This window comes from Metopolophium dirhodum, chromosome 1 (genome assembly GCF_019925205.1).
Source record: "Metopolophium dirhodum isolate CAU chromosome 1, ASM1992520v1, whole genome shotgun sequence".
In the NCBI taxonomy this organism is placed as follows: Eukaryota; Metazoa; Arthropoda; class Insecta; order Hemiptera; family Aphididae; genus Metopolophium; species Metopolophium dirhodum.
This window is the reverse complement of record NC_083560.1, coordinates 100416124-100529819: the sequence shown is the minus strand read 5'-3', so window position 1 is coordinate 100529819 and position 113696 is coordinate 100416124. Positions and strand designations below refer to the sequence as shown.

The window sequence follows — 113696 nt, the reverse complement described above, 5'->3', positions numbered from 1 at the left end:
AAATATATGACAGTACCACACGCTTTTAGTAGGTTAAAACCGCACATTTTATAATTACTTAAAAATGTATACATTTTTCAATGTTAAATATATTATTTATTATTTATATTTATTTAAAAAATTATACATGTAAGAAATTACTTAGGTAGACTAATCAAATACAATATTTATTTATTAATTAATACACATTTCCATAGTAAAACTCATATTTTTGTTGAATATTTTTCAACATTTATAGGTAAGTAACAATTATACCTATCTACTGCCTGTGCAAAATAAGATGATAAATAGTTATTAATATAACAAAATATATATTATTTATTACATATTACCATTGATTATGAATACTAATAAATAATAATAATATTACTATTCATAATCAATGATATTATCTAATATAGTAATATCTATATTAAAAAATGCATTTAAAATTAATAAGAAATACACAGGAATAAAAAATAAAAATATAAGTTTTTAACAACCAATTTGGCATAATATAAATGCAATTTTTCATAGGTTTTTTCTTATGTTAATTAAAATTTTTAATAGTTGAATTACAGTTTTAATCACTAATAATGTTTTCAAATTCAAAAAACCTTCGACAATCTGACAATACAGGTAGTTTTATAAATTGAAAAATAAGTCCTCATAAACTGCAAAATGGATGAGTACCTACTTTGTCAGGTTTTCCTTTCCATTAACTTACCTTCCCCCCCCCCCCCATTGTATCCAGGACAACACCATTGTTTATCAATCATAAATTAATACATACAACAATTTTTACATACTTAACTTAACAATATCGTTATCGTACCATACCTATCTATTAAAAACATGAAATCTAGAAATAACCAGTAACCTCTATAAAAGCTATATGCTAATATAAGTATACAAAATAAGTTTCCAGATTTGAATTATAGTTTATAGACTTCATGAATCAAATGTATTTCATACCTACCAGCTACCTACTTTAGTATAATGGCATTAATAATTCATGGTTGCACTAAAAAACTATGCTAAGTCACATCAAACTACACACTATCACACAGCACTCACGACGGATATAGAAAATTGCCTAATCCGACCCCTTAAAAATGGAACCTAACTATTTATATCTAAATAAATAAAGTAAAATACCTAATATATATTATCAAATAATGATATACCTAGTATTTATTAACATTATACAACAAGAAAAAGATCCAACTTAGCAGAAATCACCAATAATGGACGTTTATGATGAGCAAACTATTTGTAGCCTTGTTTTTTATAAATTATAATCATAGAACAATAAGACATAGGTACATAAAAAAAAAAACTTTTTATAAATTAGTATGATGTAAATACTGTTTGTATATTGTAGATAATCGAGTAAATTTTGTTAGACATTGATATATATACAAGTTTCCGCATAATTTTAAATGAAATGTTGCTATACATTGTTTGCACTTGTTATTATAGATTGTAATTTTTGATTAATTAAATTGTTTCTTTAATTTTAGTTAGTTAACTAAAAATAAACAATTGGTTATTAAAATTAAGTGCTTACATATAGCGGGCTACTTAATTAATATTAGTGAATATAAAGTTTAATGACATGATAAAAATATAATAATTTATGATGTAGGTATAAAAAAATATAATCTATATTGTATATAGTTATATTAAATAGTTAATAGATAGTTACAAAAATTCTTTAAATATAAAAAATTATCAGCTATTAATCATTATTATATATTCATAAAAATATTAAAGTTGTCAAAATTATATGGGGTATATTAGATTCGCTATTTGCTATTCATATATAAAAAGGTGGATAAGTGGATGTCACTCTGCTGTACAGTAGGTGACAAGTGGGTCACTGTAATGGATGGTGTTAAATTTGACTTCAATGATATAATATCATTGTATAAGAAAAACGATTCCGAGCGAAAACGGTCAATCAGCCTATGATATTACCAAATATATTTGTTGATATTATTAGGAATAAAGTAATTTATATATAACCTATTTACGTGGAGCCTTGTTTTAAATTTTCAATCCTTAGCTATAAAAGTTGAACATTTTATAAATTTTTAACTACAAAAAAATTGTTAAATTTTGTCAAGATTTGAACTTTAAATGCTTATAAATAAAAACCATGACTAAGGATTTTTAATATTTTTCAAATATCATTGTAACTATATAGTAGGAGCCTTGTATTAAATTTTCAAGCTTTTTTACCCAACAAATAAAGTTTTATTGACATCCATAGAAAAAAATACTAATATAAAAATTGAAACTGAAAATGTTATTGTGTATAGAAAATGCAAATATAAACAACCAGTGAACATTTCATGTATATACGTTCATTAGTTTTAGAGTTACACTAAAAACCAAAATCGATTTTCTCGAAAACAGATTTTGCGTAAAAATTCCCGTTTTTCCTTAATTTTTCTTTTGTTTTTCACGGCGCTTTTGAAAACTACTGGGAAATTTTTACTTTTGACCCCCCAAAGTACCAACTAGATTCATTTTCCTATTAGAAAAGATATTTTTGAAGAAAACCTAAGCATTTTTACTGTCTTAAAAGGTGATGACAGACACAAAAATAAAAAATAATAAAACACACATCATTGTAAAATCAATACATTCATCGTTCCACTTAGAATCTAAAATATTAAGTTATCAAAATATAAAATAATATACGATGTATACAAAATTTATAATATTTAAGTTATCAAAATTAAAATAATAATTTAAAAAATATTTTGACGATTGGTATTTGATAATTTTTATATCATACGAAAAAAAAAATGTTGTATCAAATAATTAATGCTTATGATTTGCGGAATCGTTTTCCACTGGATATAATAAATATATTTTTAGAGGCTGGCTTTATTATATGAATAATATACTGTTCATTTTTCAATTTTTGTATCTACTTTAAAATATTGTAAATGTTGAGTTATATTAATTGTATACTAGTGGCTGTTTTTAAAATAAAAAAAATTAATAAATATAATTTATTGACGAATTTCAATTGATGTACTTATATAATCATAATTATTATTAAATATACACACCATTTCAGATTTTAATTTTATAATTTCGTTTTACTCATAGACAACTACAATTCAAATCTTTATCAATTAGTTTAATAACAAACAATTTAAATCAAAATGGTTTCTAACGACCTAAGGTCATATTATTATTAAGGCATATTATGATACAATGCTACTTACACTAGGTTACGATGTTATGCTATGTACATTGTTATGTGGTCCAATGTACCTACACTCTACAGCGCCACATCTGTAGTCTATAGTCACTCCTAGAAGGAGTTACTTATTAGTTGTTACTTGTTTCATTGTTTAGACGACCAAGTCAAACGGTAGCCTGCTTAATGAGCTTAATTTACTTAAGAAATGTTTACTAGTTGGCATTATCACTATAAGCTATAAGGATTAAGGACTGGGCCAAATACCTACCTCAGGTACCTTTTATGTTTTCTACTTATAATAACTAAAAAAGTATAAAACAAAAAAGGGTGAACATTTTTGGCATTTATGTATTATAATATAGTCCAATTACATACAATATAAGTAATTACTAATTGATAACTTAGTCAATCATATAAAATATATTTTGTTTTTTTCTTTTGATACCAAGTATGGAAACTTGTAAAAACGACTGAAACTACAAAAAATACGATTTTTATGTGTAGAAAACAAAATGATAATTTCGAAAAATTGATCAATATTAAGTAGAGGAATGTCTGATCTATAGAGTATAGAGATTATGAATGACAATTTTACATACATTTTACCACTAGAAAATAGAACCAATAAAATACACAAAAAAATCACATATCAGTACCTATACGTCATCATTGTAAAACTGAAATATCCATCGCTATTCGCTTAACTTGGAATATAAAATTGTGGATATTTTAATTAAAACATAAAATATAAAATGTTATTAAAAATAATTTTAATTATTCATGGTTACTTAAAACTATTGGAGTGTATTATTAATTATTATATTGTATACCTACTATACACACAATGATTTTCAAACGCAATTTTTTGCCAAAAATTAATTCAATCTACTGTATTACTAATGTCTAATAGAAAAATAAATTACTTTGATAGGTGATAATAATGTCATAGAATATACTCGGTAACATTATAGGCTAACTGTCTTTGCTCAGAATGGTTTTTTCGTTTTCGTATAGGTACAATGATTTTATATCATCGAATTTAAATTAACTCTACAGTCTACCTTTACCACGGCCCATCTAGACACCTATACGGCTTACTTACTAAACAGTGTACAGTGGCGTGGTAAACGATAATTTCAGAGGCAATCGCCTTTGAGATTTTTCTTAAATAGAGGGATGGGTGGTAGCCGGTGCGTCCCCTAGTAAATATAATATGATATACCTACTCGATAGGTAGTCAATAACGATCTGAAATATAATTAGTTATTATGCATTAATACTTGGGATATTTGTAACTTGCCTCTGGAAAATTTTTAGTTCGCCACGCCACTGGTGTACACTATAGTACTATACAGTGCGATATCCACTTTTAAAATGTTAGATTAATATAAAACAACCGAGTAGCAATAGAAAAACTAAAGTAATTTTTCAAGAAGACCTGAAAACCTTACTTTTATTTTTTGTATTCATATACATATAGACATATGCTATACCCACTATTCTTCTGCTGTCGTAATAGGTAGGTATATTATAATATATAGCTCAATAGAATTTCGGATGTCCATTGTGTGAATATAGACATCTACTATATTAGGGAAAGGTCAAGTTTAATCAATTTTTTTTAAATAAATGGGTACCTACTTAAAAATATATTTTCTATATAATTTGTAAGTACCTGCCTACTTACCTACCTTCTTAGATCTAAACAAATTAGAAGTAAAAATCGTTTCGAATATTAGTGTTAAATGATTTGTAGACCACAGTAAAAATAATATTAACGGAATAACACAATTAATAAAACTAAATATAAAATAAAATATGTATAATAATATTAATGAATACCTCTATATTCGTAATATAATAACATTTATTGCCTACATGTAAAAATATGAAATATTAAATTCACTAGACAGAAACTTAATTATTATTACGTTTATAAATATTGTGTTAATTTATGCTTTTGTTTCAAAATATTGTAATTGAAAATTAAATTTATCAATTGTTATATATTATCAACTATTAATTACATATTTAACGTTTTATTGCACACCGACCACCGGCTTAACTAAAAATCTTAAGTTTTATCTGAATAAAAAGTGCGTTGTACCATTGAATATAAATACTAGAATTTATAATTACAATCAATGGTTGAACGTATAGGTCAACAGATAACAGACCACAGGTACCTATAATAAAATATCTAGGTAGGTACTATGTATATTTTATTTATAAGATTAAAATAAGGATTTGTCATGTGCGTTCAGTGAAAATAATTAACATTAAACTTATGTCGGTACCTCCCCAATAATTAATAACTGTGCAGTATTTTCAACTTAAAAATGAAGTGGGAAGTTAATATCAAAGTTCTCAATGTTTTAACTCTTAACGCACATTTGATGGAACTCTGAATTCTGCAATCATTATATTATTTAAATGATGGATATATTGAATAATGAATTTTTTTTTTTTTTATTGGGTAACCCGCGGCAACATAGGCCATTGGGTGTGGGGGAGGGTATTGTAGGTTTTTAAATTGGGTAGGTTGATACACGTGTGTATTGTGTTTTGGCAGAATTTCTAATGGGGCACCCGTAGGTTTCTGCCGTGCCCCGGGTGGGGGGATGGCGGCACTTGTTCTCCGGACACCGTGACTTGCCCGAAGAAAAATGCCGCCCGCGGCCAAGGTATCGAACTCGGGTCGGCTACGTCGCAGCCGACGCCTTAGTCCGCTCGGCCACTCCGTCCCCCATAATGAATATTATTTATTATTATTAGCAAGATACTACTTGAAATTAGAATTTGTGTTATTTATTAAAACTGCGATGAGTTAAAAAGGATTAAATGCATAGTTTTTGATTTCAAATCATTTTTATTAAATGCGGTTTTATAACCTAACGTATAACCTATGTCCTATACGATAAAATTGCATAATAACAATCGAACAATTAATCATTATTGTCATGACACGCGTAGATTATGGTGTATTTTTTTAAATGATTAGTGTGTGTTTATCGTTTTATTTTACTATAACGTACGATGACGCATCACGCATAACACATACATATAATAATTAATAAGTCTAGGGCTGGAATTTTGATGCAAGGGCATCGTATTTCTGGAGTGTTATAAACGTTGGTCCGTAGGTAAGTACAAAATATGTTTTGAGTGATACTGAATCTTTTAAAGTAATTTTTTTGAATTTTTTGACGACTTTAGTGCATTTTCTTAGTTTTTAGAACATTTTTCACAATTTGTTGATAAAATGAACGAACATTATTGCGATTAACAAGAGACTTTCGACAAACTGCCGATGGTACGAAATAATAAATTATATAGCACGACAAGTTATCGTCGATAACAATTTTATCATAGATAGGCGTTTCCGCTCAAATTATCGCCGTTATATATATACTTATTATAGTATTATGTATTATTATTTTAATTACACCATACATACACACCTACAAGTTATCGTCGATAACAGTTTTATCATAGCTAGGCGCCTAGACCACGATAAGTATTACTGAATTAGTAAACGATTAGTACGTCTATAAAAAAAAAAATATCGTAGTATCATTTAAAATTTTTTTTCCAATTTTTAAGCCATAATGAATACATTTAAATGCATTTTTAAAGTTTTTAAGTCATTTTTGCATTTTTTTTAAGGGTATTTGTACAGATTTTTTAGGGTATTAAAATCCCCAGGCCTATAATAATTACCATATACCATTATACATATTATATGTTACATGCACCTTAAGGTTGGGGCCACACGAGCGTATATAATGTATCTACGCTCGCTAATTATTTTAAATCGTAATCGGATATCCAAGTGATGATATTGCCACTTGGTGTAAATGTGTAATGTTTACATAAACATAATATTAATATAGTGTTGCTTATAACTTATAAGTTATAACTAAAGACCGGATTTAATTGATATTGCAACTTTTTTTGTAGTTAAGATAAATCAAATCTGATCAAATATGTACACGATTTGTATTAATTACTGTCTTTCTGTTTAATTTTATGTTGCAATTTATTGCAATTTTTAATGTTTTTGCAATTTTTTTCAATTTTGTATATTTCACATAATCAAATGTACAAATCAATATTTCTTAACTAATTTTATAAATACATTTGTAACTTATTTGGTTTATTTTAGGAAAAAAAGCTTTCCTAAAAGCACCATCGAGAATAAATAAATACAGAAAAGAAATGCCGGGTATACCTTTACCACCCGAACCTATTATTACAAGATGGGGAACATGGCTAAACGCTGCACTTTTCTATGCAAATAATTTTGAAAAGTTTAAAAACGTGATTGAAAGTTTAACAGATGATGCTTTAAGTGTCGAAAAGCTGAAACTGCTTGTACAAGATAATGCAGTCAAATGTGGTTTAGCATTCATAAAATTACACTTATCTGAGTTATGCACGAATTTCAAAAACTTGGAAGAATCTAATAGTGAACTACTGAAAAGTATGGATATTTTTAGAAAAATTGAAGATATTTTAACAAATATTCCTGGTCCAGAAGGGGAAAAAATTAAGGAAAAATGTATGTATGTAATTGAAAAAAATGAAGGGTATACAACTTTAAAGTGTTACTATGAAGTCATGTCAGGTAAAGCAAATGTTAATTTAGATATAACGCCTACTTTATTAAATTGTTTTAAATATGCACCAATAACGAGTGTTGACGTAGAACGTAGTTTCTCGTTGTACAAACATATTTTAACTAATAGAAGATTTAATTTTAATGAAAATAATTTAGAAATGTATTTAATCATCAATTTTAATTCAAAAATGTAAAATTAATATTAAATGTAATTAATGTAATATTAATTAATGAATATATAAATACGACTTGCATTTTTATAGTGCAATTTATTTTGCAATTTTTATGGAATTTTTGGTGCAATTATACAATTTTATTATGCAATTTTTGAGTGTTTTTAATGCAATTAAATCCGGTCTTTAGTTATAACTTACAAGTCATAATTATATTAGGGGCTCGTGGCCGTGGCGTGTCGCGTCTCGCGTGTAATGTTTTTATTTCAGACAAATCAAAATATTTATTTTATACTTTTATCACATACAATAAACGAGACGTTCATCTAATATTTTTTTTAAACATTCTACACTCATAATTGACAACTTCGGATCACATAATATAGCTATAAAGGTAACGGCTTGTGGCTTTTAATATCTAAAAAATAGGAAAATATATTATTGGCTAACTTATAATAGTTTCTTTGCAGAGCTGGCCACCAAAAAGTTGTTTTATGTTCAATTTTGATCAAAATAATTGTTTAATAGATATGGATAAAAAATACATTATAAATACACACATATTATTTAGATAAGAACCGGACGTCGATTAATAATTAAAAGGGGCTACTTCAGCTGATATCTATTTTACAGTATTGGAGCACAAAATCATAAAAAAGAAAATGCAACATTGTCAAGTTAATATTGGTGGGTACCTACAGTGCCGCAATTAGGATTTTTGGGGCCCCGGACAATGTCTATGTATATAATATTTTTTTATAGGTTTCCTATACAAAAATAAATAATAATGGTGATTTTGTTTTAAAAAGCCTAAATATATAATGTGAAGGCCCAGTGTATTGTTATTAAAATATAACTACACTTTTAGTATTATTTTTTTTATTAAAAATATTAATTAAAGGTTTCCATAAAAGCGTTCCTTTTCACATTTAAGTAACTCAATAACAATAAAACAATAAAACACTATAATAATATAATTGTTTAGATATAAATATAGATATTGTTATGGATAAATAGGGGCCCCGTTCTTTAACAACAAATTAGATAGTATAATAAATTATAAAAATAAATATTTTTAATTAATATATTTTATTTCATTTAAACATTAGATTATAATGCAACTATTTAAAAATTTAAAATAAATGCGGGGCGCCGTCGGGGCCCACTGAGCCAACGATTAGTGGCCCTTTACAGGGACATTGCCCCGGCTGCCTCTGCGGCACTGGGTAACTAGTTTGGTATATTATATACTCTTTTTTAAATCTTCATTTAATCGCATATATCGGGCTAGAAAGTTACACGAGTAAAAATGTAAAATAAACAAAATTATAATATAATTTATATTTTATATATGCAAACAATTTATTAAAAATTCAAAAACAATTACTTAACATTTAAAAATGAGAGTTATAAATTATTATTAGTTACCTACCTACTATACTTACTTATTATAAGTACCAATTAGGTAGTTAAAAATATTTTATGAAATCTAGTGGAAAACTGATTGATAATAATTGTTACCTATTATTTAAATGAAATAAAATAGTAAATAGTATTAATAAAAATATATGTCTATTTAAATATTTGTGAAGTAAATAATTAATACAAGTTTTGTTTTTAATAATTCAACAGGGCATTTTTATGTCTCGAAAAGCTTCTTTTGACATAAATTAATGTCATTGTATTATGCTATTGAAGCATATTTTAAAAACATTAAGTCGTTCAATACATTAAAAAAATATATAAATGCATTAAAAATTAAAATTAAATATAAAATATTAAAATGCACTGTATATAGACAGACGAAAATTCATCTCAAATATTTTATACATTTTTGTACAATGTTATAGTGTATAGCTGAGTATAGACATATTGTATTATAAAATAATATAATATTTTTTTTTTGAAAAAAAAAAATCCGACACGTGTACACAGTTAACGAATACACACTGTAAATTCTGAAACAACGTCTATACTCTATAGAACAAAACTCACAACTCATCATGTTTGTACAATTGTACAACAACTGCAGATTATTATTTCGATTGAACCTGTAACTTACTATAACGATTTATAGGTATTTACGCATATTCTACAGAATTAAATTCCTATGTACCTACTTTTTTGCCGCTATTGGTAAATATAGCTATTATTAATTCGACAGCGACGATGAAAATGAATACCCTCGTTAATAACTGAATTTAAAAATAAGTAGGGAATTATATATACATTTTAATTCTATTAGGTATAAAGAAAATATTTATTATGCACGAAAAATGAAAATTTATAAATATGTACTTTTTTCTCATGTATATATAGCAAAATATGCATTTTTAATTTTCGTTTCAATATTTCAAATATTATCAAATATTCGTTTTAATATCTAGTCTTCTAGAAATATTCAAATATAGAATAGATTTTTAGTGTTAGTGTGCTATAAATCGAAAACATACTTGTAGAAAAATAACCTACCACTTTCCAAGCACTAAATTTCATAATAATAATGTTTTTTATAGAACCTATATATGCTATAGTGATTAATATGGCAGTGGTCCCAGGAGAACTGGGTCGGATAGCAATCGCCCTTTTTTAAATTTATGTTTTGTTTCAAAGTTCAATCCATACAATGTTGGCGTATTGGCGATGATTAGTGATTATTAATTTCCAATTTAGGCTACCCAAAATTTGTAATCATAGCTACTTACCAAACAACAATATTTATAATAAATACAAGTAATATTAGTATTACTATTTACTATAATTATTATTTAGTTTAGGAACTACTTAGGTAGGTGCCTATACAAATATACATTTAGATTTATTACTTGAACATTGGGAGGCAACTATAGTAATGATAAATGGACCATTTTCGTTTACGATAATATTTAAGATAGGTGCCGTCGGGAAGCAAATCCGTATAAAAATCATCAACTTTTTTAACTTCGGGAAGTAACAAGTATCTTATGCGCCCGATAATGTACACCTAAAAATATGTTACTCGAATCGTAATAATTTATTATTACTAAACAACGAAATCGTTTTATTTCCATCACAAAAATACCTACGCAGCTACGCCGACAGACAGCCACAGGGCACAGACTAGGTATGCTGACACGTCGTTACTCGTTATCGCCATAAGGGGCGTAGGCTATCAGCACCGCCCGCTATAATTATAATTAATATTATCTAATTATAATAGCATTTATAACATAAATAATAATATGCCATTACTGTAAATTGTAATGTTCATGATTGTTCATCGGTCGTATGCTGCCGCCACCGACCCTTATCAAAAACAGAACAGCTTTAGTTCAAATATATTTTTATCGGTTTGGCCGTTTGCGATTATCGTTTCAGACGTTTCCCACTCTATTGCATTTCATTAGATTTTCGGTCGTCGGCGAGTCGACAACGACGATAACGCAATAATAATAATAATAATAATATTTTATCATTTCGGATCTTTGTCGTTGTCATTACGATCGGCAATGATAGGACAATGTACTTAAGTACAGTCGTGGCCACGGTGGTTGTTTTGTTATTGTCGTGACGACTATCGGTATTCACAACAACATCAACAACAATAACAACAATAATAATAATAATATGATGACGACGATGTTGATGATAACGAGTGATACGGAATAGCAAGTCGAGCAAGCTGCGTACCGGCGGCGATCCGCATTATTGCTGATAAGAACCGTCCGTACCTACAATAGGTACCTACTTGGCGACAATTCGAATGAGTCGCTCTGCCGTTGCTGGTGCTTGCCGCTGTGTTGCCGCCGATTGACAGGAATTGCCGTCATTGCGCGTCGTTTCCGTGTCCCGACGAGCCGGAAGTGGTAGCGTCGTCATGTCGCCCACCAGACATCATCCACGAACGTCGACGAGCCGTCACCAGTGATCCGCCCCCTTTGCGATCCCTAAGAAACCATGGCCGGGCCCGTCGTCGTCGCTTCGGTCCTGCTGCTGTTATTGAGCACGGCCCATGCGTCCGCTGTCGATTCGCTGCTGGCCGAACCGTCGTGTGTCGATTACTTGAAATTGAGATGTGCCAATGCGGGCACTGCGGCTGTGTCAAAACTTGACATTCTGGAATGCATACAGCTCTACGAGGTAATCGTTCACACCCCCGATAGAATTTAAAAATAAATTATAATCATTCGCCATGTACCATTGTATAATATCTAAGGTTTATAGGCATTTGATAAATTAAAAAAAAATACAACAATTTAAACTTCCTTTGTGTAAATAATCATAATAGGTACATCAGTGTCAATGATTGAGTACTATCTTCATAAACTCTTGATACCTACTTAGATTTGTTTACTATAATTTTGTTTATAATTACTTCAATAATTAAGCAAATATTAATAATGTTTCAAATGTAAATGTACTTTATCAAGTACCATTTTTGTACTTTTAACTTTATAGGTAGTCTTAGGTATGGTTTTCTTAATATAATAAATACCTACCGTAAAGTAAGTTACTTTTGTAAGTTATTACTAGGTTCGGATTTAAAGGCAATATAATCAGTAAAAAAGCATTTAAAATGTCAAAAAAAGCATTTAATTAATTTAAAAAAGCAATAGTTTGTATACTGTATATCTAACTAGTGTGTATTAAAAAAAAATCACTATCATGTACTTAGATAAACAGTCTTTAGTAAAACGTGACGGTTTGGTCTTAAAATATTTGTGTATATAGAAAATGTAATTGGGGAGGACTGACAAACAATTTTGAATCTATAATAAGTTTATACGCATTATGAACATATTTTATCTTAGATAGGTAGTATGGGTACTTTTATAAATGTTAAATTAACTGGCCATACCAAATACTCGATAAAGTATTTAGCGATATCGGTAAATATTGTCGATAATAAAACCCATTAAAAATAATTAACAGCCAACAATGCACAGTCTTAAGAAAATCTTATCGATCTGTACCGAATATACGTATGTTGTGTATACAACTATTAAATCAATTAAATATTAAACACAATAAAGGCATTTATAAATGAAAAAGGCAAAAAGGCATTAATCAGTAAAAAAGGCTAAAAAATACGTTCATCATCTTACATATTAAATGACACGCATTTTTATATAAAAAAAAATTTCTCTATTATTATTATTTAAAAAAAGGCTTGCCTTCAAAACCTTAGTTATTAGAAATTAGATGTAGGTACCTAATGATTTCTTTATAAAGTAGTACAACAAAATTATTGATGATTTTTATAAGAATAACCCACCATAGGAAAAATATTAATCCATTGATAATTAATTTTTATATTATTTTAAAAATCAGTATCCTCCAGTAATATATCTATAATTAATAATTTAATTACTTAACAAAGATGCTAGAACATTTTTTGTTTCATTTTGTGCTGTCCTAACCATCAGTAATTAAAACAAATGATTGTATACTGTATAATAATATATTAGTAAGTACTTAGTAAAAACAAGTTTATTTTTTTAAGGGACTTCAATTAAGATCTTATAACTAAAATTTTTTTGATAAAAGGAGTTACTGGTGCAAGTTTTGTATACACTATATATTGAATCACTTATATAATTATGAAGTATAACTTCAAATGTTACCTATTGATCCAAGTAACTTGTTAATTGAATAATTTAATTAATCATATAAAATTTGATTGTGTTCTTTTTTATTAACTTATTTTGTACCTATTGTTTTAATAAATTCTTATTTGATAAAAACCACTAAACAATTGCAAATTGTGTAAAACATTTCCATCATATTTTATGAGTCGATTTTTGAAATGTTTCACAATGTAAAAATATTCCATCTATCTTACTCATTGTGAAAAAATTATTGTAATAATTTAATAACTGATTTAATTGTTTTAGGATTCCGATTTTTCGGGAAACTGTCCAAAAGCCATATGGACTCATTTAAAAAAGTTTATGGCAAAAGAAAATCTTCGAGCTGTACTATGGCCAAAATGTAGATATGAAATTGAAAAACTCAACTGCGAACGAGATAAGAATTGGTTTGGTTGCATAGTTGACAAAAAACAGAGCATTAGAAATAATGACTGTCTTCATTTAATAATGCGAATAGAAAATATAGCATTTTCTGATTTTAGACTAATCACAAATTTTTCAAACTCATGCCAAGATGATATAAAAAAATTTCATTGTTACAACACTTCTATCATTGATGTAAGTAGAAATTATTTTAATTAATTTGTACAGTTTTTTAAATATACTACTCATTTCATTTACAGACATTGTATCGAGGACGTGTATTGGAATGCCTTCAATCTAATATAGATAAGCTTTCTCCAAAGCAATGTTTACCTTTAGTTTATAAACTATCCGAGTGGCAAGCAGATAATATTAAATTTGATTATTCCCTTCATATGGCCTGCTTAAAGGACAAAGAGAAATTATGTGCTGACATCCCAACTGGTAGTGGTCTTGTTTACAACTGTCTTGCTGGACATATTGGTAGCGGACAAATGTCGCTTCCGGTAATTTTATCACTCGAGTTCTAATTATTAGAATATATTATTTATAAAGATTTGTTTTTAAAATGTTATATGTAGTGCCAAAATCAACTTTGGAGAAGAGAAAAACTGATTTCTGGTAATATTAGAGTCAGTAAAGGATTAACTAGAGCATGTAGAGAAGATATCCGCACATACCGTTGTCGAAGATTAGTATCTGACGATAAGGATGTACGCTTGGCACAACTTTTGCTGTGTTTAGAAAATGCTATACATAATGGTAAAGTTAAAAATACTAAAAATATTAATATTTATATTATAAACATTTAAATATGTTATTTCATACTGAAGATTGGTATTTGTTTGAAAATAAAAACATTAATCATAGGTATAATTCATAATTTTAACGAGTAAATACATAACTTAATATTTTCATGTTTTATTGAGATCATCAGTTTTAATAATAAAAATATATTAATTATAATCAGGCCAATTCAAATTCACGTATTTGCATATCGATCTTGCCGAGTTGTATTAAATGCTAAGTAATATAGAAATTTGCTTAAAGGTGACAGGATTCAATATTATGTAATATATAATTGAGTATTATTTCTCATATTTTGGCATAATCATACATTTAAAATTGCTTAATGTTATTTACAATATTGTTAATTATTTTTATGTAATTAAATACCAATTTTTCAATGTCAATCAAAAACAAAGTTTGTTGTTTTTACTTTGGTACGTGTAAGAAAACTTTTGGTATTCGTTTAGTATGTGACCTACCGAGCGAAAATCGAGTTTAGTATGTGACCTACCAAGACGATTTTCTATATTATATACGGACAATGTACTTACGGGTACCATTCTATTAACAGGCAAGATACATTATTTTAATTTTACTAAGTGGTGTGCCAACAGTATTGTTAAAAATTTACATTTTTTTGATAATAAAATAATGTTATGACATTTTTTTAATAATTTAGACATACTGCTATATGTATGTGTATTCAATATGCATATATTAAAAAAAAATTTTTATACTGATATTTTATTTAACACGTTCAATGCCGCTCGTGTTTTCAGAAACGACGGAAAAAACAAAATCTAAAACCACCCATACTTTTAAATTTAGAATTCATTGTCAATGGCCAATCTTGGTTACAAAGTAAAATCTGATTTAATTATAGCGTATATAAATGTATACGTTTTTGACGCGTATACGCGTCAGCAGCATTGAAAGTGTTAATTGATTTTGATATTATTAAATGTAACCCTGTATTATTTTATACTTGTGTCACTAATTAATTAATTATAATAAAATAACACAATGTTATGATTTTTACTTTGAATAAAAATACTAAACGAATACCAAACTTTTTATAATTTTAAATATCTTACAAACATATTGAATACAAATCTTAAAATGTTGGTGTATAAAGCTCTTATATAATAATTTGTAATTATGGTAAAACACATATTCTTATTTAGAAAACACACTTAATTTTTTATCAACATTTTATTCTTTGAGCTATCATATTATTATACACTATAATGGAAGAATATTAATTTAGTTAAGATCTGTATCTTGTATTTCTAATATTATGCGGCATAATTAAGTGACAGAGTAACCGAATACACACATCAAACTACACAGTTATGTTTAAATATTTATGTATTTTTATTATTTTTATAAAATACAAAATATTTAATATTAGACTAAGATAAAATATATATTATATATAAAAAAAGAAAATATATATTTTATCTATTAATAAGGGTGTAGGATACAGTAATTTCCTTGTAACTGTTGTACACTGATTTTCGAATTAAGTTTTATCAATGATCCTTATCTGCCACAATTACAAGTGTACCAAAGACATAAGAAATGTCACCACAACATTGTCACACTAATATTTATTGCAAAGGCGACAATGAATAACAAAAAAAAAAACAAAAAAAGTTCATTAGTATGTTGTGGGCCACCAAAATTTTAAATTATCCAAAAATTGTAAAAAGTTTGAGAAACCTCTGCTCTAGATAATTTTACATTTACATTATATAAACAAGTCAATGCACTCTAGCTTTTTAAATAACAGAATAAAATGGAATATTGTGAACGTAACATTTTGGATGTCTGTAAGCAAAGATAACACAGAATATGTAACGTCCTCTTAAGCTATAATATTATGTCTCGTCTCTTTTGTGGACAATTAAATATTAAAATGTATTGTAATATTTTTATAATTTTTGTAGTAAAAACTGATTAAATATTTTATTATATTAAATTATGCATGTAATGTACTATTAGAACTTTTATCTCAGGCACAGCCTAATGGGTATGGAGATAATTAAGGAATAGAATTAAGTCATGTACAACATTAATTTTATTGTAATTATATAAAAAAAATAAACATTATTATTATTTAATAGTAATAATTAATTTTCAGGCAGTAAAGTATCCTCTGATTGTCAATTTGAATTAATGGAACATCGAAAATTGTTACTCCAAAATCACCATTTATCTCCAGAGGTTGTGTCAACGTGTTCTAATGATATTGAAAAATATTGTAGAAATAATGAAGTTAGCAGACGAACAATTCATTGTTTAATGGATCATTCTAAGCCATCACGTCAAAAAAACCGTATAGATAAAGCTTGTCAAAAATCGGTAGGTGTTATTTTTTATACATTTATTAGATATTATCTTTTTTATTTCACGTATAGTTACAAAAACTTATGCGCATCACAAATATTGGTGAAGACTGGAGAGTAGATCCTGTACTCCAAGAAATGTGTCAGTCTGAAGTTGATAAATATTGCTCTGATATACCTCCTGGTTACAACAGGTAATTTTATTTTATTTTATTAATATTAAATTAATCAATTTTCAATGTATTAATTTGTTATATTTTCTAAAACTACTAGGGTGATATCTTGTTTGTTGGAAAAGTTATTTGTGGGATCAGTTCAAGATAAGTGCAAGAACGCATTACTGCCAGTTCAATATTTTATCAATCGCGATTTCACATTAGACCCTGCATTATATCAAGCATGTTATTCGGATGCATCTAGGATATGCAAAGCTACTGGAGATTGGATTAAAGAATCTAAAGAAAATTTGATTTTGCCATGTCTTACTCAGTACTATCGACCCTTTACATCATCTTCAACTGGAGCAAAATATAAAGTATAAATAATAATTTATATAGTAGTCTCTAATCATTAATAAAAGTAAAATATTTTGATACAAAAATAATTTTTTTTGACAGTTAAAACCAAAATGTAAAGATCAAGTACGAAAAGTTATGATACAAAGAGCTATTAGTGTAGATCTAAACCCAGAAATTGCTGAAGCATGTATTAAGGATCTTCCAAACTTTTGTCACGAGAAAACTGGTGTCGGAGAGGAAATGCTCTGTCTACAAGACCACTTTAATAAGTAAATAATAACAGTTTATAAAGAGGTGCCTTTAAAATAAGTTTATTTTAATTAAAACATTATTTCAGCAAAAAGATGACCAAAGAATGTAAGGAATCTATTAGGCTATGGACAGAAGCACAAGCTGAAGATATTCAGCTAAACCCTGTTATTAGATTACATTGTAAACCATTCATTCAACAATTTTGTTCGGTAAATTTATTAAACATATACATATTAGTTATTAGTTATAATTATTATTAATTTTTCTTTGTCATAGGCTGAACTCTTATCTAAAGATGAAATTGGTAAAAATGATGTAATGGACTGTTTGATCAAAAATAAAAACGATCCAGAAATGAAAACGGAATTAAAATGCCGTGCTGCTGTGGAACATTTTCAATTGATATCTATGAATGATTACCGTTTTACTTTATCATTCAAAGAAGCTTGTCGATCAACTGTTATTAGGTATTGTCCTAAGTCTCGAACCAAACCAGAGGTATGTAAACTTAAGTAGCTCGGATTAATAAAATATATGCACCCATAATGTCTGAATTTGTTGATAATTAATTTTCTTGATTATAGGTTGTAGCATGTTTAAGTGAAGTAGTACGCAATGATACTATAACGGACTCTAAACATAAAGTTACAAAACCATGCCGACAACAATTACGTTCCCAGTTATTACAGCAACGTGAATTCTTAGATCTAGACCCGGTTTTAAAAAATGCATGTCAAAATGATATTGCAAAACATTGTTCTAATATGGAATCTGGTTCAGCACAGGTAAAATTACTGTAAAAACTCTTTAAAACTTTTTAACATTATTTTAGTTATCGTTCTTATACCCTTTATTCAATATTTTAGGTTTTAGTGTGTCTTGAAATGAACAAAAGCTTATTGTCAGATCAATGTCATAGAGTAATATTTTTAATACAGCGACAAGATTTGACCGACAGTTCATCAGATTATGTTTTGTTAACAAAATGCCATAAAATGTTGCAACTATATTGTAAAGAAGAAAATTCCTCTCGAGCTTTAAGCTGTCTAAAGGTATTATTTATGGATTAAATATCTTAAACAAATTAAATAGTATGTTGATTATTTAATTATTCTGTATGTTTGACAATTAATTGAAAAAATTTTAAATAATTAAACTCGGTTATAGAAATTCAAACATGATCTGACGTTTGAAAAACAATGTCAGTCCCTTGTAATTCAACGTATGATTGAACAAAGTGATGACTATCGACTTGATCCAGCACTACATCATAGTTGTCAAGCAGACATAAATTTATATTGTAGTCAAATATTGGCTAAATTACGCCCAGAGTCCGAGTATAATGGAAAAGTGTTACAATGTTTAAAAGTTTGTGCTTATTAAATTGATATATATATGTATAGTTTTTGAATTTAAATATTATAATTATATTTTTAGGATAAGTTTCGGCAAAGAAAACTTAAGCCAGAATGTGAGAAACAAGTATCTATTACTTTACGTGAATCAGCATTAAATTACAAACTAAATCCATTGTTACGAAGTCTTTGTACAACCGAGGTATTTTTAGACTTACCTATTTCATGTATAAAAAAAAATTGATTAATTGTTTTGTTTGTATAAATAGATTAAAGAGCTCTGCCGAAAAGAAGAGCACAACGAAGGCAATGGTGATATAGAAGATTCTGGACAAGTGGAAGAATGTTTAAAACAAGCAATGAGTCATGGGTTAATAGAAAGTCGGGCTTGTCGTTTAGAAGTAGCTGGATTGATTGAAGAATCCAAGGCTGATATAAATGTAGATCCATTGTTGCAACGAGCGTGTTTTCTAGATATTACCAAGTACTGTGATGAAGTTCCTCAAGGAGCTGGAAGACGTAAGTTTCTTATTCTATTCATACTAATTTAATTTACATAAAGTGATATTTTGAACGTAAGATACTAATTTTATCAATTTTAGTTTTTATAACTTTTATTTTTCATTTCTAAAAATGTTTTTACATTTTGGATATTTTATACAACCAATTGTACATTATTTCAATATAATTAATAATTAAATTACATTGAGAATAGTGCATTTAAAATTCTTAAAGTATTCATATTACTCTTCTTATTTCTTATCTTCTAATACTATAAAATCACAAGAAAAACAGCTGTTCTATAGGGATTCATAAAGGATCTCATGGTGGAAAAAATTAAACACCGCTCCGTTTCCCCAGTCCACCGGACCATTTCCGTTGATTCTCTATAGCGCGACCAATCACGTACCTTCGCGGCGGCGGCGACGGTCGGTTTTTAAACATTTTCGAAAAATGTTACGCTTTTTACGCTGTTTTTCGCCTTTTAGACATTTTCTCATTTTACATATAGTTCGTTTGTTTCAAAAGCCGAGTGGTTTGTACGCGATATCGGTCCATAGCCATCGCAATCGACGCCAGCGTAGGTCGTTATTATTGCTTTTTTCGTGTTTCTCGATTCGTTTCGTCTTTTCAACTGCCGTTTGTGCTCGATTTGTTAAGTTATGTATGCAAATTCGGTTTGTAGACTTAAAAATTCGCGTTCACGAAATGTCAGTCGATCTTCGTTCAACGCACAAGTGCACAATATTAATATATACTGTTTGTTTTTGTTTTTTTTTTTTTGATTCAATAAATATTGCATTATGTGATTGTAGACATATTGTTTTGTCCTTAATAACGTAGCTGGTTGCTGGTATATTGCTTGACGTAAACACAAATAAATGTATTATTCAAGCATACATATTAATGTTATAATAATAATAACGGTCAGATAAGTGAATAAAATACAATTAAAGTTTAAACAGTGTGTAGAATTATTATACATAGAATTATATACGATTACATCGATGTACATCGAATATATTGGTTTACGTCGCTCCGTAGACACACAGCTTATAGCTGACTGATAGCTAGACAATCAAATAAAACTATCGACTCTACACTTTTTAACAATTTTAACAACCAAAAGCAGCGGAGGAACAGGAGATGGTCCTGGAGATCGTATCCAGCCTATCCATTTACAACGTTCGTGACGGGGATTGCTAGACGCTCAAACTTTTAAACATTTCCGCCAAAGCGCCAAGCCTTATCGCCAATCCATATCACTAATCCTTATCACAAATCCTAAACTTTCGTCTTACAGCCTTTGCGACTTTTATAATTCCAACGACATTGTCTCCAAAATTGGTACCCACTCTCAGCAAGTCCAACTCTTCCAGAGTTTCACTTAGAGCTAGTCTTATCCTAAATTTGAATATCTATGAAGAATTAAGTAGACCAATAAGTAGTACCAACATATGAAAACTAGTTTCTAATAATAATTTTTTTTTATATGATCTTAGAAAAGTAAAAGTTAATTAGGATACAAGTTGTGAATATGTAGTTACCTAATGTACTTCATATATTATGTATACATTTTTTTTTAGAACTACAAGAATTGTCTAAAAATATATCACATTTCATCTATAATTAATGATTTTTATTTTTTTACAGATTTACAATGCTTACAAACTGTTGTTCAATCCAAAACTAAAACGCTCAGTGCCAAGTGTCATGACATGCTATTGCAGAGGATGGAAATGTTTAAAAACGCTAAAGCATTGGTTAGAAAATATTCCTTGTTCATAAAAAATAAACTTTTCCGTTTGATTTCCTTGCAGTATTTCACTAATTCTAACATATTATAGTATGCTTACTTTATTTTCATGTCGTAATCAATTTTTGGTTTTCATTACTAGAATACTTTTGAACCTCTTGATTTCCTATAATTTTGTATTTAAATACAATTGTAACATTTTAATTCAATTTTGTAGATTTATCCAGAGAGTTTACAACAGTTGTACGGACAAGTCGCCAAGTCACCTTCCAAGAAATACCTAATAGTAGTTTTGTTCACTTTCACGGGACTAATATTTATAGTTGGTTTGTTTTGTGGTCGTGTTAGTCGAAGAAGTGCAATTTCTAAAAAAAAATAGATGATATTATTTTGTTATCGGCTAATACTAATAAGTAGCTTAATTAAATATTAATTAAATGATTTTGTGAATCTCTCTTTATAATATATATATATATACATTTTAAGTGGATGTGTCCATTATACAATATGCTATTTACTGTTAGATGCATTAATGTTAACTATTATGATAGTGGTGATTTTAGTATTTTAATACAATGAACAAAATTATGATACAATTTGTGTTAGTTGTTAATTTTTGTAATTTTTTTAACATAATGTGCGTGCTACAGTTATTATCAGTACGGTATAAAATGTTTGTAAAATTGTTGTAAAAATCCAATACTAAACAAATGAAATACCGATAAAATATCATAAATAATATCTATTATTTTTTGAGATTCAGCATCATCGAATATTTTTATTAGAATAAATAAAGTAAAGAAAATGTAACAAGCTCAACATTTATATTATAAGTTTTAATTTTATAGTTTATTTCTATTTATTTACTTTCTGTTTTTTTTCTATGTTATTTTTAGTATTAGAACCAAATTTAAATTATCCCTGTAAGTCTTAAGACAATGTCAGCGCCCCATTTGTTTTCTCTCTCTGGCCCACGCGCAACATAGACAAAACGTATTTACGCAAAATCATTTTTATATGTTTTTAAGAAATCTTAGAGTAAAATCACCTATTACAAAAAAGATAGAAAATAATATTTTTGATAGAATGTCATATTGATTTGTCTAAATATTGTCTCAAAACAATTTGTTTTAGAAGTTGAATACTAAGTCAAATAACAATAAAATATAAAATTAATAAGTCATTCTCTCAAAAATATTATTCTCTATCTTTTTTTTAATGGGTGATATTACTCTAAGATAACTTAAAAACATAGATGAAATAATTCTGTGTTAATGCGTTTCGTCTATGTTGCGCCCAGAGAGAAAAAATAAATAGTGCGCTGACATCCTCTTAAAAGACATCACAACATTATTATTTTTTTTTTTTTAATTTTAAGTTTATTGGTTTATTATTATAGTCAAAATAATGAAAAATGTTTTGGTAAAAAACCAAAGTTAAAAAAATTATAATTCTACGAGAGTTGATGAATAGCCACGTGACCTCATAGGGCCGACGATTGAGCAGCCGCCCTTGTTTTACGTGTAAAAGTAGTTTGATTTATACATTGATTTTAATGACTTACAATAGTATTTCCATAATCCTAAGTATATTTATATGTTATTAAGACGATGGTGTTATTTAAAATTTAATATATCTTGTTATTGTATACATATTATAAATTATAATTAAGTAAAATTATTGAGTTTGCGAATTGCATCGTATTGCAGTATAAATTAAATTTTACGAATATTTACGGTCATAGTTTTATTTACCATAAAAAAACTAGAAAGCATATCAAATGTATAATAACACCTGTGTTAAAAACACAAAAAACACTTAAGGAGGTTACATTAAAAAAATAAAAAATAAATATTACCTTTAGTGATTGAAGTTGTTGTATTAATCTAGACACTTTTACGCATAAAACATATGCCACCAGTCAACTTTGGCTTTATGATGTCCCGCTCATATTTTCAAACACTTGTATCTCATTAAATAATTAGTGTTAAAGTGTACGATCCACACCATATTTCTTAAATAATAACATACTTTAAATCTAAGCAAACTTGTTTTTAGTGTTGTGATGTCATTTAACATGACCAAACATTAATTTTAATTGTATTCATAGTAGAATTTTGTCCTTTACATTGGGACCAAAAATATTATATAAAAAGCTGGGTTACCACGATCGGTGTACTTGCCAAATATTTGTCACTTGTATAAACAGTCAATTTGTATAGTTATTTATCACTGCTAAGTCTCCCGAGGATAGTCAGTAAATGTGTCACAAGTCAAAAGAATTGAATTTACCATTGAATATACTTGAAAAATGTACCATTTAGAACTCTTTATACGTAAATTACTGGCCCATTTGGTTATTTGAGTGGCAAGTTTATCAGTCTTGGAAACTCGGCTTATTACTAATGAGGTTTTTACATGATAAACAATCGGAAAACTGTTGAAAAAAAATTAAAGGTTTTTACGCTTTTTCTAATCTTGACAAAAACTAAAGTGAATATGCTTCCTTTAATATTTTTAATTATTTGTAATGTACATAATTATAAAGTATAAACCTATTTAAACAATATACATTATTAGATATTTGTCCTATTTAAGTGTTTAGTTTAAGGCGTTTAAGCTAAATATAAGTATGATTAAGAGCACTTGAGTACTCCGTACATTCAATACAAAAATATATACCTTTTAAATAATATTCAAAATATTCTGAAAATTTGTTTAACTATTTAGAAATAACTCAAATTACATTTTTTTAAATTTATAATTTATAAAAATTACTATAACAAATTATAACTTTCTGATTTTTGTGTTGACTTTTAGAAAAATATAATGAATAACCATCTTTTTACCATGTATTACCAAAAAATAACATGAAGGAAATTATTCTTAATTTAAACAAAATATATTACCAATACTCACTTGAATATAACCTATTTACTCAATACTCATAAATATGTATTTTATTAGTTTTTGTGATTAGTGCAATTAATTATGATTCAGCTATCATTTGTGTAACATAGTTTCCCCAAAAATGTATGTGCTATTAATTTATAATATTATACTTAAGTAAAAATTATAATAAGATAATATAAATGAAAATATGTAAGTGAATATTTATGTCTAGTTTTTATTTATTAGTTATTATTATTTAGTTTTATTTTTTCTATTTCTATTTATTTTTTTTTGTCTTATACTTTTGTTCATAATCCTTTAAACATTTATTTAACCATTTATTCAGTAAGGTGATCTATTATACAATTAAATATCAGTGATAAACCAATAACCTGCAGTAGTTGATATGTAATCTGTTTTAGTCTGTCTTGCCTATAGTCTAATAACCTATTAGAACATATAGAGTCTATATGTTCTAATAGGTTATTTTGAAAATCGCATTTACTATTTTCTAATACTATTTTATCAATACAAGTCTAAAAATATATATGGGTATTATTCTTAGATCATATACAATGGATGGATCTACTTTAATCATTTGCTGTGTCCAACATAACCCCCCACTTATTAGTTATTTTATAGTGATTGTTGGCGAAACGCATGCGTTGTACCTTGAAATTAAATGGGTGGTGGGGGGTTATGTTGGACACAGCTCCGGTATACGAGAAACACACACATAGCTCCATCCATTGTATATGGTCTAAGGTATTATTGGAGAAATTCGACGTACACACTAGATTACAGTCTACAGATACAGACACAACCACAATGACAATAGCACATTAACCATTTGTGTTTATATATAGTTTATGTAGATTATATGAACTTATAAAATATTAAATATTTACACAGTGGTGCTAAACAGAATTCGGGGGGGGGGGGGGGGGCTGCTATATAAAGGAAATAAGTGGGCTGCTTATTGTTCTTTAGGGCCGGTTAAAAATGTATGCTGCACCCGACACAAAACCCTGCTCACGCCTATGGTCAGAGCGATATAATACCGACTACTAATAATACTACTGGTCTTATCAGGGTCATGTATAATTGTATTTTTAATTTTTTTGATAAAACTTTTGAGCCAAACATGCTTCTTGGGCCAAAAAACTCAACAATTGTCCATTTGTATCTTAGTGTCTCCACTTCCATCTTGCGATATTATGGATCCTAGGTATTTAAAATGTGACGCTCTCATAAAATTATGGCGCTCCACTTCTATAAACTCACCTTGTCGGTATTCTCTACTTCTTTGTCGAATTATAACATATTCCGTTTTTTGTCATTGATCTTTAAATCACATTTGCATGCTTAAAAGAATTTAATTTCCCAACAAACCTAGTGAATTTGATCAAGGCTAGACTCGAGAACACTGATTAAAATTTAAATTGCGAATACAGCACCAGAAACAGTGAGAGTATCTACGGGCTTAAGACAAGGAGACGCTCTCTCCCCAATTATCTTTATAATTAATCTAGGTAGTGTTAGAAAACAAAGTCAGAGAATTAAATATTATTGACGGAATTACGATTGGTTACTCGACTATAGAATTACTAGCATACGTCGAAGACTTAGCTTTATTGGAAAATAACTCAGACACTCTGAAACATCATTGTAGAAAATTACCTAATAAACATTTCAGGTATAAATGTGGTTTAAAGATCGATGACAAAAAAACGGAATATGTTTCTTATTTCACTATATATTATACGTATTAAAAAAACAATAGGTAGGTCTCAATAAATAATAATGTAACACTGTGTTTGCCCGATTTCGACTTTTGAATAACGTAACATATAATATATTTCGTAGCCACTTCGTGAAATCGATATTTTCATAAATATTTCTGTTTTACAAATAATGAAAACAGCTTTTTCACACTATGAAATACGAAAATATTTGACGAAACGGAATGTTTGTGACAGTAGGCAAATTATATTTTATATTCAAAATTCATAACATTTTTAATATTCATATACCAAAGATTTAAAAATTGAATATAAGGTTTCTTATAAGTTTTGTTGTTACCGGATTATTGGAGTATAAGAATTGAACATAATATTATACATTTAATAGTTTTTAAATAGCTTTAGTGAACCCTGCTTGTGAGGAACCTTATTGTAGGTATTATATTTTCAAGCTTTTTAACCGAGTGAACATTTTTTTAACGACATTTATAAGGGAAAAAAACAAAAAAAAATCAAGGATGTCGACATATGGTGTAAAAATTGGTAATATATAAACGTTACCTAACTATAAAAGTATCCATCAAGTATCTATACAAGGATTTTCATTAAAAAAAAGGTGGATAAGTGGATGTCGCTCTGCTGTAGAGTAGGTTACAAGTGGGTCACTGTAATGGATGGTGTTAAATTTGAATTCAATGATATAATATCATTGTCTAAGAATAACGATTCTGAGCGAAAACGGTCAGTCAGCCTATGATATTACCAAGTATATTTGATGACAGGGGCGGATTGGCCTATCGGGAAATCGGGAATCTTCCCGATGGGCCGGTTCTTGTGAGGGCCGGCCGGGCTGTTATAATTATTATAATATTATCGTTACAAAAAAAAAATTATATTTTTATAAATTAATCATAAAGAGTCAATTTATTTTAAAAATTGTATGGTGTCAAAATATTCAGTGAAATTTTCTAGTATTTACAGTCATTCGTTTTGTAATTATAACAAAATAAGAATTAATTTGACTTTCATGTAGGCATTTTTTTTTGATAAAGGTAGGAAAACTTAGGAAGGTAGGAATCTTGTTTTACATTTTCAAAGAACATTTTTTATGAATTGCTAACTCAAAACAATTTGCAAGCTATCGTCATTTTCATTTTGTCAATATTTGAACTTTAAATGCTTATAAAAAAAATTGTGACTATGGATTTTTAATTTTTTTCATCTGTCTTTGAAGCAGTATAATAAGAGCCTTCTATGAAATTTTCTAGGTTTTTTAACTAACAAATAAAATTTTATTGATATTTATAGAAAAAAATACACGGAAACTGAAAATGTCCATAACAATTTAAAATAAGTCAAAATATTTGGAAAATGATATGATGTATAGAAAATGCTAATATAAACATCCAGTCAAAATTTCATGTGCCTACGGTCATTTGTTTTAGAGTTGCATCAAAAACCAGAATCGATTTTCTCAAAAACAGATTTTGCGTAAAAATTCCCGTTTTTCCGTAATTGTTCTTTTTTTTTCATGTCACTACTGGGAAATTTTTACTTTTGACCCTCCAAAGTACCAACTAGATTCACTTTATCAGAAAAGTTACTGTTGAAGAAAATCCAAGGCTTTTTACTGTCCTAAAAGTTGATGACAGACACAAAAAAAGAAAAAAGAAATAAAATAACACATCATTGTAAAAACAATACATTCATCGTTCCGTTCAGAATCTAAAATGTAATAAGATTAAACTTCAAGTTTAATTTAGGACAGTCTGAACAACCACCATATCTGACTAACCCAAAACTGTTATAGCTTTAATTATAGGTACCTATAATATATTTTACTAATTTTACCTATTTGGTGGTGGTGGTGGGGGTGGGGGGTGTTTACATTTGCTGTGCAGGGCTGGTTTGATCCATATTTCCCGGGCCGAAAAAATTCGCCAATCCACCCCTGTTTGATGATATTATTGTGAATAAAGTAATTTATATATAACCTATTTACGTGGAGCCTTGTTTTAAATTTTCAATCCTTAGCCATAAAAGTTAAACATTTTATACATTTTTAACTACAAAATAATTAATAAATTATAAATTTGATAAATGTTGTCAAAATTTGAACTTTAAATGCTTATAAAAAAAAACTGTGACTAAGGATTTTTAATTTTTTTCATCTGCCTTTAAAACAATGACCTAGGAGCCTTCTATTAAATTTTCAAGCTTTTTTACTCAACAGATAAAATTTTATTGATATTTATAGAAAAAAAAGCTAAAAAAAATTGAAAACTGACAATGTCCGTAAACAGCTCAAAAAGAGTCGAAATATTTTCAACATTTTATGGTGTATAGAAAATGCTAATATAAACATTCAGTCAAAATTTCATGTCCCTACAGTCATTTGTTTTAGAGTTACACCAAAAACCAAAATCGATTTTCTCGAAAACAGATTTTGGCGTAAAAATTCCCGTTTTTCCTTAATTTTTCTTTTGTTTTTCACGTCGCTTTTGAAAACTACTGGGAAATTTTTACTTATGACCCCCCAAAGTACCAACTAGATTCACTTTCCTATCAGAAAAGTTACTGTTGAAGAAAATCCAAGCACTTTTACTGTCCTAAAAGGTGATGACAGACACAAAAATAAAAAAGCAATTCAATATGCTGCACTTGCATTCAGAAACCGACGCCCTTGCAGATATAATTTATAATTGTACCTACGTGCTCGGTCAAAGTTTCAACCAACAGACGCCAATGTGATTCTGCCAGCTGGACACAGAGTAGAGATATAGGTACTAAATGATAAATAAAACAATCTCTGAACATCTACATTAACGAGTTCTATAATCTATATGATTCCGTTTACATACGTGATATTATTATCATCGATACATTCATAATCTAAAAATGTATAAGGCCTTCAAAATTATGTTATCGTTTGTAGGTATTAAAATAGCGTCCAACGTTTCAATAAGAAATCTGTGAGATGCGTATAAAGTGCACCTTTGACTGCATTGGCGCAACTAGGGGAGCTTAGCCCCCTGACTAAGATTTAGCCCCCCACAAATATATCTTATTGATTTAGATATAAGCCCCCTATGGGTTATTTTAAATAAATAGTTTTGTTAGCCCCCCCTCCAGAATTGTAACCCTAGTTGCGCCCATGCCTTTGAGGCGCATTTATACATATTATTATGTACATTGCACTTGTATTCAGCAACCGACGCCCTTGCAGTAATAATTTATTATATACTCGGTCAAAGTTTCAACCAACAGACGTCAATGTGATTCTGCCAGCTGGACACAAAGTAGATATAGGTACTAAATGATAAATAAAACAATCTCTGAACATCTACATTAACGAGTTCTATAATCTATATGATTCCGTTTACATACATAATATTATTATAATAAAATCATCAACCACAGCCCCCCGCACTACCTACTATTACATACACGTTACACACTTATATAATTGGTACCTACACACATTACATAATATTATAATATTACTCTTGACTGCGTAAAACGAAACATGTAACATCACTATACGATTTTAAACACGCTAGGTATATTCCCCTAGAATATGCAATTTTACTTAGCTCGCTACGTCAACACGTTAAAATTTTAAATAATCAATAACTTCCTTAATATAATAATATATAATATTTGTATACTTTAATCTAATGTACGAATGTATGTATAATAATTACGAGAATCAACATTAAAATATTTGGTTATTACATTACAACGATAGCTTAAAACATATTACGATTAAATAGGCAAGTACCTATGTATAATGTTTATTAATATTATTACAAATAATAATAATAATGAATAAATAAATAATAATATTATATAGGTAATTAGTAATTTTCTCAAATGCGATTATTCCGTTCCATAGTACCTACCTAACCCATAATCAGTGTTGGGTAACCTACCTACAGTACGTAATATACACGACGCGTAACGCAAATTGCGAATTTACCGTAACGAAATTACTTTTAAAAAGCCATTTACCCAACACTGCTTACAATATTAATGTGTATCGATGTAGATATATGAGATGAATGGATTGACGAATCTCATCGATTCTAAAATAAAAGTATATGTATATATTTATATATAAATAATAATATATTATACAGGGTGATCCATTTAACGGAAGACGGTTTATCGTTTGACCGTCTACTTTTCGTATAATAAGTGTCTTACGTTAAATGGATCACCCTGTATACCACAAATTATAAAACGTTATTACAATATTATTGTGTCGTCGCGTATTGCTCAAGACTTTTTCAATCGACTACGGGAGGGGAGAGAAAAAAAGCATAATATTATTATGTATTTAATACACTGACACGAAAACATTAAAACGTCTTAAAATGTGACACGCGCGTTACCTATATACCTGCGAGTTTCATAATATATTATTGTCACGCGACTGTGCGCGAGAATATGGGACGGGTGAGAGACGACATCAAGAGATAAAATACCTATAGACAAGGAGCCTGGAAGGTTGAGGTACCTACAACTGTCGCGTCGTTCTGAGTGGATGTGGTGGTGGATTTTACCAGGTTAATTTTTTTTAAAGGCCTATACAGGTCCGATCTTTGGGATTGGCTGGTCCGCGCAAGAATAACATGTTATAGGTGTGTAAAATTTAATTATTTTTTTTTTTACTCGTTTATTAAAAACGCAATTTTCAATTTAATATTGTTTGATGCGGTGGTTGCGTATAGGTATTATATCCTTTACATTGCACAGTAATTTTATAAATATCCAATGGGTGCGATCGAAGCCGATGATAGAAATTACCCCTGCCTATGTAATAAAAATAAAAAAAACCACGGGAGAAATAAACGTTTTTCATCATTTAAACATTTTGCCACGGTCTCATAACACCGGAAAAGACGCCACTGGATAGGTATCGTTGTACTGCAGTTAACTTTTTTTATAACCATATCACGTAAATATGATCGTATATGTATATTTTGAACGCGGTGGCCAGAGGAGAACATCGCTGTGGGGGCTTCCGGGCGCCTAGCCCACCAGAAATCTCTATAGCCCCCCTCCCCCCCAGGCCTCAATGGAACTATATGTACATTCGTGAACCATATGTTATAATAGTAATAGAGGTGCGAGCCCCTTCACTTTGAAATTTGAGTAATGCTAGACCACTAAAAAAAAAAACAAAAAATCCTCATGTCCGCATATGGCGATGGCTACGTTTAAAGTGAAAACTTTATGGAGACTGACGACGGTGTGTGAATAGTATTCAAATTACATCATTAATTATAATTTTTTTATTTATTTAGATGAAAAATCTGGGATTTGTCTCTAATAATATTTACTTTTTATTGGAATATTTTCCTACATCTTATCATTAGATCGCCTACCTTGCATTGATTATATCCGAATTTGCTTATCAAAACAAGCCGAATGAGTTAAACGAGCCAGCTATATAACGCACGGTAAAAATACCTATGGGTAAACTTACATATGGGATATGATAAAAAAAAGTCAGGCAGTGATAATCATTGAAGTCGTCAGATGAATACAATATATCGATTAACTGTGAATTTACACAGCGTTTTTTTAAAGCTTGAATCATATGTATTAATTTTGCTGTGCTCTTATTTTATTTATTAATATTAATATATAATATATAAATGTATTTTAACTTTAAGAAACATTCCTAAGCCAAAAAAACAAAAAAAAATACCTAACTTTATTATTATTTATTTTTTTTTATAAAAGGAGTAAACGCGTTTTGTTGGGATTTCACTTAAACCGATTAACAATACAACGATATAGTACTAAAAATAAACTGGCTATGTTCTGTGTTTTGTGATGCACCAAAAAACTGAGAACAAAGCGAATGGTTTAGTGGCGTAATTGTCGACTATATGAGTCTGCAACTTTAGTCGATCATCAATTCAAAGTGAACGGAGCCTTCGCGGTTTTGCAAGCTGCGTTTGTAAAATATGTTCTTGGCCCAGGCACGGCATTCCACATTGATCAAAGTGTGTCCTGTAAAGAATCAAACGAAAGATGATGGTAAATTAGTAAGAAAATATCATATTATATTAGGTCATAAATAGGTACCCTTTTTATTTTTTTGTAATAACTGATATAAATTTATTGAATAAAAAGTTCCAATGAACGTATGAAAAATATTATATGAAAATTGTAAAATTAAAAGTGCCTAAATAATAATTTAAAAAATAAATAAACAAAACAAAAATAAGGAAACATTATGTATATTATAAATATGTTTTAAATTTTATTTTGCATATTTCACATTTTTAGTGTTACTTATAGAGTGTTTTTTTATATTTTTAAACTCATATTAAAGTACTAAAATGTAACTTTATTAGTGCTATAACTTCCAAGCTCTAATATATAATAAATAATATATACTTAGGTATTCTAATGTGTACATAAAAACAATAGAGCTACAAAAATGTAATAAATGCCTAATTACGATATAATATTTTAGAATCACTTCAAAAATATTTATAGTGAAAATCGTTTATAGCATTGCCTGTAGCCGGTTGTAACCAAGTATTATTGGTTATTAAAAATAACTTTTCATGTCCCACCGTTCCGGGAGAAATTAAATGGGCCCCCAAAATCATCAATTGGCCCCTGGATCGTGCCCCCCTTAATCCGGGCTTGCATGTAAGTGATTTTATAAACAATGAAATGGCAAGAAATGCTGTAAAACATAAAGAACGAGAATCCTATCTATTTATAGTAACAACAAATAAACAAAAATTAGTAACTACATATTAACTTAACTTAATACAATTATTGGACATACATTTTTACTTATTTATTTTAACTGGAAAGTTATAGCAATAGGTACCTATCATATACTAAATATAGTTTAGTGCTACACAAAAATTAGAATTAGGTAGGTATTTTATATTATTCTTTTTATTACAATTTATCAGAAACACGAAATATTAATAAATTAATTATCGCATGTGAAATAAAATTAAAATTATATGTACCTACAAACTAATTGTTTGTGATTAATTAACAATAAACTGTAATATTGGATATAACAAACAAATAATAAATAATTATCCTCTATGGGTTTTGCGTTTATTAAAAGTAGTTTTCACATTTCACTGTATGAACAAAGCATCCTTTCAATAGAACAAGTATATATTACTATGTAATATCATATAATAATATATTAAACTATGTATAAACATTATACACATTTAAGTAGGTACCCATTTTACTCGTATAAGATGAAATGTTTGGATATAACTAAATTATTATTATATTATTATTTTTGTTATTAAAAATATATCTACGCTCTCACTTTTTGGATTTAGGAAATGTATGGCGATTAAGGGGCTAAGATAGTCATGCTTGTTTCTGTACGGGTAGTAGTAGCCGGGGAATCCGTCTTGTGGATATAACTTTACTGGTCCAATATTATCTTTATCTGCTGGCGCTTCTCCGTCACAGGTAACCCATATTGTGAATAACTATAAATGTGAACATGAACAATAATTGGTTATTGTATAATATCGATTAAGTTGCAGCGACAATTATTTTGAAACAATTTACCTCATGTTTCATTCTTTGTGCAATTGTTTCTTTAAGTTCGTGTGGCATGTCAGCTGGAATGTCTGTCTTGTTGTTGTAGAATTCTGGTTCCCAGTCGAAAATCTACACAATATTTATACAATCGAATAATAAATTGCGTACAAAAATCAAATATTAAGATAATTTTTGTCTTTACATGCTGGTTGATTTTATATTAAAGTTTTCAATATTTTTTATTGCGATATAATGCAGAGATTTTACTTAAAACAACATTTAGTCATAGTACATGGCGCGCATAAAATTGAAATTATTGTTAGTATTAACTTCTATGGATACAAACCTTATTGAGCTTAATGAAAACGCAGGGCTGAGCTTTATGATATTGATATTTGTATTCGGTTGCGCATGGTCCCATGTTGGCCAGGCTGACCTCGCAAACCTTGTCCTTTTGTGGTGGCATATTGTATCCACACTTCTGTTGGTTATTACCTTTGTCTGGCAACAATGTCTTGTTCTTGTACACTGAAACCATTTCCAAAAACTAATTAAAACATAAAATCATTTTTGCACTACCTAAAAGCTATAAAAGCAATCTCTATAGAGGGAGCCAGCAGTTGCGGGAATGCTATGAGTCTTCACCGCCTCAACGCATACAAACAATCAATTCAGTATCAAAATCTTTGAAAATATGCAGACACATTTTGATACAATGGATTTAGTAAAACTGTAGGTACATAATATTAAATTCTTTACCAAAAAATTGTTGCTATATATTCACATTGCAATATTTTGACAAAAGATTGCAAACGGACAGTTTTTAAGGCGTTGAAATTAAGCAATTTTAAAATTATATACAATATACATGCGGGTCTTGTAAATGCATGTGCATGTGCATGTGCATGTGTAGGGAGTGATCATCAATAAGATAGCTCCCACACGGGCACGTACAACTTACTGTACAAGTCACCGCCACGGTGTTGCTCTCGTGAACAATGTATGCTCATTTGTATGTACTTTTTGTCAATCCTACCGATGGACCTGATAAGGCGATATAACTTCTGAAAACTGATTTCAATTCGTTAATATGTCTACTTGAGATCGATCAGGCCACATTTATAGAAATGTAATTTAATTTTAAATTAATCAACTTTTAAAATTTCATACATTACAACAAAATGTATAGGAGTTTAGAAACAAAATTTTAAAAAAGTGTCCTGATGGATCTCAAGTAGACTTATTAACGAATTCAAATCAGTTTTCAGAAGTCTTATCGCGTTTTAGGTCCATCGGTATGATTGACAAAAGATTGGTACATTTTGATTGAAATAATTGTCCGTTGGCAATCCCCTTAAGTACTAATTTAATTTTACCCGGATTATACATTTTTTTGTAGGATATGATTAACTGACTCCACCTATAATTGCCATTTATTATATGATAATTTTTTTTTTTAACTAACCAGCCAGGAACTTGTCTAATTCAGTAGTCCACGCCTCTACATTAGTCGCGTTATCCGCGGCGTAGTAAATTAGTGATCCATCTTCAACGTTCGGGGACATGGGTCGAAATCCTAGTCCTGTAAAAAACACATTAGATCTGTACTCATATAATCATAGATACCTGCACGCATTGCACGCTCGTATAGTATATACTTTTCATACGTAATAACTATAATAACTAATAATTGATCAGAGACGAAATTAAAAGTATGGTAGGTAGGTACATCCCGAAGAAACCTGACTACAAATTCCTACTGCACTCATATATTATTATTTCTTATTTTTTAGAGATTATCACAGAAAATAATTATATCGATATTGTATAGGTATTATAAATTATTAGGTAATTATTATGTATAAATTATTTGAAGAATATTTTTGAATATTTTGAATATCATTAAATCCACGCGAGAACTGCGCTTATTGTAGTAAAACCTATTTATAGGTTTAAATATAATACGATACCACCTACACTAATTATTAAATCTTTCGAATATAATCGTATAGTGTTTAATGTAACAAAATAATTAAATTTACGTACCAGGGTTTGTGCCAATTAACGAGCTGCTCAATGTGAAATGAGGCGTATTGTCGTTCAACGTAGATAGAAGCACTTTCATACAGATGCCGAACATACATGCCAAACTTGAATAAAACACGGCATAGAAGAGCAGAATTCCTCCTGAAATATACAAATGATAATAATAATTATTATTTTTCAATTAAAAATATAATTTATGTAGAGAGAGTCTGAGACACTTGGTCAGGGAGGAGACATAAATCACCGCTCGTATCTTTTTTAAATATCACTACTGGTGGACGATAGCTGAATTATAACGTGCATTATCATTCCATAAGCTCACCTATGTGGCAACACAACATTTCAAAATGCCGTTTAATTGTTATAAATAAAAACATGTTTTAATGTTACAAAGTAAAAAAAAATTATTGTTGTTTACTCGTCATTTATTCATATTTTAAGGTATCTATAATATACTGTATTCATCAATAATTTCACAATTTTATGTAGTTTTATCAATGGTATTTTATTTTTTTTTCACAATTTATCAAACTTGATGAGGTAGTGGATGGGACATTTGAAGTTTGAACAATGGTCTGGAGGAAGAGGAACTATGGTTATATTATAGATAATAAGAAAACTAAAAAGATTCTTTTGTTATTGTTATTTTATATTGTTATTTATAAAAAAGTATTAATTGTAATGTTACAATAAGTATTAAACTATAATTTATTCATTCTGAAAAAATTGTTGTTATTAAAAAAATCCAAAAATTTGTTTTTGTTATTGTTATCTATTTATAAAAAGTGTTTATAAAAATGTTATATAAATAATAAACTGTAGTTATTGTTCCTAAAATTGAAATTTCTGTGACTTCACACATATAAAAATTTATGTTCTTGACATTCTTTGATATGTTCATATATATATCCCGCTTCCTATATATATTCCCGGTTTACTTTTCAACTTTAAAGTTCAAGAGACACATCGACGTAGCACTAATGGTTATAAATATAGAACAATATGGAATTTATTATATACTACTATGTAGCCATGCTTTTTTTAGACAACAATTCCATTTCTCTATATTGATTACGAAAGAAATCATATTTAGTTTTCTAAGAAGTGGTTCAACTGTCCCGGACTCCCTCTATTTAGTATGTATGTATTCATAAGTGCTGATACAATATACATACATATTACATATAAGTATGATATAGAACATCTAAAATAAATCACATTTAAGTTTTCCATGGTGTTTAAGGTAAAATGATTTTTGGAAGCAAAAAGAGCTCCGCTTTAATGTAAAAAAATATTTTAAAACATCAGCCCATCAAAATTATGGTAAATTTATGGTTAAATTATGGTTTAAATGCTGTTTTACGACACCTAATTAACCAAGTTATTTGAAGTAGTGTCAATGGACACTCCTCCTCACTCAAGCCGTCTTTGTCCCTTTATTATAAAATGTATTAATTTTATATATAAAAAAAATTTAGTTTTATAACTTCATCATATTACCTACTTTTTAGATTCTGAGCGGAGCGATGAATGTATTGATTTTACAATAATGCGTTTGTGTGTGTACAGCTTTACACTGTAAGTACTCGAAATAATGATTCAAATTTCAACTACAGTATCTTTTTTAGTGGGAAAGTGAATCTAGTTACTACTTTAGAAAGGTAAAAATGGAAAATTCCCTGGAATTTTCAAAAACATCGAGAAAACAAAAAATAAACAAAGAAAAACGGGGATTTTTATTCAAACCCAATTTTGAAAAAAATGATTTAGTTTTTTGGTGTAACTAAACAACTAATAACCATAGATACTTGAAATTTTCACCAAATATTTATATTAGCATTTTTTTACACCATATAATTTTCAAATTGTTCGGCTATTTTTTTAGCTATTTATGGGCATGTGAAAATTTTGATTTTTTAATTATTATTGATAAAAAATGTATGCTTGATCAAAAAACTTGAAAATTGAATACAAGGTTCCTCATAAGTTGATGTTAATAGAAATAAAAACAAAATTAGAGATTAAATTCACAATAATTTTTTATTCGTCTTAGAATTCTGATCACTAATATTGTCATTTGTCATCTACGTTAAATATAACAATACGTATATCGTTGATAGTATTTAAAAACATTAATAATAATTATATAATATAAAATTATTATGATATCATTTCAAATACTTTATAGTTTATTCTCCGTGAAGGCTCTACTAATCATCATTGATGACTGGATATAGTGAGATAAACAACTAGTTGTAGGTATTTTTACCTTTTGTATAAGTAAACCACATTGTTATGATAGTTTACTTATTACAATTTACTAATGTATTAGGCACTTATACAATTTTTGAACACTTTTTAATGAATTCGTTTATGCATTATAAAATATATATATGCCAATTATAAGATCATTCAGACTACAGTCTACAGTGATATAATATTATTGCTTATTGGTTTTTATAATAAATATTAATATCATCAGTATGCTGAATAGCAGTAAGTAAGTAGTGATAAATGTCTATATATAATTATAAAGAATTTATATGCACGACGTTATTTTCTTTAAGAAACACTACATCGAAGGCACTTTGCCATTAACAAAATATATAATCATATACGTTTGTATTTAATAATTTCTAAGTCGTTAAAACTATTTGTAATTAGTGCATATTTTGTATTACTTTTGAAATTAAATATTTGTGTTTAATATCTTAATATTTTTGGTATTTTGCCCAACTCTGCACTATTCATAAATTTATTATTACATCATATAAATTATAAATATCTGTTAGGTATACACTACCTAATACCTATTTATATATTATATTATTATGCAATATGAAAGTTTTAGATTCTGAGCGGAACGAGGAAGCTTGTGGTTTTACAGTGATTTTTATTTATTTTTTATCCTGTAAACAACATTTCTACCAGAAGGAGCGCTTCTATTTCAACAAATATGGTATCTTATTTTTTAGCAAATATTGGATCAAGATGGTACTTTAGAGAGGACATTTTTTGATTTTATCAATAGTTTTTTAACGCCACGGGAAAAACCTCTAAAATACCCTATAGCTAATCTATTTTTTTAACGCACCTGAAAAACGAATAAAATTTTTAAATAACTTAAAAAAGCGGATGAGTGGATGTCACGCTCTGCTGTACAGTAGGTTACAAGTGGGTCACTGTATAAATGATTGTATTAAATTTGAATTCATTGATATAATATTTGTATACGAAAAAGTAAAAACGATTCTGAATGGAGACGGTTTGTCAGTCTAGATATTTTGTATTGTTATTATTTATTATAGCCTGTAAGTTGAATTAATACTATAAATTACAACAAAATAACTAAAATTTTTATTTTTATTTTTATTTCTATTCGTTTCTATAATGATAAACAAAGCGTTAGAAATTAAATTTGTTAGCGGTTTTTTTGTAATTTGTCGGTGGTTTTTCCCGTGGCATTATATATTTATTGGAAAATCGATAAACGACATTCCTAAAGTACCAGCTTGATCCAATTTGCTAAAATATAAGATACTATATGTTGAAATCGAAGCAATCCTTCTGGTAAAAAATTTGTATACACGATAAAAAAAAAATGAAAATAAAAATAAAAAACTAACACCATAGTAAAACCACTAGCTTCCTCGCTCCGCTAAGAATTTAAAAATTAAAATATAAGAATTAATATTAATATTTATTCAATTTACTATTGAACATAAACGTAATTTATGAATCTAATTTCAATTTATATAATGTTATTTATTATACATACTATAATTATATTAAATTAAACAATATAAATATATATATATTGCTACATATAATTACTGATTGTTACACTAATTCTCCACTCAGAATCGTTTTTTATCGAATGCAATCATTACATTCAAATCGAATACCTACTGTAGTAAATAATCCTTTAAATAATAATACACTATCCTGTCCGAGGTTCGAAGGGACGATGGACAAACTTCCAATACCGCTGACATATACTCCACCCCACTGCACTTAACCGCTTTTTTAATATTTATGTTCGTATCTATATTTGCACTACAAAAATACATTATAATTTATAGTAAACACATTTTCAGTTTTTAGACTATTAAAGTATCACTGTTTACAAAAATGTTGTGGTTTTTTTTTATGTATAAATATAATTTATAAATGTCTTAAAACGTACAAAATCAAACTTATTTAATAATTTCATCCTTCGTTATCCTGTTAATTATTTCCTAGCATGGTATACCGTGGCTTTTAACTACCCAAGTATAAATGTATAAAATCATCGAATAATTGTATTTTCAGGTATTTTAGGCATTTTGTAATAAAACCTAACCTATTTTAATACACGATTATAGTGTATAATCGATAAGAATGTACGGACTTGGCAACATTCATTGCAGGTTTATTTCAACAAAACTATAAGGTTTTTAGGATTCTGTTAAATGTTCAATACATACTAAATTCAAAAGCTGTGATATCATAATATAACGTTTACATTAACGTGCTTTATTAGTTTATGGAGATCATATAATTTTAATACTGCGAAGTTACTTAGGAACAGAATTTGTAATGTTTACAATCACAAATTGAATTACACAATACAATCAACAATAACGCGAGCTGTAACTTATAAGTATTGAATACTAATATAAAACATGCGTAAAACAGTCTGTAAAGCGAATACTAGCCTTAGTCCGGAACGTCGGTAAAATCAATAAGTTATTATAGCTGCAAGGGGAATTTTGCAAACCAGACGATTCTCGTATTTGCGTATAAATGTATAGTATATTATAATATGTTATGTCATACACTACGTCACTACTTTCGAGGCTACGATTATATTATTATTTTACGTTTTGTATTTCATGATTTTGATTCTAACTTCTAAGTATCTATACAATAACCTGACAAATGAAATAACTTTTTTTCTAATCAATATTTAAGAAAAAACCTTTTTATATAATATAGTTCGTAGACACTTGCTTCAATTTAATTTTGTTTGAAAAAATTCAAAATGGTAAATTTGTTAGTCTATTTTGGGGTCTAATTTTTAAAACAATTTTTATGGTAAAAACTTTTTTTTTATTAGAATAAAGGCTTCTATAGGGTCATTAGCCTATAAGTTTTTCAATGGCTTATATTACAAATTATCTTACATTATTTATGAGATTTAAGAGGTATACTATATGATATTTACATTAAATATACAATAGGTTTATGAAATTGGTGGAGTTGAAAAAATAAAAATAGCATCCGTGTTGACTCCACCTAGCTATTTTTAAAATATCGATAATTTTTTGGAGTAAATCAATTCGATACGTAATAACTTTTTTCAAAATATTCTTCTTAGGAATTTTCAGATATAGTTAATATATTAAATTTTCATACGTTTAACTAGTATACATTTTTCATTTTCAATTTGTCAGGTCTTCTGTTACACACTGTATGCATCATATTAATATATTATATTGTAGTGCAATTAACATAATGCTGCTCTGCGCAGAGGGAAATTTTATTATTTTAATTTTGACCTTATTTGTTTATTTTGTTCCTTTTTCAACTACCACGAAAAAAAAATAAGTAATAATATATGCACTGTTAAAAATTTATTTTTAAAATGTATATTATACGTACTAGACATTATTGTCATTTGATAAAAACTGAAACGATTAATGCTTACAAAACAGATTACGTATGCAGCCTATGCCTTCCACTGTATTACCTATTTAAAATATTTATTTTAAGTTTAAGAACCTATTTTTCTAATAATTTTGTAAGATATAGGAAAGCTCAATACATCATTGGAAAATACACATTTGTGTGCCCAACAAAATTGATCGCCGGGAACAACTGCCCCTTCATCCCTCCCTAACACTTCACAGCTGAACGACGTTACAGAATATTAACTAAACGATGGGCGAGGTTGCGCGATAACTGCTATCGGATAGTGTAGGACACCCAAAATTGTAAAACAATATTTGAGGGGAAGGTTATAAAAGCACTCAAACCTTATACATTGTAAATAAATATATACGTAGGAAGTAGGTATATGATATTATAATAATCTCGTAGTATATCCGACGAAACGAGACTAGCGGAGGTTGTTCTAAACTTAGAAATACTTTTAGTCATAGTTCTTAAAATCATGGGAAGATGCAAGCGCGTGTTGCTAAACACGATTATAATATATACTATATACTTATATACTTAGTGCGTGTGCGTGTTTTTCTTCTATTCTTAGACGGTATTGGCAACGGCGTTTACTCATATAAAATTAACGAACTGCACACAAACCCGCACACACATACGCATACGCATACACACACAAACACTTACATTCCGAATTCGCTGGAGACTATAATATATAGTTCGGAAAATATACATATATTACAGCGTGTTACATTCACCATTGCGATCGAATTTTAAAAGAGAATACCAATTTTAATGGATTAGAAAAGAAATCAAACCCAAAGTAGGTATATAAATAAATTATAAAGTACCTTTATACTTTATGCCTATATATTCTATATAATTATATATTTTTAAGACGGTCTATATATATGTATAGTTTATTTAAATTAACCTTTAATACTTCGTGAAATAGTGATTATGTTAAGTTTATGAACAGGGGCAGACTGAGAATAAAAATTGGCCACATCCAAATTCAGCCCAATTTTGGGATAATAATAAAATATTTATAAGTTAACGGCCTAAGTTTATTCAAGCAGCAAACATTTTCGACAGGCCCAGGTGGAGATCGCTCGTCCGCCACCCTAGCCCGTCTGACTCTGAGTATGAAGGTACAATAACAATGGCATAAGTATTACCAGGTTATAACTGTAATAAATAATAATAATATATACTAGATAGGTGCCTAATACGCGGTTTGGGAATTTTGTCAAGATGATATTGTAGTCTTAGTAATGTGCGTTATTGCGTTCGATCATTTTTTCGAAAAATCCTCATGTGGCATGGATCTGTATGTATGTATATTATATATATATATTTATTTATATATAGGTAAATGATTTTCAATTTTTTTGTTGGTAGGTCACCACTATTACAGCTTTAATAATATGCTATTGATTCGTACGAACCGGTACACCTTTTATGACACGCGTCGCATTACTCGGTCAGACCAGTTAGTGTCACGTAAACAAGTGCGTTCGCTTTATGTCGTGGCAGTCTAAACGTCCTTCGTCCATTTATACCTACGTTTTTACGACTTTCGGGTAAACAAAACAAAATTAGCAAAAAGGGATAGAAACATTATTTGGAAAAAAAATGTGGTTAAAATAATGTCATAGGGAATGGAGAGACTTCACAAGTTGTGAATTACAACCACCGTCGCCTATGCATACACATAAAATATACGTGTGTGCGTGCGTGTCTATCTATATACTAATGTCATACTGTCATGTACAGGCGACTAGGTGGCGCACAGAAACGAAGAAAAGATAAACCGTCTCTGCGACGCGTATATACAACAAAGCTATAAACAGCTGGCCGGGAGAAACGGGACGATTCGGCGGTGTCGGTCAGCTTTGCAACTTATATAATCATCGCGAATGATTTTTTCGGAGCATTTATATATTTGCGGTGCGTCGTCGTCCTCGCTACAGGCACACACACTTATACGTCCGAAATTTGCTACAGTAAACCATATACTAGACGCATAGGTAATAAATAATAATAATATTATATAGGATCCATCTGTGGCCCTGCCGTCCTGAGTCCCTTTTAGACGATATCCACATCAAAGGTACCTATTTATTCACAAACACACAGTGGTGTAAAATAGCAACTTTATTGTATAATATGTAGGTATGCTATTGTCTATTGGTAGATTGTATTTGAGAATGATTGGTATATTTTATTTGAGAGTGCTGCCGGTTTTTAATGTCTGTCGAATTCCGTAATAATAATTGGTAAAAATTACAAACGTGAAATGATACGAAAAAACCATTTTTAGGCTGAGTGGACCACGTGCGTAGATCTATATAGTGTGCAGTAAAAAGAAAACGAAAGGAATTCGAACTTTCTTAACTCCTCCCCCCTTGAAAGGCCACACATTTCCAAAAGCCATTGTAATCCCGGTGACCCAATTACCACTACTCATCACGGGATACATCATCAGGTACACGTGATGACATGTATATATACCTAAATCGGATCGGAAAAAATCAATTCCCAAACCGTCCGTCCCGCCCTCGACCATCACGATAACAGCGTATGTTCCGCACGGCACTTACACATAGACGGGGTAGGTACGAGTGTGAGGGCGAGGTGGAAGTGGATGGCGCGAGGGGTGGTCAGGGTGGGGTACACGAGTGATGCGTTGGTACGCCGGTGATACGCACGCACGACCAGTGATGAAGACGTGATTTTTTAATGGTGTTCGGGGAGGTGGAAAATAAACCTAGCTAATGACAATATCAAAAATATCAACTTTTAGCTATGCTAATATTTATAATACTCACGTCAATCGTGAAGTATATTGAGTAGGTAACCAAATTACTAATAACTTTAAAATTTTTTTTACTTTTAAATTACTAATACCTAATTTCGATATGGAATTCAAAAATATGTGCAGGAGACACTACACACTAGTATACTTCTAAAATCAATGTGGGTAGGATCTGACCCTCCACCCACGTCCATCCTATGAACGTGACTGCCATTTGCAGTCATCATTATATAATATCATATAATATATAATGTATCGCAGTGACGGTTATAGGCGCGGTCCGTCACGTATATTAGGTACCTATGATGAATAACATAGATATTATATTCACCCCAACTCTTGGCGGACCGGCCGAGAAACTCGTGCGAGCTCGGGTTGTATATGCCCATGATGATCTTTTGCCATATCGTCCGGTCATCCTTCACCTTGGCGTATTCCCATTCGTACCCGATGCCGTTCGTGTCCGTGTTGTGCTTGACCATGGTGGCGACCGCGCGGTTCCGGGGTACCTAGGTCGGCGAAACGGAACGCGGCTGTACTCGGAAAGGGGGGGGGGGCGCGACCCGCCGGAGGATGCGATTGGCCCGAAACGGTGGCCGAGAAAAGTGCGAGTCGAGTACGATGGTCGACCGGTCGGGTGGCGTTCTCGAGTTAATTGGGCGCAGCGATGACTGAGACTGACGTACGCGCGCGACGGTCAGCTTTCGCGGGACCGGTGAAAATGGTATCGGTGGCGGCAGCGGGTCGGCTGCAGCGGCGATCGATGACGACGGGCGGGCGCGCACAATAAAAATACGGTACGCCGACGTATACGGTGGCGCGGCGACGGCGTGCGAATAGCGTCCGCGCCGGCGGCGGTGTACTCGGTCGGCGGCGCGCCGTGCTCGATACCGCAGTGTTGCCCCCTCGACGAGCTCGAAACACCGCTCGCCAAAAAACCATATTATAATACAATATTAAATGTATATAGACACATTATTATACGATTATATTATCGCCGAGCGTTTTCTGCTTGGAATTTTCCTTTTTTCCGTTTCGCACCCCTCACATCCACCCCTCTAGCCAATACGTATACGAGAGCGTTCGTGTGCGTGTATGTGTATGCGTTGTACGCGTACACTGCAACTGTATACGTCGTTTATTGATCCGGCCCGGGTCGTGCAAAGTGTCGCTCGAGGTCTGAGTGTAGCACGAAGTTTTTAATAGAGGATAAACAGAATAAAAACGCTTCCAGTCATGTTCTATTCGAAATTAATAGAACTAAAATAAATATTAAGTCAAAGGTACTCAAAGCCTCGAGTGCCTAACCAACGTAACCCCAAATACAATTTTAAACCGTACCGCATTAAATAATATATACCTATAGGTACTTATTTTGCATGACAGATTTCTAGTTCAGTTTACAAATGCCTGTGCTCTAAGTTATCAACTATCCAAACAATTTTTGTTCGGTTTAATTATTATTTATTTTATAGGTCAAATCAACCCCAATCAACTACGTTTTTTTAACTGACTCGTATTCCAATTATAAGTTTTGTACTCCTTTATAACATCGGATTTTGCCAATTTCGGAATTTAAGGGAATTTTATAAGGTTTTGTGGTGCATTATATAGTCTTATAGTTAAAGTGTTAAACCCAGTCCTAACTTCTATATATAGTATTAGTAAATACATTTTACATACAACATAATATATAGTTCACCATAATATTATAATATATATTTGTGTTTTGTTTGAAGACTGATAATTATATTATATTGTGAGTTTTAATTATGTAGTATTTATATAGTAGTATGGGTACAGGATATACTCGACCCTTTTAAACATAAAACGATACGTTAATCAAACAGAAAAAGTTGGTATGATCTAATAATTTTAATATACACAATGATTAATGTACATAATAGAATAGGTAAACATTATATTATAAACTATAAAGTAGATACCCTAACCTATGGTCAATTGTCAGGTTTGAGTTACACGCAAAAAACATAAACTCTCAATACTAATTAATATGGATTTAAACAAATACCTAGTACTCGGTATTTCAGTATTTGTTTAAGCTATATATATATATATTTGCTTCCCTCGTAAAACATAGTTCAGTGGCTCAGGTGTCTGTTTGTGGCGTGACGAAGGACTTTATTTGAGGCACGTGCCTCAGTTTAAAGGGTGGTTTGTGTCTTGGAGACTAGAGTCATTTTACATATTATAATAATTTATGAAGTGTGTACTAAGACTAAGCCAATCTTTCTCAGTTATCATTTACGTAAATACATGATTACTTAAATAAGTATTTATAATTTATTACTTATATAAATTATTGTGCCTCATAAGTTAATGAAGTTCACCACCCCACTGGTATGCAGACAAATACTCAATGTTAATAATATGTATTTTTATTTTGTGTATAAATTGCCGCGCTACCCATGGGTTCAGACAGCGTGACACTGCAAGCGGACCTATATTACATTATTACATTTACATAACATACCTATATCAGCTATATGCCTATATCGGGCATATCCTGCTATAGACAGTATTCGTGGTCTATAAATCCAGCGGCGGATCTAAGGGGGGCCAAGGGGTCATCCCCCCCACCAAACATAGTATGTAGTTGCTTAGTATGTTTTTACTTTTCCTCTGAAGTTTGTACTTTGTACTGACTATAAGTACTGGGTGTACCTATATATTTTATAGTTCTGTGGAGTTTCTATAGGTTTATCGTAAACAATGTACAATAACAATATTCAGAATAAAGTATCAGGTAATTTTTAGAACGTCAGTTATTGCGGTTTATTTATCACAATAATATTCTGGTTACTACAGAGATGGCATAATATACAGACATAAGCACAACTAGGGGGTGGCTGGGAGCTTAGCCCCACCAAAACTCGTAATAGCCCCCCCCCCCGAAAAAAAATTATTTAATCGTTTCCTAAAATATATTAATAAACCTTTTTAAAATTCAACTGTAATTCTTAATTTTTTTTTTATTTAATTTAATTTAAATTTATTAATTATTTTATTTTATTGACTATGATAAATATGGTAAATATTGATAGCTGTATGCCTGTATTTTTTTTAAAGAAAACGATTTTTTGTCCGTACATTATATTTAATTTTACAATATATGTACTGAACTATTATATACAGACAGTATATTATTAATGTGAACAATTTTTCTTTTATATAATGTTTTATATTTTTAAGTGAATATATTATATGCAATATGCTCTAAATTAATACGTCTTCTAACTTTTCTTGTACTATCAGGTGGCGACTACGCCCCCCCCCCCCCCCAACATTGTAGCCCTAGTTGCACCACTGCACATAGGTATGGTAAACTGGTAAGACACTAAAGCCGTAAGGGTACTATAAACCGTATTCCGTGTAATTGTGTGGTCCGTGTTTGGAATTTTCTTATTATTCGCCAAATTAAATACCAAGGTAATATTGTTCTAGTAAAACAAGTTCACTATTATAGTCATTATAATTTGTAACAACCATATTTAATAACCATATAACCATAAGGTAAAGTAGTCGATTACTTGAATATGTTTAACTATTTGGTGTACTATAATACTATATTACAACTATGAACTATGCCACTATGGTAAGTGTAATGTGTATTGAGGAACCTGAGGAATCTCATGGGTTACACAAAATATGGTCACAGCGACACAGTGTAATTATGTAGACCTCATGTAGTAGAAGTATACCTACTATTGATTATAATATGGCGTGTGTAGTCAATGGTAGTACTTTCAAAGCACTGTGTTTTCATACATATATTATATATAAGTTAGATGGAGAATAGTAAAACACTAAAACCTATACAGCTCAGCTTTAAGAACTACATATCACGAAAAAAAATTGTAAATATTGATTTGGCCACCACGGCTCTCCCCCCCCTCCCCCTAGAAAAAGTGTAAACTAATCGTATACCGTTTTTATTATAATTTGTTGTGGTTGTATTTTCTTGCAGATAACTATTAAGATCGGTACTCGCATAATATTATACCTACCTATACCTATACAGTACCTCCTATACCAGAAATTCGTTAGTCCAAATCAGTGTAAAATTATTCCACACCGGTTTGAGCGACAAATTGCTTGACAGTACACTGTATAGGCTGTAGCCTGTAGGTATATAACTGTGTTTTTAACTATAAATGTGATGTAATAAATTATAATTAACTTATTACTATTTTATTGAAATCCAAGACCACGTTGTTTACCATAGGCCATAGGGTACTAGCACACTATAGCATCATAGATAATTATCAATAATTTATAGATAGCGTATTAAAATACAGATGATTATAAATTCCCTTCTTTAACGGTTTGTTCATACTTAATATAATTAAAACATTATTTTATATAAAAATAATTTATACCTACGAATGTATACGTTGAGGGATACGGAATGTTTTCGAACCAAGCATTTTCTGTACATAGTTTAGTGGTTTTAATGAGATAAAAAAATATTTTAAGTTTTCATAAGTGCAAAGTGCATAAGTATAATCATAATATTTAAGCTTTTAAGAACCTAAGAATCCGCTCCTCGTTGTTATATACTTGACAGGGCTGATGATTATTGCTATTACAGTACCTACCTACATTCAGTGGTCGGAAGTAGCGTGCTAATTGTGGCACGCTACTTTATTTGTAGCGATTAATACTACCGCTACGATATACGCCAAATATAACGAAATATCATAGTGCACTAGAAATGTATTATTATTTTGTCGCGACATTCAACCTTTTTGATAATAGTTGAAATTGTATGATAAGTGATAACTATTATATTTATTTACTTATATTACAATAATGATGAGTTCATTAGGTAGTGAATTTTTCGGGTTTAATCCACGATTAAGGGGGCTGGAGTATACCATGTTTTAAGGAGTATGGTTAGGCATTTAATATTACATGCACATTTTGTCAATGTGTGAGAAGTAAATGAACATTAGTGTGTGTAATCCGTTATCGCACTTTTCGCGACGAAATTTTAATTCCCGGATTTACGATTTATTTTGTACTGTCGTAATATTTATCGTATTATTTCATTTCCGTAGTCATTAGCTCTAATTGATTTATTAACGTTTTAATATTTTAATATTTTATATTATACCTACTAAGAAATGTTCCTGTTACGCGCATGCACAAGTCAATGAACACGAAGAAAATACTTTTTTTCCGGCTGTAGGGCAGAAATTTTATGTTAACAGTAGGTACCAAAAGAGGAATACAAATTCACCTTGTTTCGATCGAATTATATTAATTTTGAAAAGATGAGCGTATTCGTTAGTCTATTTTCTAGGTTTGCTCGGAAATAGATTTACGACTTTATTTTTAGTTAATATAATAATATGATGCATAGTCAGTTTATATTTTTATCAAAATAAACTTAGACTTAACTTAGTTGTATAGATAGCGACGAAATTAAAAATATAAGAATCCACTTCCGAGCAAACTTAGAAAAGAGGAATACAAACTAAATTTACTTTTCAAAATTGAAATCGTGCGCTACTGGAAGTATGTTTAATTTTCTTTTGCTTATGAAGCTAAATATATGGGGAAAAATGATTGCTCCAGCCCTTAACTCACATAGTCAAATCCCGTCCAGTGACCAAATATCAAATCAGTATACAAACTATAAAAGTATAAACTACCAATTTTCAATAAGAACATTTTTTTAAAAATGTAGCTTAAAAGTATCATGCTATATTTAAACAATAGCGTTACAATTACTTTTTTTTTATGCCGTTCATATAGTAATTAAAATATTAAATATGCATCATAATATCATCAATTTTGCACCTTTTAGAGTTTCTACTTGTTAGGTATAAAATATTAATACAATTAATACAATTAATTACAGTCTTACAGGCAATAGGCAAATAGAATAAATAATTTACACTATTTTAAATCGCTTCCGAATAGGGCACACATTCACAACACATAATCACCTTTTGGCCAGAAATAATCCCTCTATATAATATATTACGTGAATCAAGTTGAGTGGAATACACAGTCAAACATACCCTATATTAACTGAATGCCTAAAGTTGGAAGACCAAGAAACAAACACCACATATGAGTGCCTACCAGTATACTACATCTAAAAGGAGAAGTCCCACAATCAGACTTCGAATGAAATATTAACATCATCAATATTAAATTTCTTGAAGTAAATCGAGTTATACAACTTAATATAAGCATAAACTATACATATAATGAAAAATATATGTAAATACAATGTAAATTAGAACGGCCTAGTAGCCGAATAGCCAATGTAACTATGATCAATATAAAAAAATAATAATAATTTGCGTATTGAAAAAACAAATATATTGTAAAATTGAAAGTACGTACGGACATTATATTACATAGGTATATCGTAAACTATTACAATTCACAATATTACCCACTACTATTAGAGCGAGTGGTGTACCGTACTACCGTGTAATGTGTACAGCACTCGTCTGGCTTCGATACACAAGAGTAGCAAACAATGTTGTATTATTATTTTAAACTAAAAATCAATAATATAATTATTTTCATTTAAAAAACGATTTTTGGTGGAAACTTAGATTTACCAAACACTAATAGTCGAGACTCTAGAAATCTTATAAATTGAATTTTTATAGCCTATAGGCTATACTGCTATAGGTACTTAGGTACCTATAGATTTTTAATTTCTATACTTATTTTATACGTCTTTATAGGACAAATTAATTAATGCTAAAAGTTATAATATTTATTACTATAATAGTTATTGCTCATGATAAATGAGTCTAAATTAGGTGTAAAGTGAGGGAGTGCTAAAACCATTTATATCTCCCAGAGTCCCCATACCACTGGGACAAGAAAATTTAATTTGAAAAAAAAATGTTATTGAAGTAGTTGAATGTTTAAATGAGTTAACTATAAATCAATAAAAAACAATAACAATTATAAATTATTTTACATCATACAAGTTTAAGTTTTTGATTTGATTATACAAGTTTTGTACCTATATATAAATGTTTATATTTTAAATGCAAGTTAACATATAAAGATGAACACACAATAACGATATTCAAAATCAAAACCAGAAATCTTATTTGAAATGTCACGGTGTAAAATGTATTATGAAACATAACATAGTTCTAATATAGTTGTGTTAATTAAGATTTAGACTTTAGTTTTTTAATTACATAATATTATATAAGTACCTATTTTAGTCCGAACACCAATAGACTATAGTGAATAATGATAAGTTAATTTCTATATTATTTCATATTATTTGAAATATACCTTAAAAAAATAAATAAATATATTATTAAATATACAAGAATCGGAAAGAATAATCACTAATGGGTTAGAATTAGTTTTAATGATATTTGTCATATCAAAAATGTTGTTAAAAATATTCATAAGCATCTCAGCATCTGGATTGACATGATACGAATAGTATGTGGGTAAGAAAAGAATAATCTATAATAACATTACTCTTCAGTTTTCTGCAGGAAACGAATTAAACGTCTGTATTGAATTCAAAATTAAATTTTTTTAGAAATGTATTGAAATCAAAAAATTTTGCAAATCATATGTTGTAGTTAAAATTGCATACATTTATTTATTATTGATGACTAAGCTATGAAAATGTAATACAAGATACTTATTACATTTTATTTATAAAAATTGTTTAAAAAAGTACTGCGTAATTCCACAATTTTTTTGAACTTTTGAAGTTAAAATGTTCACGACACTGGATATTCACAACGTAAAATAATATAACGGTTTCCCATCAAACGATATTTTATATTTTATTACAGTTAAAAAAAAATATTAATCACAAAACTAAAAATGCCAACTTTTTCTTAAATTATCATTTCTTATCAAATTACATTTTTAAAAATACTTATTTCGACTAATTTTAAGCTATTTTTAAACTATTTTTATAATAAGTTAAAATTTGTTTTAGATTTTTTTATAATTATTTATAACAAATGTTACCTATACTTTGTCAAACGCTTGAAAATATAATATAAAACCCTAGATAATAGTTGTTTTTGCAGAAGTTTAAAAATATAAAAAATACATGGGCACAATTTTGTGTGAGTGTTCGATGTTTGATCGTAAAAATATTATCTTAAACACTACTACTTTTCATAAGGTTTTAAATTTAAATTCCTATACACAATGCATTTTTTTTAAATATTTAGACTAATTTTAAGCTATTATTATAAGTATTAGAAATTTGTATTAGTTTTAGATTCTGAGCCAACGAATGTAGGTATTGATTTTAAAATGATGTGTGTTTTTTGTGTCTGTTATCACCTTTTAGGACATTAAAATGCTTGGATTTTCTCCAACAGCATCTTTTCTGATAAGAAAGTGAATCTTGTTGGTACTTCGGGAGATCAAAATAGTTTTAAATAGCACCGTGAAAATAAAAGAAAAATTAGGGAAAAACTAGAATTTTTACGCAAAATCAGTTTTTGACAAAATCAAATCATTTTGGTTTTAGGTGTAACTCTAAAAAAATTGAACGTAAATGCGTAAAATGTTCACTGGTAGTTTATATTAACATTTTCTATACACAATAAAATTTTCTAACAATTTTAATTTGTTTTAAACTTTTAACTGGCATTTTCAGTTTCAAATTTTTTAGTTTTTTTTTCTATGAATGTCAATAAACTTTTATTTGTTGTATAAAAAAACGTTGAACATTTAATACAAGGATCCTAATTTATTATGTTGTTACAATGATATTTTAAAAATATTAAAAATCCATACACGGATTTTTTTTTATACTCATTTTAAGTTCAGATCTTGACAAAATACGTAGAAATCACGAAAATGAGCAAATTATTTTGAGTTAGAAATTCATAAAAATGTTTCTTTTTAAATGTAAGATTTTAAAATGTAATACAAGATTCTTCTTAGGTTTGACTACCTTTATCAAAAAAAAAAAATGTCTACAACAAAGTTAAATTACATTTTTATCAGAGTTTGAAGTATTTTTACAACATTGGATATTCACTCCATTTGTTATGGAACGGTTTTTTGTTTTAATTCAAAAATGAATAACTAAAGTTACATGAAAATTCCACTGAATGTTTATACTTTCATTTTCTATACACCATACAATTTTGAAAATATTTTGACTCGTTTTGAGCTGTTTACGGACAATTTCAAATTTAATATAGTTTTTTTTTCGAAAAAATATGTAGAAACTTTATTTGTTGAATCAAAAACTATGAAAAATTAATACAAAGCCATATTGTTACAATAACAAATAAAAAATATTAAAAATACTTAGGCACGTATTTTTTTATAATCATTTAGAGTTTAAATTTTTACGAAATATATCAAATTGAAAATTTACAAATTATCTAGTAGTTAAAAATTTATAAAATGTTCAACTTATATAGCGAAGGATTAATAATTTAAAATAAAGTTAGCATAAATAGGTTAAATATAAATTACTTTATTCACAATAATATCATCAATTATACTTAGTAATAATATATCATATGCTGACTGGCCGGCTTCGCTCAGAATCGTTTTTCTTATACAATGATATTACATCATTGAATTCAAATTTAACAATCCATTACAGTGAACCACTACTGTCCAGTAGAGTGACACCCACTTGTCCACCTTTTTTTTATCTATTCTTCGCTTTTTGGATTCAAATATTCAGTTTTGGTTTGGACAGTTATATAATATTCAATACATTATGTGTTAGGTACGTGGTATACTGGTATGATAAGTAGTTTCTATTATTTATAAAAATGTTGTCTATCTTTGGTATGTGCATGGAGTATCAGTGACAAGATAAATACCAATTGGGGGAATATGAATAGATTTTTGTGTTAATAATATTATACAAGACAGTTAACTATGAAGTGTGAAATTAATTGTATATTGAAAAAAAAAATGTTTATATAATATATTATACTTTACCATTACCAATGTTACCTGTTAGCAATACATAGATCAAGGCATCAAGCAACAAAACGAGATTAATTTGGCACACATATATGTAGTAGGGTGAGATTGTTTTTAAAAACGTACACATCCCTTTTTGGCCAAAACAAAAAGTTCAATAATAATTAATATTATATGCTTAAGCTTTTTAAGTTATACTTATAGAAAGTTATTAAATATATATTATACCTAAGTTGAACAAACAAATATATAATTAAATAATAAAATAATAATTCAGTTATATTTTTAAATTATTGCAAATATAATTTTGAAAATTATTTAAAATATAAAATGCATACAATTTGTTAATCTATATATATATTAAATATAAATTAATGTATGTGTCTGTGTGTCCATATTACCATGGAAACCATTTATATATTATTTTGAAATTTCCGATTTAAGGTTTTGTACATAAATGGTTGCCATGGTAATATGTAATTCATATAGAATTGGTATTTTTGATGGGCAACAAATTTCATGGGATCAGCTATTTTTGTATATATAGATAGATTAGACCTCTAAGCAGAAGATAGGTTAATTTAAAAAAGGGAGAGGACCAACCCCGGGAGGTGATCAAACAGGAATTTTGAGAGTTCTGATTGAAATTTTTGTTTATAAATGGTTGCCATGTGTTTTGAAGCTATAATAATGATAATTATTGATTACCAGGCAACAAAGTGCACAGGATCAGCTAGTCTTTTCTAATACTATAAAATGCTTAACGTGTGGCGCCCTCTGAAAACCCATGGAAACGAATTAAACATTTATTATTATAATATTATAATATTATGTAGTGGAAAAAATTGAATTGTCTGTACATATATACATAATTCTATGCTCAACATTTTTTTAATTAACAATCATTAATTTTTTTGCTTCATTAAACAAAATAGCCATTGTAAATGTGTAATATTACTAATATTATAAAATTAAAAACATTTTTATTCCTTTTGGTATTTTATACATTTATTTATTTAAACACTAGGACAATTTAGGCCATTGACATCGTTCATCAAACGATACAACATTCAAAATATTGGGCCTCTGAAAATATACTAAAAGAGTAGCAGTAAATCCGTGTATTTGTGCATCACTTCCAAACTCGACTTCACCTGCACATAGTACTTGATACATTGATACTCTTTCTGGCAGTTGCATGTCGAGACTATTAATGTCAATGCTGAAGAGCTGATGAGTTGTTGTAGCCATTGTTAACATAGCTTGTTGAATTGATGAATGGCCTACCATGCGGTTGCCAAGAACAATAAATGTACCATCTTCTGGGAACAATGTGTGGAGTATATGACGGTTTTTATCATAGCTATTAAAAAAATCTTGAACAAATTTCAATACAGTAGATTCTTCATTTTCCAAAATTTCATTCATACTATAATAGACAAAACAAAATAGAAAATACAATGTACAACTAAAATATTTTTAAATCATATATTTGTGATTGCTTTTTTGATAAATTTTAGTTGGAAGGTTGTTGGATATGTATAAAACAAGTGGTAAAAAATTTACAACTAAAATGTACAGATAAATTAACAGTTGAGATGAAAAATAATAATAATATAGTATTAACAAGCTACAGTAAAACCTCTTTAATCTGTCACCTTCAGAACTGGTCGGAACGTGAAAAAGGTCAGATTATCAGAATATACAGAACATTTTTATTTACATATTACATACATACAAGATTATATTAGAAATGTATTATGTTTTACATTACTTAGAAGAAAAGTCAGTTATAGATTTTTGTTTAGCAAATCACATTTAATTAATTTTATATATCTACTATAAATTGGAAAATCCAAATTGTATTTTTAAATTAAATAGTATTCATATCGATAATACTATGTTTGGATCAACCGGAGCGTCGGACGAGAGGGGTTCTACTGTACATTGAACACTTCATAACTACAAGTATTGGTACCATAAATATTGACCTTAGATTATAATTTAAAATAGATTTCAGAAGACTAGAATTATATTGAGTGTATTGACAGCCGTTTACAAATTGTACATAAGTAACTGTTAAAAATTTACTGTACATAGCAAATAAAAGCCATGAAATACAAAAAACACGCCTTGTTTAATTATATAAGTAATCATTATGAAAAGTCCACAAGATACAAGCAATCGGATATTATTGTTACCAGTTTTAACAGTTTTGTAGCTGCTTATACAAGAGTAGAAGACTACTTATGTGATAACAACAGCAATGTAGCCATAAGTACCTGGTCGTGACTGAACGAATCAAAATAAACGAATAATGTTTAGAAATTATTTGATCTTTAGATCTTTTGACGATTTTGAATAAAACTGTTCTGTGTTGTAGACATGTATTAGTATCACTGACTGAAACCAAATTAAAATTTGGAACTTTAGCACAGAATTCCGTGTCTTTAGTATGTATGATAGGTAACACTATAGATACCTACATCAACCATTTAAAAGACCAAAAAATTCCCACATCTCGGGCAACAAGTGATCAAGTGATAATTCACAATTTTGATTGTCCAAGGGTTCTAATAATATAAAATCTATTTTCAACTATAACTTAAGGTATCTACCTAATTTTTAGTTACTGGTACAAATAAATGATTTTCGACCATGAATCAAGATCTTACCTGGTAAGTGAGAAGTTATAATTAATTTTGAATAAACTAAATGTATACTGGCAAGTGCCAAGGTCGCACTGGGTTATACAAAATAAAAACTGAACTTTCAATTTATATCCGTGCAAAACAAAAAGGGGTACAAAATACAACTGACAACCTTATATTTCTTTAAATTTACAATTTATATTTTAATTTTGAAATAGTTTTTAATCATTGTGACGAAATCATCTATTATCAACTATTTACGTTATCTACTGCCCACGGTTTAAGATATCCACAGATATATACTACTATATCTGTAAACCGTGATACCAATAGGTGTCCTCACGTGCTACTATACCTCGCTGTCATAAAAACCGTCATAAAAATCGGAAAATCTGTGCCCACTACACTATGCTGTGGTGCCCACCCATGACTTGAGGCTCAGGTATGCATTAAGCGAAAAAACAAACACATTGCACCGGAGGACGACGTAATTGCGGCACCGATTTCGTGCGGATATACTCGGGCAACTCGCGCCAATTGCCAAACACTACGTGGCACTCGACGTGTTAAACTTAAATATATAAAATAATTAATAATAAATTAGGAGATCAAATACAGTGGAAACATCTTATTATGAGAACACGGATAATAAATTGATACAATCACGTTATTAAAACAAAATATCCCGGGCCTTTAGTGTTATTTGTTGTTGCCGTAGCAGCCATTTTCTGTGCATCGCGACACACTTTGGGCACTACGAAATCACAAATGCGCACCTAAATTATTGTCATAAAACTATGACCAATAAACTATACTTTGCGTTCTGTACATCCCCTCTTTTATAAAACCAAATTGTTATATACAATATTGTGCACTCCGAAAAGTTAAAAAAAAAATAGCCTTTGTATGCCTGTACTACAATTTCTAAGCAATAATTAAAGTGTTCCCAAACTTTTTGAACACACGGTATAACAAAAATGACCACTTAAAAGATAAACTTACTTGTTCTATGCCTGTTGTCCGGACGATTCGACAGTCAAATGTAAAATGGCGTATAAATGGACAAACCGGAGAACAGATGATAGACGATGTCTATATTAATATCGCGATAATAATAACAATCGTATTACCATTAGTAGTGATTAGTGGTTAGTTTATGCGTATTGTGTACGTTGTACGAGTCGTACTACGATTGTTATTTTTATCGCATAATGATTATTGATTCTATACACCCATCGCGGTTTTAATATAAACATCATCTGTTTTTTAATAACTTGATAGGTATGTTTTGGCTGTTTTGTACTTTTTTCTGTCTCAATAACAGTACCTGTCTCGTCAATTTATTTTGTCATAGGCATTGCCGTGCCATCCCGTAGTTACGCCACTGACCTGAGCATTACCATAGAACAATACACCATAACGCCATTACCATAGACTTTTACTAATAGACCGCCTAATTTTACTCACAAAAAATATGTGTGGCTTTTGCTAAATTCAATTTTTTAATTTTCAGTAAAAAATACTTATGCAGATGAGTCTTGTATTATTCAATTTTCAAACTATTTAATTTACTAACAAAAATACCAGCATACATAAATTTGTCAACAATTTTTAATGTCTATACGACTATACAAAAAGCATTAAAAACGCTAAAATGAAATAGAGTCTAAATTAGAATTCTAACATATACTTTTAATAATTTTCAAAATTATATTTTATTTTTAATATATTATACATATATTACTATTAGGTATATTTAATAATTATTGACAACAATTTCATATTATTTATTTATATATTTTTTAATTCAACTAAGGTATAATAAATATTTAATAATTTTCTATAAGTATAACATATAGATCTAAAGTATATAATATTAATTATTATTGAACTTTTTGTTTTGGCCGAAAAGGGAAGGGTACGATTTTGGTTGAAAAGGGAATCGGCCGAAAACAGTGATGCCCATGTAATAGGCCGTAGGATTCTGATGATACAGAACAAATGTAAATTGTGTATATTATAATTGTATTATTGTATACAAAATACCAACTCAAATGTTAATAAATTACTCTACTTCTTCTAAAAAGTTATGTTAATAAACATGTGAAAAAATAATAGTCATTTAAGCCGGATGGCACGAAACATTTAATGAATTAATAGTGAGCTAATAGTCCCTTAAACAAGATTTAGTTGCCCATGATTGGTCCATTAAATTTTTAGTGAACCATTAAATTTAATAAATTGCTTATGCAACCCAGCACTAGAGTATGCTATACCCGCATGTGTTGTCTCAGTCCTACAAATGTACAACATAGCAAAAACTGTTTTGAGCGGTATAGAACCACTCAGGCTGTAGTGATAGTTAAAATCCTAAATTGATATAAAATATATTTGAGAACATTTTTTGTGAGTAATCGTTTTTATTTTTTTATATCACTTATACGTAAACAGTTCTTATTGTTTCAAAATCCATTATTTTTGTGTTTTTCAAGCGTGGATAACTTTTGTTGTAGTTCCAATATCAAAAAAAAAAAATAAAGATTTTGACATCATAATTTAAATCATTTAAATATCAAACTATATTTATAGTTGAATAAAATGTGAATTTTGATTAAGGTAATTTAAGAAAATGGTAATAATTATTATAAATTTCCCACAGTAAAATCTAGGAAAAAAGATTTTTAAATATAGAATAATATCATTTTTTTTCAAGTAACCATATCATTTTAAACTACTTTGATTAAAATATTGTAAACCTATTATTATTATAAAATGTATAATCTTCAATAACATTGATACATACAAGCATTATACAAAACATTATGTATTGCATTTTCAAAAATGTCTGATTGATGCATTAATAATTCTCATAATTAAAGATATATAATATACATTTTAGTTTAACAAAAATAAAACCATGAACATTTATAAATAAGTTGTATTCGATATTCATTTTTTAAAAACATATTTGTGAGACTATTAATATTACTATGACTGATGGACAATATTGTTTTTATAAATTAAATATCAACATTCAATCCATACAAAATACTTTTGAATAAACTTCATTGATTATAAATATTCATTCATTTATTTATATTGTAATTTTTATATTAATATTTATCATTAATAAGTTTAAAATACAATTAAATATTATAAGATGTATAAAATAATATTAAATTTTAATAGACCTTTTATTTTATATGTATTTATTTGATTATAGATTGACTGCTCACACAAATTTAAATATTGTAGTAACAGAGTTATTTCTTATTTGTGTATATTGTAAACATAATTTATCTCATATTTAATGTGATTCAATTAACTTAAACATAGTAAGAAAATATTATAATTAATACTAATAAAACAAGTTATACTAGTATAAGAATGTGCATCTAAAAAATCCAACTCATATTTCTGTATAAGTTCAGTTACATCATTTATGTATGCCACATTACACTAATTTGAATTTTTAAATTCATCATAATTGTAATGCTTGATTGGAAGATCAAATTTAATGAATCCCCAGTCTTTGGCTTTTTTTACGGCAACTATCAAATTTTCATGTTGTTTTTGGCAAATTCCAGTTAATCTGTAAAACAAAATATTATATTACATAAATTGGTGAGAAATTAGCCATTATTATTTGGAAAACAGATATTTCCCATCATAATTAATTATAATGATTAAATATATTTTATTTGTACTTGTATAACATAAACACAAAATAGATTTAAACATAGAGGTATTACAGACCAATATAGTAATCTACTGTATACATCAATGTATCCACTATTTTAAATATCAAAGAATAGTGTTTAATACTTTATTTTCTCTTGTCTATAAAATGTTAATGAAGTATTCCATAAATGTAATATACAACTGTACATTTACAACTTTTATAACATAAGTTTCAATATACAGATATGATAATTTGTTTTAATAACTTAAACTATACACTATTTCACAAAAGAAGATGACCACTGCATGTTCTCTCATGGAACAGAGTATGATATTTTATTATGTTTTACTTTAATCCCAATTAATAAGCAAAATAAATATTAATAATTTATAATATTTTTTTAGATTTTGAGCGGAGCGAGGAATCTAGTGGTTTTACAATGGTGTTTATTTTTTTTTTTATCCTATATACACATTTTCTACCAGAAGGAGTACTTTGATTTTAACATAGAGTATCTCATCTTTTAGCAAATTGGATCAAGATGGTACTTTAGAAAGGTCATTTTTCGATTTTCTAAATAGTTATTAATGCCACGGGAAAAACTGTCGACAAATTACGAAAAACCACTAAAAATGGGATTTTAATTTCTAAAGCTTTATTTATCACCATAGAAACAAATAAAAAAGTTATACTATTATAATATCAATTTAACTTACAGGCTATAACAACAATATAAAATATCCAGACTGACAAACCGTCTCCGCTCAGAATTATTTTTCTTATATAATGATATTATATCATTGAATTCAAGTTTAATACACTCCATTATACATTGACCCACTTGTAACCTACTGTACAGCAGAGAGACATCTACTTACCCACTTTTTAACTTTTATTATTAAAAAAATAAAATTGTAAAAATAATATCAAATGGCTTTTTTAAAAAAAATCTAAATACAAATCATTATACATACTTATAGGATAACAGTTTTCCAGAATAAGGAGATATGAATTGTTTGAGCAAATCCACATTTCTGTAGTCGAGTATGAGGTATTCGTCACGACATACTGGACATGGATTACCAGTTGCAATCATATCAGATCTCTAGAAATGAATATATGATCATAATACACATGTTTTAAAAACAACATAAGTGTTAATTTTAATTTACAACTCACAATACACATTTTCCTAGTTTTTCTTGGTGGAATACTTCCTTTGTGATTACGGCGATATTCTTTCCAAACAGGATTATTTCCATAAGTGGATTTGTATGCTATAAATAAATAAAAAACGTTATACTACTTTATTTATAATTATTTTAAGTTAAAATGTAACAAGAAAAAAATATAATAAACTAAATTCCAATAGACCATTGCAAGAACAGTTAATACGTATAATGCAATTTTAGTACTAGATTTTATTGTTCAGTTATAGAATATGTAAATAATATTAAAATGAAATAAGTATATTAAAAATAAAATAATCAAGTAAACAAGTATACAAACAATTAAACCAAAACAACTAAAATTAAGACATGATTATCTATTAATTGTAATTTTGATTGGGTTACGTAGTTCCATAGATTTTTCTTTTTTATATATTATTATAGATAAAGTAAATAATATGAAGAATATTTTAAACTATTGTTCTAACTTTTCATGTGAATAGAGTTTTTTATTTACACATAAATACATGATTAATGTATGATGATTTCATTAAATATAACAGTTTTTAACGGAACTACATATTAACCAGAAAAATAATTTCACAGGAATCAGTATTTTTGGAAAATATTTGTTTGGAATGATATAATTAACAATTTTTCTAAACAATTTAAAAAGGGTACTATACAGGAATAGTATTTTCTTGGATTAATATTTATAGGAATCGTACAAAACTAGGATGAAAAAAATCACTAAAATAAATTTCCAGAACACTATCAGATAGGAATGGTATTTATTAGGATAATACTATGGAGTACAAAAATTTGGAACGATATTACATAAGAATCTTGTTTTAATTTTAATCTTGTTAATTAATATTCCTATTTAATATTGGACCCGATTTTTAGATACCCAAGTATTAATGTCCTCATTAATACTATTTTTAACAGATATAATTCCTGAAATTTATTTTATTTTTTATATTATCCTACTTTATACGGTTCTAATAAATATCAATTCAAGAAAATACTGTTCCTGTATTATTATATTCATTCCTAAATTATATTATCATCCAATGGAAATTACATTCCGTACAAAAAGCAGTTCCAAATATTTTATTCTTGTTAAATAGGTTCCTGATTTATATAGCTCTCCGTAATTTACTAAAGGCTCTGTCAAACAGAAAGCATTATTTTAATGTCACGTAATTTTGTAATTTATTACAAAGCAGTGTTATTCACGCGCGTGAAAGCACTACGCCGAGGAGCCATTTACTGCTTTAACGCGTTCTGTTTGACAGAGCCTTAAGTAAAAATAATTATAAAAAATCTTTTAAATAGGAATCTGCGAAAATGTACTAATATCCAAATAAGATGGTTTTATTAAATATTTAAGGTTTAAGACAGTATTGAGTTTTTCTAGTAATACTAAACCGACATTTACTACATTTATTGACCTACTACTTAGGCAATTTATATTATTAAATCATTGGAAAATAAATAATATCTAAAGAAATATAAGAGCATTGATTTTAAGTAATGATTGATTTGATATCAATTATTATATATTGGAATTAGAATAAATTAGAAACAATAATGGTTTTAAATGTCCTTCTTTGGGAAAATCATTAGTCAACATTATAAATCTTAAAAATGTAAATCAAATGTAAACTAATATAAATAAAAACACAAGTTTGATAACTTTTTTGTATAGAAAAAACTAATTGTTTAGTGTTTATCGTAGACTGCATTAAACTTTGGGGTAGTACTAATAAGCAGTTTTCTGTAATTCTTGGTTCAAAATATGAAAAACATGCGCATAGAATTCTGTGTTGTAATTATAAGTAAATAAGAGATATTGATTTGTTCTAGAAAAATAATAATAATTTCATACCATCACTTTTTAGATATTCAATACTTGTTTCGGCAGGAATCACAGTCGACCTATCTTTCGGAGAATCTCGTTGCATTTCATCTTTAGTTGACAATTCATTATATTTGACCACGTTTGTGTAGACATTTCTTCCGTTTTTCTAAGTAGTCCATAGAAACAAAGCTCAATTTATTTACATATATGGTTTATTGAAAAATAATTAATATAATGTATTGATGTAAACTTACTGGCACAATGTGGTTGCCGGTTGATAGACCACTTGATGCTTTGAAAAGTGTAGACGACAATGTACGAATAGTGTTCAAAAACATTGTTATAGTGTACTTAAAACCTAGCAACTCAAATAATAAATTATATCGAAAATATGTAACAAAAAATATTGTAAAAAAATGTGTTTCTGGCTCACTCGTTGTCTCTTATCTGTATAAGTTCTAAGCAGATAAGAATTTGTCATGAACAACATTTTGTTTGATACGACATTTTCTCTAAACCCATATTTTCCCAAAACCTTAATTTACCGCCACGCAATTAGTGTTCGTTAACAGTTTAAAATTTGACAGAGACGTTCGCGTTTATTATGTCTCTGAACAGTACTTTTAGCATTGTTAAAAAACATATATTGTAACAAACATGAAACAATATCTATAGGCTACGGTTTAATAATTATTTATTAAATAAAACTTAAAAGCAATGAGATCTATAATATGGAATCTATATATATGAGTATATGAGTATAGACGGTATGTGTTGGGTACTATAATGTAACGCAAGTTACAAATTATTGTAACGAAATTATCTTTTCAGTAACGTTGAAGTAATGTTATTTTAACATTTTATTTAAATTAACGCTATTGCAACGAAATTGATTTTTAATATCAGTAATAAATGTCAATAATATTAGTAGGTAATTATTTTAAACTATGGTTTACTCATAACCTCACCAATCGGCAAAAGCCAACCACCAAATACCGTGAATAATACTTAAACATTTTACAGTAGGTACCTATATAAGATCAATGTTATATCTATACAATTAATATAGGTAGGTATAACGGTAGGTTATAAGTGTAGGTATATCTAATATTATACCATTATTTTTTAATTATTTATTAGCTAACTATATTACTTCTTATTATTCGTTAACCGTAATGGACTGATTTTGTAATTCAAAGTATCGTTATTTGTAATTCCCTACTTTTTAAATGAAAAAGTAATGAACCTAATGTGGAAAAATTAATGTTGAGTAACGCGAATGTTATTTAAATAAAAATATTGAATGTAACAACTAATGCGAGTAGGTAGATACCTAAAGTAATTTTATTATTATTTTCAAAAGTAATTTACCCAAAACTAAGTCTATATTAGCCAATAATGCCCAATAGATATGTACCGTTATGACTTTATGGACATTTACCAACGATAATACCTAACTTACCGATAGTAGATGAAACTCGATTTAAACACTTCAGTGGAGCAGTCACAGAGAAGATAAAAAATAAAGGAAACGTGAACAATTTTGTTTTAAACTTTAAACGGGGAATAACACTTAATTAGTAAATTAATATTTCTAGAATTTTGATTAAAATTGTTATTTATTTGCTAATCCAAACATAATAAATTTTAATTAATTTCGTCAAACTACTTAAATAAAACTTTTTCTGAAAGAAATTGGTTTTCTTTTATTTTTTGAACTATCCGTATCCTTTTCATTAAACATTTTTACAATTAGTTCGGCTTGTCGTTTCATATCATCTCTAGTTAAGATGTACTCAGATTTTTTTGGCATATCATCCGCTTTATTTTTTTTTATTAAAAGGGACAATTTAATTTTTTTCTTCGTTAATTCTGCCTGTATGAATTCTTGAACTTTATACACATACATCGCACGAGCAAAATTCAATTGTTTGGAATCGAATTCATCCGGAATTATCAAATTACACCACCTAAATTTTCCATTAATTATAACAATCATAGATTTTATGTCTTCTATTGATTTCATTAATTCCTCAGTGCCATTATCTATTGTATTTTCTTGTGAAGTAAGAGTTTTTATAAATTCGAATTGTTTAGAATCGTCAATTGAAACCTAAAATATCGATAACATTAAATATGATATTTTAAATATTTAAATACAATGAAACACTTACATCGAGTTTTTTAAGTATCATTTTAATATTGTCCATGTAAAAATACAAATCATTAAACAATTTCAAATAATGAGTTTTCATTTTGTCAAGATTAGACATTTTTTTGTTTTGGCCATCAATGAATGTTTTGAAACTCTCCACTTGTTTAGTGAATTCAATATCTTTGATAGTCAAAAGTTTCAATTTATCAATAGTCTCTTTTTTATACAACCTTTCCTTCAATAATAAACTCCGTAAACTTGTTCTTAAAGTTGACAACTTGCTTAAGTATATTAAATCATTTTTTGTACACTCAACATATTTTACCAAATCGTCTATATTATTATACTCTGATTGATTTAGTATGTAATCAGCGGCTAACTCATCGTTTGTTGGTTGAATATCACTAAGAGTTACATAATTAAAGATATTTTCAGGAAACTTATAGTCTATAGATGAAACGTTTATATCATTTTTTAAATTGTTCAAAAATTTAGTTTTGTCATCTGGATGGACGTAGTACATTATTCCAAATTGTGAAATATTACTACACCAATTATTGTTATTATTTTTTGTTTCTTTATTTTTATCATTTTCAGCAATAGTAGTATCAGCTTCGGTAGTTGTATCAATTGTCCACGGAAGTTCTGAATAAAATCTTTTTTCAGTTTTTGTGGCCGGTTTTTCTTGCATTAATGACTTTCTAAATTAAATAACAAATTTAGAGACTTTATTTATTTGATAGCAATAAGTGAATACGTATTTAATTAATGATTAAAAAATTAATTCGTTTTTCAAATGATATTTCATAAATAACTAAATTGTATTCAACTGTAGGAATATTGTAATAATGTATACATATTTACATTCGTATAATTACGGATTGCAGTTTATTTTAAAATCTTGGGTACACTATTTTGTAAACTTTAAATAAAAATATTATATAATTTACCTACTGCGTTCCATTGAATCCATTATTGCATTTATTTTGTCTAGGTAAGACGTGTTTGTATTGATAGATTTTTCTTCTGCATCCTTCTCGGCAAAATAACTTTTAACATAATTCACTGAGTCTTGGTTAAAGTTTGTACCAGTTTCAATTTCTTTCATAATGATCACGGCCATTGATTTAGCGTCGTTTTGTAATTGTTCTATTACTGTATCATACTTGATTAAATTTTGTTTAACACCATCGACCATATTTTTGGTCGTTCTTTTGGTCGAGTCGACCAGTGCAATTCTCTTAACTTTGTTTACAATTTTTCCCATTGTTGCTTCCATTTTGTGTCTTTTGATATGTTTCTGTTTACCTTTCTTTGGATTCGGGTGTCTATGTATATCCTCCAATTTTTTTAATGCTATTTTAAATCGTCTAACTCGTGCATTTGAGGCATTAGTTATTGTGTGTATAGAATTATTCATGCTCAATTTTATTTTATCTGGATGTAAATGTCTGTATCTTTCCAACAAACTCTTACTTCCAGCACCTGATAAAATTATATCTTTAAAATCTCCATTTACCACTTTAAATTGTTCATAATATTTTCCAATATTTTTTTTCATGTCTTGAAGATTAATATTTTCATTTACCAAATTGACATCCATTTCTGCAAAACGATCATGTTGCTCTGCATCTCCCAATTTCGTAATATTTTCCATAATGTCACATTTCAAAATATTTGTCCATCGTTTATCTTCCATCATTTCCACTCGTTGGTATTCATTCATATTGTTTTTTTCAGAGAATTTTTTTTATAAATTTAAAATATGATCGCTTTTAAAAATAAGTATTACCTAAATTATTGAAAAATTGTTGATAAAAGGTTTGTTGTGTAACTATAAAATATTATAATCAGATATAATATCTCGTATCCGTGATATAAGTAAATATCTATTTTAAACAGCTGAAACTAGTTTGGTTAAACCTCATTAAAATTTATTAACTAAACATTATAATAATAATTATAGATCTCGGAGACAATGGAACAGATTACAAATACAACGTCGCCACGACAGTGCTACAGCAACAATATGACGTAGGTAACAATTTATTTTTTGCTTTGGTAAATGTTTGTTTATTTTTTATGATTTCATTAGCATTTATCGTATTTTTTTAAAAATTGTATGTTGTAAAATATATTAATATGTATGTCTTGTGGTGGTTACTGTTTGAGTGGATATTATGTGAAGGAATATAACATAATAAGTCATAATGATAAAAAGAATAGTAGTAGGTAGTACCACAATAATAATTAATAGGTTTAGTTACTATTGTACTAAAAGTTATCAGTGTTATAATATTATACTTATTTGTAGATATTAAAAAAGTTTCTGAAAACGTTAAATATAACAGAAAACAAAACGAAATTACACTACAATAAGAACCATATGAAATAATATAAAATGGAGAATACAAAAAGGTTAACAAGTGAGTACATCTGTCGTACAATAATGGTCGAGCATGTTGTTGTAATGGATGTGTTATATTTGAGTTCAATGATAAATCATTGTATACGAAAAACGATTCTGAGTGGTTGTGTCAGTCGAGAATATTTGTATAGATAATGAAATTCAATAGTTAAGAAAAAAATACATGTGTCTTATGGCAATAAAAATCGTTACTTCCCGGTAAAATTTTTTTTAAAAAACAAAAAAATTGGAAAACTAGAATACTTATAAATAACTAAATTTAATAGTTAAAAAAAAAATTAATAAAAATCGAAAATATCTCATGGCTATAGCGGGACTTTCCGGTGAACCTTTTCTTTTTAAAATTTAATTTTTATGTCTAAGATTTGATAATTTAATACAAGATTCCGCATTCGTTTTACCTTTAGCAAAAAAAAGTATACCTACCGAAAAGTCAAATTAATTTTTCATGAGCATTTGAAGTTATATTTTTTCGACATTAGATATTCATCCGTAAATTAATGATTTTTCATGGAACGATTTTCTTATTTTGTTGTAATTCAAAAACGAATAACAACGTTGATACTTGAAATTTTCAATAAATATTTATATTAGTTTTTTCTATACATTCTATTACATGCGATATGGTATTAAAAATATTGAGCTATTTATAGACATTTAAAATTTTAAAATTTTTTAGTTTTTTTCTATAATTATAAATAAAATGTTTCACTGTGTAAAACAGCTTAAACATTTAATAAAATGTTCGTAATAAGTTATTCTAATGTTAGTAAAAGTATTAAGTATATGAATACAAAGGGAAGCATGATTTTTTATTAGCATTGAAACTTTAAAGTTGAGTTTTGACCAAAATTCATCTAAATCACAAATATTTTCAAATTATTTAGTAGTTACAAATTTACAAAATGCTGAATTTCCTTAACTAAGAATTGAAAGTTTATAACAACGATTCTCATAAGTTATTAATATAGTAACCCAAAACTCTAGAAAAATATATTAACACAGTACCTATTTTGTTATAGATATTTTAAGTTCAAATTTGAATAAAATTATATATTGAAACGATGAATAACGATCATAGTATTATTTCGTTGTAATTCAACAACATTATTCGTGAAGACTTATAAAATTATAAATTTTTACTATATTACGGTATGAAATTTTTAAAATTTAAATTATTACTTATTTGTACCATGAACTTATTCACGTTGTTCTACGTAATGTGGTTTTGACGCAAAAATTATTAACAATAATAGGTACAATATGATAGAAATATAGACTACTATAATAATTAAATATTAATTAATCGATGCAATGTTTTCGACAACAATATTAAACCAACCTTCCAAAATATTAATATAAAAATTAGTTACTTTTTAGCAATAACACCAATTTTTTTAGAAAAAAGTCGTATGACCTATTTATTCAGTTATTTAAATTTTACATTAATTATAGTAGAGTAGGTAACGTTGCTATTGATTTGTTGGGATGAATAATGAAAAGTAATAACTAGTAAAGTAAGTAACTTTAACTTCCTTATTATATTTTAAAAATAACAATTATAGTTTATAATATTAATTTGGGGCCTCAAAATAATTCCTTGCACGAGTTGCACACAAAACAGAATTTATAATTGCAACACTCTATACCTATACTATACGCGTTGCGTAACAATTTGTTTTTTACCCAGTTGGTTCTTAATATGTAACATTGTGGAAAAGTTACAGAAACATTGCGACAGCGGACGATGAGAATACATGTAACAGAAATATATGCGGTAATCGTTATGACCTGTCGCCGTCGCAATCATTTGTCCGAAACTGAACAAAAATAACAAACCTGGTACGTAAGTACGTATATTCGCACGCATTTTTATTGCAAAATTAATTATTTATTTACAAATCAGTAATCACAGTAGTTCTTATTTAGTATTTAGTATTTACGCTAATATTAAATAGTATCATAACGGTCAGTGTGATGTTCCAGATTTGCGTTAAGAGGCCATCCTGGTAAAAGTGAAAAACATACAACGCTCAAGAGATGGCGTTGTGCGCCGTATCGCCGCCGTCGCGGCAGTCTGTAACCACGCCCATAGTCTACGCGACGCGGTCCGCGCGTAGTGACGCGGGAGAGGTACATTATTATTACACAGACCGTCGTTCAGGTTGTTTGGAGTCGTAGCATAAATTGTCACCCGTGCATTTCTTATATGTATACTGGCGCGTGAAACGTGGCTGCTAAATCACGAGCCGCGCCCTATTTATTAATTAAAGCTCCTGTTTACTTAGAAATTTTAACCAATAAATTAAGCATACAAATTATTATACACCATAACTCGATTTATATTTCTAACCCAATTACTTTTTTAAAATACATGTAAAATATTAATTTGTCATTACGATTAAATAGATTTTTTAGTAAAAGTGTTGCGTATTTTACGTTGTAACTTATAAGTGACATGAAGCAATTTTTGTACGATAATTTAATCTCCTAAATAAATATTAGCATTTAGCAACATTTTAAATAGTTTTGATTAGTAAATATTGATGTTATTTACTTATTTTAATTTTAAACATAATACCTACATAAAATATAAAGTTGATTGTTGCACATAATATTTAGTAAATAAATACCTTTAATTATAACTATAATTATTTATATTATTGCAATTTGCAGTACATATGTAAAAAAATAATCTGTATAAACTAAACATGTTCATTGTTCATATAATGTATATAAATTAAAATTAAATTATGTATGTATCTTCAAATGTACAGAACACATGTACTGATATATAACAAATAATTGAAACACAACATTTGGATTAATGACAATTTATTATAATTGACCACTTAAATTAATGCTAGTGTTCATAGATAATGGATAACTGACGAACTATAATATTATAATATTATAATACTATAATATTATAATTCGCCTATGCTTTTATTTTATGAAATGTCATAATATTTACATGATATTATCTATGTAAAAAGGGCATAGTTATATATATATATATATATAATAATAAAATAAAATATAATACAAAATTGCATAATACAAATTATGCAATTAACATTTTACGTATTTATTTTACGTTGTAATAAAAAAAATCATCCGTAACAATATTTACACTCATAAAAATTAATTTGTATACAAAATAAATAATTTAATATATTATTAAATACATATGATACAAATATTTTCATAACTTATTTTTTAAATAAAAATGGGTACAAATATTTTTTAATTTTTTAATTTTAGTGATTTTAAACCATTTCAAACGGAATATTTGGGTAAATATTGGTTTTATTAGTATAACGCTGAACATTTTTTCTTTCCAAAGAGTCTTCATCAAACTCTTGGTTTTTCATGAATTTATGCTTATGAGACCGGAGTATTAAATTATGGGTAATGCTAGAAAATAATCCTGCCAGAAGTTTTGTACTCCACCCAAAGGTTTGATATAAAAAAGTAATATTAATACCTGTGTCAACAATTGTTAATATTAATTTTACAACAAAGAATATTCCCATTAGCCCAGACACAAAAGTTCCAACTGTCGTAAACCAACCCCACAATTTAAATAACTTATCTTCTACCATTTTCCCGATCGTGTTTTCGTCTATCAAATATTTGAATTGCAGACCTTGGTTAGTCGTATCATATCCCATAGATTGTCTGATTATATTATTCGTAGCAGCTTTCACTTCTTGCGGGAACAATATATGCTGTTGAAAAGCTTTCATTGTGTCCTGTGTATATATACCGGCATTCATTAGGAAATCCGGATTTTTGTACGACCATGTCCAGGACGTAGCTGGCTTAAGCTTTTGTGGTTTCTTAATTTCCTGTATATTTGGTAGAATGGCAAACCAATCACCGCCCAATTCGAATGCAGGTGGTAGAAGTACATTGCAGTCTACCTGTGTTCCAAATTTTTGTAAAATATGTGTTTTGGGAGCCATAAATAATGTTTTGTTATTGTATAACACCGGCAGTTCATTAAAACAATTATTTTTTTGTGATATTTCTACGTTAACTTTTTTGCATTTTATCAAGTAAATAATTTCACTGACTTTTATTGCCGTAAACCCTGGTCCACCGCCCATTAAATACGCAAACTCCGAAAGACTAGAAGACGCTAATGTGAGTCGTTGCTCTAGTAATTTTCTTTCTAGCTCACATTGTTTTAGTATTATATCGTTATACAACGATGTAATTGTTGATTTAAAGAAATTTTCGACATAAACAAATTTTGTATTTATGTAGGCTAACAAATCAGTGTTTTGAGTAGTTATAGTTGTTCGTGTAAAATAATTTAAAAATGTAGGTTCTGTTAAAATTAATAACTGCATATGTTCAGTCTGAATAACTGGAATTCCTGTGCAGGCAAACGTTTTTTTGACTTTTTTTAAAGCAAAGACTATTTTGTCAGTCTCCACGATATAAGTGTATGTCTTTGAAATTTCATCAATAGTATTTGACGTAACTAATGACGCTGGTCCATCATATAGGACACTGAAATCGTGTTCTTCGCAGTTCATGTTATTGTTTGACCAGATGGTTTCACCTTTAAAAGCATCAATGCCGTAATTATCTGATAATTTAAGTTTTGTACCTGTTGGAAGTATAAGAATGTTATCTTTGGTGTTCGCTGTTGCCATACCTTCAGATAACAATATTTTAAATTTTGCTTGGACAACGACGTTTTCCCATTCCCCTTTATTTGATTTAAAATGTTCGCCTTTACAATTGCCATACTTATCTAGTGACCCTACCATTGTATTTGAAACATATGTTGTTTCGTTGATTTTTAAGTCTGTAACTACACTTCTTAGTGGAAAAGTATAGGATTGTTTCTGATGAACCTCTGAACATCGAGCACTTCCTAGTTCGATAATGTCAGAAAAGTATCCGCCCTCCACCACTTGCGCATCTTCAAACGCCGAGCATCTCGTTATAAAATAATCCACAGATATTAAACACGATTTAAAAATAACTGGATATGTTTCAATTTTTTGTAATAATTGTATTCGTTGTATCTGTTGCGTTTCTGTTGGTATTGGAATATCACATTTTTCTACTTCCAGGCTGTCAAATGAAGTGATATTTAGATTCGACCCTCCACAATCGTACGCAATAAATCCGAGAGTGAAATTTATGATGTTTGCAATGACTACAAATAGTACTTGGTTAAAATACATATTGACTGATTACCTAAATAATAATAACAGAATATGATTATTATACACAATTTTAAGTAATAAATATTCAAAGTATAAAAAAAATGTTATAACCAGGGCTGTGAATTTATTTTATTGAAAAACATAACAAATATTAATTTCAAATTTCATAAAATTCAGAATGAGCTTCACGAGCGTCTGAAGTTAGAATTTTGATAAAAATTATAATTATTATATATTATCGAGAATAATCGAGTTAAAACAAATAAAAATATTTTGAAAATTTTATCATGTATAGAAAATGCTATTACAATGTACTCTCGGTAACTTAAAGCTCACGGGAAAAAAAAATAATTTGACTTACTACAAATTTCGAGTTATGAAAATTGTAATGTGTTTTTTGTTATTTGAAGGGGAATTACAAATTCTAATTAAAAAAAAGCGGGTAAGTAAGTGGATGTCGCTCTGCTGTACAGTATGTTACAAATGGGTTACTGTAATGGATGGTATTAAATTTGAATTCAATAATATAATATCATTGTATACCAAAAACGATTCTGATCGGAGACAAGTTGACAGTCTAGGATATTTTATACAATATTAATTTTATTGTTATTATTTTTAAAAAAAATAGGTACCTATAAAATAAATTCCAAATTAATCAAATTAGATTAATAATTAATTATAATTATTATGTTACGTGGAACCTTGTTTCAAATTTTCAACGCTTAGCTATAAAAGTTAAATACTTCATAAATTTTTAACAACTAAAGAATTTGTAAATTTTCAATTAAATAAATTTTGTCAAAATTTGAACTTTAAATGGTTATAAAAAAAAACATGCCTGTTATAACATAAAAATAAGAATATCGGTACAACAGAAATTGAGTGAATATCTAATATTGTAATTCAAATGCTCATAAAAATTTAATTTGACTTTCCAGTAGACATTTTTTATTTGATAAAAGTACAAAGACAAACTCATGAAGAATCTTGTTTAGAATTTTCAAACCTTAGATTTAAAAAGAAAATATTTCATGAATTTCTAACTCAAAATAAATTGCAAATTTACGTGATTTTTACGTATTTTGTCAAAATTCGAACTTTCAATGCTTATTAAAAAAAAAATTGTGACTATGTATTTTTAATATTTTTTAACTACTGTTGTGACAATATATTAGAAGCCATGTATTAAATTTTGATGCTTTTTTACCAACGAATAAAAATGTATTGTCATTTATAGAAAAAAAAACTAAAAAGATTGAAAATTTTAAATGTCTATAAATAACTTTAAAAGTTTTGAAAATTGTATCATTTATAAAAGATGTTACTATAAACATTTTGTGAAAATTTCATGTTTTTACGATAATTTGTTTTAGAGTTACAATATCTAAAATCGATTTTTAAAAAATTGATTTTGCGTAAAAATTCCCGTTTTTCCTTAATTTTTTTTTTTGGTTTTTCTTGGTGCTTTTGAATTCAAAAAATCCCCAATGCATCAAATAGATTCACTTTCCAACCAGAAAAGCTACTGAGTTTGAAAATAGAAGCATTATTTCGACAACTTATCGTGTACACACACACAAAAAAAAAAACACAACATTGTAAAATCAATACATTTATCGCTCCGATCAGAATCTAAAATGTGCACTACACAAAATCAGAAAAAATAGCCACTGCATTATAATACAAGTATAAAATATCTTACCTTATTTTTAGTGTTTCTGTTTGTTTTTATTATAAAACGACGTGGATTCAATGTTGAGCTCAAATTTTGAAAGAACACTAACGACACTAAGAACTGCTGCAGTCATATTTATATATCATCATGTATAATTAAATATTTATTGAAATGATAATTTATAGTATCAAACGATATTTAACACTAATACGTTACATCATTTTATATTATAATATTATTGAAAATGATTCAATGTAGTCTAACGACGTCGTATTAATATTTTTTATGATAATTGCTTGAATCACTGAAATTATGAATTTAATTTGGGCATATTACCTGATTGCTGTAATAACCTAATGTTTTACAGATAACTAAACTTATGGGTTCATAATGTGCATTTTTAAAAAAATAATCTGTACAAACTAAACATATTCGTATAATCATTGTAAATAAAAATTAAATGCTGTTCGTTGGCAATCGCATCATAAATAAATGTCAATAATATAATATGTCATGTTTCCAGTATGATGAAAGAACAGAGTACACATTTAATTTATGTATAATAATTAGTTGCTGTTATCGCAAGTCTAAATTATTAAATGATTAGTATGCCATGTAAAGAATGATGTTTGTCGTTTTATTACAAACATTTCTTTAGTTTGGTATTAATCTTAGCATGTGCTTGTAACCGAAAAGTATAAGCCACTGCATGCGTTATAATATTATTATTTCGTCGTATTTTAAACTTAATTTTTTTCACTAAACTTTTGTTTTATTACGTACTCGTATTTTTTAACGTAAAATGGATCCATCAGAAAATAAAAAAATTTATAAATCAAGGAAGCCATCAAATAAAAAAAATCTGAGTTCACGAATGAGGTGCCTATTTGGAATACGCAACCAAAACAAGTATTTGAATAAAACATAAATAATTTTATTAAAAGTGAAATAATCATATAATCTACCTAACATAATAATAATGGTATTATTAATTACATTTATTATACGTATTGGGTAGGTATAAGATATTGTTATATTGTTATAATGTTATTTATACGAAATATTTACACAAAATGCATATTTTTTCTATAGGAGAAATAGGAAAAAAATTCCTTAAAACTAGTGAAAAAAAAAGATGCCAACCAAAATCTAAAAAACTTCTTTTCTCCGGAAATCTAGAAAAAAAGGTGTAATAAAGGCCCGGATCAACATTATGGTTTAGCTGAACCATTACCGGACGATAATATTTCAAAGGAAGTATTAGAAAAAACAAAAGAAAATTTTATAAATGCATTGAAGTTGGACAGACGTGAACGGTTAGCCATTGAAGAACAAACAAGGGAACAAGCAAACTCTCAAATTTGGCACATTGAACGCAGAAATCGGCTCACGGCGTCAAATTTTGGCTGCGTTTGTAAACTTCGGCCAACTACGTCATGCAAAAATACTGTTTATAGTATAATATATAGAACATTTTCTTCGAAAGCAACAGATTATGGTAAAGCCACCGAACAACAAGCTATCGTCGCTTTGGAAAAAAAATTAAATTGTAAAGTGAATCAATGTGGACTTATTATTGATGAAGATTTTCCTTATTTAGCAGCTTCTCCTGGTAAACTATATTACCTATATCACTAATTCAATAAATATTACTAATTTATTTTTTTATATTTTATAGACGGTCTTGTCAATGATGATTTTATAGTTGAAATTAAATGTCCATTTGGAGTAAAAGACACTAAAACATTTTTAGAAGCTATAGACAGTAAAAAAGTAAGTGTATTATGTGAACAAAAAATGATTCTCTGATAACATTTAACTTGATATTATACTTAAAAGTTTCAGATTTCCACGTAAATGAATTTAAGAAAACCGTTATTCTCCGTTATAATATATAATTAGTAATTTCGTTTAAAATAATTATAAAAAAAAATATATATATCTACTGTATGTAATTTTTAAACTTATTTCTTACAGACTAACAATATAAACTAATTATGAGAAACCTTGTTTTAAATTTTCATTTCTTATAGCTAATTGAGTATTTTATAAGTTTAATATAGGAAATTAATTTGTCAAAATTTGAACTCCAGAAACTCATAAAATATTATTAAGAATTTACGCTCAACTATTTTTTTTAATTACACATCTCCAATAATTTAAAAACAAAATAATACGAATTAAATTTTCTTATACCTATGAGTAGCTTCAAAAGTGTCAAGATAATATGAAAATGTCATAGTGTATAGATAATGCTAATAGATTAATAAATATACCATGGATTTACCATGGTGTAAAAAGTCCAATTTTTATTAAATTTTTTTCTGTTTTTCACGAAACTTTTGAAAACTATCAAGAATTTTCGTATTTGAAAATCAAAGCATTATTACGATTATTTATTATGTGGATAGACACAATAAATTAAAAAAAACACACTTCGTTATAAATCAATACATTTATCGCTCCAAATGTTCTAATTATAATATTTAATTTCAGTTATCATTCTGTCGTCTCAGTGAAAACGGTAAAATGGAATTAAAAGTGGATCATAGTTACTATTATCAAGTTCAGGGACAAATGCGAATTTCAAAACGAAATTTTTGTTATTTCGTCGTTTATTCGGCAAGTTGGATAGAAATACAAATAATTACTTTCGATGATGCTTTCTGGCAAGACAAAATGATTGAAAAGTTAAAAATGTAATTGAACTTTAATTTTTAAATTATAGTAATTTAATTTTATGTAATTATATAATCATATGCAATTATATTTTCAGATTTTATACAGAATGCTTACTTCCAGAAATAGTCAATCCCCAGTACGGAAAGAGGCTGTTGATAGACGACATTTTAGATCCTCAGCATATTTTGGAAAATATAAAAGCAAAACAGCAAAAACAGCATAAGCAAAATTACATCAATGAAAAAAAAAATTGAAACTTTTTCTAAATGTCAACTACAATAATTAGTATACAATGATATACTATCATACTTTATATAATATGTAATTGTGACAAATTCCGACTATCAAATTATGATAATAGTCTGAAAAACTACTCTAATAACTGTAATTATGTGATAATGTAATTTGTTTTATCATATTTTGAATTACGTTCAATCCGTTTATATATTAATTTACTATCAATAAATAAATAAATAAAATATAATCATCTGTTATATTATATGTACTGTTTACTAATTATAAATAATTACAGTATTTGACTGCTTTATAAAAATAATTCATATGATTAGGGTCTAGGGATTAAAATGACGAATTGCTATAATTTATATAAGTTATCGAATTACGTCGTACATTATTAATTACTCTGGTAATTTTATTCAACAGCTTTTTATTTAATTGCATGTATGTAAGGTTTTTTTGTTATACAGATTTAAATTTCATATTTGTTTGGTCAACGTTAAAAAAAATAAGTTTATCTTCAAATTGTCTACAAAATGAAAAAAATAATTATTTAAATCGTAATTTTTTTAAACGATTTATAACAATTTTATGACGAAAGATTTTTAATTAGTGTAAAATACGGTGAGCAGAATACTATTATACGAAATATAAACTTCGATATGGGTATAATGAAAATAATAAACAACAATTCTGTAATCAACATTATTGTGTTCGAACCGACTATTTATAAACGACGAGTCGGTCGCGATATGAAAACTAGTTGACCTATGGTGCGGTATGGATACAGCCGCTCGGGGGCGGTGGTATGAACACTATTCCTGAACGCTGCCGCTAAAGTCAGCAGAGCGCACCACATGCCGGCCGTAAATTTATAATTTTTCCGCCGAAAACATGCTTTCGTACTTCAAGTTTTTCTCAGCTTTGGGTAGTCGTAGAAACATAATTTTTGCACCAATATAAACGTGAGAAGTTCTTATAGATTTTGTCGTTCCAGATTTTTGATATCTTTTTTTGTGAATTTTAAAAGATTTTTTAAAAATTTAAAAATTTTGTTAAATTTCAAATGCAAATATAATCGGTTTAAATTAAAAATTCGAAAATCTGGAACGACAAAATCTAGAAGAACTTCTCACGTTTATTTTGGTGCAAAAATTATGTTTCTACGACTAATGAGAGCTGAGGAAAACTTGAAGTACGAAAGCATGTTTTTACGGCCGAATTTTGCTACCAGGACGGCCTCTTAAGTACAGTTGGTCAACAATCATGTGTGATAATTTACTTTTACCGCCGCGCGCTGGTTAGCTAGACGAACCAACTATTCCTATATCTAACGTAAAGAGGTTGAGGTCAGTCCATTCAGTCCTTTCAAAAAAGGGAAGATAAAAATTATTTTTCATAGCTTTTATAAAAATATTCGAAAATTTCACCAAATGTGTTTTGAATATTTTCATAGGTCATAATACTTAGGACCTAGATATTAAAAGTATTTTTGTAAAAATATATTTGTAAAATCCATTTTGATATAAAATAAATCGGGAAATAGATACTCATTGCAATATTATGATTTTACAATAGTGTTTATTTTTTTAAATTTTTTTTTTATCCTGTATACAAAATTTATACTAGAAGGAATGCTTCGATTTCAAGTAATATACATATAAACATATTACACCATAATACAAACCTATTTTTAGGAATTTGGTGAGGGGCGTAAAAACCCCTCCTCGTGGTTCCATATTCCACGCCTGTCCAATATTATAATATATTTCGTTGAAAAATTACAAAAATTCCATGTAAATCTGTGCATAATAAATTATAATATTCTATTCCAGGAGAATCGGGTTTGAAAAAGTAAATTGAAAAATTGTATCTGATAAAATGTACAATGATATGCGATACAAAATGTCCGTCTTCAACATTCCGACAAATAAATTGTACAGACATAGGACGATTGCCTGGCTACGAGAGGGCGCTATCGATACACAAAAGTCAAAGTGCCGCCGTATCTCACGGCACAACGTCGCATTACGCACAATCAAAATTAATATTCGGCGTGTACGTCCGTTTTTCAATGATGTTAGATGGCGCTATTGAGTTGTACCATTTGTTTGATCGGATTGTTGACGATTAATCTATTAAATCATATTTTTTTAATGAATTTATTGATGACAGACGAGGTCTAAAACATCAAATTATTGACGTATACAACCGTTTTTCTAAATGCGATTTTTTGAAAATTGAAAATTTTGCTTTTTCGAACACGCTCAAATTTGAAACTGCTATCGTCTTAAAATTGCGTTTATCTTTAAGATACCTCAGTGATGTTGTGTATCGTATCATAGATTAAATATACTAAATTATATTTCATCTATGATCAAATCGGATATCATTCATATATTCAATATTATCACATAAATTTTTGAAAATTGGTGGAGATTTTGGGGCTCGCTCCTGCTCTACCTCGGGTTGACCCGGTATTGCACTACCACCGGGAATGGCCTACATAATATAAGTGATCATAGTTATACTAAATTTAGAAATTCGAAATTCAAAATTTATCAAACTTGGTTGATTTACAGAGTAAGATCATTATTCCCGTAGAGCGTATTTTTGTTTACAAAATTATGTTGACACCGGGTGCCTTAAATAGTTTGCACGTCTCTTTTGATAATTTCATACCGAATCGCACAATAAAAATGATTTTTTACAAAAGAATTATCTGCACAGTTTCTTTTTTACATTCCCTAAGCATTAATTTGATTCAATAGATAATTAATCATCCTGTTTGAATGAAAACACCAACATTTTCTCAACTCCTGCTTCAGTGTTTCAAGATAAAATTATACCGTATTTGTAGATACACAATACACTGTCGTGCCACCGCTATAATTTATATTTTTGCCTTTTTGGTAATCAGTAAAAACGACCAAGGAAATAAAGAACACGAAGAAAAAGAACGATAAAGATAATAGATACTCATTGCAATATTATGATTTTCAATGGTTTTATTTTTTTTTATCCTGTAAACAAAATGTATACTAGAAGGAGTGCTTCGATTTAAAGTTTAAACATATAGTATCTTATCCGTAGACCTGATAATAGATTTGTTAATAGATAATAGATATATATTATAACCATATTCATATATATATAAATTATAAATATATAATAGATACATTATATTATTATCAGGTAAATGACCTAACCTTTTAGCAAATTGGATCAAGATGGTACTTTAGAGAGGTCTTTAGAGAGTTTAATGCCAAGGGAAAAACCACCGACAAATTACGAAAAACCGCTAAAAACGGGATTTTAATCTCTAACGCTTTGTTTATCACCAATTATCATAGAAACGAATAACAAATTATGATATTATAATATTAATTCAACTTACATGCTATAACAAATAATTACAATATAAAATATTCAGACTGACAAACCGTCTCCGCTCAGAATCGTTTTTCTTATACAATGTTAGGTACATTATATTATCATTGAATTCAAGTTTAATACAATCCATTATACATTGACCCACTTGTATCTTACTGTACAGCAGAGCGACATCCACTTACCCGCTTTTATCTAAGTTATGTTTTTCGTTTATGTATAACACAAATTTAGAACACCTTTATCCCCTTTGTGTCCGTTAATTATAAAAGTACATAGTTACAATTGTTGATATTACGATATTAATTTATTTATCACCAAATTCTTTTTAAATTGTAGGTTCTTAAAATTATAGTTAATTGATTTGTATTAAAATACGTTTAGATATCGGGAATTTTAAAAAGCTCGAAAATGAGCTTTCCTAACTTGTTTAAATGTATTATTAAACGTTTTAAAAAAATTTGCGATATTATCAATATAATACAATGTTTTTAATAGTTAAATAAATAACTCTATTGACAATTGATATTTGAGTATTTGACACATTCTTTTAATTTGTTTTTATGCAAATATTACAGTGAGCGGCGAGCGCGTATATTGTAGATATAAAATTTACTTTTTGAGGGCTATACTGTGTACACGTCGCTAACAATAAGCATTACGACATAATATATATAATATATTATATACCCATGACAAAATGTTGTGATATATATACCTATATAAATGTATACCGTCAGAAATGGTTCAGAATATGTAAATTATTAAAATTGCAATGACGCTTAAGAAGCCCGACCAGAAAAGGTCAGGCACTTATAAAAATTAAATTACTAGACTCCTTGGAATGCTCCCCTCCACGGAAATCTTTAGTAAAAGGCGAAAGATTTTTACGATTTAAAAGGGAACCGGAGTTGTCGTTTATCTGGTGTTTGGTTCCTTATATACAATCGGCCCGGTCACGACGCTGTGCAGTGGGCTGGTGTTCACACAATACCGTTTTCCTGGTTAGAGAGCTTCGGTGGTGTCTGTGCGCGTCCGGACCGGTGTAAACTTTTGACATCAGTGCGACAGTCGACCGCGAAAACTTGTGATAGTGGCGCGGCTGAAACGCTTGGCGACCGGCGTCTAAACGAGTTGGCTAAACAACCGTGCTCGCGAACGCCATCTATTGGCTGTTTTCCGAAACACCGGAGCATGAACGGTTTTTCGATGAATGATCGAGCCATTGATTATAAATACCATTATAATCAATGATATTACTATACATAGTTATAAAATCATGACAAAATAATCGTTTGTGTCCGTTGTTTATTGTTTTCCTGTGGTGGTGGCACGATCGGAAGTACGTGTAAACATTTAATCTAGTTGATACTTGGTTTTTGTTTTTGATCCGTAAAATAATTCTCATTTCGACTAATTTTCGACCTATTTTATAATATATTATATAAGTATAGTTTTACAGAATATTATTGAAACTATTGAATTATACTAAATAAGTTATTATTTATTACTTATTAGGTAGATATTAAATTGCATACCGAATCGCACAATGTAAAATATTTTTTGCAAAAGAATTATCTGCACAGTTTCTTTTTTATATTACCTAAGCATTCATTTGATTCAATAGATAATTAGTCATCCCGTTTGAATGAAAACACCAACATTTTCTCAACTCCTGCTTCAGTGTTTCGAGATGATATTATACTGTATTTGTAGATACACAATACACGGTCGTGCCACCGCTATATTATATATTTTTTGCCTTTTTGGTAATCAGTAAAAACGACCAAGGAAATAAAGAACACGAAAAAAAAACGATAAAAAGAACAATTCAAAAAGTATTAATAGATTTAAAACCTTTACTATAATTTCAGATATATATTATGAGTAATTTATTTTTAAATAACGTTCACCACTGTGGCATTGTGCTTAAGTTTATATAAGTATATCCTTCAAAACTCTAATTTTTACCACTTTTATATGATTAAAACATTTCTATTCCTAAAAATTAACACCAAGGTCCAAGATGAAAGATTATTAGTTTGTAACACTAACAAATAAGTAACAATTAACACATTGGTTAGGTTTGGAGTCGTGACTGTCAACAGACTACATTTTGTTCAATCAAACAATAACACAAAATAGTTAAACATAAAGAGTGAACCTACATGGGAAATTTCCAGTACCTGATAAAGTTATTTTGCTCTAAACCTCTATATTGTACCACAAGTTATACTTTATTAAAACATAATAAATTTATAGATTTATTCCATTAGGTACTTTTCTATTTATCAATTTGAAATTTTATTCTATAAATATTATTATTACTCATTTCCTATTCTTAAAGTCCTATACTAATAAATAATAATATTACCATATTTCTTAATAATTCTTATATTATTTTATATGTGTAGTATAATATCCAATATCTATCATACCTGAAACTTTTTTTACATAACGTGTTGTTTCCTTTGTACGTCAAAACGTTCTACTTATAATGTAATTAATATTGTAGGAAAGGATTTCAAGTACTATAGGTAATTGCCATTATTATTTAGTTTATTAGGTTCATCGTGTTAGTGTGTAAATGAGCGTGTAAATCATGCATAGTTTTCAATAAAAAAATAAAATAAATATTGACTATTTTTAAGCGTTGTTTAATTTATCCATTATAAAAATTTACAAAAAACAACAAAAATTAAGAAAAAAAGGGATTTTCTACGCAAATTCAGTTTTCCACAAAATCGATTTTGGTTTTTGAGATACCTCTAAAACAAATTTTAACTGGTCGTTTACATTTGCATTTTCTATATATGATAAAATGTTTAAAATATTTTAATTTGTTTTGATCTGTTTAGGAACATTTTCTGTTTCCAATTTTGATAGTTTTTTTCTACGAATTTCAATAAAACTTTATTTGTTGGGTAAAAAAGCTTGAAAATTTAATACAAGACTCCTACTATATTATTACAATGACATTTGAAAAATATTAAAAATCCTTAGTCACAATTTTTATTTATAAGCATTTAAAGTTCAAATCTTAATAAAATACGGAAAAATCACGAATATTATCAAATTATTTTGAGTTGAGAATTCATAAAATTTTTTCTTTTTAAATCTAAGATTTGAAAATGTAATACAAGATTTCTCATAAGTTTGTCTACCTTTATCAAAAAAAAAAATGTCTAGAAACAAATCAAACTAAACTTTTATGAGCATTTGAAATTCATATTTTTACAATATTGAATATTCACTCGATTTCTCATGTAGGGGTTTTGCGGTTTTGTTATTTTATTATTATTCAAATACGAATAATTGTAGATACATGACAATTTTACTGGATGTATATATTTTCATTTTCTATACACCATACAAATTTGAAAGTATTTTGACTCTTTTCGAGCTGTTTACGGACATTGTCAGTTTTCAATTTTTTAGTTTTTTTTTCTATAAATATCAATAATATTTTATGTAATTCCTGATATATTGTTACAATAGCAGTTCAAAAATATTTAAAATACAAAGGCACAATTTTTTTTTATAAGCATTTAAAGTTCGAATTTCGACGAAATTAATCAAATTTAAAATTTAATAATTATTTTGTAGTTAAAAATTTATAAAATTTTCAACTTTTATAGTTGAGGATTGAAAATTTAAATCAAGGTTCCATGTAATAGGTAAATATATAAATTACTTTATTCACAATAATATCATCAAATATACTTGGTAATATAATAGGCTGACTGACCGTTTTCGCTCAGAATCGTTTTTCTTATACAATGATATTATATATTATTGAATTCAAATTTAACACCATCCAATACAGTGACCCACTTGTAACCTACTGTACAGCAGAGCGACATCCACTTACCCACCTTTTTTTCATTTGTTTTTAGGGCATCAAAATCCGGGGCCTACTGATAAACCACAGTTTATGGTATTCCTATTATTACTTTTGATTCGGTTCAAGACCTTGGTTTCCAGCTTTCACAAAATTTATTCCCCGAACAAAATATACAAAATATTTGCTGCCAAGTCCTTAAAATCCTCCATTTCGTCAGACGTAGGTAAATCATTAAAATTCAAACTTCACAACTCGCTAAAAATCGTCTACTGTTCTATATATAGTCCGCCCACTACTTAAGTACGAACTTGTTCTATGGGACCACAAACCAGCTACTGATTAGCAATTAAGATAGACCAGCTCAGATTTTTAGGTATAATAATATCACCAAATATACTTGGTAATATCATATGCTGACTGACCATTTTCACTCATAATCGTTTTTCTTATACAATGATATTATATCATTGAATTCAAATTTAACACCATCCATTACAGTGGTCAGTGACCAACTTGTAATCTACTGTACAGCAGAGCGACATCCACTTACCAGCTTCTTTAATATTATAATCATATTATTTGAGTATTTATTTCACAATATTATTTTAGCCCAAAATGTATTATTGGAATTTTCTAAAAAAGTGTCTTAAAATATTATTTTACAACTGTATTAGGTTTGGAAAATTGTCTATAATTTAATTATCATTTTAATTTGCAATTAATACTAAAATATTTTTATTATATTGTCAAAATATGCGAAATACTATGCTAAAAAATGATATATCATTAACTTGAAGCTATAGCCTATAACAATTTTTAAAAATTAGTAACAATATCCAAAAATATACAATTGCATAAAATTCCACATTCTAAAAATGGTGATAATAAAAATTAAATATTTTTTTTAATATTATATTTAAAAAATGATTACATAACTGTTTTTAACTTTTGACATAAACAAAAATAATTGGATCAAAATTGATTTTAAGATTCATTAGCTATAAATTTGTATCATCAATAATGTGAATATGTATATAATAAAGGATATTATTTCTACGGATACTGAATAAATTTACCATTAATTTTTATCTATTGAATTACAAAAATTAATTTTCAAAAGATTGCGGTTCAGAAATTCTGTTAATATCTTTTACAATTAATAATAAAATAGTTATTTCAGTATTTTTTCGTATTTGTAAGACAAAATAAAATTTTTATTATCATATTCCTCAAAATGTTTGCATTGTTACAACATATTATAAATGAATAGTTTTTGATATAACAGTAAACTTTAAATTGCTTATAAATGTATAATAATATTATTTAGAAACTAGTGTTATATTCAACAGTGAAATCAGTAAGGATATTGAAAATTGAACAACATATGTTAAAAAAAAATACAACACTATTAGACAATAAACATAAAAATTATATATAATTACTTAAAAACCATGACACTTAATTACAAAAATTATCTAAAGTATTATACATTTATAACTAAATTTATCAACAATATAACTATAACTATTGAAGACATTTAATCATTAACAGTAAATGAGTGTTTACTTATTCTCTCGTAATTGAAATACTTAGAGTTAAAACACGACCAATAATATTTTTGTACGTTAACTACTAAGAGGATTGTTACCTGCGGCCCCGTTAGGGATCCAAAAGATGATGATTTGTATAAGTTTGTAGTCAATTTGAATAATAAAAGAAATAGTTGTTTATTCTAGTAATATAATTCATGTAGTAATCGTATGAAAGTGTATGTGGCTAAGAACGGCTATGGTACATTTGTATATGCAGTGTTCCAAGCCCTCCTATATTCGATGTTGGCTCATTTGATATGGTCGGCACATGGATTTTGCAGGTGTCTTTGGGTGAGGTCATTTGTGAGTGGTTGTTTTCGTAGAGATGAAATATTATTAGAAAGGCAACTGGTTTGCCAAAATGTTACCTATGAATGGGATTATAGTTTATACATTGTGCAAGGTATGTATAAATGTACAGTCCATTACTGTCATTAGTGGTTCAATTAGTACATTTGAATGTCAGATGTTACTTATATGAATTATATTTTAGTTTATAGGTTAAATTAGGATGGTCCAGTTAGTAGTCTGTAGAATCAATTAAAGGATTATAATATAAAATACTAGTCCGTAGAGTCATGGCTTGCTACAGGATCTTCAAATAAAGCTTTTGAGCACATGGTCATACAATATGAAACCGCATCTATATTGTTACCGCTTTCTAAAGGTAGTATGACTTTACCATTGGCTAAATCTGACAGAAAATGTGTGAGATGTCCATAACACTGAGCGTCCTTTTACAACCTGGAAAAATTACAGACATGAATAATTTTGTATTTAATTTTAGGCATAAATAAATTTAATAAAATACAATTTATCTAAATCCACTAAACATCAATAACCATTAGGAGACAAATAGAGATTTAAATTCTGAGCATTGTCTTGCACTCTTGCTTTGAAGAAGTTCGTTTTTCTTTTAAAGAGTCCGGTGTTGGTTTCACAAATTTATTTTATATAGCCAAATCTCGCTACCAACCAACAATGGTACTGACATGAGATCACTTGTAAGTTACCCTTAATTAGTATTTATATATATCTAAAATTTGAAAATTCATTTAAATTGATTATATGAAACCACTTAAAAAGCAGGTATCTTAAGATTCTATCTTAAAGACCCATTGGCTATTACATGGAAATAAAAATGTACTAAAATAATTAGCAACAAAATCATATTGATGTGAATTAAATGTTTAACACGTCTATAGATTTCAACTAAATCTTCTAAATCTATTGTCAGTTGTGTGTGTGTGAATGACATTAATATATATATATATATATATATAAATAAACTAAAATGTCATATAATGATAAATATTATAATATGCTTAATAATACAAATATGATTTATTAACCACTGCAGCGTCATTTCCTACTGCAGCGTCCAATCCAGCTGACACCAAGACGAGCTCTTTTGTTGTTGTTATTATTATTTTAATTTTATGTGCAACCAAATTGATTAACTTTTTTTATAACTGACTGACCATGATATTATAATTATCATTCAAATTTTATATTTTTATTTTTTTTATTTTTTTTGACAGCTTTATATAACAACTTCCACAACTTAGAGCTAACTTTGTCTTATACTGACTAAAATATTAGTATTATTATTATTTTTATATATTTTTTATAATATATTAATATTATAAATATTAAATTATAATATTGGTGAGGTATAGATTTGGGGATTTTTTTTCTGAAAATTATTTTCTAGATTCTAATGACCAAGACAACTATTACTTAAGAGAAACATCGTTGATTTGATGCTTTTAAAGATGTACCTACTAAAATTCTACTTTGTATAATGAATATGTAATAAACTTAGCGTCTTACCTTAAAAGTTTGATAATGTTCATGGACAAGAAACTTAGTTCTTCATGTCATTATAAGTTATGAGTTATGAGCTTATGACCAAAACAAAATTACATAAGTAGTTTAAATTAATAATATTGCGTTTTTGCGTTATTGACTTATAAATTATATTTGTGGATATTTGAGTATATTTTGTGTTATCTAAAGCCGTGGTATTTACTAATTACAACTACAGATAGCAACATAAACGATATCGATGATAATAATTTAAAAAGTATAAAACGAAACGACATATTATTATATATTTGTGTTCCAAAAATTGATAATAGCCGAGTTTTCTACCAAAATAAAGATCTGCCATCTGCTAATTTAATATTGTACCGAGCACAAATTAAGATATCTTAATTCGTGGTACCGAGTAATCGGATAAAACTACTGGAAACATATTTTAATCAGTCATGAAGTTTACTTGAAAACGACTTGATCCCATAGTTAATGACTTAACCGTTTTTACTACCGTGTTATTGTCTTATTCTGTGGTGTTACGAACAGTAAAATAAATTACTTTAATAGCAATACAAAATATGTATAAAAAAATATAAATAGTAATATAGGCTGGCAGTCGACAGACCATCTACGGATTACGATCACAATCGTTTTTCGTATGCAATGATTTATTATTGAAATATTGAATTAAAATTGTACGCATACGTAACAGTGACTTGCGCCAATGACGAGGACACTCGACACCTATCGTACATCAAAAAAGTGGTCACCCACTTTGCCCCCTCTAAACTTGACATTTTTTTCTAAAGAAATGCTCACGATCACGTGAACTTTTTGAGCGGGCTACTGACCGTTGGTGACGTAGTGACGTTTGGCACCAACCGCGACTGCCGGCCGCATTGCCACACCTCCGAAGACGATAATAATTAGTTGTTGTTGTTGTTGTTGTTATTATTATCATTTATCGGTAATTGGTGCGGTATTTGCGAACAATACGATTTTGGGCGGGTCAGCAGGTGTGTTTCCGCTGAAGTCTGAATGAGTGTTCGTTTGCAAGCGAATAATACAAATTCAAATTATTATCATTATTTTTGTTATTTAGTGTTCACTTTTAACCTGCCGTTATCGCCGAGGCAGTGACTGTTCGTTGATTGAAATTTTTTTCCGTGAGTAGTTATTAGGATTTTTTCAGTTAGTTAGGTATTTTAGTCTGTTCATCGACGAAACGAAAATGAACTACGGCAGCAAGACGACGTTTATCGGTTTAGACACGGACAAACGCAAATTGACGCTGTCAAAGAAGTTCGTGATGTACGCCTACGACAAAGACACCGGAGAAATATTTGGCCGCACGCCGTCCAGTTGGGGTAAGAGCAGTCTCTTTTTCTCTTTTACATCTTTTGATTGCAAAAATACATTATATTGTGTGTCGTTCTATGTTACGGCATTGATACGTTCGATGGCGTATAACATTCAATCGGTTCAAATGTACCATCGTTCTACGATGTGTTTTGGCTTGCACGAATAATTGAAATCCTGGTATAGAGTGATGAAGGTTTGATAGGCATTTTATTAAGTTATATGGAAAAATGGTAGCTGGTAGGTAATATGAAACTTATGAATGGTATCAATAATATCTAACCTAAGGTATTGTCAATACAGGGATTAATGGATCGCTAATTTTAATTGGAATAGATAAAATACACAAATTTATGTGGATCAAAACCTTCCATGTTTAAAATAAATAAGCAAACATAGTTTTATAACCAGTGCTTTGTCAATATTTCATTTAGTATTCAAAAAAATCTCGAAAAAAATTTAGTACAAAAATTAAATGTAAATATTCAATGATATAGTGGTCCGATTTGCAACCTTCCTAGGGGTACGCATATATTATAATATTATAGTAAAGTATTTTAAACTATCTTCAAATAGATACAACAACAAAAAAAATTTTATTTAGTTCTGAAATAAATAATATGAATCAAACATTTGTTTATTGCATTTTAAAAACATGATTTGTTCAAAAATAAAATTGCTATTCAGGCGTGTTAGTTCTTTTTACTAGTGAAAGTTGCACCACCACACAACCAACACTGAACACTCTACAGAGAGCTTTATGTATTTGGATGACCCTACCGTCATCCGTCGTTGATAATTTATAACTAGGACTTGGAAGTTATAGGAGCTAAAAAGGGGAAAATATGCTTGTAAATATGCACTAAAAAATTGCAAAATATGGATGAAAAATTTCAAATTTACAAACCATTTTATGTTATTATTAATTTGCAATAAAAGAAATATAAAATATGGAAAAATAAATATATAATATTTAAAATATGGCAGAAAACTGTTTGCCATTTTGACATTTAAACTGATAAAAAATATATATTCTAAAAGATAGTAAATAGGAATAGTAGAGTGATTGAGATTAAATGCATATCGCACCGTTTTCATTAATTTAATAGACAACTACGGTCTGCGTCGATAACAAAAAATACCTACATTAAATAATATTGCGTTTTACATTCAATATTATTATTAAAATACATAGCTTATAAAAGAAATGGTCCAATTATTTAAAAAAATATATTAAATATGCATAATATGTGTATGAAAATTAAGAAATATCCCTAAAATTGACAAAGTAGGTATGCAAAATATGCATTTAAAATTTTTGATTTTCAATTGTCATTGTATACCTCAGATTTCTAGATTGGTCTGTTAATAAAAAATACATCAATATTATACAACCACCATAAATTCCAAGCCCTATTAAAGCCCTACCCATTTTCTTGGTAAATAGGTTGTACTAATAAGTAATTATATTTTCGTATAGTAAAATTATAAAGTATTTTACAGTCAATAAATAACAAAAGACATAAAGCATAATATCTCCAGTCAGAATCGTTTTTCGTATACATTGAATTCAAATATAATACATTAGTATATCCATTACAACAACATGCTTTACAACTAACTGAATATCAGAGTCCACCTTCTTTTTTTTTATTTTGTATTGAAAACCAGAGAAAAAGTCAAAAGATGCACTTTTATACTGAATAAAATTTTGATATTTGAACCTAGACATCATGAAACAAATTTCTATCTAAGAATACATGAAAGAAGAGAACTTAAAAAAATACATGATCTAAACTTACTGATAATTAAATATTAATTTCATAAAATATCAAAAAATTATTAATAACTTAATTCATGTTAAGAAAGAACCTTGGCCACAACCAGTTTTTGTCGTGCAGCGATTCAGGCAACACCCGTTTGTTGCCTCAACCGAGTAAACTATCTGTACACCTGCCATATATTAAAGCCACACCATTGTGCACAATTTGGCCGCCAAGGCTCCTTCTAATATGAATAGAGTTTAGTAAAATGTAATTTTAATTGTTGTTTTTTTACATTTCAGCCAAAATTGGATTATTTTATACAGCGTTTTATTTAACACTTGTCGCTATGTTTGGAGTAGTTTTATGGTTTTTCTTCCAAACTCTTGATCCACGTACTCCGACTAGACAACTTGAACATTCACTAATTGGAACAAATCCAGGTACTTTCATAAAATCTAAATTCTTTTATCCAAGTAGTAAAATATTAATATTATGTTGTGTATGTTTTCTATAGGTTTGGGATTTAGACCTATGTCCAATGAAACTCATAGCACTTTGATTCATATAAATAGTAAATCTGTTCAAGATTATTCAGTGTGGACAGAAAGACTCGTCAAATTTTTAGATGGTAAAATTATTTTTACTAAATATTATGTTAATTTATTAATTTTATTTTATTTTCAAATGGTTTAGTGTACAAAAAACCGGGTTTGACACCAGGAAGAGGTCAAAATATTGCAACTTGCAATTATGATAAACCTCCTGGAAAAGGAAAGGTCTGTGATATTGATGTGAAGGCATTCAATTCTTGCACAGAAGAAAATCGGTTCAATTTTCATCGTCAAGGACCTTGTATTTTTCTTAAACTAAATAAAGTAAGATATCCAAAAGTTGTAAGGGAAATTATATTGTTCAAATAATGTTTAGAACTTATTATTAACCTAAAGCTGGTTTATAGTAGAAATCGTCCATCTCATATTTTAATTATCTTTGGTTAAACATCTCAAATTCTCAATATTTTTTCATTAATCATTATCAATTATCCTAGACAGCATTTTGTGATGATAATATTATAATAATATTTTTTGACTTCAAATTGCTGTTTGGGAGATAGTCAAATTTAAATATTTAAATAAATTAATTGAGTTATGATTTTAGACTTAAATAAAATAAATTGATATTTGAATAATTAAAAAAAACTTATTCATAATTGTGAATTTTGTTTCTACCTTTTTGTGCATTATATCTATTCTTATTTAGCTATGGATGAAAATTATTTTTTAATTTGAATCAATGATTGTTAGTTTAATAATAGGATCTAACAGAGTTGATAAATTATATTTATCATGATAGGGTTACCAACATTATTTGGGCATATGACTTTTATAATTATATTAGCTAAATTTCCCAGCTTTCCCGTGTGCCGTTTTTTTTTGGTGGCAAATCCTATATAGTGTATATGCTATAAGGTGTATCTTGGTTTGAGTGTACCTCAGTTTACGGACAAATCGGCGTCTGTGTACCTAGCTTTGTGAATTAATTTGACGTAGATGGACAACCATAAGTCGCTGGTTGGATTTAGCACTTGGTATATTTTTTAATGCGGTTTTAAGTACTTCTCTAAAGTTAGTCTCTATGTTTTACTGACCCCCCCCCCCCCCTCTACATATATATTTTTTATATACACGCATAGAATAAAGCTTTTTATTAATAATCAATAGTAAAAGTATTGTACATTGTACACAACGTATAAAATGTTAAATTTTAATTCATACGCGACCCACAGGTTGAGAAACAGTGCTCTAAACACTTCTGACATCTCTTAAAACAATCTCTGGGACTTTTATCAAATTCAATTGAATAATTTTGAGTATGCAAACTACACACAAACATTTGGTTTTAAGACATAGTTTCTTTATTCAAAGCCATAAGCGCGACAATTTAATGCATGTTTGTACCTGATAAACAAAAAAAAATGTTCAATTTACACCGTGAATTTCAAAGATATACATATACCAAAGATACTTGTTTGACCACCCCTTTAAAATGTATAGATTTGAAAATCATTTTTATAGCACATCTATAAATCATTAGAGGAGCCACAAGTTTTAAATTTCAAGTTCGTACGTTTTATAGTCTTTAAGATGTAGCGATGAATGAGTGAGTAAGTGGTATTTGGCTAATATAAATAAATATATAGATAATAATAATTTAAAGTTAATTTTCTTATTACTAGAAGTTGTACAACAATTGGCTATAATTTTTCTTCAAATGAAAAAGTTGTTCTGTTCATAGACGCACATTCAGTCTTAAACTTGGGAGTGCTAAAATTTTTTAGCACTTAGTGACACGTGGGGGGCTTAGCCCCCCACACCCCCCTAAACAGTAATACATAACAGCAAAATATTAAATCAATTAACTACAATTTTTACTAATTAATAGGTCAGGATCGTCCACATTTTCACTACTTTCATTATTTTTGTTTTTATTGTTTGTTTTATTACATTCAAATATACTAAACTTATTTAAGTAAGTAATTTTATATACGTACGCAAATTAAATATAAATCACATAAACTACTTTACACCGCACAAATAAATTGTTGGTATTTATGTAGAAAAATGGAAACAACAATAAAATAAAATTAGTCAATATCAGAACTGTAGTCATTTGTCACTGACTCGAGAACACGATTGAACAACTTAATAGGTAGAATCGACTATCTTTGATTCATAGTACCTACTACACTACTACTAAGAATAGACGGTTGAAAATGTCTATAATATTATCATTTATCAAACTAAATAATATTATATTCATATCAATAATACATAACACCGCTATACAAAAACAAAATCCTATTCAGTACTCCAATTTCCAGTAATAAAATAATACTAAAAATAAACTTGTGTTAAAACAGCCGATAAGATAACATGCATTAAAAATAGGGAATATACCGTCATACACTCATACCAACATCACAATTCACAAACCCAATTACCCAATTACTGTATTTATGTATAAAATATTTACGTCCCGTTAGTGTATACCAATACAAACTGGAAACTCATTCTTATAAGCGCAAAATTACAGTTTAAATAATATTTTTTGCACAATAGAAGATGGGGGTGCTAATTTAAGACTTGGGGGTGCTAAGCACCCCCTGGCACCCCCGTATGTGCGCCAATGGTTCTGTTTTACACCAATAGATTTAATAATTTAAGTTAAATAATCAAAAAAATTTTAAAATCTTATTTTTTAGATTTATGGTTGGAATCCTATATTTTATGATAATCCAAATGACCTACCACATGATATGCCAAAAGGTTTGAAAGACCACATCAAAAAAATAACCAATCCAGAGGAGGTTAGTATTTTTAATGTATAGTTAAAATATCCGTGGATAACAAAAATCTTGCCTTATTACAAAGCATATTTAGTATGGGTTATTTTTATAATAAAATAAAATAAAAATTGTTACATAAATATCACTTCTGATTTGTTTTCAGTTGAGAACTGTGTGGGTATCATGTGAAGGAGAAACTGTGTCTGACAAAGAACTCATTGGGCCAATGGCATATTGGCCCATTCCTGGATTTCCTGGCTACTTCTTCCCATTCGAAAACTCTGAAGGATACCTAAGCCCTTTGGTTGCAATTCATTTCAAAAGTCCAGCAAGTGAGTTTTTATTTTGTATTTGTGTATATTACAAGACAATATTACTAATATTAATATTTTTTTATTTATTTGAATTTAGAAAGTATTGTAATCAACATTTTGTGCAAAGCCTGGGCAAAAAATATTGTTCATAAAAAAAATGGCATCAACAGAGGATCTGTGCATTTTGAATTGATGATGGATTAACATAGCTACATCTTTTATAATTTTTAGGTACAAAATTTGTTTTTAAACAATGTTATAAGATTTTTTTGCATTAGTTGAAAATTAGACATATTGTTTATTCATTACAGCGATGGTGTAACAACAATTCTTTGTTTAGAATTATTGAATATTTACATAGTTTAGATGGATAACAATCCTAAAATTACAACTTTTTGTTACAACATTGTTGCATCAACAAAGTATAAATTATTTTCTTTTACATGTCAAACTATGCACATATCGATTGGTTTTAATTATATTATTTCATTAGTTTTATTTTATAACTTTTATCATGACGTGTTTAAACTATAATTTTGTTTTTAACCATATTATATTTTATGATTCGTCCAATTTATACTAATATTAAATATCATTAATTATTTTGTATCTCGTCATAACTCAAAAACCAATACATATTGAAGACTGATTTTTTAACAGGACATTTTTCGAACTAATAATAATTGACATCCAATTTTCATAATATGTAATAATAAGTAATTTTTTTTTACGATTACATATGTGTTGTCAAATTATAAATATTCTAATGTATGCTTATAAATAATAATGTACAATTTGTGTTCAATAAGTCTACAAGTTAGAAAATTATTTGATCTGATTCTATTAAATTATGTTTTTCTAAACAGTGTTAGAATTAAAATTGTTCAATGCATGGAAATAATATAAATAATTTAAATGCAGCAAAGTTTTTTTTACAGTGGTAGTTATTAACCAATCTGAAACAATACATTTTGTTGTGTCTAAATATGTTATAGTGATATAAATTAATGATAAATACTTGATAATAAAAAATAATTGTATTGTCTCAATACATAATAGCATATAATATAATATTTATTTGTTAAATATTCTGATTCACATAAACATGCTAATTTTACGATTTAATATTCACTTTTATTGAGGTTTACGATTAAACTATTATTATTGTATAAACAATAATTATGTTAAAACTATTCAGTATTAAATATTTAAATATTATTATAAACTTTAAAATACTTATAATAATTAATTATTCCATATTATTATGTTAAATTTACATGTGAACCACTTTTTTAATGTATTATTATTTTTTAAGATAACTACATTTTGTTAGTATTACCCAGTTATATTTTTTTACGTACATTTATACTATACTATATTATACTCAATAAATGATAATTGATTTTAAATATTTTATTAATATTATTTGATAAAATTTTACCATTATTCATCATTGTTTTACATTAAAAGGATATCAGCACACTGTTTTCTTGCTCTAGCCGACAAACAACATAAAAAAAAACACATTCACGTGATTTTTTTTTTATGTTTTTGAGTAATCTTAAAGTAAAACTCTCCATAATAAAATTTTTTGCGGGTATATGTCATATCGATTTGTCTAAATATGCCCTAAAACAATTAAATATCCATTCAAATTTACAACAATGTATTTTTACTTTTAAACTTCAGTATAAAGTCAAATAATAACAAAATATAAAACTGATAAGTCACACTCAAAAATTTTATCCTCTATATTTTTTCTAATAGGTTATTTTACTCAAGATTGCTAAAAAATTATAAAACTCAATTTTTATTTGAATGGTTGTTATGTATGTTGTGTATATATGTGTCTGAGGGAGAAAACAAATATTTACACCAAGTTAAATACAATTTTTTACAACAAATTACATGAAAATTGTTTTTGATTGGGCCATAAACCATCAGGCATAATAAGTTAGTGCAACACTGATGATATTCTACATTTATTATTTAGTTTTATTAAAATTTAAAGTAGCTAATTGCAGTGGCATATTTATGGGGAAGATTAGAAAGATATATCTTCCTCAATAATCTTTATTTTTTTTTTTTATCAATTTGTAAATTATGTACTTTTTAACAATATACATATAGTATATAATATATAAATACACATTATATTAAGCATAATATGTATACAAAGAAAGAATTGTATTATTTATATATTTTATAGTAAATCTTTATTGACGGAAAAATTCTGTTTACAAAATAATCTCCATATGAATAATATGTGTAGTATAAAAATTCACAATAAAAACTGTAGCTAGTACAAATTAAATTGAAATTTACTTTCCATAAAATATAACAAAATAAACATCATAACATAATTAATAAGAGATGCATAATATTCTAAATGAGATCAGACAAATGCAAAGTATCAAATTTCTTAGAGCATCTTAATTATTAAATTTTGAACAAGTACGCATAATGAAACCTAGATTTAAAAAAGCTTTGTTTGTATATTATTTTATATGACTCAAACATATTACATAGTTCACAATCAAAAGTAATACATATGTCAATAAATGATTTTTCTGGCTTTATAAAAATATTAGAACAGTGGTTCTTAACCTGTGGTCCTTGGCCCCCTAGGGGTCCGCGATACTCATGTCGGGGGTCCGCGGCAGCCTTATCAAATAACATACGTCAATAAGTGACATGAATGCATTATTACAATATTGTTGGATTATTATTATTATTTTTTTCATATATATAATATGTAGATTCTAAACCAAATAATTGTATTATTAATATTTATTAAGTAAAATCAGTTTTTCTTGTTCATACAAAATCTATATATGTACTATAGTCTCGGAAGTCTTATATTTACTGCCACTAAGTGCAGCTGATCGATCGTAGTCAACTATAGTTTTATACATATTACATTTTTATAAAAATTTATATGTAATACAATAATTATAAATGTGTGTGTTTTGTTATATCTACTTATGTAAATTGTTATATAAAATAATGATTATAATTTTGGTTATGATAACATGAGATGTTTTGTAAAAATGAAGGTATTTAAAAAAAAATTTGGTAAGGGCGATCTACAAAAGGTTAAGAACCGCTGTATTAGAATAATAAGCTTATAATCACACTCAATACTAGATTTTTCGATACAATATAACATTGATAAATGTTAAGAGAATTCATTGTCTCCGTCTTACAAACATATAACAGTATTACAATTGTAGCAAATTGTACGATCTGATTAATTTATTTAACCCTGTTATGTTTAACTTTAGAGTGAATTTACCTATTACCAAATTTAGAAATAAGAATATTATCTAGTTAATGACATTGGTTTTTTTTTTAATATTTTAATTTTAAAGTGAGTTATGAGTATTTTAAATGAATATGCTCATAACTTGCTTTTGAATTAAAATATAAAAAAACCAATGCTATTGACTAGATTAGTAGTTCAAAAGCGATGTGTCGCCAAATAAATTGTTTATTTATATTGTATACACATATTTTAAAACTCAAAGTATAAATATAATATAACGTTATTATGGCGTTTTGAAGTGATGGCAAAAACCACAGATAAAATAAAACGATTGTAAAGATATTCTCATTAAAATGTGTCGCCATTTTTATGGATCTAAATTAGGGTGTCGTTGTAAAAAAGATTGAGAAGCATTGAACTAGATATTATCTAATATTCTTACTTACAAATTAAGTAATAGGTCAATTCACTCTAAAATTAAACATAACAGTGTTAAATGAATTATTCAGAATGTACTATTATGCTATGTTATGTGTTTGTAAGATGGTTATGGTTTCCTCTTAATATTTTGCATTTGTTAACACAATCCATTTGAATAACACCAATTATTAAAACTATTTGAATCTTCTTGTAAAGGAATTCATCAATCATGGATAAATATTTTTGTTAAAAATAATTTGGCACTATCATCAAACAATAGAATATAGTGTATTATAACTGATTGAATATAATTTATAAATAATAAAACAATGTTGGTGAAAGATTGTTGACCTGCGGACACCTGAGAGAACATGTATAGGATTTGGTTAAAAAATAAATAAGCCGAAATAATAATGGGTCGCAAAACCCATACGTTTTCAATAATTTATTTATTAGTAACAAATGGTCAACACTATAGAGTGCTTTATTGAAATCGGTGAAAATTGTATCCATTTGGAATCCAGCTGAATAATGTAATTATTGAAAATAGGCAGAGTTTTTATAGTTGAACATCCCTTACGGAAACTATGTCGTACAGTAGATAAAACAATTGTTTATGAAAATGGATATTTTTTATATTTATTTATTTTAAAAGTAGTTATTACAAAGAGAGTTTTCGTTTCCACCAAAATGAAAAAAAAAGGTTTGGTTTTTCGTTCATGCTAAAGCTAGTTCTTTTAAATTTAAAATATACCACTAGAAGGTGGTTCTCGTTAATCCTTTACAATTTTTTCAGTTTTTTTATTAATTGATTAAATTTATTCTTATACATCTATTATACTAGTCTATCTTATAATAATTGTATTATTATAATTATAACTTACATAGTTTTTTTCACAGGTAATGTTTTTAAGAATTTCAGGAACCCCTCTTATTATATGATAAATAATAATGATGATTTCTTAAGATTTAATTGTATTATATTTTATTAATTTTTTCAAATATAAATACATTTTTAAATGTTTAGTTTATACAAATAGTTATTAAAAATACATTTAATGTTTGAACAAAGATAATAAAAAATTTAAAAAAAAAAAGAATACAACTTATTTATTTGGGTACCAACAGTCTACTCGACTACTTAAATTAAGTAAGTATATATCTTATAACTTATGGATGTAAAAAATAACAAAAATGATCAATGCAGATAAATAATTTTTTGTAACATAATATAATGAAAATATTTTGTTTTTATAAGCATTCTAATGACTAAAAAAAAAGAAATACATAACTTAATATAAAACTATTCTTATCATATTTTGAACACTTTTTCCTTTACTTATCCTTCAATCCGTCTACATCACTGTCAATAACGTTTACCTGAAGTGGTTGCAAATCATCTTGGCCAAGTGAGCTGGTGGTAGTAGGAGAGGCGTACATTGCACTAATTCCTTGTTGTTGATTATTAGCAATTTGACTATTAGCATTCTTCGAGTTCGCTGATTGGATTTCAGCCTTGACCTATTTAAACACAATTATTAGTCTTGTACTGAAGTTAAAATATTTTGTGTATTTAATTCATATCAAATTATCAACAATAGTAAATTTAAGTTCAAGGTTGTAGTCATACATAAAATGAATAAATCAATATATATTTATATTATATAAGGTACGTACCCGATCATACAAATTTTGAAAATCTGAAAGCTGGTCTTTCAATGATCTGTTTTCCTCTAGTAATGAGTGAATTTGGACTTTCAATTTTAACATTAGTTTAGGATCCTTCTAAAAATGGACATAGATTATTAATATAAAGATTTATATAGTGTAAACATTGTGATAATGGTTAACTTGCTTCATCAAAATTGAAGTCGTCTGTGAATGCTTTTTGATTTTGCAATAGTTGTTTTTCAAGTTCGGCAAGTTTCTTGTAAATTGATACACGGTATCTGTTTGTAATATCTTCTGAAAATGATAGATAAAATTTCATATTATTAATAACAAATTTAGTATTTAAGAGAAAAAAACGTACAATTGATTAATACTTTTCTTTAAACATAACTTTGCCCGCCGCAGCAAAAAAGGTATCTCTGTTTTCACAATTTTTCTAACTTTTTTGTGTAGTTCCCGCAAAACTGATAGTGGCATAAAACAATCAAAGACGTTCTATACAATAAATTACAGATACTTCCGTCTTCGAGGGAACTACACAAAAAGAGTTGACAACTTAAAAAAAAATAAAAAAATAAAGAAAACAAAGATACAACGTTCTTTGCTGCGGCATGCGATATATTCATATATATTTATTTATATTTAAATAAATTAACATAACTGGCTGTTATACATTTTGAAATCTATTAATGAAACAGTCTTTTAGCTATACATTTTCTTAAGATAAAATTAATTGGTAATTAAATTAAACTAACAATATTAAAATATAGTAGAAATAGCTTTTTTGTATTATTTACATGCAAACTAGATTTTCTAAATTTATAATTATTGCGTTTTGCAAAAATTTCAGAAAATTTTTAATTTTTATATAGGTACTCAAATAATTACTGTATTGTTTATAAGACATTTCGATTTCATTAATCCTAATAATAAATAATTATAAAATATATAGTGTACAATACCACAGTTTATCTAGGTATATACATTTATACAGGTAGTATCTATGGAAACCGACAAAACTGTTAATTTTAATTGGACTGAAATTTTTTTTTATTATTATTTATTGATATTATAAACATTAAAACATAATATTATTATACATACTTTACAAGTCCTAGAACATGGCAATAAGTATTTTTTTATTTGAATAAAAATAGTAATTTTAGCTAGTGTTGGAATATAACCTATAATAATAACAAATAGGGCACGAATTTCAATAAAAATTTTTTTTTGGAATTTTTTACGCGAAGATTTCCAAGCTACAAATTCGTGTCAAATACACGGTGTTCTAACAACAAATTTTTTAGGACATTTTTGTCCTATTTCTCATATTATGACTAAAATATTGACTTCATTGATATATGAGTAGGTAATATAAATTATGTAACTATGTAATATAAATTATTTTCATTTTTAACTTAACATCAGGTAATCCGGTTTTAAATTAGACAAGGCTGAAATTTATCTTTACGTCACAACATTTATGTCGCCAATTTGATTGCATACAAATGATCAAATTTTATCGGAGTATTTTCTTATTGAGCGATACTATTATATAATTTTTTTATATTTATAATTATAAACGTACTAAAAACTATTCAAATTATTATGAATTTTACATAATAATTTGAATTTATTTAATATCATTTATAGGACATTTTCGGTATTTTATAGGGAATTTATATAAGAGCCCTAATAATAAATAATAATAAGTAAGTATGCCCTATGCAGGGACGTATTTATTAGGTAGAGTGTAACAGAGCCCCCCTCCACACAGTCAAAATGTCCGGAAATTTTTTTAAAATTAAATGTTTTATATTCATTTGTGTGTATACATACAATGTAATTTGATTAAACTCCCTATCTTTAAAAAATAACGATTTTTTTTCGATATGTTAAACCTTGTACAGTTGTACTTTGGATACGACCAATATAATAGGTATATAGTGTATTAGTATGCATATTGCCTGTATAGCAGTTTGTACTGCAACTCTTCGAAACTCAACAACATTTGTTGTTGTAGGTACTTGTTTAAGACACCTCTTGTCTTACCTCTTGATTCTCCCGACGAGCCTACCATCAATCGCTGTTTCTTGGTAATTTCAAGCAACTTATCGTTGGTGTCGTTGAGCCTCTTATTGTCCTTTTCCAATTTGGACTGCTGCTGTTCGAGTTGTTCAATCGCTTTGCTCATGGTGGTGGACAGCTATAAAAAATAAAAGTATAATATTTTAAACATCAGTTAGTTAGTCACGTAATTAATTAAGTATACGATTATACAGGTAATATTTAATGCAGGTAGTCGAGTATACAAATTTGGTTAAAAAATAAAAACATGTAGGTAGTTAACGCTTGAAATAATACACTCGACTCACATCCTTGAGTGTTTCAAAATTTTCCTCTATCTCATTAGAGCTGGACATGATGTTGTCGCCGCCGACCGCGACCGCACGAATATTTTATTCGTATGATTTCTAACTTTACAAACGTGTATAATATTATTTCACGCAATATATTTTATCAGGAAGAAAATAATAATATTAGGCGGATGGGATACCTATATGAAATAAAATATTGTTGCAACTGCACTGCCTGTTAGAGTTAGATATACTATACCTACAATATTATATGCCTATGCACCGCGCACGTCTATCCGAAACAGTCGCACGAGCGATAATAACGAAAATTATAATATATTATACAATGTTCTAGGCGGCCGTAGTAGGTACGTTGCATAGGCCTAAGCATATTATATTATTATTATTTGAAAACAGTTCATGGTTTTTTTTCCCCTCCGTGCGCCTACCACCTACCCACCGACCTCCGCACAGTTCAAATATTCGTCTGTTACCCGTGCTGTAGGTACCGCTATTGTAACGCAGTATACCTATAGACGTATTATAGGCATCTAATACTCCTCTCGCCGCACACCGAATACCGCGTCCCCTCACCGCACTCCGGTCCCGTACGCAACATGCACGTGCCCCGCCGTGCAGTGACCGTTCTATAATATTATTTTGAATTAAACAATAGTTGGTGCATAAAAACTCACTGCTATATACCTATGCATAATATTACATAGTATATACACGCGCGCGTTTTTAAGTTATAACCGTGCAGCTATATAGGCACACAGCAATAGACGGGATATAGATATATAGACGAAACTGTATACGAACGCGCGAGTACCTACATATTATTATATATTATATATATGCTGCACGTAGCGATCGAGTGACGGACGTAGTCCCCGCCCCTCATACTCTCCAGCTATGTTGGCATCGTGTATAATTCTTCGATTTCGAACCCGCCAGATGAGCCCGCAGGAGGTGTAAAAATTTGTTTTTTAAATTATATAATATATTCACTTTAAAAAGCGATTACATCATAACATAATGTTATATACATGCACAGCAATAGTATGCTATAAAACTGTTCAACTGTAACTGATAATTATTATTTGTTGGTAAATATTATGTACTATGGAATGGGTTATTCATATTCTTAAACAATATAATATAATAGTATCATAATATTGGTAGGTACGCATTGAGCATTTAACGTTGAAGTAATCGTGTAATTTGACTTTGGATCCTAGGTGCCATTTGAAAGTTGACAATTCAATGTATTACAACATTTGTTATTACTATATTATACCTTATTAGTGCTGGCAAAAGCTGAGTATTAATAAGTTAAAAAGTTTAAGTTAAGTAATTTTTAAGTAAGTTACATAAAGAGTTACTTTTTTTTAGAAGTAAATTGGTGAGTTATATTTTTATCCGTGATATGAAGTAGGTAATTTATGAGTTAATTAATTTTATTGTCAAGTTAAGTAAATGTTTTTTTCTTATATAAGCCCCATATATTTAAAACATATTTTGTTTTGTTAATTGAAAAAAAAGAGTTGGTACAGCGAAAGGTTGTTGGATCACCTGAATCAGCTACAAATTCGAATCACAACCTAACGAGTTCAAAATTGAAATTATAGTAATTAAAAATAAAACTTTATTTTACTGCATAACTAGGTTTTTTTAAAACGTATATAACGTATACAAATATAAATGTACTTACACAAAATATGTGAAACGAATAAATATAAGGTATAACAATATTTGAATGTATACAGTCTAGTAATAATAAGTTATAACTTATAAGTAATAAGTAATAACTAAATTCGGTCGTATAAATATGATTATTATTATCGTCGTCCGTGAAATATATTGCAACGCGGTGCTCCCGTCGCGGGTCATGACAAGTATTACTTGTCGGTGCGTAGCGTTAGTGCGTTACGCATATTACGTATTGCATATATTGTATATAGCCATATAGGTACCTGTTTATCGTTCACATCGAATTATCTCGAAGTATTATTGGTTGGCATTATATGTATATCGTGTATGGCATAGTCGATATCGTTATTATATGTATTGTTGAAATATTAAAACGAGGTATAATACCTACGGGTTGCGGCAGGCTATACGTATAAATGTACAATTTTATATTTGTTTGTAACGGCTGTCGACAGTGTTGAGACGCCACGAAGCTGAAAATCAGTTCAGTGGGTGCCAAATAATTATAATCTGAATCTGTATAATGCTAACACGCTCTCCTCTGAAATTACCAATAACTCCTTGTCTCCTTGATCCTTCGAGGACAACACAATTATTATAATAATTAAAATATTAAAATATTATAATAATATCAACAATATTTATATTTACATTTATTTCTATTTTATAAAAATTTTTTTAGCAATCACAAAATAGTATCTGACATGTGCGTGAGAGTGCGGGTGAGTTTCCTCCGTACCCGCTATACACAATATCAATTATTATTATTACTATCGCGTTCCTAGAAAAGTTCAGATAACGTCTATACTTATAATTTAGTAAAATAATATATTAATATTAGTAATAGTAAATACATATATTTAGAGTTGGGTATTATATTATTATGTTTCTTGGATACCTAGGTGGCTACTGGCTAGGTACTATATATAGGTAGGTACTAGGTAAGTATAATTGTTTTTCTAAATTATTTTCCTCGGCTATCGAATGTTAGCATTATTCGACAGTCAACCACCATCCAGTCAAGTTCAATTTTATTATTTTATTAAAATATTATTTTAAAATGAGTCCAAAATATGCACCAAAAACAAAAATTCCACTATCGAAAAAAAAACACAGAAGATTTATAAATTCAATTAGAAACCCCCACACCGTGAAACAACGAAATGAAGACGAAACTCCGTAAGTGTTTTTTTTATAATTTAGATGTTTTAATATAATATTATAATATGTTGATTATTTAATTTTGGATTAAAAAACGGTAATTTTGATCAAAACTCTATTACAATTTGTAAACCAGTGATTTCTGAAATGCAAAATGACAGCCCAACTCAATTGTTTGCCGAAGTAGAAAATACAAAATTGAATACTAGCATTTCACCCATTAAAAACAATGATCCCAAAATATAAAGTTTATTTGGACGTAGAATTGTCGACATAGGCCATAGCAACTATACAATTACATAAATGTTATTATAATGTCATTAAAATATAATAAATATTTTATTCTTGTGTAATAATAATAATAATAATATTTATTGGCCAAAGGAAAAATACAGTTTCAATAAGTAATCAATGATTATATATAACATGGTTAGATGGCCCATCTCACCTCTGAGGATAACAACTTATCGGTGATGATGGAGTACTATTAAGAGCTAAGTTGGTATACATTTATAAATTTTATAATATTTTAGATATTTCGTGAAAAATTGCGTCATATCTGACTATAATTCAAAAACATAAATAGACATACCTGTAGAACTAATTGTTTATTAGAGCTATAGTAATTAAAGCATAAATTGCAATAAATAAATATAATATAAAGAAGTACATCAAAAATGGAATACATAAATGAACAGACTACATTATATAGGTACACTGGTATATTACATAGGGTGTAGGTCACTAGTATTATTTAACAACCATAATTTAATAGATTGTTTATATATTTTGTAAGACGTGCTATTAATAATTTGCAGCGGAATATTGTTTAATAATTCCAGACCCACTTGCGAAAAACATCGACTAGATTTCAATATACGAACAGTAGATATTTCTAAGTTGATTTTTTGACGTGTGTTATAGTATCTAGGTTTAAACTCTATTAAATTAAATTCGTACGAGTAATATAGGGCATTTCTGTAGAATAATTGTTGCGTCGTAAAAACTTTAAATTCAGTAAATAGATCTTTAGTGGGAATAGTGGGATATGTTTTTCGTTATCTTAAAATTATTTTAATTATGCTTTTTTGAGCTCAGAATATTTTATTGCTTCCTATAATACCTAAGCCACCCCAGGCGGTTATTCCGTATTGTATAATAGATTGTGTCATGGCAAAGTATGTCAAACGTAGAGCCTGGTTATTTAGGCATTTTCTTGCGTTAATGAACAGATAGTGTATTTTCCGTAGTTTCATTATTGTGTTATTTATGTGTGTATCTCATTTTAGGTGTTGATCAAATGTAATACCTAAATATTTAATAGTTTCCGTTTTATTTATAACATTACACGATCAGTAATTAGATTTACAATCTATATCATGGATTTTAATTGTATTTGAATTGGGTTGGGTTCTTTTTATTATTATAAAGTTGTAAATTTTGTGGTACCTACTTATATTATATCATCAATATATCATTATAAACTTAGTATAATACTTTTCCCGTATACCTAATAAATTACATATTTTATAACTACCAAAATTATATGTGATTTTTATCTAAATATATATATGTCATCTGAAATTTGGGGAACAACTGTATACGCTACTGGCGGACACCCCCCTTGAAAAAATCCTGGTTACGCATGGTTTTTTTAAATGTTCACGCGGAACGGTCGAAGTGACTATTATTGTTATCATTACGCACGGAAACAATGAACGGAACTTATTTCAAGAAGACATCGCGTGACCGCCGCGACCAACGTCTGACTAGTATCTATGGGCTTGGTGGTGAGTAGGCATTGTTCTATGCGGGTTACTACTATTAATTAACGATAATTTACGACTAATAAAACGACAAAGCTGATTGCCGAATGTATAAGAAGTTGCCTATAAGAAGTTCCTTAGAATTCAGTAGTATGGAGGACCCTTAAAATAATGTATAAACTTTACATTTACCAAAAAGAAACTTCAAAAAGATGTAAGCGGGTAAGCGGATGTCACTCTGCTGCACAGCAGGTTACAAATGGGTCATTGTTATGGATGGTGTGTTAAATTCGAACTCAATGATACAATTTTTTTTGTTTTTTTTTTTTTATAAATATCAATAAAATTGATTTTGTTGGGTCAAAACGTGTGGAAATTTAATACAAGATTCCTGATATATTTATATATATTGTTACAACAGCGGACAGCGGTTGAAAAATATTAAAAACACATACCTATGCACAATTTGTTTTTATAAGTGTGTAAAGTTCGAATTTTAACAAATGTATCAAATTTAAAATTAAAAAATGATTTTGTAGTTAAAAACGTATAAAATATTCAAGGATTGAAAATTTAAAACAAGGATCCACGTAAATAGCTTATTCTGTAACCAAAAAATAAAAAAAAATTTTTTTAGAAAAACACACATCATTGTAAAATCAATACATTCATTGTTTCACTCAGAATCTAAGACTACAAAAATTGGAAATTGAATATGTTCGTAAATATGATCCACTCAGAATTTAAAATTATGAAAATTTTATAATTTCTTATCAAATAAATCCCTTGATTTAGTATAGTTAAAGTATATTTAACCTACATAATTATATTTAAAACTGTGTACTTGTACCACCATTTAACCATTTTAATATTAGCTATAGGACGCTATTTGTTGTCTCAGTCATAAGCACGTACGACCTGCTGTCTGCAGGGGCAGTTTTAGGACTCAAATTTCGTACGGGCATAAATATAATATATTTATAAGTAAGCTATAGCCACTGGGCCAACTTAAAGTCCCTAACCCCAATATTCTTTTTGCATTACAGTTCAAATAAGAATACCAAAAAAGTGTAGTTTATTATACTTATTTATTAGAGTGAATTGACCTGTTATCAGACTTTAGGTAAGAACATTATCTGTGTTCTTTAATTGGTTTTGTACGATATTTAAATTTTTAAGTGAATTATGAGGATGTAAAATATCAATATTTAAAAATGCTCATAACTAACTTAAAAATTAAAATATCGTAAAAAACCATCGAGAAAACATAGATAATGATCATCATTCATAAGTATTTTAGTACGTTTTCCCAGAAAACTTAAAATATATTGACAATTGTCGTGTTGTGTTTAAATTATTGACCACCACCATTCTCTTTTGGTTGGTGGTCTAACATATCTGTTGCTGAACACGGCGAGGTGGAAGGACACAACACAAACTAAAATAATTTAATAACTAAAGGATAATTGATACTTAGCTATTAACGTCTTAATAACTCAAGCTACAGTTACTTTCCAGTAATAAAATTTAATAAAAATATAACACATAGAAGAGTAGGTATGTCATATTTTTCTGTAGAAAAATTCTACACGAGTACCGAATAAATAATATTACTTAACATTTTCAGGCATCAAATTACATTTTAAGTGTGGACTACAAGAAAATTAGCTGCTTCAAAAAAGTTCAAATGGTTTTCTACTTGTCATTTTCTTTCAAATTATTTTATACCTACACTTTATATTTCATATAAATTTTTATTAGTTGATAAGTGACAAAAAAATTAAATAAAAATTAATAAAATAAATTTAAAATTAGACTAGTCAATAGGTTAATACAATTCTACAATTAAAAATGTATTTCTAATATTATTACTGAAAAAAGGTGGGTAAGTGGATGTCACTCTGCTGTACAGTAGGTTACAAGTGGGTCACTGTCATAGATGGTGTTAAATTTGAATTCAATGATATAATATAATTGTATAAGAAAAACGATTCTGAGCGAAAACAGTCAGTCAGCCTATGGTATTACCAAGTATATTTATTACTATATAGAATATAGTATTAATATATAGAATATATAGATATAGATTACTGCATAGGATATTATTGTGGATAAAGTAATTTATTTATAATCTATTTACGTGGAGCCTAAGAGCCTTGTTTTCAATTTTCAATCCTTAGCTATAAAAGTTGAACATTTTATAAATTTTTAACTACAAAAAAATTGTTAAATTTTAAATTTGATAAATTTTGTCAAGATTTTAACTTTAAATAATTATAAAAAAAAATTGTGCTATGTATTTTTAATATTTTTCAACTGCTATTGTAACAATATACCAGGAGCCTTGTATTAAATTTTCACGCTTTTTACCAAACAAATAAAATTTTATTGATATTTATAGAAAAAAAAATTAAAAAAATTGATAACTGACAATGTCCGTAAACAGCTCAAAAAAAGTCAAAATTTTTTCAAAATTTTATGGTGTATAGAAAATGAAAAAATAAACATTCAGTAAAATTTTCATGTATTTACAGTTATTCATTTTTGAATAACAACAAAATCGCTAAATGAGAAATCGAGTGAAAATCAAATGTTGTAAAAATATGAATTTCAAACGTTCATAAACATTTAATTTGACTTTCTTGTAGACTTTTTTTATGATAAAAGTAGACAAACTTATGAGGAATCTTGTATTACATTTTCAAATCTTAGATTTAAAAAGTAAAATTGTTATGAATTCTCAACTCAAAATAATTTGCTAATTTTCGTGATATTTCTGTATTTTATTAAGATTTGAACTTTAAATGCTTATAAATAAAAACTGTGACAAAGGATTTTTAATTTTTTTCATCTGCCTTTGAAACAATAACCTAGGAGCCTTCTATTAAATTTTCAAGCTTTTTTAACCAACAAATAAAATTTTTTTGATATTTATAGAAATAAAAACTAAAAAAAAAACGGAAACTAAAAATTCCGTAAACAGCTCAAAATAAGTCAAAATATTTGGAAAATGTTATGGTGTATAGAAAATGCTAGTATAAACATTCAGTCAAAATTTCATGTATATCTACGGTTATTTGTCTTAGAGTTACACCAAAAACCAAAATCGACTTTCTCGAAACAGATTTTGCGTAAAAATTCCCGTTATTCCTTAATTTTTCTTTTGTTTTTTCACGCCATCAGTACCAACTAGATGCACTTTCCTATCAGAAAAATTACTGTTGAAGAAAATCCAAGCACTTTTACTGTCCTAAAAGGTGATGACAAACACAAAAAAAACACACATCATTATAAAATCAATACATTCATCGCATCGCTCAGAATCTAAAATAACTAAATATTAGTAACACATTACAATTGTCATAATTATTATGGTATAGAATTTACGACTACAAAGTACAAAGTATCTAAACTTAACATTGAAAATGAAACATATTATTATGACATTTTAAACTTTTTAAATCTATTCAACAAGATTAAATGTACTACTTATAGTAAACTAATATTTATATCATTATTTAAACATCAAATATTCATAAAAAAATTTCAAATCATAAAAGGTTTAATTGTTTCAATAGTTGTTGGAATTGAAAAAATAATATTGAAAAGTTCTTGATGACCAAAATTATAATATATTAATACAAATTAAATCATCTTAAAAATGAATATATTTCATCACAATTTAAACTAAAAGAATGTTTTAAAAATTATTGACAGTTTGCATATTTCATTAGGAAACAGCAAATCTTATATAAATAAATTGCTATACTGTTTACTACAAATAATGTACGTACTATGTATGTGTATTATGTGATTGTATTTAAAAAAAAAAACATATAGGTATCATCAAAATATCTACGCTAAGAATGGCCAACTCAAACTTACTTAAGTGCCAATTTTTAAAAATGAAAAACCCTGTAGTTTGGATATTATAATTTTTTTTTTTTTTTTTATATAATTGAAGAATAGAAATTTTAAATTGTTGTGTGGACTCAAAAAATTGTATTCGAGCCGATTGTGGTCCGCAAGTTACCTATTCCTATTTGAATATACATTTGAATATTTAATAAGAAACAAAATAAAATGAAATATTTCTAAGCTAGTCATTACTACAACTAGGGCTCAGATTTATAAGTACTTAAAATTCCAAAATATGATGTACCTAAGTAATAAAAAATTGATAAGAATGTAATAATAGTTATGATAGTAAAAATAGTAAAGATAGTTAAACATTTCTGAACAATCTATCTATTTTAAAAATGCAAGATGTGTATACATGTACCTTTTATTGTAATTACCAAAAATGTTTAATACACTAATATCTTTATATTAATACTTAATGATCTTAATATTGATTGCGACAAATATGTGGTACCTAGAAAGTTCTGAAAAAATCTATCATAACCACAAAAAAACAATTTATATCAGTCGAAATGGGTAAACAAATGTTGAAAAAATCATTAGGTAGATATTTTTTTTTGTCCATAAAAACTGACAAGTTTAGAACCAACATATTTTATTTGAATGAAAAAAATTAAAAATACTAGAATTCTTCAGGTTATTCCATTTTTAAGTAAGTACATCTACAGAAACAATATGTTTTTAAGCAATGCTTAGAATCAAAACATACTTGATATGATCAATTGAATGTTAAATGAGTGTCCATTGATAAACGTTCAAAATAATATGATAGACTAGTTTGCAAAAATAAAAACAGATAAATATATTTCACTAAGAAAAGTTTGGATACTGTATTTTTTTTTTAAATTACAACAATATTTATTTTATGAGGTATTTCGGTATTTATTCAATATTGTTTTAACTCATCCAGTTCATCTTGGTACTCGGCAACCTCAACAATTCGAGTAAAAAAAAATTGAACAAAAACTATATTATATTCAAAAAAATATAATTTTCGGATCACCGTTTTTTTTAAATTGTAACGGTTGCCAAGTGTCAAGAGGAATAGACGGGTGATACTAATTAGGAGAAAATATAACATTTTTGAAAGTTTTATTTGGTTTTGAGTAATTGTGCATGAGCAACGAGTGTTCTTAAAAATAATGAGTATCTTATGGAAAGTACACACACCACAAGATAATAAACTACTGTCATAACGTGCTACTGTCCATACCACAATGAGGCCACCCAAATATTTTGAACTGGACACCTGAAATAACACTGTGCAATGAGTTGCAAAAAAATTATGGAAATCTTTAAGCTTTTGAAGATGATAAACCTACGATGTTAAATTTTTTCAAAATTAAACAGCCGTGATAACAATGATTTGCTCACATACAAATCAACCATTTAGTTTGACATTTCAATGGTCACACGAAAAATAAGAGTTTTTGCTAATTTTATTACTAGCATGGCTACATAAAAGCCGAACGAAAATGTGGAAATAACTATAAGGTACCAATCATTGGCTATCACATATACTATTATTTTATTCACAATCTCTATGAAATGTATTTACATATTATTATATATCTGAGTCCTAGTTGTAACGAAATGCATGAAATAGGTAGGTGAATAACACTAATTTTGAATTTAAAAATAAAATTACGTACATTTTGGCAATTACTGAATCCAAAAATCTAAATCTCGTTTTCCCTGTCTTGTGCAGTCGTACGTGAATGCGTGGTACCTATTTTATTGCAGTGTTATTCGTTATTACTGTAATAGTGTCATAATTAGGTAACATTTTATCTATAAAAGTTCAAGACGCTCAAGTGATACAAGAATAAGACATAGACAAAATATATAAACATAGATTATGATTAATTTTGTTTAGGTCGTGAGTCGTGACAACTTGTCCTACAATATTCTTATCGACATTTTTAGGTGACATACTGTCGCGTTTAGAGAGCCTCATATAGGCGTTCACCGACGACCGACCGACTGTCTATAATATTCTATAACGACCTATACCATACGGCTAGCCCAAGCCCAGCGTCTATATAGGATTTAAATTTTTTTACGCATTCTAACGAGAAATCACAATTTGCAC

At 28.1% G+C, this 113696-nt stretch overlaps 8 protein-coding genes, 1 long non-coding RNA gene, 1 other non-coding gene and 2 pseudogenes across 18 annotated transcripts; 4 read left to right on the top strand and 8 right to left on the bottom strand.

The window, feature by feature from the left end:
* The first annotated feature begins 11374 nt into the window (after positions 1-11374).
* On the top strand, positions 11375-24158 carry LOC132934759 (Golgi apparatus protein 1). The gene is made up of 17 exons (XM_061001097.1): positions 11375-12115; positions 13870-14184; positions 14250-14495; positions 14571-14751; positions 16922-17142; positions 17199-17320; positions 17400-17661; positions 17744-17913; positions 17982-18105; positions 18173-18394; positions 18481-18681; positions 18763-18948; positions 19064-19264; positions 19334-19453; positions 19521-19770; positions 21406-21515; positions 21726-24158. The coding sequence occupies exons 1-17, from the start codon at positions 11933-11935 to the stop codon at positions 21885-21887; spliced, it is 3276 nt and encodes a 1091-aa protein (XP_060857080.1). The 5' UTR covers positions 11375-11932; the 3' UTR covers positions 21888-24158.
* A 5326-nt stretch (positions 24159-29484) lies between these two features.
* LOC132934309 (sodium/potassium-transporting ATPase subunit beta-2-like) lies at positions 29485-45068 on the bottom strand. Its single transcript, XM_061000600.1, has 7 exons — positions 44550-45068; positions 35743-35883; positions 35162-35278; positions 34043-34224; positions 33724-33825; positions 33473-33641; positions 29485-32166 (listed from the first exon to the last, which is right to left on the bottom strand). The coding sequence occupies exons 1-7, from the start codon at positions 44698-44700 to the stop codon at positions 32057-32059; spliced, it is 972 nt and encodes a 323-aa protein (XP_060856583.1). The 5' UTR covers positions 44701-45068; the 3' UTR covers positions 29485-32056.
* A 9356-nt stretch (positions 45069-54424) lies between these two features.
* LOC132934761 (uncharacterized) lies at positions 54425-57936 on the bottom strand. Of its 2 annotated transcripts, none has more exons than XM_061001100.1 (2): positions 57820-57936; positions 54425-55595 (listed from the first exon to the last, which is right to left on the bottom strand). In XM_061001100.1, exon 2 carries the CDS (start codon positions 55592-55594, stop codon positions 55190-55192), a length of 405 nt encoding a protein of 134 aa, XP_060857083.1. In that variant the 5' UTR covers position 55595; positions 57820-57936; the 3' UTR covers positions 54425-55189. The 2 variants fall into 2 exon arrangements, with proteins under 2 accessions (XP_060857083.1, XP_060857082.1); XM_061001099.1 differs by lacking the exon at positions 57820-57936 and adding an exon at positions 56842-57070.
* A 1852-nt stretch (positions 57937-59788) lies between these two features.
* LOC132934498 (small ribosomal subunit protein mS40) lies at positions 59789-63972 on the bottom strand. Its single transcript, XM_061000805.1, has 5 exons — positions 63787-63972; positions 63560-63698; positions 61679-61776; positions 61474-61604; positions 59789-60409 (listed from the first exon to the last, which is right to left on the bottom strand). Exons 1-5 carry the CDS (start codon positions 63868-63870, stop codon positions 60277-60279), a joined length of 585 nt encoding a protein of 194 aa, XP_060856788.1. The 5' UTR covers positions 63871-63972; the 3' UTR covers positions 59789-60276.
* Positions 63973-65201: 1229 nt separating this feature from the next.
* On the bottom strand, positions 65202-67413 carry LOC132934181 (uncharacterized). The gene is made up of 3 exons (XM_061000460.1): positions 66638-67413; positions 65707-66388; positions 65202-65645 (listed from the first exon to the last, which is right to left on the bottom strand). The coding sequence occupies exons 1-3, from the start codon at positions 67411-67413 to the stop codon at positions 65202-65204; spliced, it is 1902 nt and encodes a 633-aa protein (XP_060856443.1).
* A 3956-nt stretch (positions 67414-71369) lies between these two features.
* On the bottom strand, positions 71370-75062 carry LOC132935214 (uncharacterized). The gene is made up of 2 exons (XM_061001693.1): positions 75010-75062; positions 71370-73335 (listed from the first exon to the last, which is right to left on the bottom strand). Exon 2 carries the CDS (start codon positions 73320-73322, stop codon positions 71385-71387), a length of 1938 nt encoding a protein of 645 aa, XP_060857676.1. The 5' UTR covers positions 73323-73335; positions 75010-75062; the 3' UTR covers positions 71370-71384.
* Positions 75063-76055: 993 nt separating this feature from the next.
* On the top strand, positions 76056-77926 carry LOC132937234 (uncharacterized; annotated as a pseudogene).
* A 2308-nt stretch (positions 77927-80234) lies between these two features.
* LOC132937648 (U2 spliceosomal RNA) lies at positions 80235-80412 on the top strand (annotated as a pseudogene).
* Positions 80413-82079: 1667 nt separating this feature from the next.
* LOC132937664 (U5 spliceosomal RNA) lies at positions 82080-82205 on the bottom strand. Its single transcript, XR_009663766.1, has one exon. It is a non-coding gene; the product is annotated as a U5 spliceosomal RNA (small nuclear RNA).
* A 4120-nt stretch (positions 82206-86325) lies between these two features.
* Positions 86326-89390, bottom strand: LOC132934145 (uncharacterized). Its single transcript, XR_009662984.1, has 2 exons — positions 88561-89390; positions 86326-87471 (listed from the first exon to the last, which is right to left on the bottom strand). It is a non-coding gene; the product is annotated as an uncharacterized LOC132934145 (long non-coding RNA).
* A 121-nt stretch (positions 89391-89511) lies between these two features.
* LOC132934143 (sodium/potassium-transporting ATPase subunit beta-2-like) lies at positions 89512-96455 on the top strand. Its single transcript, XM_061000409.1, has 7 exons — positions 89512-89912; positions 91970-92110; positions 92185-92298; positions 92364-92545; positions 94933-95037; positions 95180-95348; positions 95428-96455. The coding sequence occupies exons 1-7, from the start codon at positions 89777-89779 to the stop codon at positions 95532-95534; spliced, it is 954 nt and encodes a 317-aa protein (XP_060856392.1). The 5' UTR covers positions 89512-89776; the 3' UTR covers positions 95535-96455.
* Positions 96456-97189: 734 nt separating this feature from the next.
* On the bottom strand, positions 97190-113439 carry LOC132934144 (uncharacterized). Of its 8 annotated transcripts, none has more exons than XM_061000412.1 (6): positions 103244-103860; positions 103062-103164; positions 102739-102892; positions 100871-100980; positions 100693-100800; positions 97427-100536 (listed from the first exon to the last, which is right to left on the bottom strand). In XM_061000412.1, exons 2-6 carry the CDS (start codon positions 103107-103109, stop codon positions 100351-100353), a joined length of 606 nt encoding a protein of 201 aa, XP_060856395.1. In that variant the 5' UTR covers positions 103110-103164; positions 103244-103860; the 3' UTR covers positions 97427-100350. The 8 variants fall into 8 exon arrangements, with proteins under 8 accessions (XP_060856398.1, XP_060856397.1, XP_060856401.1 ...); XM_061000413.1 differs by having other exon boundaries at positions 103062-103160; XM_061000415.1 differs by having other exon boundaries at positions 97190-100536; positions 100871-100977; positions 103062-103870.
* Between the last annotated feature and the right edge of the window lie 257 nt (positions 113440-113696).

Bases quoted from the DNA above. Each gene is read 5' to 3' on its own strand.
- LOC132934759 (XM_061001097.1), top strand. From the start codon at position 11,933: ATGGCCGGGCCCGTCGTCGTCGCTTCGGTCCTGCTGCTGTTATTGAGC. The intron at 14,185-14,249 runs GTAAGTAGAAAT...TTTCATTTACAG, and splicing joins ACAACACTTCTATCATTGAT to ACATTGTATCGAGGACGTGT. The intron at 17,321-17,399 runs GTAATTTTATTT...TAAAACTACTAG, and splicing joins ATACCTCCTGGTTACAACAG to GGTGATATCTTGTTTGTTGG.
- LOC132934309 (XM_061000600.1), bottom strand. From the start codon at position 44,700: ATGGTCAAGCACAACACGGACACGAACGGCATCGGGTACGAATGGGAA. The intron at 34,225-35,161 runs GTTAGTTAAAAA...AAATGGTTTCAG, and splicing joins ATTAGACAAGTTCCTGGCTG to TGTACAAGAACAAGACATTG. The intron at 33,642-33,723 runs GTAAATTGTTTC...TCACATTTATAG, and splicing joins CACAAAGAATGAAACATGAG to TTATTCACAATATGGGTTAC.
- LOC132934761 (XM_061001100.1), bottom strand. From the start codon at position 55,594: ATGAATGAAATTTTGGAAAATGAAGAATCTACTGTATTGAAATTTGTT.
- LOC132934498 (XM_061000805.1), bottom strand. From the start codon at position 63,870: ATGTTTTTGAACACTATTCGTACATTGTCGTCTACACTTTTCAAAGCA. The intron at 61,605-61,678 runs GTGAGTTGTAAA...ATTCATTTCTAG, and splicing joins AAACTAGGAAAATGTGTATT to AGATCTGATATGATTGCAAC. The intron at 60,410-61,473 runs GTATGTATAATG...TTTGTTTTACAG, and splicing joins GGAAAACTGTTATCCTATAA to ATTAACTGGAATTTGCCAAA.
- LOC132934181 (XM_061000460.1), bottom strand. From the start codon at position 67,413: ATGAATGAATACCAACGAGTGGAAATGATGGAAGATAAACGATGGACA. The intron at 66,389-66,637 runs GTAAATTATATA...TATTTAATTTAG, and splicing joins GATTCAATGGAACGCAGTAG to AAAGTCATTAATGCAAGAAA. The intron at 65,646-65,706 runs GTAAGTGTTTCA...TCGATATTTTAG, and splicing joins TGATACTTAAAAAACTCGAT to GTTTCAATTGACGATTCTAA.
- LOC132935214 (XM_061001693.1), bottom strand. From the start codon at position 73,322: ATGTATTTTAACCAAGTACTATTTGTAGTCATTGCAAACATCATAAAT.
- LOC132934143 (XM_061000409.1), top strand. From the start codon at position 89,777: ATGAACTACGGCAGCAAGACGACGTTTATCGGTTTAGACACGGACAAA. The intron at 92,546-94,932 runs GTAAGATATCCA...CTTATTTTTTAG, and splicing joins TTTTTCTTAAACTAAATAAA to ATTTATGGTTGGAATCCTAT. The intron at 95,038-95,179 runs GTTAGTATTTTT...ATTTGTTTTCAG, and splicing joins AAATAACCAATCCAGAGGAG to TTGAGAACTGTGTGGGTATC.
- LOC132934144 (XM_061000412.1), bottom strand. From the start codon at position 103,109: ATGTCCAGCTCTAATGAGATAGAGGAAAATTTTGAAACACTCAAGGAT. The intron at 102,893-103,061 runs GTGAGTCGAGTG...TATTTTTTATAG, and splicing joins ATTTTGAAACACTCAAGGAT to CTGTCCACCACCATGAGCAA. The intron at 100,981-102,738 runs GTAAGACAAGAG...TATCATTTTCAG, and splicing joins CTCGTCGGGAGAATCAAGAG to AAGATATTACAAACAGATAC.